The following is a 144,179-nucleotide window of genomic DNA, read 5'->3' as shown; positions in this document are numbered from 1 at the left end:
TAGTGGGTCTTATACAACAAACTACCCAAAACCACACTACCTGGTACACAGAGCCGCACAATACAGGAGGCACAAGGGTTCTTGTATAAAAGTAGGAAACACACTAAAGAGATGCCCAGACACACTAAAAAGTAGTCCCTGGAGAAGATCTTACAGAAGGACGTACTCATAATTGCCACTATTAACAGATTGTAGCCAACTTTAATTGGAGTGATGTGTGCCAAATTTAGGAGAAGGTGCAGTCTTCTAAATAATTGTACACACAATTGGAAAAGTCCACTAGTCTGCATTTCCCGAGCACCTTTCTTGGTTCTTGTGACTAGAGATGAGCAGACCCATTGAAATTTGGTTTGGCGGGTTTAGCCAGACTGTAAATAAAGTTCCACTCTTTACCCAAACTTAACCTGAACTTAATATGAAGTCACTGATTGACAGTTTGGCTTTCCCACATGCAGCCAGCCAAAAAACAGATCACTTCTAGGGAAGGGTGGGATTTTTTTCCATTTTTTCTTTTGGTGCACACTACATCTGATCATGCTGTTGTTACAAAAACCGTTCAAACACTGCGAGCGGCTCACACAGGGCCGAGCACCAAGCGTGCCCGAGCACCAAACGTACCCGAGCACCAAACGTACCCGAGCACCAAGCGTACCCGAGCACAGTGTTGCACTAGAGCAGGGGTCTCAAATGAAATGTCATCAAAGCGGAAGTATGTGAAAAAAAAAAAAGAATAAAGCCATTAGAGAGAGCAGAGAGGAAACGACAGGGACTTTTTCATTACCGTATATTAGAAAAGCTATTAGATTGTTACAATAAATAAATATACATTTAGTATGAAGAGCAATGTTAGTTTTGGACCACCATTTTAAACACAATTGTGTTATAGCAAAGTTTGAAATTAATTATAGTTCTTCATCAGGCGGGGCTGAGTATAATGTGACGTGGGTCGGTGTGTTTTAGCATATAGCCCTATCTGACCTGAAGAATGTTAGATTTTAGTTTTATTCCATTATGTTTTTGTTTTGTTTTTTTTTGTTTTTTTTAAGAATAACATTTTTATTAAGTTTTTTTACACAATACAAAATAAACCATAAATCATTTCTTACACAACAAACAAGACAAAATACAAACACCAAAATAGGAGAGAGTGAAAAGGAAAAAGGGAAGGGGAAAACGGGAGGAGGGTAATGCCACATATGGCTAGTCCTAGGTTTCATAATAGATTACATGGAAATCATGGTCAAAAGTAATAGAAATAATGGACAGGAGGGATTTTCAAAAACATAAGGGGCAAAGAGAAGTCTTCCTAATCCAGAGGGGAGGGTCACATAGTATAGTGGACAACTCCTTAGCGTAAAGTGGTAGCGGTAGCAAAAGGAGACGACGACCAAAGAGACCATTGGGCCTCCAAGGCAATGTGACGTTGAAGGTCCTGGGAGAGTGTGAGTTCATATAGCCTACAGGTATTGACTCTAGTAATCACTTTCTGGAGAGACGGAATCGCCGCTTGGTTCCCAAATCCGTAATACTTTGTCTAGCAGCAGTAAGAATAAATGAGCACATCCATTTGATCTCTCTTGGGATATCTGAAATTCCAATATTAAGGAGAGCCATAGCCGGGTCAGGAGAAAATTGAACATGAGTACATTTGGCCATTAGAGAGAAAACCTGATTCCTCAAAGAGACAACTTTTGGACAAGACCACCACATGTGGAGGAGCGTTCCAATATCCCCACATTTTTTCCAACAGAGAGGGGAATACGAAGGGTAGATATGAGATAGTCTCTTAGGAGACTGAAACCACCTCAGATGTATTTTTTTTAATAAGTTCTAAGTGGTTTACACATGAGGAGCATCCTGAAGACCAAGCCAGGGCTTTCATCCACCGCTATACCGAAAAAGTCACTCCTAAATTAAAAATGACATTTTAATTCCATTATTGACCAGTAAAATAAGTCAGACTTTTTCCAGGGCACCAATGTATAACACAGAACTGTGTACCCTTGGTTTGGACTATGTAGAGGTGACAAACACATCTCAGAGGCTCTCAACCACAACCGGTTTTGTTCCCAGGGAAACTGTCATCATGAGTTATTGCATGCGTATGCCTTATGTGACCCGTGTGATAGCACTTTTCTTTTCTAACGAGACTTTGCTATTGTGAAAGAGGGAAGATTCAGCATCTATAACATTGCTCTGTTTGCTCCTTTACACCTTTAACCTCATTATTGTCCATGTGAATAGGAAAAGAACATCTTAACAGATTTTGTAGACCGTTACACATGGTCATAGCACCTATACCACTATTGACTAACAAGTTCTATGTGGCTCTTCTCCACCCTGCCAAGATTAACCCATCACATTCTCTATATTATATGATAGTATAGTTACACACAGTGACGTAACTAGAGTTTGATGGGCCCTGGTGCAAAATTTGGACCGCCCCCCCCCTCCACATACACCGACACTTAGGGTACGGGATAATGACACTGACACTCGGGGTACAGAATAATGATGCTAACACTTGGCTCTTACGCTCAGCACCCAGGTTTCCCATGATCTGAAATCCCTCTATCAGAACACAGTTTTCCCAGCTTTCCCATGTTCTGATATCCATCTTGTCCTTGGCACCCAGCTTTCCCATGCTCTGTTATACATCTTTCCCTCAGCACCCAGCTTTCCCATATCAGAGCATGGGAAAGCTGGGTGCTGAGAGATGTACAGCAGAGCATGGGAAAGCTGGGTGCTGAGGGAAAGAGCCTTTTTCCCTCAGCACAAAACATTCCCATCCCATGCTTGTATCTTTGTCCCCCCTCGTATATAGTTCTCCAAATACTATAATGGCCCCCACATAGCCTTCCATATAGTATAAAGGGTCCCACATAACCCTTCATATATTAGAATGCACCTCCATAGCCCTCCATGTATTATAATGCATTTCCCATAGTCCTCCATGTATTATAATTCACCCCATAGTTCTCCATATATTATACTGCACCATAGTCCTCCATGTTTTATAACGCACCCCCATAGTCCTCCATATATAGTCCTCCATATATTATAATGTAACCCCCATAGTCCTATATGTATTACAATGCAGCCCCATAAACTTTCATATTGCATTATGCAGCCCCATACTCCTCCATGTATAATGCACCCATATAGTCCATGTATAAGGTGTCCTTCATGTTTATTATGTGTACCGCTCCGCGCTTGGCCGCAGCCGAGCCGCTCGGATCCCGGCTCGTTTGGTGGGTGGCTCGAGCGCCTCCGGACCCGGGGGTCACGTCGTTCTGAATGTAGGCTGACGCTACATGAGGGGGTTTCGGTGGGGGAGGTTCACGGCCGAGGCCGTGGTGTTTAGGGATGTAAGTTCGTGACGCCACCCACAGGTTGTGGTGAGTGTGGACACCACCGCTGCCGTTAACTAGGCTCCCGGGGACGGTGTTGTGCAGCCTGGTGTTGACCCCTCCGTGGGCAGGGGGTGTAGTCCCAGGGCCTGGTGGTTGCGAGGTACGGGCGTGTTAGTGCGGTGCGGTGCGCAGCCCGAGGGCACTGTTGTACTCACTATGACAGATACACCGGAGTCTCTGGTAAACCAAAAGGATGGTGGTCGGTGCCAGCAGCCGGCTGCATCTGGTCCCCCACCCGGTTCGGTAGTTCCCGCCTTTCTCCTGCACCTCGTTTTGTAGAATTTTGACTGCCTACGACTCAGCGACGGTAGTCCGCTCCCCGGCTTTATGTGTGTCGGGGAACCCGTTTGCCCACAGGCGCTGGCCCATGGGATCTCTCTGCCTGTGCGGTGGCTTTCTATCCCCCTCGGTGCGCTGTTGCCATCTTTTGGGTCTTGGGACGGGAAAGGACCTAAGATCCAGACCTCAATCAGTAAATTTGGCGAGGTCCAGTGGCTTCTGGACCTCATTCTGGGTCTGAGTACCCCTCCTGGTGCTCCGGTTTCCAGTTGGTTCCCCGGTTCGGTACCGGCGGGCCACTACCCTGTCCCGTCCCTTACGGTTCCACCAGCCGTCTTCCCGGCTCCTGCAGGCGGCAACCACCGTCTGCCTCCTGGCCACAGGGTATCCGGGCTACGACCCAGATCCCTGACAGACGTTGACACTTTGCTACTGCTCTCCTTCACCTCTACAACTGATCTCTCCTACTCCCTAACTTCATCTGCTTGTGTTTTCCTGCCTCAGGCTATCTGAACTCCTCAGTGGGCGTGGCCAACCGCCTGGCTCTGCCCCTTGGTGTGAACATCAAGACCTGAGAGGGGTGACTCAGGGTTTTTAGGTTGGCTGCTGTTACCTTCTTAGGGGACGGGTGTTTGTGCAAGGGCCTACCTGTGACTACCTGGCTAGTCCAGGGCGTCACATATGTAGCCCCATAGACCTCCATGTATAATGCATCCCCATAGACCTCCATGTATCATGCAGCCCCATAGACCTCCATGTATCATGCAGCTAGCCCCCCCAGGGTCTCCATGTGTCATGCAGCAAGCCCCCCCAGGGCCTCCATGTGTCATGCAGCCAGCCCCTCAGGGCCTCCATGTGTCATGCAGCCAGCCCGCCAGGGCCTCCATGTGTCATGCAGTCAGCCCCTTCAGGCCTCCATGTGTCCTGCAGCCAGCCCCTCCAGGCCTCCATGTGTCATGCAGACAGCCTCCCCCAAGTACTCCATGTGTCCTGCAGCCAGGCCCCCCCAAGGACTCCATGTGTCCTGCAGCCAGGCCCCCCCAAGGACTCCATGTGTCCTCCAGCCAGGGCCCCCCAAGGACTCCATGTGTCCTGCAGCCAGCCTCCTCGTGTACTCACTGATTTATAAAAAAAAAAAATAAAAAACAAGTACTCACCTCTCTTCTCCTTCCACCGCAGCTCTGTCCTCACCTCTACTTGTTTCACCACTGCTCGTCCTTGCTTCTGTCCTCGTTCCCCCATGGCTCCTGTCGGCGTCCTCCTGTGCTCTGTGCTCTCAGCACACACAGCAGTCGCACAGGAGTGACGTCACTGCGCAAGCATGGGGGAAGACTGATGATGCATAGAGCGGCACTGGCCGCTCTATGCAATATCAAAGCAGTGTGCGGTGACGGGAGCGCGGTGACGCCACCTCTGACACTAGGCAGGGGGGCCCGGTGTCGGTGTCGGCGACCGGGTCATATAGCGGTCGCTGCGCCGCGTGGTCTGCAACAGAACAGCGCAGATTTTCTCACAGAAAGGAGCTGGCTGCTGATCTGCCAGGCGGCCGCGGGCCCCTAACCTCTCGGGCCCGGTCGCAATCGCAACCGCTGCGATCGCGGTAGTTACGCCCTTGCCTTTAATACTCTTCAACAACTCCTTTGAACACATAGAGTACCAAATATTTATATCACCATTTCATAAATTTAGAAATGTGTAGAAAGTGTAAATAATTTCACTGCAACATTTCTAATATATACACACATTTGTATCTATATGCATACCTCTTTCCCTTGGAGCTGAAAGGTGGCAGTGGGATTCTTTTACACAGTGCACATATTTACATTTATGAGTATGGGGGGTTATAAAAGTATGTATATATATATATTTCACCAGCTGTATGTTTACATTAATATCAGTATTGAACACGTCACCAAATTTCTAAGTGAACATATTTCTAAAGGTGATATTGACATGAAATTCCCACTAGATGTCAGTAACAACTCATCCAATCCACGCAGGCAAATAAAAAAAATCAAACCTTAGATGTACATTAAAGGAAATCTGTCACCAGGTTTTTTCTCCCCCATCTGAGAGCAGCATAATGTAGAGACAGAGACCCTGATTCCAGTGATGTGTCACTTACTGACCTATTTGCTGTCATTTTGATAAAATCAATATTATCTCTGCTGCAGATCTATCAGTTATACAGAGCTCATGAATATGCTGGACTACTTGCTGCAGGCCAAGTAGTCCTCTAATGATAATCTACTGCTGATTAAACAGTGATTTTATCAAACTACACTAAGCAGCCCAGTCAGTGGCATATCACTGGAATCAGGATCTCTGCCCCTACATTATGCTGCTCTCAGATTAGGTAGCAAAAGTAGGTGATAGATTCCCTTTACGTTATGTGTAATAATGAGAAATGACAGGGAAAAACTATTGAACACTTGAAGAAAGGGATGCAATTAGCCATGGAAAGTCATGAAACTAGCTGAAATCTAAGCAATCCTGCCACTTCATGAAAAATAATATTAGTTGGTTCAACTGATGGCCTATAAGAAAAAAAATGTCTTATTCCAAATTTTCCACACAAGAAACATCTCATGATGGGTAAAACCAGTGAGGTGTTTCAAGACCTTCACAACTTTATTGTTGTAAAACATACTGATGGCATTGGTTCCAGAAGAATTTCTAAACTACTGAAGGTCTCAGTGAGCAGTGTTGGAGCGATAATCCGAAAATGTAAAGAATATAATTTCACAATACACCGTGCACAACCAGGTTTGAGACAGAGTAGTGAAAAGAATTATCAGAAGAGCTGTGGAGAGCTACAGAAAGACCTTTAATCAGCAGGTACAATTGTTTGCAACAAGTTTGCAAACAACTTTTGCTTTGGTTTGCAAACAAGTAATGCAACCACCATGGTGTTAGGGCCAGGTGGAAGGGCAGACCCAGGAGGTGGATCCACTGGGCCGAACTCCTTGATGATGGTAAGGGGTCCGGTAGCTGGAGCACTACAGGTAGCAGGGCAGTCCGTGCACAAGAGTATAATAGAGAAGTCCCTGGGACCACGGAGTCACTGATGGTAGTCCGGGTGACGGAGCTCAGGTTCGGAAGCCGAGATGATGTCAGGCGGAGTCCGGAACCGTTGGAGCGAGATGACGGGTCACCACAGGGGTCAGAGATGGTACGGACTGTCAGGATGGCAGATAGGCAGCGTTCGGGGTGCGGGATTCGGCAGGACCGGATGGCGAGGCAGGATCGGCTCTAGAAGAGAGATACGTAATTATGGCAAAGAGACACAAGGAGACCTGACTCCTAGCTTGGGAAACACGAAGATCAGGCCCCGCCCACTTGGACATTCAACCCCTTTATACCCTGAACCTGTGTGCTTCATTTCCTGTCAATGGACGCTGGCCCTTTAAGAAAGGGTCAATGACCGCGCGCGCCCTAATGCGCATGCGCGCGGCCCGGGTGCCAGAAGCCAGAGCAGGAAGCTGGGAGGAGGAAGCAGCAGAGCCGGGCTGGGGCTGAGACGCCGACAGGCGCCGGGAGCGGGGACCAGGACGCCTAGGAAGCGCCGGCAATGGATGCTGGAGAGTGGGGAGCGGCGGAGACCGGACTGAAGAACCGGGGAGCGAGCCAGGGGAGCCGGGGAGCGTGACAGGTGAGCCGGGGAGCAGCGCAGGGGACCCGGGGAGCGTGACAGTACCCCCCCCCACGCCCCCCTCCCCGCAACCAGGACAGGAAGGCACGGATCAGCGGAGTACCCACATTCTCCCGGGGCTCCCAGGACCTATCCTCAGGACCATACCCTGCCCAGTCCACCAGGAAGAACTGTCGACCCCGTACGGTCTTCATGGCCACGATATCCCTTACCGCATAGATGTCGTCATCGGCAATAGGAGGAGGAGCCGAACTGGCAGCAGCGGAGAAGGGACCAAGGACAACCGGCTTGAGCAGGGAGACGTGGAAGGAGTTGGGTATCCTCATCGTGGCCGGGAGCTGTAGCTTGTAGGAGACCTCATTGATCTTGCTGAGGACTTTAAACGGCCCGATGTAGCGAGGACCCAGCTTGTAGGATGGTATCTTCAATCGGACGTACTTGGAAGCAAGCCAGACTAGATCTCCAGGAGAGAAACACGGAGGGTCCAGACGTCTCTTGTCTGCATGTCTCTTCATCCGCAGGGAAGCACGCCCAAGGGACGCCTTGACAGAGTCCCAAATGGTTGCAAAGTCACGGGCTACAGCATCAGCAGCAGGGACATCCGAAGAAGGAGATACAGGCAATGGGAAGGAGGGCTGAAGTCCGTAAACGACATGAAAGGGAGAGCTGGAGGAGGACTCACTGACGTGGTGGTTATGGGAGAATTCAGCCCAAGGAAGAAGCGTGGACCAGTCGTCGTGATGGGCGTTGACGTAGTGTCGTAAGAAGGAGGTCAAGATTTGATTGACCCTCTCCACTTGGCCATTAGACTGAGGATGGTAGGCAGAAGAAAAGTCCAGAGTCACTCCCAGATGTTTGCAGAGAGCCCTCCAGAAGCGGGAGGTGAACTGAGTTCCTCTGTCGGACACGATGTGTGATGGAAAGCCATGCAAGCGGAAGATGTGATGTATATAGGCGTCCGCGAGTTCCTGAGCAGAGGGCAGTCCAGCCATAGGGACGAAATGAGCCATTTTAGAGAACCGGTCCACCACGACCCATATGACTGTGTGTCCGGAGGACAATGGCAAGTCCGTAATAAAGTCCATTGCAATGTGTTGCCACGGAACTGAGGGTATAGGCAGAGGCAGAAGACGACCATATGGCAGGTGTTTGGGCGTCTTGTTCCTGGCACAAGAGGAGCAGGCAGAGACAAAAGCAGCGACGTCCGTGCGAAGGGATGGCCACCAGTAATGACGTACAATCGCACTCCATGTTCTCTTTTGACCAGCATGACCGGCTGTTTTCGAGGCATGGCCCCAGTGTAACACTTTTTGCCTGTCAGTCTCAGAGACATAGGTTTTCCCGGGCAGTATCTGGGCCAGGGTGACAGGAGCCACTGGAATGATTTTACTAGGACAGATGATGGGCTGGGATGTCTCCTCCTCCTGCTCCATGGGCATGAAAGACCTGGACAAGGCATCAGCGCGTACATTCTTGTCCGCGGGTCGGAAATGGAGCTGGAAATCGAGCCTGGCAAAGAACAAGGACCACCTGGCTTGCCGTGGGTTCAGTCGCAGGTATTCCAGGTTCTTGTGGTCCGTGTAAATGATTACGGGGTACACTGCTCCTTCCAGAAGGTAGCGCCATTCCTCCAGAGCCAGTTTTACTGCCAATAGCTCTCAGTCACCGATGGTGTAGTTGCGTTCAGGCACTGAGAAGCTCTTGGAGAAGAAACCGCAAGTCACCATCTTCCCGGAGGAGGACTTCTGCATGAGCACTGCTCCGGCTCCCGAGGAGGAGGCATCCACCTCCAAGGTGAACTGGCGGTTTAACTCCGGACGGTGGAGCACAGGAGAGGAGGCAAATGCCCGCTTCAGGGAGCCAAACGCGGCGTCGGCCGCAGGTGACCAGTCCTTTGGATTAGCCTCCTTCTTGGTCAAGGCGGAGAGAGGAGCGGTCAGAGCAGAGAAGTGAGGAATGAACTGGCGGTAGTAGTTGGCGAATCCCAGAAAGCATTGGATTGCCTTCAGTCCAGAAGGAGGAGGCCAGTCGAGAATGGAGGAGACCTTCTTTGGATCCATCTGCAGTCCGGTATCGGAGATGATGTAACCCAGGAAGGGGAGAGAAGACTGCTCAAAGACACACTTCTCATACTTAGCGTACAGACGATTCTCTCTCAGTCTTTGTAGAACCAGCTGCACATTCTCTCTGTGGGTCTGGAGATCCGGAGAGAAGACAAGGATATCATCCAGATACACCACCACACAGACGTAAAGAAGGTCCCGGAAAACGTCGTTCACCAATTCTTGAAAGACTGCTGGTGCGTTACACAGGCCGAAGGGCATCACGCAGTATTCATAGTGCCCATCGCGAGTATTGAATGCGGTCTTCCATTCGTCCCCAGAGCGGATGCAGACCAGGTTGTAGGCACCTCGAAGGTCCAATTTGGTGAACACACGAGCTCCTCTAAGCCGGTCAAACAATTCGGGGATGAGCGGCAGAGGGTACTTGTTTTTTACGGTGATTTGGTTCAATCCCCGGTAGTCTATACATGGGCGTAGGTCGCCCTCTTTCTTCTTAACGAAGAAGAAGCCTGCTCCAGCAGGAGAGGAGGATCTCCGAATGAATCCCCTTGCCAGGCTCTCTGTGATGTAAGTAGACATGGCCCTTGTTTCGGCTGGAGACAATAGATATATCCGTCCTCGAGGTGGTGTTGTTCCCGGGAGCAGGTCGATGGCACAATCGCACGGACGATGTGGCGGAAGTACCTCAGATTCCTTTTTATCAAAGACGTCCGCGAAGGACCAATAGGCCGAGGGCAGTCCCGGTAGGTTCTCTGGAACCGGAGGTCGTCGGATGGGTTGTATGGTCTTCAGACAGTTCTCATGGCACGAAGAGCCCCATCGGGTGATTTCACCAGTGCCCCAGCTGACTGATGGCTCGTGTGTCCGTAACCAGGGAAGTACCAGCAGGATTTGATGGGACATGTGTGGGAGGACGTAGAGAGCGATGTTCTCGGTGTGCAGGGCACCGATACGCAGTTCGACCGGCCTGTTGATCCAGGAGATGGTGTCAGAGAGGGGTCTCCCATCCACAGAGGCAATCACGAGGGGTTTGTCGAGTGGAGTAACAGGCACCTGGTACTTGTCCACCGTGGCCTGCTGGATGAAATTGCCTGCTGCCCCAGAATCGAGGTACGCCTCGGCCGTGAACCGCGTCTCTCCCGTTGTCACTTGTACAGTCCACATAACCGGGTCTGAGAGAGTCCCAGCACCTAGGGAGGCCTCTCCTACCAACCCTAGGCTTTGGAGTATCCCGGCCTCTCTGGACAGGAGCGTAGCAGGTGTGTGCCCTCTCCGCAGTAGAAGCAGAGGCCCTTGGCGAGCCGCTCTGCTCGACGTTGTTAAGACTGCCGCACACAGTCGATCTGCATGGGCTCGTGGACGGAGACACCAGATGCCGTTGACTGTAGTACGGCGGGCTTCTGCGGAGGAGAGGAATGCCGTACCGGACGTCTCTCATGGGACACCTCTGTGGATCGCTCCTGAAAGCGGATGTCCACTCGAGTCGCTAGGGTAATCAGGGCATCCAGGGTGGATGGTACGTCACGACCAGCCAGCTCATCTTTAATTCGACCCGAGAGTCCTTCCCAGAAGGCGGCAGTTAGGGCCTCGTTGTTCCAGCCAAGTTCCGAAGCCAAGGTGCGAAAACGGATTGCGTATTGACCCACCGTCAGAGTCCCCTGACGTAACCGGAGAAGAGATGAAGCAGACGCGGAGGCGCGTCCGGGCTCGTCAAAGGTGCCACGGAATGCCTGCAGGAACTCCTGGATGTTCGTGGTCACAGGATCCTCCTTCTCCCACAAGGGGTTCATCCACGCCAGTGCCTCACCCTCTAGATGGGACATGATGAAGGCGACCTTGGCTTGGTCGGAGGCAAACAAATGCGGCAGCTGCGTGAAATGGAGGGAGCATTGGTTTATGAAACCCCTGCAGGTCTTGGGATCTCCGGCGTACCGGGGTGGTGAAGCCAAACGAAGTCTGGAAGCATCCGAAGAGGCTGCCACGGGGGCTGGAGCCGTGGATTGGCTAGTGGAAGCCCGAGATGCTGAAGATGTAATTGACGCTTGTAGCGTGTTCAGGCGGGCGTCCACCGAAGTCATGAAGTTCAGCATGCGGGTCTGGGTCTCACGCTGGCGTTGGAGTTCCTCCTGCAAGGCCGCTAGTGCTTCAGCGGGATCCATGGCCTGATCTTACTGTTAGGGCCAGGTGGAAGGGCAGACCCAGGAGGTGGATCCACTGGTCCGAACTCCTTGATGATGGTAAGGGGTCCGGTAGCTGGAGCACTACAGGTAGCAGGGCAGTCCGTGCACAAGAGTATAATAGAGAAGTCCCTGGGACCACGGAGTCACTGATGGTAGTCCGGGTGACGGAGCTCAGGTTCGGAAGCCGAGATGATGTCAGGCAGAGTCCGGAACCGTTGGAGCGAGATGATGGGTCACCACAGGGGTCAGAGATGGTACGGACTGTCAGGATGGCAGATAGGCAGCGTTCGGGGTGCGGGATTCGGCAGGACCGGATGGCGAGGCAGGATCGGCTCTAGAAGAGAGATACGTAAGTATGGCAAAGAGACACAAGGAGACCTGACTCCTAGCTTGGGAAACACGAAGATCAGGCCCCGCCCACTTGGACATTCAACCCCTTTATACCCTGAACCTGTGTGTTTCATTTCCTGTCAATGGACGCTGGCCCTTTAAGAAAGGGTCAATGACCGCGCGCGCGCCCTAATGCGCATGCGCGCGGCCCGGGTGCCAGAAGCCAGAGCGGGAAGCTGGGAGGAGGAAGCAGCAGAGCCGGGCTGGGGCTGAGACGCCGACGGGCGCCGGGAGCGGGGACCAGGACGCCTAGGAAGCGCCGGCAATGGATGCTGGAGAGTGGGGAGCGGCGGAGACCGGACTGAAGAACCGGGGAGCGAGCCAGGGGAGCCGGGGAGCGTGACAGGTGAGCTGGGGAGCAGCGCAGGGGACCCGGGGAGCGTGACACATGCATGTAAGCACACTCACCACGCAAAACTCCATTGCAGAACAAAAAGCATGTTCTAGCGTGTTTTAGGGCTCATGCGCACATTGCGAAATTGCATGCATTTATGCTGCGTATTGCACTGCAGTGTAAATGCATGCGTCCTGCATCCCCAGAACAATCAATGAAGATTGTGCATGAGACATGCGCACGTTGTTTTTATGAATGCAGCGATTTGGGTGCTAAAATTTTGACCCAAATCCGTGCGTTCATAAAATGAGCATGTCACTTATTCCGTGCGCTAAGGATGCAGCTCCCACTATGTCTATGGTGGGGGCAGCAGCCAGAGCGCATGAAATCGGCTTGTTACTACAAAAAAACTGCATCCATTATGCAGTGTTTCTGCAGCGATTTGAAGCGCACATGTGCTGTCAAATCGCTGCAGAATATTCAGCAGTTACGTGCACATGAGCCCTAAAGGTTTGCTCCGCCACATTTAGACAGGCCTGTGAAACACAGGGAGAATATGGTCTGGTCAGACGTTGAACTCAGTGGATGGCATAATACACACCATGTTTGGAGGCCAAAAGGCACTGCATATCCCCTCCAAAATAGCATACCAACAGAGAGGTTTGGAGGTGGGAACATGATGGTGTTCTGTTTTTCATCATATGGCACTGTCAAGCTTCTTGTCATTGAAGGAAGAAAGAATGCACAAATGTACCAAGATATGATGAAGATGAAACAAAGGTGGACATTTCAGCAAGAAAATGATCACAAACACACAGTAAAGTTCATTTGTGATATGCAAATTGCCCACTTGACTAATCGGTGGGGTGTTAATTCCCCAGACTAGTCAGCTCACCTAGCATGCCCCTGTAGGCATGATAACATGACTTACAAGAGACAGCGTCATTGCCACCACTATGCAAAACTCACTCGGCTGTTTCCTCCCACATTCAGCTTCTGACGCTGGGTGTACGCGTCCTGGCTTCAGAGAGGCGCACTGCCCATGACCGGAAGTGTTCGGAAGAGCTTTGTACGGCGCCAGTGATCATGTCGGGTCTTGTAAGTCAAAAGGTGTGTGATAACATGCTAGGTGGGCTGACTAGTCTGCAGAACTAACACCCCATTGGGTAGTCAAAGGGGTCATTTACTTATTTTAAATGGACTTTAGAAATACTTTTTTTTAAAGATCTGTTTATGTGTGCAATATAATAAAGGAATTGATAAGAAAGAATTTTAGACACAGTACACACAGCTGCTCATGTTCTAGGAGCACAATCGAGCATCAGGGTGCTTGGGTACGCTTGTTACATGATTGAATATCGTGGGTGCTCGATTGCTATGCTAGTATCCCTGCTACACATCTTTCATGGCAGTTGTTCAGCTACTTAATGTGGGGATTGCCTTCCAATCACTGTAATGCCGTAGCCATTTTGGCTACTGGCATTACTGTGTTTGGCAGACCTCAACATGCCATTGACTCTATGTGAAACACTCGGCTAACCCTGAGAAACACTGTAAGAATAGCTGCTGGAGGAGGGATAGGTTTGGATTAGAGGCATCTAGGCAGGTATTCTAGCCTTACAGACCTTGCTGTTGCACCCTAAAACCAAAAGTCCCTGTTCAAGGCAAAATCTATTCTATTCCCTATTAATACCACTGTTAGCTGCATTCACTGTAGGGATAGCTGTGGGAAGAGGGATAGGCTTGGATTAAAGACATCTAGGCAGGAATTATAGCCTTACAGTCCTTGCTGATATACCCCAAAAACTAAAAGTCCCTTGTCAGGGCTACATCTATTCTATTCCCTATTAATACCACTATTAGCTACATTCACTATAGGGAGAGCTGCTGGAGGAAGGATAGGCTTGTATTAGAGGCATTGAAGTAGGAATTATAGCCTCACTGACCTTGCTGCTGCACCCTAAAACCAAAATTCCCTTGTTGGGCCTACATCTATTTTATTCCCTATTAATACCGTTGTTAGCTGCATTCACTGTAGGGATAACTTCTGCAGGAGGGACCGGTTTGCAGTAGAGGCATTGAAACAGGAATTATAGGTTACAGCCTCTCTGTCCTTGCTGGTGCACCCTAAAACTAAAAGTTTTTTGTCAGGGCTAAATCTATTCTATTCCTATTAATACCACTGTTAGATGCATTCACTGTAGGGATAGCTGCTGGAGGAAGGATATATTTGGATTAGAGGCATATAGGCAGGGATTAGAGCCTAAAGGGAGCTTTACACGCTACGACATCGCTAATGCGCACTCGTTGGGGTCACGGAATTGGTGACGCACATCCGGCTGCATTAGCGATGCCGTTGCGTGTGACACCGATGAGCGATTTTGCATCGTTGCAAAAACGTGCAAAATCGCTCATCGGTGACATGGGGGTCCATTCTCAAAAATCGTTACTGCAGCAGTAACGAGGTTGTTCCTCGTTCCTGCGGCAGCACACATCGCTCCGTGTGACACCGCAGGAACGAGGAACCTCTCCTTACCTGCCTCCTGGCCGCTATGTGAAAGGAAGGAGGTGGGCGGGATGTTACGTCCCGCTCATCTCCGCCCCTCCGCTTCTATTGGGCGGCCGCTCAGTGACGTCGCTGTGACGCCGCACGGACCGCCCCCTTAGAAAGGAGGCGGTTTGCCGGTCACAGCGATGTCGCCGGGCAGGTAAGTATGTGTGATGGGTCTGGGCGATGTTGTGCGGCACGGCCAGCGATTTGCCCGTGTCGCACAACAGATGGGGGCGGGTACCCACACTAGCGATATCGGGACCGATATCGCAGTGTGTAAAGCGGCCTTTACAGTCTTTGCCACTGCAATATAAAGCCAAAAGTCCTTTGTCAGGGCTACATCTATTCTATTCCCTACTAATACCGCTATTAACATCATTCACTGTAGGAGGACCGATAGGTTTGGATTAGAGGCATCTAGGCAGGAATTATAGCCTTACAGTTCTTGCTGCTGTGTCAATAAAAAACAAAAATCCCTTGTCAGGGCTACATCTATTCTTCTATTAATACCGTTGTTAGCTGCATTCACTGTAGGGATAGTTGCTGGACGAGAGATAAGCTTGGATTAGAGACATCTAGGCAGGAATAATAATAGCGCTGTTACCTGCATTCAACATAGGGTTAGCTGCTGGAGGAGGGATAGGCTTTGATTATAGGTATCTAGATATACAAGTTTGCAGGCATATATCATCTGCCTAATTTAATATGCTCAAAGTGTGCGGTAAATGACAGGAAAGTGGACGTGCTGCTGATGGTGCACGCAGAGGCTGATGACGTGAGCCAAGTAAAACTGCGCCTTCTGCGGGAGCACAAGAAACACGCTCATCCATGGGACCTAGCTTCCTGTCCCACTTTCCAGGTGGGCACGGGACACCGCTCAGTGAAAACAGGTGGACGGTTGGATGGCAGATCTTGCTTAGAGTAATGTTTCCCAGCACAACCTTGTCTTTCAGATCGTCCAGTGTCACTAGCCAAGAGTCTAGACCACACAATCCTCACCCTGATCCTCTTTCCTCCCACCATGGCGAGTCCACATTCGGACACTCCGAGGAGCTCTTTACATTTCCATTTATTGATTTTGCTTCTTTCTCTGCAGGTTTCAAGAGGAACATGAAGAGATTGTGTGTATTGATGTCCAAATATTTGAGCAGCAATGGTCATATGAAGATGAAGGTGGGAAACAGCAATTAGTGTCTCAAAAGGTAGATAATGTTGAGCCACAGTTGCCAACAAGTAAAACTTATTGGTTAGAATATTCAGACTATTAAAAATCAACAAGGAGACAAGATCAGAATATCTCTGGAAGACCCAGGAACGGATCTTCCATAGGTTCTACTGGGGATACAGAGAAATCTTGAGCTAATTGGCCAATGTGTCAGCTAACTTTGCCAGTGGCCCACTTCCGCAGTCCGTTAGTGCCATTGTCCATCATCGAACAAATAGCTATGGACTTAGTGGGACCCCAAGTAAAGTCCACCAGGCTGTATAAATACATCCTGGTGGTCCTGGACTATGCTACACAGTACCCGGAGGCAGTATCACTAAGAAATGCACTGATAAGTGCATTGCTTGAGAACTGGTACATACAGTCTTTCAAAAAGGCCTGCAAAATGAGATTCTAGTGAATCATGGGAAAGCTTTCCTGTCAAAGGTCAGAGAGAGTTATGCAAATTACTACACTATAGGTTTCTCCCGTTTGATCTGCTGTATGTGGAATATACAACTGCACTCTAAGGCGCTAAAATATACAAACATTGAAAATTTAGTACATAAAAAAGGACTTTTTTTTGTGAGCCCAGCAGCCAGCGTCATGGTGTATCTCTTTAATAGCTACCTAAATGAAAATGCTAAAAAGCTTACAATTTTATGGGCAGGCATAAACCTGCTAATAGAAAATTGAAAATCGCCTTAAGGTGGTGGGAAGGAGCGCTTAGTCAGAAGGTGTGACCCATTACTCTAAAATGAGAAAACTGACAGCACTTCGTAACAGACAAATTTGAAAGTTGCACCTGTTCACTTCTGTATCTTAGAAAGTGCTGTCAGCTTTCTCAATTTGGAACTGCTATATGGTTGATACCCTTGTGGACTCCTGGATTTGGCAAAAGAGTCCTAGAAGCTTGTCCATGCCATACAGAAGCATGATAGAGCATTTGGCCCAGATGCAGGAGAGGATTGCCAACTTAATGACCATTGTAAAGGAGCACCTCCTAAAGACACAAGAGGCACATTCAAGGTTCTATAATCGATGATTGGCCAGAGTGAGACAGTCCAACCTGTGGGATCGAGTACTTGTGTTGGTGTCCATGGTGGATAGCAATTTCCTGACCAGGTGGCAAGGCCTCTATGAAGTGGTGGACAAAGTTGGTGAGGTCAACTAAAAAGTTCACCAGCCAAATTCGTGGGATCTCTCATCTGGAGGCCAAGTCTGAAGTCAACATAGAAGACGCCATGGTGGCAGAAATCTTGCCCTACTCAAAGAAGTAGCAGTGTTGAGAGTTGCATCAAAATAAAGACCTGTTCTCAGAATTACCAGGTCTCACTCAGGTCATAGAGGCAAGAGGTACTCACAGAACCTCATGTGTGAGTCAACTTAAAACCTTATCTGATCCCAGAAGCCCAGTTAGAAGTGATTTAAAAGGAGGTGCAATGGATCCAAGAGAGGCTGGTCCAGTCCAATAGTGTTGGTGCCAAAGTCAGATGGGAAGTGGTGGATCTGTTATGATTACAGAAAACTGAATGAAGTTTCAAAGTCTGATACCTACTTGATGTCCCGCATAGATGAGCTCATTGAAAGTTTAGGGCCGGCTTGGTACATCCCCACCCTGAATCTCACCAAAGATTACTGGCAGAATCCCCTGTCCAAGGAGGCCAAGGAAAAGATGGCCTTCTCAACATCGAATGGGTATATCAACTAGCATTTTGTACGAGTTGCATGAATGACCCAGTTTTCCATGGGGGTACTGTCAAGAGAAGGCATTTAGCGTGGTCGGTGGCCAAGTCCTCCACAATTTTGGAAAACCTTACATTTGTCAAATTCACAATGTGGAAATGAAAGGGTTTTGACAGGCATCCTGGACTGATCCATCTCTTCATGGGAGTGCGTTTTTTAACCCTTTCATTTCCACTTTGCAATATCCTTTTATCTGTACTGCAGTAGCCATTACCTACATGCTGTCAACACCCTTTCATTTCCACATTGTGATTTTGACAAATGTAAAGTTTTCCAAACTACTTGGCCACCAGTGGCGCTAAATGACTTCTCTTGACAGTACTCCCATGGAAAACTGGGCCATTCATACCATGTGTACAAAATACTAATTCAGATTTTTTTCCCCCACTAAAATAATAAAAAAAATATATAATTTTGGTAATGTCATAATCATACTGACCTGAAGAATTATGTTGGGTCATTTTTGCCATCCAATGAACTCTGTATAAACAAAACCTCAAAATCAATGTCCAAATAGCTGTTATTTCTCGATTTCCAGTACATTGTATAGTAAAATGAATGGTGCGTTTCAAAACCAAATCTCATCTAACAAAAAAAACCAAATCCTCTAACAAAAAAACAAATCTTCATGTTGATGGAAAATTTGAAAAGTTGAGACTCTTGGAAAAAGGGGAGGGAAAAGCAAAAGCCCAAATGTCAAAATTGGTTGCGGCAAGAAGGAATCAAACTGATAATCTGTCGGTATTTTTGAGATCAGTAGAAACAGACGTACACATTTGAAGTGTACATTAGATCAGTGCAAATAGAACCAAAGTGATAGCCAAAATTTTACATTAGGTTTTATTCACACGCTGCCTTTTTGCTTACAAAAAATGGAGCATTTTACAGTATTGGCAAAGTGAAATGGATTTCTAAAGTCTTAGGCGCAATCTGCTTATTTTTTCCTTGCAGATTTGAACCTTGAAAGTGTTTTTTTTTCCAATTTGCAGCATGTCAAGTCTTCCAGTGTTTTTGTAGTGTTTTTTACCCATTCAAATGAATGGAGAAAAATTCAAATAATTTGCTTAAAAATTGTGTATAAGAACAAGGCAGAAATGTGTGTACGTCATGCAGGGTTTTTCCTGCCTGCACTCTGGTTGTTAAAGCAAAAAATCTGCTGCAAATACTCAATGTCTGTACATACCCTGAGTGCATCATATCGTACCCATTGTTAGACAGGTTAGGCTCCAGCTTCACTTTTGATGAGACTGTTAATCCCTTACAAATTTAGGAAAACAGGTTTTGTGCATCAGTTATGACTGTGACCAATAATAGTGAGGGTCAATATGACCTATATACGACTACCTACTTATACATATTTCCTCTATCTACAGTTACAATCCCTGAATGACTTATGACATGCTATGCTCATCATAAGTCATCTCCCTTTCTTTGATATGGACTCACATGCCAAGTCTGCATTTTCCATGCAGATGAAGGCTGAATTATTCAGCCTTCATCTGCCTTTGACAGCGGCATTTAACGTGCACCGGCAGGAGGGCCGCCTCTTCTGACTCTTCATCGGCACACCCGTGACATGATCGCGGAACACCACAATGTTATCATAACAGCCAGAGGTCATCTGAAGACCCCTGTGTCTGTCATCACAGTGCTCCTGTGAAAACCACCCAGTGGCTGACATTCATAGGAAACTGTGATTTCTTCTATATACAGCAATGCTGTGGCAGATCAGACAATTGCAGGTTCAAGTCCCCTAAGAGGACTATTAAATGCAGTAATTGGTAAAAAATAAAGGTTTCAAAAAAATATGAAAGAAAAGTATCTCTCTCTCTCTATCTATCTATCTATCTATCTATCTATATATATATATACATACAGTATATACTGCTCAAAAAAATAAAGGGAACACCAAAATACAAAATCGTTGTTTAAGTGTTCCCGTTATGTTTTTGAGCAGTATATGCTTTATATATATATATATATATATATATATATATATATATATAGAGAGAGAGAGAGAGAGAGAGAGAGAGAGAGAGGGAGAGGGAGATCACCACTTTTCACCACAATAAAAAACTAAAAATGCACATATATGGAATCGCTGCCTTCATAAAAGTATGATTTATCAAGTAATAAAATAAATAAATCAGATTGGTAAAAAGCCTACTCAGAAAAAAATTAAAACGCCAGAATTGCAGGTTTTTTGCTGCCGCACCAGAAAAGATAAGTGTGACAACAGATGATAAAAACATTGTATATATCCCAAAATAATATCAATAAACAAATCAGCTCAAACTGCAAAAAATAAGCCCTCACACAGTTCCTAATCGGAAAAATTGAAAACGTTACAGCTCTCGGAAAGTCTCAACTTTTTTTTTTTTCAGAAATTTCAGATTTTTTTTTCACCATTTAAATAAAACAAAACCTATACATGTTTGGTATCTACGAAATCATACTGACCTGGGGAATCAAACTGTTAGGTCAGTTTTATGGTACAACGAAGGCAGTAAATAAAACAACAAAACAAAAAACAAATGCAGAATTTCACTTTTTTTTCTATTTTGCCACACTTGGAATTTTTTTCCCGCCTACCATTACATTATATAATAAAATGGATGGTGTCATTCAAAATTACATCTCATCCTGTCTGTATAACATTTATCATGCCAATGTTCCGGAAGAGAAAGGGTTAATGCCGCGCTGTCGTAAGGAATCCAGTTAGTTGATTTAAAATGAATTGTTTATTCAGTCAATGCGTTTCAGAGATCAGGTCTCCTTCATCAGGACAGAAAAATCAACATTTTGTCCTGATGAAGGAGACCTGATCTCTGAAACGTGTTGACTGAATAAACAATGCATTTTAAATCAGATAATTGGATTCCTTTTCGACAGCACGGCATTAGCGTCTTCTCTTCTGGAACATTGGCACGATCTCTCTGTCAGGCTGTGGCATCCGTTCTCTTCTGCAAGTGATACGGTGGTTGTGACTTTTCAGAACTCAATAAGGTGAGGCTTATTCTATTGTGGTCCCCCTGCATTTACCAGGTAAGACCCTATTGACCTTTCTCTTCTCCAGTCCTTGCTTAACATTTATTATGGAAAGGTTGAGCTCTCATGTGTTCTTCATCTGTAGATCAATTACTGGAAAAAGAAACATTCTTAGAAGAGTTTCCTTATTCCGCTTTTCACAGCCTTATTCCTCACGCTGTAAATCAGTGGGTTTAGTATGGGTGTTCCAAATGTGAAAACGACGACAAAAATTCTGTCTTTATCTATTGTGTAAGCCGATGTGGGGCGCAAATACAAAAAGCCGAGACAAGCATATTCGACAACCACAACATTCAGATGGGAAGAACAGTTGGTGAAGGCTTTCTGCTGCCCTTGCTTGGTGCCAATTTTCATTATGGCTCTGATGATAAATACATAGGAAGCAACAACAAATAGCAAGTTGAAAGCGAAGAAGAAAAGAACCATAAAAAAGGTCAAGAATTCCACATTTCGATGGATCTGCAATTTGGGACACGTTATCCACAACACTTGGCCAGCATCACAAAAAAAGTGATTTATTTTGTACATGCCACAAAACGGGACATGAAAGACAAAATATACCATAACGAAGGCCATCAATAAGGCTACTACCCAAGGAGTTATAGATAGCATCACACAAGTGTTTAGTGTCATGACGGACTTGTAACGCAGCGGGTTAGTTATGGCCACAAAACGATCGTATGCCATGTTTGTGATCAGCACTATCTGAGCTCCCCCAAAAACAATGATAAAAAACATTTGAGCAACACAACCAAGAAATGAAATACTGTGTCTGCTGCTCATTAGGTTGTACAGGGTCTGAGGGACCACAGTTGTGGTGTTACAGATGTCCATGCAGGACAAATTGAAAAGGAAAATATACATTGGTGTGTGGAGGCGCGAGTCTGTTTTTATGACCAGGATCAGAGTAAAGTTCCACAAGAGAATTATGAAGTACAAGAACAAGAATAATGTGAAGAGTAAGGTTGGAAACCTGCTAAAATTGGAAAATGCCTGGAAGATAAATTCTGTCGGTGGTGTATGGTTCAATTTGTCCATCTTAACCTGGAAAACAGTGCAAAACATATGACTCCATTTTACATTTATTTCCCTTTATACAGACCTTAATTATAGGAAAGCCATTGATGCCTCTTCTAAAATGTCAATCAGACATCAGCCTGGCTATAGAGCTTCAGCTGCAGCAGCACTTCATTCCCTTGTCGATACATCACAGCCGTTAAACTGAAAAGAATAAATCATGTAACAAAAAATGAAAAACAAACCCTAAAAACAATAACTTAACTGGTAATAAATTTATGGTAGTAATGGTAGTTTATGGTAGTAACCTCTGCGGACAGTCAGGGAGTCACGGTTGTCTCTCGTCTATGAGAAATTAGTGACAGGTTCTGGGTCTGAGTCTCACTTTACCTGGTAAGACTCTGCCATGTAAATGTGGTTTTCTTTCCTTTGGGAAAGAGAGGGTTAATGTCAGATTGCTTTCTAGCAGCCTCAGACTCTTGATCAGGTGTTTCAGGTTTGGGACCACTCTCAGTCCCTTTATATACTCTCTGCTACCAGCAGAGGGTGCCAGTTATTTTTGATTCATTTGGATGCTGGTCTTGGAGGAAGAAGGAGCTGCTGAAACCCTTTGCTGAGTTCCTCGTGTGGCTGCAGTCTTGGTGCTGACTGCAGCATTCTGTTGAGTGTTTTCCCCCTGTCTGTCTTCCTTTCCCGGTGTGTTTTTCCTGTGCAGCGATGGGGCTAGCATCCTTCACCTGGCCACTCTTTAGCTAGGTTTATTGTATTGTCATCTCAGGTCTTCAGGTTCCTGCTTGGTGACAGGTGAGAAGGGGGGAGTTGAGGTTGGGGGCATGAAAATTGCTGAGAGGGATTAAAATGGCCGAGGCTGGAATTACACCGTTCCACACCGCCATCGGTGGCCCGGTGACACGATCACAGAGCGCCAATGTGTTCCATGGTAGCTGATGACCCCTGACACTAGGATGACATATTTCCTGTGAGAGCCGAAAGAGCGCCGGCTCTCACAGGAACGCTGCATTTCTGCTGATTAGAGCGATGCTGCTCTGATCAGCAGAACTGCACAGGCGATCAGACTGTGCAGTGACTAGTAAAATAAAAAAAAAGTAAAAAAATTTTTAAATATGAAAAAATTAAAAAACCTAAACGTTCAAATCACCCCCTATTCGCCCCATTGAAGATTAAACAATAAAAAATAAAAAATATACACATATTTGGCATCTCTGCATTCATAAATACCCTATCAAAATATAAAATCAATTACTCTGATCGGTACACGGCGTGATGAGATAAAATTTCCAAGCGCCAAAATTTTGTTTTTTTTTGTTGCCACAACATTGCATTAAAATGCAATAATAGGCGATCAAAAAGTAGCATCTACGCAAAAATAATATAATTAAAAATGTCAGCTCACAACACAAAAAATAAGCCATTACTGAGCCCCAGATCCTGAAAAATGAGAATGTTACGGGTCTCAGCAAAATGGTGACAAAAGCGCAATTTTTTTGGACAAGCTTTAGAATGTTTTTTAACGTCGTAGATAAAATTAAAATGTATAAAAGAAAATGTGTAAAATATGTTTGATATCAATGAACTTGTACTGACCTGAGGCATCATACTGACATGTTAGTTTTACTATATAGTGAACAGGGTGAATAAAAGACCTCCAAAACAATCATGCAATTGCACTTTTTTGCAATTTCACCATACTTGTGTTTTTTTTCCGTTTTTTCCAGTACAATATATGGTAAAACTAATGGTTTCATTCAAAAGTAAAACTCGTCCCGCAAAAAAACAAGCCCTCATAAGCCAAAATTGACAGAAAAATAAAAAAAAGTTATGGCTCTTGGAAGAAGGGGAGGAAACAAACATGAAAAGAAAAATGAAAGGGTTCATTAGAAATGGGTGAATTGATTCCAAAATAAATTTGTTGCCTATAAATTTCGAAAGATTCTGATAGCAGCCAAACGTCCCTTTCTTTGGGATATTTAGTAGAGGAGACATTTTTCGACAATATATGTTATAGTTAATCAGTTGAGATATATACTGACATTTTCCTAATTCACAATCTGACACTTAAGGTCTTTCTTTCTACAAAATTATTTACTTTAAGAAAAAGACACATGATATACAGTTAGGTCCAGAAATATTTGGACAGTGACACAATTTTCGCGAGTTGGGCTCTGCATGCCACCACATTGGATTTGAAATGAAACCTCTACAACAGAATTCAAGTGCAGATTGTAACGTTTAATTTGAAGGTTTGAACAAAAATATCTGATAGAAATTGTAGGAATTGTACACATTTCTTTACAAACACTCCACATTTTAGGAGGTCAAAAGTAATTGGACAAATAAACCAAACCCAAACAAAATATTTTTATTTTCAATATTTTGTTGCGAATCCTTTGGAGGCAATCACTGCCTTAAATCTGGAACCCATGGACATCACCAAACGCTGGGTTTCCTCCTTCTTAATGCTTTGCCAGGCCTTTACAGCCGCAGCCTTCAGGTCTTGCTTGTTTGTGGGTCTTTCCGTCTTAAGTCTGGATTTGAGCAAGTGAAATGCATGCTCAATTGGGTTAAGATCTGGTGATTGACTTGGCCATTGCAGAATGTTCCACTTTTTTGCACTCATGAACTCCTGGGTAGCTTTGGCTGTATGCTTGGGGTCATTGTCCATCTGTACTATGAAGCGCCGTCCGATCAACTTTGCGGCATTTGGCTGAATCTGGGCTAAAAGTATATCCCGGTACACTTCAGAATTCATCCGGCTACTCTTGTCTGCTGTTATGTCATCAATAAACACAAGTGACCCAGTGCCATTGAAAGCCATGCATGCCCATGCCATCACGTTGCCTCCACCATGTTTTACAGAGGATGTGGTGTGCCTTGGATCATGTGCCGTTCCCTTTCTTCTCCAAACTTTTTTCTTCCCATCATTCTGGTACAGGTTGATCTTTTTCTCATCTGTCCATAGAATACTTTTCCAGAACTGAGCTGGCTTCATGAGGTGTTTTTCAGCAAATTTAACTCTGGCCTGTCTATTTTTGGAATTGATGAATGGTTTGCATCTAGATGTGAACCCTTTGTATTTACTTTCATGGAGTCTTCTCTTTACTGTTGACTTATAGACAGATACACCTACTTCACTGAGAGTGTTCTAGACTTCAGTTGATGTTGTGAACGGGTTCTTCTGCACCAAAGAAAGTATGCGGCGATCAACCAACACTGTTGTCATCCGTGGACGCCCAGGCCTTTTTGAGTTCCCAAGCTCACCAGTCAATTCCTTTTTTCTCAGAATGTACCCGACTGTTGATTTTGCTACTCCAAGCATGTCTGCTATCTCTCTGATGGATTTTTTCTTTTTTTTCAGCCTCAGGATGTTCTGCTTCACCTCAATTGAGAGTTCCTTAGACCGTATGTTGTCTGGTCACAGCAACAGCTTCCAAATGCAAAACCACACACCTGTAATCAACCCCAGACCTTTTAACTACTTCATTGATTACAGGTTAACGAGCGAGACGCCTTCAGAGTTAATTGTAGCCCTTAGAGTCCCTTTTCCAATTACTTTTGGTCCCTTGAAAAAGAGGAGGTTATGCATTACAGAGCTATGATTCCTAAACCCTTTCTCCGATTTGGATGTGAAAACTCTCATATTGCAGCTGGGAGTGTGCACTTTCAGCCCATATTATATATTTAACTAGAAGGTGGCCCGATTCTACGCATCGGGTATTCTAGAATTTACGTATTGTGTAGTTCATGTATGATTTTTGTTATATATATATATAGATGTTGTTGTGTGTAGTTACCAAGTGTTTGTGTAGGGGCTGTACATGTTCTGGGTGTTGTCTGGGTGTGACGGGGGGTGAGAGCGGTGTTGTATGTGTGTTGCGTGTGTTGCGTTGTTTGTGGAGCGCTGTGTGTCTGTAGCGTTGTGTGTGTGTTGCGCGGTTTGTGTGTGTGTGGTGTGTTTTGGGGGGAGGTATGTTTTGTGCAATGTGTGTGTTGTGCGGTATGTGCGTATATTTGTGTGTGCCGCGGTGTTTGTGTGTTGGGTGTTGTGTGTGTGCAGCGTTGTCTGTGTGTGTGGGTGTCTGTGTAGGGCAGTTGTTTGTGGTTCCCAGTGTGTGTGTGTGTGGTGTGTTGTGCAGTGCGCGCGTGTGTGTGTGTGTTGGGGGGAGGTGCGCACTCCCAAACGTGCTCCATCCCCCATGCAGCGCACTCCCCATCGTGCTCCATCCCCCATGCAGCGCACTCCCCATCGTGCTCCATCCCCTATGCTGCGCACCCCCCATCGTGCTCCATCTCCCATGCTGCGCACTCCCAAACGTGCTCCATCCGCCATGCTGCGCACTCCCAAACGTGCTCCATCCGCCATACTCCGCACTCCCCATCGTGCTCCATCCTTGATGCTGCGCACCCCCCCATCATGCTCCATCCCCGATGCTGCGCACCCCCCCATCGTGCTCCATCCCCCATGCTGCACCAGCATCAGCCTCTCTGCCCCCAGCATCAGCTTCTCTGCCCCCAGCATCAGCCTCTCTCCTCCCAGCATCAGCCTCTCTCCTCCCAGCATCAGCCTCTCTCATCCTAGCATCAGCCTCTCTCCTCCCAGCATCAGCCTCTCCTCTCTGTCCCCAGCATCAGCCTCTCTCCTCCCAGCCTTCCCCAGCATCAGCCTCTCTCCTCCCAGCCTCCCTCCTCCCACCCTCCCCCAGCATCAGCCTCCCTCTCCCAGCCTCCCCCAGCATCAGCCTCCCCCAGCATCAGCCTCTCTTCTCTCAGCCTACCTCTCCCAGCCTCCCTCCTCCCAGCCTCCCTCAGCATCAGCCTCCCTCTCCCAGCCTCCCCAAGCATCAGCCTCCACCAGCATCAGCCTCTCTCCTTCCAGCCTCCCCCAGCATCAGCCTCCGCCAGCATCAGCCTCTCTCCTTCCAGCCTCCTCCAGCATCAGCCTCACTCTCCCAGCCTTCCCCAGGATCAGCCTCTCTCCTCCCAGCCTCCGTCCTCCCAGCCTTCCCCAGCATCAGCTTTCCCCTCCCAGCCTCCCTCAGCATCAGCCTTCCCCAGCATCAGCCTCTCTCCTCCCAGCCTCAGCCTCTCTCCTTCCAGCCTCCCCCAGCATCAGCCTCTCTCCTTCCAGCCTCCCTCAGCATCAGCCTCCCCTTCCCAGCCTTCCCCAGGATCAGCCTCTCTCCTCCCAGCCTCCCCCTCCCAGCCTCCCTCAGCATCAGCCTTCCGCTCCCAGTCTCCCCCAGCATCAGCCTCCCCAAGCATCAGCCTCCACCAGCATCAGCCTCTCTCCTTCCAGCCTCCCCCAGCATCAGCCTCTCTCCTTCCAGCCTCCCTCAGCATCAGCCTCCCGTTCCCAGCCTTCCCCAGGATCAGCCTCTCTCCTCCCAGCCTCCTTCCTCCCAGCCTCCCCCTCCCAGCCTCCCTCAGCATCAGCCTTCCCCTCCCAGTTTCCCCCAGCATCAGCCTCCCCAAGCATCAGCCTCCACCAGCATCAGCCTCTCTCCTTCCAGCCTCCCCCAGCATCAGCCTCCCCAAGCATCAGCCTCCCTCGTCCCAGCCTCCCCCAGCATCAGCCTCCCCCAGCATCAGCCTCTCTCCTCCCAGCATCAGCCTCTCTCATCCCAGCATCAGCCTCTCTCCTCCCAGCATCAGCCTCTCCTCTCTGTCCCCAGCATCAGCCTCTCTCCTCCCAGCCTTCCCCAGCATCAGCCTCTCTCCTCCCAGCCTCCCCCAGCATCAGCCTTCCCCAGCATCAGCCTCTCTTCTTCCAGCCTCCCCCAGCATCAGCCTCTCTCCTTCCAGCCTCCCCCAGCATCAGCCTCCCTCTCCCAGCCTTCCCCAGGATCAGCCTCTATCCTCCCAGCCTCCGTCCTCCCAGCCTTCCCCAGCATCAGCTTTCCCCTCCCAGCCTCCCTCAGCATCAGCCTTCCCCAGCATCAGCCTCTCTCCTCCCAGCCTCAGCCTCTCTCCTTTCAGCCTCCCCCAGCATCAGCCTCTCTCCTTCCAGCCTCCCTCAGCATCAGCCTCCCCTTCCCAGCCTTCCCCAGGATCAGCCTCTCTCCTCCCAGCCTCCTTCCTCCCAGCCTCCCCCTCCCAGCCTCCTTCAGCATCAGCCTTCCCCTCCCAGTCTCCCCCAGCATCAGCCTCCCCCTCCCAGCCTTCCCCATGATCAGCCTCTCTGCTCCCAGCCTCCTCCAGCACGCCGTGCTCCTCTGCCGACACTCACACACCCGATCGCATCCACTCACACACACCCGATCGCATCCACTCACACACACCCGATCGCATCCACTCACACACACCCGATCGCATCCACTCACACACACAGACACTGACGATATCGCACATACGCGCTCATACTCACAACATCCGGAGATACCACATGCCTCTGGCCATGTGATCCTCCGTCAGGTCCTGGAAGGTCACAACAGCACAGTATCGAGGCCGAGAAGCAAGCGATATCGCCGGATGCTGTGAGTGTGTGGATGCGATGTGAGGTGTGTGTGAGGTGTGTGTGAGAGTGAGTGTGAGAGTGAGTGTGATCTGATGTGTGTGTATGTTTGTGTGTGTGCTGTTATGTGTGTGCGTGTGGATCTTCCGCCGCAGCAGGACCTTGATGCGCTTGTAACCAACGTATCCACACCACTCCCGTGCGAGCGGGGGCTGGGGGGGGGGGGTGTGGTGTTGGGGGCTGAGTACAGTACTCACCTCCGTGACAGCCGTGTCAGTTCGGGGAATGCGCGGGGGGGGGAGTACAGTACTCACCTCCGTGACAGCCGTGTCAGTTCGGGGAATGCGCGGGGGGAGGGAGGGGGCGGGGCCAGAGCTAGCGTGCATTGCGTGAGGGGGGCGGGGCGTGGCGTGGCCGAATTGCCAATGCCTGCAGGGTGCCGGGGCGAGAGGCCAATCTGTGGGGGGGCGGAGCCTGGGCGAGCGGCTGGCCAATCCGTGTGGGGGCGCAGCCTGGGTGAACGGCCAATCCATGTGGGGGGGCGGGGCCATGGCGAGCCCAGCGGCCAATCAGCTTTGTGTCACCGTAAGGACACAATTTTGGAGCATGACAGACAGACAGATAGACAGACAGACAGACAGACAGACAGAATAAGGCAATTATATATATAGATTGTATTTCTGAACATGTTTTTGTAAACAGCTAAAATAACAAAACTTGTGTCACTGTCCAAATATTTCTGGACCTAACTGTACCGTTATCTACAGCGATTATTCTGTATATGAATGTGATGAAGCAAGACTGGCCCTATAACTAATCTGTCCGGTACGCCTAACTAGTAGGCCGCGGTGCTATTTACTCGCACTATAGACTACAACCACAACCTCCAATAAAAAAATGAGCTCAGGGCGGCCTGACACAAAGGACAAACATGAACATATCTATATATATAATTGCCTTATTCTGTCTGTCTGTCTGTCTTGCTCCAAAATTGTGTCCTTACAGTGACAATCGTCGGATTGGCCGCTGGACTCGGCATGGCCCCGCCCCTCCACACGGATTGGCCGCTCAGCTCGGCCCCGCCCCCCGCATGGATTAACCGTTTGGCCAGGCCCGCCCCCCGCACGCGATGCCCACTAGGCCACGCCCCCCGCATGCGATGCCTGCTGGTCACGCCCCCCGCATGGATTAACCGTTTGGCCAGGACCGCCCCCCGCACGCGATGCCAGCTAGGCCACGCTCCCCGCACGCGATGCCCGCTGGCCCCGCTCCCCGCATGGATTAACCGTTTGGCCAGGCCCGCCCCCGCACGTGATGCCCGCTAGGCCACGCCCCCTGCACGCGATGCCCGCTAGGCCACGCCCCCCGCACGCGATGCCCACTAGGCCACGCCCCCCGCTCGCGATGCCCGCTAGGCCACGCACCCGCACGCGATGCCCGCTAGGCCACGCCCCCGCACACGTTGGGCACCTGTACACCACCCCCCAGGACTACTCCTCCCATTATACTCCTCCTATTATACTCCTCATATTATACTCCTCTCTGAGGGGTTCGCAGAATGGGGGATGTAGCACGATGGGGAGTGCAGTATGGGGGATGGAGCATGATGGGGGGTGCAGCATAGGGGGTGGACCACGATGGGGGGTGCCCAGAATGGGGGGATGAAACACGATGGGGGGTGCAAACACCACACACACACTGGGAACCACAAACACCGCCCTACACAGACACCCACACACACAGACAACGCCGCACACACACAACACCCAACACACAAACACCGCGGCACACACAAATATACGCACATACCGCACAACACACACACACTGCATGAAACATATCTCCCCCCAAAACACACACTCCACACCCACACAAACCGCGCAACACACACACAACGCTACAGACACACAGCGCTCCACAAACAATGCAACACACACAACGCAACACACAAACAACACCGCTCTCACCCCCCGCCACACCCACACAACACCCAGAACATGTACAGCGCCCTACACAAACACTTGGCAACTACACACAACAACATCTATATATATAACAAAAATCATACATGTACTACACAATACGTAAATTCTAGAATACCCGATGCGTAGAATCGGGCCACCTTCTAGTCTTTACATATTAATATAAAGAAAATAGACAACAGACAAAGACATCACCAGAAGGAAACAGTATTGTAATATACAGTATATATAAAGGTGTGATAGTATCATCTAAACACAGTGGATTACAAGGGTATCAGGGTTTACTAAATAATGTGCCAAAAGCAACAAAATGTCTAAAATATCAAGTGCAAGAAACACATTAGTGGCCAATATAAAGGGGTAAATGTGCGCACCTCACTGAGAAATGTGCTGAGTATCAGGAACTGTCACTAGAGGGCAGTGCAGGAGAGATCATTAAAGTGACCCTGTCAGGTGCAATATGCACCCAGATCCACGAGCAGTTCTGGGTGCATATTGCTAATCCCTGCCTAACCGTCCCTGTATCTAGTAACATAGATAGGGATCTTTAGAATACGGACGGTTCCACTTGCGTTTTGCACGGATGAGTGCAATCCAATAAAACATTGGATTGTTCTCACTCTATTGCAAATCTATGGGGCAGTGTCCATCTGCAATTGATTTCTCATGCCATAGCGGCATGAATTACAGCATGCTGCGTTTGGCAGCGATTCTCGGCGCACAAACCCTCATACAAGTCTATGGGAGTGTGTGAAATATCGTACTGCACTCGCATGTAATCCGAGTGCAGTGCGATATACGAAGAGACAGGTAAATCAGGAGATGGGGAGAAAGTGTTCCCACCCTGTTCTCTGCAGCTGTGATATGATCGTAAGATGGCATCACATTCGTATGACCTTCGGCTGACACTGGAACAGAGGGTCATTAGCTTATCACTTCCAATGTTCTTGCATCAGAAGTTATGCGCAAGTGGAACCAAACCCTTGGAAAAAGTATTTCTAAAGATTCTTTTATCACATTCTAATGAGGCCAGGAACTAGTCTCAAGGGCGTTAGTTCCCTTGGCTAGTCGGCCCCCTTAGTAGGTAAGTACGCCCCTGTGGGCATGCTACCTTTCTAGTGAATGTACAGTGTCAGAAACATGGTTGATCTCACCGCTCTCTGCTGCCATCATGCCAGACGCTGGATTTCGACTTAGTGCGCATGATACAGTCATGCGTACTATGAAGTCGGGTGTATGCATCCCAGCTTAAAACTGGTGTAGTGGCATGACCGTAAGTCAGGAGACGTTCTGATGCTGCACACTGAGCCGAAAACCAGCAGTGGCAGTAGAGATGAAACCGACCATGCCTCTGATGATGCACATTCATTAGCATGTTAGCATGCCCCTATGGTTGTGCTAACATGCTAAGGGGGCCAACCAGCCAAGGGGACTAATGCCTTTGCGACTAGTCCCTGGCCTCATTAGCATATGATAAAAGATCTTTAGAAATACTTTTTCTAAGGGGTACTTCTCACATAGCGAGATCGCTGCTGAGTCACAGGTTTTGTGACGTACCAGTGACCTCAGCAGCGATCTCGCTGTGTGTGACACTAAGCAGAGACCTGGCCCCTGCGGTGAAATCGCTGATCGTTACACACTGTTCTGGTTACTTTTTTGCTCGTTGGTCTCCTGCTGTGCAGCACACATTGGCGTGTTTGACGGCGGGAGACCAACGAGCACCGATTCTGTGTAAGCAGCCTACGCTGGTAACCACGGTAAATATCGGGTAACCAAGGAAAGCGCTTTGCTTGGTTACCCGATATTTACCCTGGTTACCAGCTTACACCGCTTAGCGTTGGCTCCCTGTATACGTAACCAGGTAAATATCGGGTAACTAAGCAAAGCGCTTTGCTTAGTAACCCGATGTGTACCCTGGCTACGTGTGCAGGGAGCCAACGCTAAGCGGTGTATACTGGTAACCAGGGTAAATATCGGGTAACTAAGCAAAGTGCTTTGCTTAGTTACCCGATATTTACCCTGGTTACCAAGCGCAGAATCGCTGGTGGCTGGTCGCTGTTGAGATCTGCCTGATTGACAGCTCACCAGCGACCATGTAGCGACGCACCAGCGATCCTGACCAGTTCGCATCGTGGTCGGAATCGCTGGTACGTCGTTTAGTGAGATGGTACCCTAAAGATCCCTTTATCTATGCTACTAGATACACGGATAGATAGGCAGGGATTAGCAATATGCACCCAGAACTGCTTGTAGTTCTGGGTGCATAGGGGACCTAATAGCTTCACTTTTATCCCTTCCATAGTAAACCACATTGGATGACAATGTTTGTAGCCACATAAACCGCACATACTGTAAAGGAAGTAGCTTCAAGATCAAACAGATGTAAAATACACAGAGTAAAAAATGAGATTAGCCTTTGTCTGCAATGGTTCCAAACCCTATTTTGATAAAATCCACTGCAGTTTTCTATTTTTTGATTAATGATTTCTATACTGACTAGTAATTGTTGGAAAAGGGAAAAGAAAGGGATAGATTTGTGGGTTAAAATATACCTTTTATTAATTTTTAGTTAAAACAAATACATTTTTATTTTTAATAAAATTCTTAAAATTGTCCTGATATGGATCCTGATAGAATGGAGTGGACTTATACCCCATTACAGACCTGATGGTAAATTATGTATTATGCAGTGACAATTCAGCTCAGCAGCAATGTGTCTAACCTAACACATAATTACTTATAATTGCATCATAACTAGTGCTAACATTTTTATTCTTTAGTGATTTTTATTGAAAGGGAATGTGCCATAAAAAAAATCAATAATTGAGAAAATGTTTAGTATTAGTAGTAGTTTTGTTTAAATATTATTATTTGTCTTTAATTGAGCAAAATATAAAAAAAATTAAAAAACTTCAATATTTTCCACTCTTAAACACCAGGGGGAGCAGCTGCTGAAATCCTAGTGTATAAGAGCCACAACACACATCCGTTTTTTTTGTACGTGTGCGGTACTTGTACGTACCGGAGACACGGAGACCCATTTTATTCAATGGTAGATGGCACACACACGTAAAATCACACGGAACGTGTGTCCGTGTGGTAAGTACGTGTGTGCGCTTTTCTACACGGACAACATGTCCGTTTTTGGCCGGCAGCACGCAGGCACGGACCCGCTTTAGTCTATGGGTCCGTGCCTGCACGGACCGCACACGGAGTATGTCCGTGTTCAGCACATATCGTCCGTGTCCGTTTTTAATCACAAAATCTGAAACACTTGTTACCAATCTATCAGGTCAATTGATGGCAAACAAAAACACCAGGATCTCATGATGAATCATTAACAACGTTAATTGGGTAAGAATGCGGGCCTTTATAAACGGACAGCACACGTACGTATTTAATGTCAATACGGACATTCCACACGCACACACGGCTCGCATACGCCATCACACGGATACCATACGTACCGGAGAAACTCCCCTAAAAAACGGAACACGGACCCGAAAAACGGACCGTAAGACACGTACGTTTTTTTTGCGGAAGTGTGTTTTAGGCCTAAGGCTGCTTTCACACATCCGGTAGGTGCAGAGCCGGCCAGTCCAGCTCTAAAACCTATGCAACAGATGCGGCGAAAAAGCCGCATCCTTTGCATAAGTTTTTTAAATGCGGCCCGTCCGGTTTTTGCCGCTTGCGGCATGCTACTGAGCATGCGCAGTGGCTAAAACCGCATGCGGCGGCCGGATGCGGTTTTTACCGCATCGCGCCGCATCCGGCATCCATAGGCATGAATTGAAAAATGCGCTGCATCGGCCGGATGCGGCGCGATGCGGGGTTTTTTGCCGCCCAAAAAAAGTGCCAGGCAACGTTCCATCCTAAATCTGCCGCATGCGGCAAAAAACGGACGGAACGCAAGCCTATGCGGCACTAATCAAAGTCTATGCAGGAAAAACTCAACCGGCAGCAAAAAAAAAAACCGGTTGCGTTTTTCCTGCAAAGTGCCGGATTGTGCCGCACAGGAAAAACCGGAGGTGTGAAAGCAGCCTAACTAGCTCTGTTTGAGTAAAAATATTATTAAATAAAAATGAAATAAACAATTAATTTAGTTTTGTATTAAAAATAATTGATTCCATAATCAGTAATTATTAAAACAAAATTACAATCGCAGCACCTTCCGTTTTAGTTGAACAAGCGGTAAAATCAATTGTGTACCGCTATTGACTCAATGCCAATAGGAGTTATAGAGGCACTTGTCAAAATAGATTATCGAGTGGCAGTGTGCAGTGCTGAGCTTGTAAGTGCGCCGTAAGTCTGCAAGTCCCTTTCTTTTCTCTCTGTCTATGTCTCTCTGTCTCTGTCTCGCCCTCTATCAGTCTCTCCACCGAAGTTATATTACCTCACACATAAGCTTCTTATACTAAGGATGGCTTTGTTGCCTATAGCAACCAATCACAGCTCCTATTAATGACCTGTAGCTCCCAGCTCCATTGACTTTAATGTAAGCAGTTTTTTTTGGCGAATAATTGTAAAGTGCGGGGTTAAATTTTCACCTCAATACATTGTGTATGACATTCCCTGAGTCAAATGAGTCGTCTGTGCAAAATTTCGTGATTGTAAATGCGACTGTGCAGATTCTTTTAGTGGACATACACACACACACACACACATACATATATACACACACACACACACACACACACACACACACACACATAAACACACACATACATAAACACACACACACACACACACACACACACATGCACTCAGCTTTATATATTAGATTTTTGGTGTACTATTTATTTGCTCCCCTATCACTTTGTGTAATTTTAATGTGTTTGTATTAACATCTGTGTTTTCATTTGTGTATTCATAAATAAATGTATTGATTTTTTATCTTGTGCATGTTATATATTTGTATGTGGATTTAAAAATTATTCAGTATTTACAGTGTTGTCTCTAATTTATCACAACTTCCACGATTTATCCTGGATGTTGTATATCAGACTCTGGGCAAAATCAAGACTGATGACAACCCATGTTGTCTAATCAGTGTTTGCAGTTTTTAAAAGTGTCTGTGTTTTTATTTGTCCATTGGCTTTTTGTGGATTAACCACAGGTTCTTAATGGGATTCAGCCACTTAATTATCATTTTTGCCTTGTGACATGGTCTCCATTATGCCTATAAGAGTATTGTTCATCACCAAAATGCTACTGGATGGTTGGAGAAGTTGCTCTTGGAGAATGTGTAGACACCATTCATTCATGGCAGAGATCTTAAGGCCCTATCTAACGATATGTCGGCGCGGTCATGGAGTTTGTGACGCACATCCGGCATCGTTAGAGATGTCGTAGCATGTGACAGCTACGAACGACTGTTAACAAGCAAAAATACTCACCTTATCGTTGCTCGTTGACACGTCGTTCATTTTCATAATGTCGTTCCTCCTTCTGTGCGCCGGTTGTTCATCGTTCCCGAGGCAGCACACATCGCTATGTGTGACACCCCGCTAACCTGCGTGCCGCCGGCAATGCGGAAGGAAGGAGGTGGGCCGGATGGTAAGTCCCGCTCATCTCCGCCCCTCCGCTTCTGTTGGGCGACCGCTGTGTGATGTCGCTGTGACGCTGAACGTCCCTCCCCCTTCAGGAAGAGGATGTTTGCCACCCACAGCAACGTCGTTAGGGAGGTAAGTACATGTGACGGGGATTAATGACATTGTGTGCCACGGGTAACGAATTGCCCGTGATGCACAAATGACGGGGGCGCGTGCGATCGCACGTTATATCGTACCGTGTGACGCCACCTTAAGTCAAAATTGTGATTGAACCCACTTCCGTGCATGAAAAGTAACCCCAAACATGAAAAGTCTCCAGATGCTTTACTTTTGGCATCATTTATTCCCTAAATATTCCTTCTTGCAGATGACAGAGGACTGAGGTACAGATATTTTCTCTGATGAAGCCCCCCCAGATTGTTTGGGACATCTACAAGAAGGATTAGTCAGAGAAGAAAATGTGAGCGCTACCAAGAGTTGTATGTCATACCAACAGCAAAGCATCCTGAGACCATTCATGTGTGGGGACTTTTTATCCAAGGGAGTCACTCACTTACTATTTTGCTTCAGATCACTGTCATGAATAAAAAATAGGCTCTAAACATCCTTCAAGAACAACTTCTTCCAATGATTTTAGAATTATTTGGTGATAAACAATGCTTTTTCCAGTATGATATAGCCCACACAAGGCAAAAGTGATAATCAAGTAGCTCTGTGAACAAAGCATTAACACTTTTGGTCCATGGACAGGAAACTTGCAAGATCTCAATCCAAATGAGAACCTGTCTTGAAAAATTAGGGTGAACACTGTATTGAGTCTTTGTAGAAACCTGGTGTATTTGTCAATAAAAATTTACAAACTTATGAAATACTTATAATTGGGCTTCAGTAACCGCAGAAACATCTGACTAAAATATCTGAAAACACTGAAGCAGCAAACTATGTGAAAACCAACATTTTATGTCAGTCTCAAAACTTTTGGCCATGACTGTACAGTTTCTAATCAACCCCTAGTACCAAGCAGAAAGTCCATCAAAGTTACAATACTGTGCAAATGTTTTAGGCAGGTATGGAAAAAATGCTGTACATTAAGAATGTTTTAAAAAATAAAAGTGTTAATAGTTTAAATGCTCAATTAGCAAAATACAAAGTGAATGAACAAAACTGTATAAAAATATTTCATCTGACTGCCCCTTGTCTTGAAAACAGCATGAAAGCATCTATTCATCTAGGTTGTTCCAAACATCCTGGAGAACTAACCACAGATCTTTGGGTAATGTTGTTTTGTACATATCCTTCTATCTTTTCGTTTAAGATAAAATAAGATAAATAAGATTAAATGATGTTGAAGTCGGGGCTCTGTTGGGGCCATATCACCACTTCCAGGACTCCTTATCCTTATATAGCTGCTAATGACATTGGCTGTATGTTTGAGGTTGTTGTCCTGCTGTAGAATAAGTTTGGTGCCAATTACAAATCTACATGATGGTATTGTATGATGGATAAGTATCTGTCTCTATTTCTCAGATTTGAGGACCCTATTAATTTTGACCAAACTTGCAATTTCATTGTTTAAAATGCAACCCTCAAACTTGCAAAGAATCTCCTCCATACTGTTGTGTACTCATCATTGCACCGCTCTTCAGCACTCTATCGAATAAACTACCTTCTGTTACACCCAGATTTTCCCCATTGTGACTCGCCAGTTCAGAACACATGCTATTGTGTCGCCCGGGGACCAGGGGGTACTCAGATCCGGGCCACGGGGTCACTTCTGTGGGTATCACGGTGGCGTGACCCAGTCTGTGATCCCAGGCTCCACAGAGAAAGGGGATTTGGTAAGGGAGATTTATTGTTTATTGTCCGTGATGCCACCCACGGTTGTGGTGAGGTTGTGACACCACCGCTGCTCTGGACGGGGATCCCGGGAGCGATGGTATGGAGCAGCTAGATGTTATTTCTCCCCTCCGTGGGTAGGGGGTTGGCTGTCCCGGGGCCCGGTGATGGGGTAAGCAGGGAGCAGGGCGCAGTGCTGCGGTGCGGTGCCCAAGGGCACGGGCGTACTCACAAGTAATTCACACGGAGTCACTGGTAAACTAGGAATTGCCGGTGTCCGCAGCCTTCGGTACGGGGGTGTTAGTGTCCCACACACGGTGCAGCAGCTTCTGTTCTTTCCCTGCAGCCAGGTGCCTCTCTCTCCACTCTCTTCCTCTTTCTCCTCAGCCGGGAACGGGGAATCCACTCCCCTGCAGTGATCCGGGTCACCCTAGGTACCGTCGGGCCACTACCCTGCTCCGGCTACCTCTGGCCCCTATGTCACTACGGCCTGTCCTGGCCCTCACGGAGCACGCTTCACTTTCAGCCTGGGAGCTACAACTCCAGGCTTCTCTTCTCTCTGTCTCTCCAAACACTCTGCTCCAACCCCTCCCCTCTGCTCTGCTTTTCTCTTACACTGGGGGCTGTGGTTTGTCATGCTGCACCGGTGTGAGATCAGATTACCAAGGAGGATTAACTCTTTCTGTGACAACCTGGCTTTGCCAGGGCGTCACACTATCATTTCTGTGAATTTCACTTCCTATGTTTTGTGCATAGTTGAGTCACTAGGCCTTGTACCCATGTTGAAGGTAAGGTTTTTGGCAGCAATTCTTCCATGAGACCACTTCTTGGCAGACTTGTCTGAACAGTAAATTTGAGTAACTGGGTCCCACTGTCTGCTGCCACTTCTGAGCTGATGGCACTGCTGGACATCTTCTCGTTTTAAAGAGAAGTTTACATATGTTTCATTTGCTACACTAGGTTTCCGTGGCTGACCACTGCATCTACTGGCCTCAGTGCTGAGAAATAAAGGAAGATACATATTCATCATGCAATAACATTATTGAGGCATCTGAATCGCTCCAAGTTTAGGATGACAAATATACAGCCAATGACATTAAGAACTATCTTCAGCATAAAAAAGAACTAGGACTCCTTGAAGTAATGATATGGCCTCCATAGAGCCCTGTACTCACCATCATCCGGTCTGTCTGGGATTACATGAAGAGACAGAAGGATTTCCATAACATTACTTCTACAGTAGATCTGTGGTTAATTCTCTGTGATATTTGGAACAACCTCCCTGCCGAGGTCCTTGAAACATTGTATGCAAGTGTAGCTAGAAAAATGGAAGCTTTATTGCTGTTTTGAAGGCAAAGGTTGGTCACACCGATATTGATTTGGTTTAGATTCCTCTTTTATTCATTCAGCTAGGTTTTTGTTTTTATCAATTAACAAAATACAATCAACATTTCTATTTTTTTAAAATCATTCTTACTTTGGAACATTTTTCATACACCTGCCAAGAACTTTTGCACAGTAATATTCATTTGCATCTTCTTTGTTATTCTAATCATTATGATGTGAATAACCATTATGGTTTCTTTGTTGGTTTGTGCCAAGTTTGGAACTTATGCACTATCCATAGGATAGGGGATAACTTCTTGTTCGCTGCGGATTCTATAAAGCCTGAATGGAGCAGAGGTGCTCATGCTTGACCTCATCTCCATGCAGGGGCTCCTGGAATCAGTGGGGGTCGCAGCAGTTAAACCCCAGCATTCTAGAAGTTAACTCCTATTGTATGGATAGGGATGATTTTTAAACTTGGCACAAACCATTATGTTGTGTTATATTTTATTATCAGGAGTGAGCTGCTTCTCTGCTCCATGGCTTCCTACTTGCCAGGGGGCGATTTACTCCTGATTATTGACAGTTAGGTCCAGCATCATTGTTGAATCACTGGCTCAAACTCCCATGCTGCAAGAAGAGGCAGCTGTGCTTCTACAGCATCAGACGAGCACAGGGGCACTGCAGCAAATGAGCATAGCATCGCAAGAGAACAGGGGCACTGGAGTATAGGGGCACAGCATCGGAGAACAGGGGCAATGGAGCACAGGGGCACAGCATTGGAGAAGAACAGGGGCACAGGAGCACAGCATCGGAGGGGCACAGGAGCACAGCATCGGAGGGGCACAGGGGGACTTCAGCACAGCATTGGAGGAGCACAGGGGCACAGAATCGGAGGAGCAACAGGCACTGGAGCTGCACAACAGCACTTGCAGACTGTAAAGCAAAAATCTTGTAAGTGCTGCTCTCCTTGCCAGGAAAAACAGCCATCTCTCATAGACTGAAGGCCCAGGCACACACAACGACTTACCAGCGATCCCGAAAATGATGCAACCTGATAGGGATCGCAGGTAAGTCGCTGGGAGGTCGCTGGTGAGATGTCACACAGTCAGACCTTACCAGCGATGCAGGAACGATACAGGTCGCAGTAGTGACCTGTATAACGATCTCAGCAGTCACTGTGACCCTGTCACACAGTGTCAAACACAGCGATGTGTCCTGCCCAGCAGGACATGGCCTTTGAAGAATATGGCCTGCACCATTCTGCAACGACTAGCGACCTCACAGCCGGGGCCTGATCGCTGGTAGATGTCACACATAAGATTGCTAACAGGATCGCTACTGCGTCACAGAAACCGTGACTCAGCTGCGATCTCGCTAGCGATCTCGTTATGTGTGACGGTACCTTAAGTTGCTAATTAATTAGTAGTAAGTAATATGCTAATTAGGCAGTTCATAGGTTTATCAGCATTGGTCTATCTAGGTGTTTTGTTATATATTTATTTTATATGGTTGGTATTTCATTTTATAGTTCCACTTGCTTGTGTGTTCCTCTAGGGTTTCTGTCTATATTGGCCATTGCTTCAGTATTTGTTCTTCTAATATCTGGTCAGTTTAAAGGGGATGTCTGTGACTTTTATATAGATGGCATATGCTTAGGTTAGGTATTTAATATATGATTGGTGAGGGTGCGACATTGATTCGAATAGGGGGTGGATGTGCAGTAATTGGCCATGGCTACTATTCTGTTGACGGAGCTATGCTGTAAAGCCCCCAACTCTGGCCGCCACCGACACTGGGAATATCTGATCGGCTGGGGTGCTGGGTGTCGCACTTCCACTGATCAGATTTTGAAGACCTTTTCTAAGGATAGGACATCAATATAAAAGTCCTGGACAACCTCTTTTAACTTTTGGGATGAAAGCTTCTATTGGAGATTATGTAAAGTAATTATTATATCCAGATTAATAAACAGGCTGGATGTAATAGTGCAAAAAAAAAAGAAGAAATACATTATTTATTTACATGGACGTACTAAGATGTTTAATATAAAAAATGCAAAAAAATTGAATTGCAAAGGTGAGGGATCTTATAGTCAGCTTTCAGAGTAACCACCTCATGGACTTACTGAGCTGGAACCATGACTCACATACACGGATCTTCTGTCCCTCAGTAACAGCCTCCTGATCACTTGTATTTCTAAACGATGGACTATATTGTGTCGCCAGGGGTTAAGGGGATACCCAGAACCGGGCCAAGGGGTTGCTTCTGGAAAGGGGATCACGGTGTCGTGGCCCGGTCCGTGCTCCCTGGTTCCACAATAAAAAGGGGGGTTATGTTCGTGACGCCACCCGTGGAATGTGATCAGAGATGACCACCGCTGCTGCAGAACCTCCGGGGGTGATGGAAAGCAGCTTGAGATGGGACGGCTCCCCACGGGTAGAGCCTTTTCCCCGGGGCAGTGTGTTAGTCTATGGGGGGAGTGCAGGACACGAGCACAATAAACAGGCAGACTCACGGTTTTGCAGTTTCTTTGTCTTTTACTGATGATGTTATTCAGCAGAGTACTGTCCACGGAGTCTGTGAGGGGTTCAGGGCTTCTCCCACCCAGCCGGGCCGTTTTGGCTTCCTTGCCTGCACTGTGTGTCTGTGGCCCTGCTGCTGCGTGAACTATGCAGCCGGCTCTGCTTCTGCTCTGCTCCTAGGTACCGACCTGACAGGCAACTCGAATCCTTACTAGTATGTTCCTGAACTCTGCGCTTGTTGCTTGTGTCTGTGGTACAGGTGAAAGATCTGGAATCTTCACTTCTCTGGTGGTAACTGTGCAGTATGTAACCTGCAGTCTCGGATCCAGCATCCGTTCTGTGTGCTCCACTGGGGATGAGCTCTGCAATGCTCTGCCTCCCAGGAATGTTCCTCTGTGTACGCTTTCTCCTTTCCTCAGACCCTCAGCTGGGCCTGGAATTGGTCAGTGGATCCTGAGGTGAGCTAAAGCCAGCTTCCAACCTGCAGAGATCTTGTCTCCTCAGTGCTCTGCACTGAACTTCCAAACTGAAACCACTTCTGACCATTTCCTCCCCCCCCACCAGAATATACAGGGAAGCAGCTTGGTCTCCCCCTTCTGGCCAGGAGGTCTTGGTGTTGTGTGTGGGGAGTTAACCCTTTGTGTTGTTACTGTGGCAACCCTGGGGTGCCACATTCCCCCTTAGTGAAGAACAGTACTCCGGGACTGTGAAACAAACAAACAAGTTATCACAACAATTATATATATATACAGAGTCTCAAAAGGAAAAAAAATACAAAAACCTTAAAGCTCAAAAAGAGTCCAAAATGTTCAAAAATATATAAGTGTTCATACAGTATAGTCTCTGTAGGTACTGGGCTTTTGGTCTTAACGTTGCAATTAAATAAACATTTCAATCAACAAACACTTCTTAAAGGTGTCTCTACTCTGGTCATAAGTGCAGTAGGCCTCACGGCCCTCGGGCCACCAACATGTGATCAAGTTGTAACTCTCCGTGCTGCCACCTTACACCACTCTTCTCTCACCTTTTCTGTACACTAAACTGTTACGGTTTTTCATATAAACATTATAACATATGCACATTTTATATGCAATTCCACATTAGTCTTTATATCTTGCTGGTATCTGACCCTGAGTACTACGCTGTGATCTGCGTACTGTTGCTGTACTGGGTGTACTTAGCATAATGGTGTGGGTGGAAGTGTACCTATTTGGTGTTTCTGGTACTTGTGAGGATGGTGGACTGACTGTAGGACTGGCAAGCTCACTGGGACCAGGAATCTGTTCTTCCTCTACGGTTTCAACTTCCAGTTCTTCATGTCTTGGGACTTCTTGTGGTATGGATTCTGATTGTGGTTCCACCACTTGAGGGAAGGCGATCATTGGGACTACTACTGCTCCATAGTAATTTGGCCATGTTTTTGGGAAATCTCCTAAGACTGTATGGAATACATCTTCTTCCTTCTTGACAGGTTGTACCTGTACGGGTAAGGTGACTTCTGGTGTCTTCAGGGTTTCAGGACACGGTTTGAGTTGATCTCTTGACACGACAGCTGATGTCCTTCCTTCATCCTTACTGATTAGACACACTTTGGGATTATCCATACTGGATGGTAAGACTGTATATGGGGTGGTTTCCCACTGATTATCCAATTTGTTTGTGCGGCGTTTCCTCTTGAGAACTTGGTCACCAGGTTGCAATGGGGTTGCTAGAGCATGCTGGTTGAAGTTTCTCTCTTGTCTTCCCCTAGCTTGTTGGAGACTTTTCTCTACGCACTCTTGTACTTGGCGATACTGCTGCTGACGTAGGGTATCCCAATTGGATTCTTGAACTTCCGCATCTGGCTTCAGAATTCCCATATCTAAATCAATTGGCAGTTTACCGGGCCTTGCACGCATGAGGTAAGCGGGGGTGCAGTTTGTAGAACTCACCGGGACATGATTGTACAAGTCCACTAGGTCGGGCAACTTCTCTGGCCATTGATTTCTTTCTGACTCTGGTAAGGTCTTCAACAGGTCAATCACAATATGGTTCATCTTCTCACATAAGCCATTTGTTTGGGGATGGTATGCTGTTGTGCGGATCTTTTTACAGCCATACATGTTGCAGAATTCTTGGAAGATCTGTGATTCGAAAGCTGGACCTTGATCTGCAAGGACTTGTTCTGGGTAACCATGGGGTCTGCAAAAGTACGTCTGGAATGCTTTAGCTGCTGTTCTAGCTGTAAGGTCTTTCACGGGTACCACCACTAAGAAGCGTGAGTAATGGTCCACGATGGTTAAGGCATAGACATAGCCGGACCGGCTTGGTGACAACTTGACGTGGTCTAATGCGACTAGCTCGAGTGGTTGCTTGGTTACTATGGACTGGAGTGGAGCTCTCTGGTTCTGTTGATCCTTTCTTCTGAGGTTGCATGGTCCGCATTTTCTACACCAATCTTCAATTGATTTTCTCATGCCAACCCAGTAGAATCTTTCTCTTAAGAGCACTTCCAACTTTTTCCAACCAAAATGACCAGCACCGTTGTGGTAAGCTTCCAGAACCATCTTGACGTCTCTCTTGGGCACAATGATCTGCCAGACCAACTCATGTGTTTTTGGATTGGTGTGCCTTCTACAGAGCTTCCCTTGGTACAGGAACAATTTACCTCTCTCCTTCCAGAGATGTTGCGTCTCAGCTGGGGCATTCTGATTAGGGTAAGCACCTTGTTGTGTAAGCAGTTCTTTCACTAGCTTCACAGCTGGATCGCTGTCTTGTGTGTCAGCCCATCCGTGGTGTGCTAATGGGTTGAGAGTTGCCTGCTGTTGTTTTTGGTAGACACTCGGTTGATACTGTCCCATCTTAGGACGGTGAAAGGCTGGCAGCTCAATTTCTTCCAGTCCCTCCGGTTCCTCTTCCACGTCCCCCGAGTGTGGCATCCGGGATAAGGCATCTGCATTCCCATTCTTGTGGCCTGCCCTGTACTTGATGACAAAGTTGTAGTTTGACAGTCGGGCTATCCATCGCTGTTCCAGCGCACCTAGTTTTGCAGAGTCCAGGTGGGTCAACGGATTGTTGTCAGTAAAGATGGTAAATTCTGCAGCTGCCAGGTAGTGTTTGAAACGCTCTGTTACAGCCCAAACTACTGCCAGTAGTTCTAACTTGAAGGAGCTGTAATTCTCAGGGTTTCTTTCTGTAGGCCGGAGCTTCCTGCTTGCAAAGGCAATAACTTTCTCCTTGCCTTCCTGCTTTTGAGACAATACTGCTCCTAGTCCTACGTTACTGGCATCCGTGTACAAAATGAAGGGTTGATGGTAATCTGGATATGCCAGGATCTCTTCTCCTGTCAGTGCCCACTTCAACTTCTTAAAGGACTCTTCTCTCTCATCACTCCACTGGAAAGGAGGATTTCTGGCTGCAGACTTCTTTGACTGTCCTACCAGGATGTCTTGTAGGGGTGCTGCTAGCTTCGTGAACCCTTTTATAAATCTTCTATAGTAGCCCACCAGTCCCAGGAATTGCCTCACCTCTTTCACGCTGGTGGGTCTTGACCAATCTCTTATCACAGTAACTTTTTCAGGATCTGGTGCTACCCCTTCTGAGCTCACGACATGTCCCAGGTACTGTACCCTTGGCTTTAGAAGGTGACACTTGGATGGCTTGATTTTCATGCCGTATCCGGATAAGGCTTCAAACACTTCTGCCAGGTCTTGTAGATGCTGTTCATAGGTCTTGGAGTAGACTATGATGTCATCCAGGTACAGGAGGACAGTTTCAAAGTTCTTATGTCCTAGACAGCACTCCATCAGTCGCTGGAAGGTACCAGGCGCGTTGCAGAGTCCAAACGGCATACAATTGAACTCACAGAGGCCCATCGGCGTGGTGAATGCTGTCTTCTCCTTATCAGCCTCTGCCACAGGAACTTGCCAATACCCACTAGTCAGATCTAGGGTGGAAAAGTAAGTAGCGGATTTTAATGCAGCCAATGACTCTTCTATCCTAGGTAATGGGTATGCATCCTTGTGTGTAATGCGGTTGATCCGTCTGTAGTCTACGCACATCCTCATGGTCCCATCTTTTTTCTTAACTAGCACTAGTGGGGCTGCCCAGGGGCTACAACTGTCTCTTATTACCCCTGCTTCTTTCATTTCTTTGAGCATGTCTTTGGCGCATTGGTAGTGAGCCGGTGGTACTGGTCTATACCTCTCCTTTATGGGTGGATGGTGACCTGTGGGTATAGCGTGCTCTACCCCTTTGATCTGCCCAAAGTCTAATGGGTGTTTGCTGAATATTTGTTCATATTCTTTCACTACCCTGTATACTCCATGCTTTTGATGGGAGGGTGTAGAATCGGTGCCTACATGTAGCTTTTGGCACCAATCCTCCAGCTTTCCCTCTGAGCCATTGTCCTCCGCCTGATTTGACGGCTTCAAGGGCTCAACGGTGGTGATGGCGTTGTTATCAACCGTATATAGCTTAGCCATGGTAGCATACTTTGGTAGGGTGACCTCATCTTCCCCACAATTTAGAAGGCGTATTGGCACTCTTCCCCGATGTACCTCAACTATTCCTCTGGCCGTCAATACAGTGGGCCTACTGTCTGAGTACACAGGTTCTACCAGGGCCTGATAGTCTCGCCCTCTGATGCCTATTGCAGCTCTACACCAGACCAGCATTTCTGTTTTGGGAGGAATTACAATAGGTATTGGGTCACTTACCCTTGCACTGCCAATTTCACCTCCTGACATTTCTACCTGCTGCTTCAGCATCAAGGCTTTAATTTCCTTCTGCAGGAGTCTCTGTTGCCCAGGTTTGGCAGTCTCGACGATCTGCTGCAAGACAGTAATTACCTCTGCAAAACAATTTTCAATTACATTCATTCCTAGCAGCATAGTTGGTTCACGTTCTCGTCGGTCAACATCAACAATGATAATACCCTGATTCTGCAATTCTACTCTCCCAATCTTAATGGTCATTTCTCTGAAACCAACCTGTGGTACTAATTCACCATTGCTAGCCCATATATTCAATGCAACATTAGATGGACCACTGCTAACGTCTGAATCAGCCCAGTACCTCTTATAAAGGACATGCGGAATTGATGATATTTGGGAACCAGTGTCCAGCAAGGCGTTGAGCGGAATGCCATCCAGCACGATGGGGATGACTGGACGTCCCCCCACATACTTGTCGTGCCAGGGTGAAGGACCTTGAGAGTTCATTCCTGAGGAGCGGCCCGCCTCCCCAGGGGATCCCCATTTAAAGCACATTCACGGGCAAAGTGACCTGGCTCCTTGCAACGGCGGCAAATGGGCTGTCCATCCGGCTGGTAGCGGTCGCTGGGTCGTCCTCTCGTCGCTTGGTATCTCCTAGGCCTCATCCACGGGACATCCTCCTTGCTGGTCGCCAGCTCAATCTTGGGTGCAGACTTGGATCCACGCAGCTCCTGGACGATTCTAGCCATGGAAGCAACAGTGTCTGTAAGGGCTTCAAGCTTTTGATGTAGAGCCTCATTAGTGATCGGCTCCAGGTGGTTAGCAGCAGCCGCCGACATGGCCGATGTCACCGGCACTACTGGCTGCTGGGGTGCCACTGTAAGGTGTTGAACAGAGTCTATATCCTGCGGCTCCTCCACCTGCTGGAGGCGGATGGCTCTATCCTTTAGCTGGGCAAATGTTAGTCCTGGATCCTGGATCACCATCATGCTCAGTTGTCCCCGGTGGGAAGGGGATGAGAGTCCATCCAGGAATTGGTCTATCAGCAGCTTATCTGCTCCAGGAGCTAAGGCAGGTTCTGCTAATTTAAGTGCTCTGAGCGCCTCCTGTAAGTTTAAGGCAAAGTCTCTTGCGCTCTCTCTAGGTTTTTGCTTGCATCCAAAGAACCTCATTTTAGCCCGGCTGCCAGCAGTGGATTCAAAAGCTGCTTTTAGTCCAGCTATTATATGCTCTACAGTGTCCTTTGCATCGTCCGGCCAGGATGTAGCCTCCCGCTGGGCATTGCCAGTTAACTGTCCCATAAGCATACCAACACGCTGAGCTTCTGTCAGGGGGTACATGCTGTAGTAGATTTTTAGCTTTCCGATAAAGTCATTAAGTGTGTTGGGCTCACCTGAGTACTGCGGCAGCCACACTGCACCCGGGGTGTACGGCATCACGAACGGCATGATAGGTGCCGCTGCACCGCCGGGTACAACAGCGTCTCCCTGCTGCGACATCTTTGCGCCCCCTTAGTTAATTTCACCAGTCTTCTTGACAGCAAGCCTGGGACACTTTTCTGCGTTTTCGTTCGGGTCGCAGCACCGAGCGCACCTCCTCTGCAAGCGGTGGGCGGAGTCTTAGTTTAGGCGCGATGTTTTCCCGCGCGTAGCAGGTAATGGCGTGATTAAAGATGGCGCCTGGAAAATGTTACCAATGATGTTTTTGGATTTTTCCAGGTATCTTTGCAAACTTTAAAGTACGTTCTTTGTTGCAACAATTCACAGTGCAAGTCTTTTATGCGATGCAATAAGTCTTTACAGGCACACGTCACCCGGGTTGCAGCCGGGTCCAGTCCGCATCCTGTTCGTGACGCCAAAGTTGTGTCGCCAGGGGTTAAGGGGATACCCAGAACCGGGCCAAGGGGTTGCTTCTGGAAAGGGGATCACGGTGTCGTGGCCCGGTCCGTGCTCCCTGGTTCCACAATAAAAAGGGGGGTTATGTTCGTGACGCCACCCGTGGAATGTGATCAGAGATGACCACCGCTGCTGCAGAACCTCCGGGGGTGATGGAAAGCAGCTTGAGATGGGACGGCTCCCCACGGGTAGAGCCTTTTCCCCGGGGCAGTGTGTTAGTCTATGGGGGGAGTGCAGGACACGAGCACAATAAACAGGCAGACTCACGGTTTTGCAGTTTCTTTGTCTTTTACTGATGATGTTATTCAGCAGAGTACTGTCCACGGAGTCTGTGAGGGGTTCAGGGCTTCTCCCACCCAGCCGGGCCGTTTTGGCTTCCTTGCCTGCACTGTGTGTCTGTGGCCCTGCTGCTGCGTGAACTATGCAGCCGGCTCTGCTTCTGCTCTGCTCCTAGGTACCGACCTGACAGGCAACTCGAGTCCTTACTAGTATGTTCCTGAACTCTGCGCTTGTTGCTTGTGTCTGTGGTACAGGTGAAAGATCTGGAATCTTCACTTCTCTGGTGGTAACTGTGCAGTATGTAACCTGCAGTCTCGGATCCAGCATCCGTTCTGTGTGCTCCACTGGGGATGAGCTCTGCAATGCTCTGCCTCCCAGGAATGTTCCTCTGTGTACGCTTTCTCCTTTCCTCAGACCCTCAGCTGGGCCTGGAATTGGTCAGTGGATCCTGAGGTGAGCTAAAGCCAGCTTCCAACCTGCAGAGATCCTGTCTCCTCAGTGCTCTGCACTGAACTTCCAAACTGAAACCACTTCTGACCATTTCCTCCCCCCCCACCAGAATATACAGGGAAGCAGCTTGGTCTCCCCCTTCTGGCCAGGAGGTCTTGGTGTTGTGTGTGGGGAGTTAACCCTTTGTGTTGTTACTGTGGCAACCCTGGGGTGCCACAATATTAATATTGGATTCTCTGCAGGATTAGTCCCCAAGGATTGTGCTGCAAATGTTTCTCAAGCATAAATAAATCGGTGAATTCCATGAGGAATTATGCTTTATTGATTTAACTCATCACTGATAATTTTTCACCTCATAGTGACGGAGCAAATTTTAACCTTAATGCCCAAGACAAATTTTGGAAATCTGACCAGTGTCACTTTATGTGGTAATAACCCTGGAATGCTTGAATGGATCCCAGGGATTCTGAGATTGTTTTTTGTGACATATTGTGATAATATTCTTTGCGTTTCTTTATGAAAAAAATTGGAAATATGACAAAAATGTCACAATTCTCAAATTTGAATTTTTATGCCCTTAAACGATAGAAAATACCTAAAAGTGACACCATTCTAAAACCCTCAAAGTAGTTTTCACAATTTTCAACGTTTTATTTTTATGCCCTTAAACCAGAGGGTTATTTCTAGAGATGAGCGAACTGGTCCCGGTTCGGCTCGAGGCGGTTCGCCGAACGGGGGTCCCGTTCGAGTTCGGCTCGTCGAACGTTCGACGAACCGAACTCGAACGTATAGGCTATAATGGGAGGCAATCACAAGCACATAAAAATGCATTATAAATGTACACAAACAGTTAATAAACATTGCCATAACACTTACCGGTCCTCGCGATCCCTTCTGCACTCTGTCTCCTGCCGCTATTCCATCCGATGATCGCTGAATCCTCCCGGTGACCTGCACTGCCAGCAGAGATGCAGGACCTATCGTGACGTCAAAATAGCCATGTGACCAGTCACGTGGCTATTATCTCATTGGCTACAGACTGGTCACATGACTATGACACGTCATGTAGGACCTGCGAGTGCATCTCTCCGGTACACGTTGCACATATGTGTATCGCCGTGTACCGGCGACATGCTCTAGCACACGGTCGACTCCCCGTTCCGTTAAGGACCGGCTGACACAGCCGGTCATTAACGGAGATCACCGTTGCCATAGCAACGCAGTTAGCGGTGACGCCACCGCTAACCGCGGCTCCGGGAGCACCGTTGCTATGGTAACGCGTCTGTCAGCGTTACCGCTGTTACCGCTGACAGCCAGCAGTGATCACTCACGGAGTGAAGGCTGCACGCTGCTTCCCGATTGTAGTGAGCATTGTAGTGAGGATGGAGGTTCCCCAGCCCCAAGTGATGAGCTGGTGAACCTCATCCTCACTACAATCGTCACTACTACTACACTAGAAAGAAAGAAGACAGAAGAGCAGGATCGTGGAGGGCTGACAGGGGTAATAAAGATGGAGTCTCTAATGTGTCTGTGTATTTATTTCTATTAAAGTATTTTTTCTCTGTGTGGTGTCTTTTTTTTAACCCGTTATTGGAGATTCTTAATGGCCGGGTCAAACGTGCCTGACATTAAGAATCTCTGGCTTAATACTGGCTGGTAAAACAAAGCCAGTATTAACTCATGATTACCCAACAAGCCACCCGGCTCCAGGGCTGTTGGAAGAGTTGGATACAGCGCCAGATGATGGCGCTTCTATGAGAGCGCCATTTTCTGGGACGGCTGCGGACTGAAATCCGCAGCAGAGGCGCCCACAAACCACGGGCTAACCTGTGCTGCGGATTCCAATCCCCAGCTGCCTAGTTGTACCCGGCTGGACACAAAAATAGGGCGAAGCCCACGTCATTTGTTTTTTAATTATTTCATGAAATAAGTGAAATAATTAAAAAAAACGGGCTTCCCTATATTTTTGGTTCCCAGCCGGGTACAAATAGGCAACTGGGGGTTGGAGGCAGCCCGTGGCTGCCAGCTGTACCTGGCTAGCATACAAAAATATGGCGAAGCCCACGTCATTTTTTTGGTGGGCAAAAAACTTCTGCATACAGTCCTGGATGGAGTATGCTGAGCCTTGTAGTTCTGCAGCTGCTGTCTGCTCTTCTCCATACAGACAGACAGCAGCTGCAGAACTACAAGGCTCAGCATACTCCATCCAGGACTGTATGCAGAAGTTTTTTGCCCCCTGAAAAAATTATGTGGGCTTCGCCATATTTTTGTATGCTAGCCAGGTACAGCAGGCAGGTACGGCTGCCCCCAACCCCCAGTTGCCTATTTGTACCCGGCTGGGAACCAAAAATAAAGGGAAGCCCTTTTTTTATTATTTCATGAATTTCATGAACTAATTAGAAAACAAATGACGTAGGCTTTGCCCCATTTTTGTGTCCAGCCAGGTACAACTAGGCAGCTGGGGATTGGAATCCGCACCACCGGTTGGCCTGAGCTTTCTGGGCCCCACTGCTGCGAATTGCAGTCTGCAGCCACCTCAGAAAATGGCATTTTCATAGAAGCGCCATCTTCTGGCGCTGTATCCAACTCTTCCAGCACCTGCCTGCTATACCTGGCTAGCATACAAAAATATGGCGAAGCTCACGTCCTTTTTTTGTAGTTTTTTGGCAAAAAAAATAAAAAATGCTTCCCTGGATTTTCCATTGCCAGTGAAGGTAACACCAAGCAGTGGGGGTTAGCAGCCAGTAGCTGCTTGGATTACCCTTAGCTAGCAATACAAAAAATGCAGCGGGAGCCCATATATATTTTTTTTAATTATTTATTTAAATAACTAAAAATAAAATGGGCTTCCCTGTATTTTGATTGCTGGACATCACACTGCTGTTAAAATAAATCTTTAAAAAAATGACGTAGCGCTCCGCGGTATTTTTGATTCTCAGCGCAGATAAAGCAGACAGCTATGGGTTGCCACCCCCATCTGCCTGCCGTTACCTTGGTTGGCAATCAAAATACAGGGAAGCCCATTAATTTTTTCTATTTAAAAAATAGTTAAAAAAAAAAAATTACGTTGGGTCCCCCCATTTTTGATAGCCAGCTAGGGTAAAGCAGACGGCTGTAGCCTGAAAACCACAGCTGGCAGCTTTACCGTGGTTGGGGATCCAATGTGGAGGTCCCCTCAGGCTCTTTTTTATAATTATTTTATAAATAATAATTACACAATAAAAGTAGGGTCCCCCCCAAATTGGATCACCAGCCAAGGTAAAGCGGACAGCTGTGGTCTGGTATTCTCAGGGTGGGAAGGTCCATAGTTATTGGGCCTTCACAGCCTAAAAATAGCAGGCCGCAGGCACCCCAGACGTGGCGCATCCACTAGATGCGCCAATCCTGGCGCTTCACCCCAGCTCATCCCGTGCCCTGGTGCAGTGGCAAACGGGGTAATAAATCGGGTTGATATTAGCTGTAAAGTCACCTGAGATCAAGCCCAGCAGTTTGTGATGTCATGGCGTCTATTAGATACCCAACATCATAAACTGTCAGTACTAACAAAAAAAAAAATCGACAAAAGAAATTTATTTGAAAAAACAGTCCCCAAAACATTTCCTCTTTCACCAATTTATTGTAAGAAAAAAAATAAAGGGGTCCCACGACGACTCTGGACCGTCTAGAATATGGGGGGGAGACACTCAGGAAACGTATCCACCATTTTCTAGGAGTGCGGACCCTTCATGTGAGGAGTGTGGGTGCAATGAATCTGCACTCACTCTCCCCGGGTCCACAGCAGCAGAGTCCATGTCGTAATGGTTGCTACCAAAGCTGCAATGCCCTGCTCATGAGGTAAGGGCATGCCTAATCAGGAGAACTACTGTAGAGGAAACTCTGCTCACTGGTATATAGGTGCTCAGAGGTAATAATAGATAAAATTAGTGAGTAACCTCGGCACTCTAAATCTCCCAGACTAAGTCAGTAAGTCACAACGGATAGTAATGCAAAATCACTCTTTATTGGTCCGTATTAAGAAAAATTTTTTTTTCATAAGCATATATGTTTTTGTCCAAAACAAGTTACAAATGGCGTTTCGGCCTGAGCCTTCGTCAGATTGGACTTATCTGCATGTAATCATGAAAAATGACAATAATCAGTATCACATAAGAGTGAGAGAACAATAACATAAACTAGAACAATGTAGAGGTACAATTGGGATGCAGCAAAAAAATTGCAACACAGCAAAAAATGAAACACATGATACAAATGTCATAATACAGTACAAGGACAATATAGTAATGACAAATATGGGGTCAGAGTAGGCTTAGACAGCTCTGGTACGAAAGAGATGTCAATCATAAAGTAACATGTGCAGTAGGTGTAGAGCTACAGTATGCATGGCAGAGCTAATGGGTAGACCGACCATAGAAAAAGAACGGAGAAAAAGTGGAGAAAAAGTGGAGCATAAGAGGAGAAAAAGTGGAGAAAAAGTGGAGAAAAAGTGGAGAAAAAGTGGAGAAAAAAGTGGAGAAAAAGTGGAGAAAAAGTGGAGAAAAAGTGGAGCATAAGAGGAGAAAAAGTGGAGAAAAAGTGGAGAAAAAGTGAAGCATAAGAGGAGAAAAAGTGGAGAAAAAGTGGAGAAAAAGTGGAGAAAAAGTGGAGATTAAGAGGAGAAAAAGTGGAGAAAAAGTGGAGCATAAGAGGAGAAAAAGTGGAGAAAAAAGTGGAGAAAAAGTGGAGAAAAAGTGGAGCATAAGAGGAGAAAAAGTGGAGAAAAAAGTGGAGAAAAAGTGGAGAAAAAGTGGAGCATAAGAGGAGAAAAAGTGGAGAAAAAAGTGGAGAAAAAGTGGAGCATAAGAGGAGAAAAAGTGGAGAGAAAGTGGAGAAAAAGTGGAGCATAAGAGGAGAAAAAGTGGAGCATAAGAGGAGAAAAAGTGGAGCATAAGAGGAGAAAAAGTGGAGAAAAAGTGGAGAAAAAGTGGAGATTAAGAGGAGAAAAAGTGGAGAAAAAGTGGAGCATAAGAGGAGAAAAAGTGGAGAAAAAGTGGAGAAAAAGTGGAGCATAAGAGGAGAAAAAGTGGAGAAAAAAGTGGAGAAAAAGTGGAGCATAAGAGGAGAAAAAGTGGAGAAAAAAGTGGAGAAAAAGTGGAGAAAAAGTGGAGCATAAGAGGAGAAAAAGTGGAGAGAAAGTGGAGAAAAAGTGGAGCATAAGAGGAGAAAAAGTGGAGAAAAAGTGGCGCATAAGAGGAGAAAAAGTGGAGAAAAAGTGGAGAAAAAGTGGAGCATAAGAGGAGAAAAAGTGGAGAAAAAGTGGAGAAAAAGTGGAGCATAAGAGGAGAAAAAGTGGAGAGAAAGTGGAGAAAAAGTGGCGCATAAGAGGAGAAAAAGTGGAGAAAAAGTGGAGAAAAAGTGGAGAAAAAGTGGAGAAAAAGTGGAGCATAAGAGGAGAAAAAGTGGAGAAAAAGTGGAGAAAAAGTGGAGAAAAAATGGAGAAAAAGTGGAGCATAAGAGGAGAAAAAGTGGAGAAAAAAGTGGAGAAAAAGTGGAGCATAAGAGGAGAAAAAGTGGAGAAAAAGTGGAGAAAAAGTGGAGAAAAAGTGGAGCATAAGAGGAGAAAAAGTGGAGCATAAGAGGAGAAAAAGTGGAGAAAAAAGTGGAGAAAAAGTGGAGAAAAAGTGGAGCATAAGAGGAGAAAAAGTGGAGAAAAAGTGGAGAAAAAGTGGAGCATAAGAGGAGAAAAAGTGGAGAAAAAGTGGAGATTAAGAGGAGAAAAAGTGGAGAAAAAGTGGAGCATAAGAGGAGAAAAAGTGGAGAAAAAAGTGGAGAAAAAGTGGAGCATAAGAGGAGAAAAAGTGGAGAAAAAAGTGGAGAAAAAGTGGAGAAAAAGTGGAGCATAAGAGGAGAAAAAGTGGAGAAAAAAGTGGAGAAAAAGTGGAGAAAAAGTGGAGCATAAGAGGAGAAAAAGTGGAGAGAAAGTGGAGAAAAAGTGGAGCATAAGAGGAGAAAAAGTGGAGAAAAAGTGGAGCATAAGAGGAGAAAAAGTGGAGAAAAAGTGGAGCATAAGAGGAGAAAAAGTGGAGAAAAAAGTGGAGAAAAAGTGGAGAAAAAGTGGAGCATAAGAGGAGAAAAAGTGGAGAAAAAAGTGGAGAAAAAGTGGAGAAAAAGTGGAGCATAAGAGGAGAAAAAGTGGAGAAAAAAGTGGAGAAAAAGTGGAGCATAAGAGGAGAAAAAGTGGAGAGAAAGTGGAGAAAAAGTGGAGCATAAGAGGAGAAAAAGTGGAGAAAAAGTGGAGCATAAGAGGAGAAAAAGTGGAGAAAAAGTGGAGCATAAGAGGAGAAAAAGTGGAGAAAAAGTGGAGAAAAAGTGGAGAAAAAGTGGAGAAAAAGTGGAGAAAAAATGGAGAAAAAGTGGAGCATAAGAGGAGAAAAAGTGAAGAAAAAAGTGGAGAAAAAGTGGAGCATAAGAGGAGAAAAAGTGGAGCATAAGAGGAGAAAAAGTGGAGAAAAAGTGGAGAAAAAGTGGAGAAAAAGTGGAGCATAAGAGGAGAAAAAGTGGAGAAAAAAGTGGAGAAAAAGTGGAGAAAAAGTGGAGCATAAGAGGAGAAAAAGTGGAGAAAAAGTGGAGCATAAGAGGAGAAAAAGTGGAGAAAAAGTGGAGAAAAAGTGGAGATTAAGAGGAGAAAAAGTGGAGAAAAAGTGGAGCATAAGAGGAGGAAAAGTGGAGAAAAAAGTGGAGAAAAAGTGGAGAAAAAGTGGAGAAAAAGTGGAGCATAAGAGGAGAAAAAGTGGAGAAAAAAGTGGAGAAAAAGTGGAGCATAAGAGGAGAAAAAGTGGAGAAAAAGTGGAGCATAAGAGGAGAAAAAGTGGAGAAAAAAGTGGAGAAAAAGTGGAGAAAAAGTGGAGCATAAGAGGAGAAAAAGTGGAGAAAAAAGTGGAGAAAAAGTGGAGAAAAAGTGGAGCATAAGAGGAGAAAAAGTGGAGAAAAAAGTGGAGAAAAAGTGGAGCATAAGAGGAGAAAAAGTGGAGAAAAAGTGGAGCATAAGAGGAGAAAAAGTGGAGAAAAAAGTGGAGATTAAGAGGAGAAAAAGTGGAGAAAAAGTGGAGAAAAAGTGGAGAAAAAGTGGAGATTAAGAGGAGAAAAAGTGGAGAAAAAGTGGAGCATAAGAGGAGAAAAAGTGGAGAAAAAGTGGAGAAAAAAATGGAGAAAAAGTGGAGAAAAAGTGGAGAAAAAGTGGAGAAAAAGTGGAGAAAAAGTGGAGAAAAAGTGGAGAAAAAAAGTGGAGAAAAAGTGGAGAAAAAGTGGAGAAAAAGTGGAGAATAAGAGGAGAATAAGAGGAGAAAAAGTGGAGAAAAAGTGGAGAATAAGTGGAGAATAAGTGGAGAAAAAAAGTGGAGAAAAAGTGGAGAAAAAGTGGAGAAAAAGTGGAGAATAAGAGGAGAATAAGAGGAGAAAAAGTGGAGAAAAAGTGGAGAAAAAGTGGAGAAAAAGTGGAGCATAAGAGGAGAAAAAGTGGAGAAAAAGTGGAGCATAAGAGGAGAAAAAGTGGAGAAAAAGTGGAGAAAAAGTGGAGAAAAAAAATGGAGAAAAAGTGGGGAAAAAATGGAGAAAAAGTGGAGCACCCTTTGGTACCTTTCATGTGGCACTAAGGGGTGCTTAGCTTTGTATTTAGCCAAAAAAATGGAAAAAAAATGACGTAGGGTTCCCCCTAGTTTTGTAGCCAGCTAGGGTAAAGCAGACGGCTGCAGCCTGCAGACCACAGCTGGCAACCTCACCTTGGCTGGTAATCCAAAACTGAGGGCACCCCACGCTGTTATTTTAAATTAAATAAATAATTAAAAAAAAAACACGTCGGGGTCCCCCAAAATTGGATCACCAGCCAAGGTAAAGCAGACAGCTGGGGCCTGATATTCTCAGACTAGGGAGGTCCATGGTTATTGGAATCTCCCCAGCCTAAAAATAGCAGGCCGCAGCCGCCCCAGAAGTGGCGCATCCATTAGATGCGCCAATCCTGGTGCTTCGCCCCAGCTCATCCCGCGCCCTGGTGCGGTGGCAAACGGGGTAATATATGGGGTTAATACCAGATGTGTAATGTCACCTGGCATCAAGCCCTGGGGTTGGTGAGGTCAGGCGTCTATCAGATACCCGACATCACCAACCCAGTCAGTAATAAAAAAAATAGACGACAAACACATTTTTATTTGAAAAAACACTCCCCAAAACATTCCCTCTTTAACCAATTTATTAGAATGAAAAACAAATCCAGGTCTGGTGTAATCCAAGGGGTTGCCATGACGATCCACACTGTCCCAGTCAATGAAGAGCAGGATGTTCCCCATTGGCTGGGAGAGCAATGCAGTGACCTGAGCTAACATCAATGGGTCAGCCCAGGTCACTGCAGGGGATGACAAGTGCTGCTGTCAGCGAGGTACATTACCTGCGCTGATCTCCAGCACACTGACAGCCCCTGTCACTGAGGTCAATGACCGGCGCCTTCCCCTCAAGTATCGCGAGAGGTCCGTGACGTCACCGCTAGTCAGTCTCGGGTTGGAAGCGAGAGGTGATGTGACAAGCGGCGGCCATGGAGGACAGTGACAGCGCTGAGGTCGGGATGGCGGGACTTCATCACCGCAGGTAAGCCGAGCGGGACCGTGTGTGTGTGTGTGTGTGTGTGTGTGTGTGTGTGTGTGTGTATGTATGTATGTATGTATGTATGTGTACATGCCGCGGGCAGGAGGGGGCGGAGTGAGCCGAGCGGGAAGTGTGGGCTTCCTGCACGTAACTAGGATAAACATCGGGTTACTAACCAAAGCGCTTTGCTTGGATACCCGATGTTTATCTTGGTTACCAGCTTGTGGCAGGCTGCCAGCGATGGCTCCTGCACACTGTAGCTGTAAAAAGCCCTGCTTTTTGCTGCTAGAACCGTTCTCGAACGTATCTAGAACTATCGAGCTTTTTGCAAAAAGCTCGAGTTCTAGTTCGATCTCGAACAGCCCCAAAATCACTCGAGCCTAGAACTGGAGAACCACGAACCACGAACCGCGCTCAACTCTAGTTATTTCACACAAAATAGTTAATAAATTACATTTCCTATATGTCTACTTTACTTCAGCGCAATTTTTGAAACAACATTTTTTGGGGTTAGGAAGTTAGAAGGGTTCAAAGTTCATCAGCAATTTCCCATTTTTTCAACAAAATTTACAAAATTTTTTTAGGGACCACGTCACATTTGAAGTGACTCTGAGAGGCCGAGGTGACAGAAAATACCTATAAATGACACCATTCTAAAACCTGCACCCCTGAACCTGCTCAAAACCACATCCAGGAAGTTTATTAACCCTTCAAGTGATTCACAAGAATTAATTGAAAGTGGAAGGAAAAAAAATAAATTTACATTTTTACCTATAAATGTTGCTCTAGCCCCAATTCATTTACTGTTAAAAGAAATAACACAATGGACTTCAAAATGTTTTACATAATTTCTTCTGAGCGCGTTGATACCCCACATGAGGTCATCATAAACCTCTGCTTGGACAAACGGAAGGGAAGGAGCAATATTTGAATTTCTGAACACAAATTTGGCTGAAATAAATTGCGAGCACCATGTCTAATTTGCAGGGCTCCTAAGGTATTTAAACAGAAGAAACCTCCTGCAAGTGACCCCATTTTGGAAACTAGGCCCCGCAAGGATTTTATGCAGGGGTATAGTGAGCATTTTTAACCCACAGGTACTTCATAGAATTTGATAACATTAGGTTGTCATTATGAGAATTTTATTTATTTTTTTTCATAAAAATGTTGCTTTAGCCTCAAATTTCTCACTTTTGCAAGAGGTAACACCAAAAAGTGGACCTCAGTATTTGTTACCCACTTTATTTTAAAGTGGCGATACCCCACATGTAGTAAAAAAGTTGTGTTTGGATAAACAGTAAGGGCTTGGAAAAGATGGAGTGATATTTCAATTTTGGATCAAAAATTTGGCTGAAACAGGTTGCAGGTACCATGTCAAATTTGCAGGGCCCCTAAGGTACCTAAATAGCAGAAAGCTCCCACAAATTACCCCATTTTGGAAAGTAGACCCATCAAGGATTTTATCCAGGGGTGTAGTGAACATTTTGATCGCATAGATTCTTCACAAAATTTGATAACATTATATCGTCATATTGAGAATTTTCACAAAAATGTTGCGTTAGCCCCAAATTTCATAAGTTTGCAAGTGGTACCACAAAACGTGGACCGAAAGGTGTGTTAACCACTTTCTTGTCAGCTCGGCGATACCCCACATGTAGTCAAAACATGATGCATCAACTGTGGCAGCAGCGACAAGCAGTATGCCATGAGGTATACACTGGGCCAACATGATGTGGTGGTGAGGCAAATCGTGGTTGCAGAGTGGGCACAGATGAAGGAACTCTGCACCTTTTGCAGAGTTTCGAAATGGTTACTAAGATGGTTAGCGATGACGATTCCATCATCAGCATCACTATTCCGATCATCTATAGTTAAAACCAGAAGTTTCCATCCACTCTCGAAAAAGACACATCTGCATGTTATTCTCACTATCTGACAGGAAATCAGAATAAACCTTTACCATTTCAGGTGAATTAGGAACCAAAATGATTTATATTTGCCAAATGGCAGAATAATGAGAGAGAATGTTTTAAGGCATTTTTATTACTTTCTGCCAAGTCAAAAGTTTACATACATTTCATTAGCATTTGGTACCATTGCCCTAACCCCTTCAGACCCAGGGCACTTTCCGTTTTTTTTTTGCTCCCCTTCTTCCGAGAGCCGTAACTTTTTTATTTTTCCATCAATCTTGCCATATGAGGGCTTGTTTTTTGCGGGATAAGTTGTACTTTTAAATGAAACCATAAGTTTTACCATATACTGTACTGGAAAACAGCAAAAAAATTCCAAGTGTGGAAAAACTGCAAAAAAAGTGTGATCGCACAATAGTTTTTGGGATATTTTATTCACCATGTTTACTATATGGTAAAATTCATGTGTTGTTGTGATGCCTGGGGTTGGTGCGAGTTTGTAGACACCAAACATGTATAGGTTTACTTGTATCTAAGGGGTTAAAAAAATTCACAAGCTTGTCTAGTAAAAGTGGCGTTTTTTTTTGCGCCATTTTCCAAAACCCGTAGAGTTCTCATTTTTTGGGATCTTTTTCTCAGTGATGGCTTATTTTTTGCATCTTGAGCTGACATTTTTAATGGTACAATTTTTGCGCAGATGCTATGTTTTGATCGCCTAGTATTGCATTTTGCGTAAAACTTGCGGCGACCAAAAAAGGTAATTTTGCATTTGGAATTTTTTTTGCTGCTACGCCATTTACCAATCAGATTAATTGATTTTATATTTTGATAGATCGGGCATTTCTGAACACGGCGATACCAAATATGTGTATATTTTTTATTTTTTTAACCCTTTAATTTTCAATGGGGTGAAAGGGGGGTAATTTGAACTTTTAGATTTTGTTTTTTTTTATTTTTGAAAACTTTTTTTTTTACTTTTTTTTTAATTTTACTAGTCCCCCTAGGGGGCTATATGGATCAACAATGTGATAGCTCTGCCCTATCTGCTGATCACAGCTGCACAGCTATAAACAGCAGATATGCTCACTTTCTGCTTCACTCGGCTCCGGGCCGAGTGAAACCGAAAGTGACTCATGTTACTTACAGGCGTCATCACATGACCCTGTGCTACCATGGCAACCACCGAAAGTCACGTGATCACACAAGTGACTTCCTGTGGGGCGGCGGTAAGTGAAAGTATAGGCTGCGCGCATATACATCTCGCTGCCAGAATTTGGCAGCGATATGTAAGGGGTTAAAAGTTGCAGGTGGAAGCGATTCCACTTGTAACTTGCAGGCGCACATGTCAGCTGTTAAAAAAGTGCGTGGATCGCCGTGTCCTGCCCACGGCAGGGGACGGGGATTAAATTAACCTCACACGATCCATGACGGATAGATCCGTCATGGGTCATGAAGGAGTTAAACTGTATAACTTGGATGAAACGTTTTGGATATCTTTCCACAAGCTTCTCACAATAGTTGGTAGGAATTTGGGCCCATTCCTCCTGACAGAACTGATGTAACTGAGCCATGTTCGTAGGTCGCCTTGCTCGCATCTGCCTTTTCAGCTTTGCCCATAAATTTTCAATAGGATTGAGATCAGGGTTTTATAATGGCCACTCCAAAACATTGACTTTCTTAACCTTAAGCAACTTTGTAACCAGTTTGCCAGTATGCTTCAGGGCATTGTCTATTTCGAAGACTCATTTCCACCCAAGCTTTAAGTTCCTGGTTGATGTCTGTTGCTACATAATCTTCTTTCCTCATGATGCCATCTATTTTGGGAAGTGCACAAGTCCCTCCTGCAGCAAAACAACCCCACAACATGATGCTGCCACCCTTTTGTTTCACAGCTGGGATGGTATTCATAGGCTTCAAAGCTTCTCCCTTTTTCCTCCAAATGCTATGATGGTCATTATGGCCAAACACTTCAATTTTAGTTTCATCAGACCACAGGATGTCTCCAAAAATTAAGGTCTTTTGTTCCAGTGTGCATTTACAATCCTTAATCTGGCTTTTTTAGAGTAATGGCTTCTTCTTGGTAGAGTGGCCTTTCAGCCCATGTTGATATAGTACTCGGTTCACTGTGGATAATGACACAATCTTACCAGCTTCCACCAGCATCTTCACAAGGTCTTTTGCTTTTGTTCTGGGGTTGATATGAACAAAAGCACATTCATTTGTAGTAAACAGAACCCATCTCCTTCCTGAGCGGTATTTTGGCTGGACATTTCCATCTTGTTTGTACTTACATAAACATTACAGTTCAAAAGTTCAAGGTCACTTAGATATTTCCTTATTTTTGAAAGGAAAGCACATTTTTTTCAATGAAGCTAACATTAAATTAAACAGAAATACACTCCATACATTGTTAATGTGGTAAATGACTATTCTAGCTGCAAACGTCTGGTTTTTAATACAATATCTACATAGGTGTATAGAGGCCCATTTCTAACAACAACTACTCCAGTGTTCTAAAGGTACATTGTGTTTGCCAACTGTGTTAAAAGGCTAATGGATGTTTATAAATCCCTTGAAAACCCTTTTGCAAGAATCTTAGAACAGCTGAAAACAGTTTTGCTGATAAGAGAAGCTATAAAACTGATCTTCCTTTGAGCTAGTTGAGAATCTGGAGCATTACATTTGTTGGTTCCATTAAACTCTCAAAATGGCCAGAAAAGAGAACTTTCATGTGAAACTCAACAGTCTATTCTTGTCCTTAGAAATGAAGGCTATTCCATGTGAGAAATTGACAAGAAACTGAAGATTTCCTACAACGGTGTGTACTACTCCCTTCAGAGGAGAGCACAAACAGGCTCTAACCAGATGAGAAAACTATACCTCATGACCATCATTTATCATAATATAAGGCACGGATGCCCACAATGGGGCAGAACACGTGCCTAGCACATACTCCTATGCAATATCAAAAAACAAAGAGGACCGGAGTAATAAATGGTGCAAAACAATGACAAATTTTATTAAATATGTGAGATAAACAAGACACAAAAAAGAAAAAATGGCCATATAAAACACCATAAAATACACAGGATGGGGGGATAAGAGTGAACAATAACCCCAGGGGAAAAGGCATCAGCATATGCAGAGACAATCAGGGTTGGTATAGGAACTAACAAAAGAGGTTTCACTATACAGTACTTTAGATAGAATGTCAGTACATTATCCTGACTAGCAGCTGTTACAGACAAAATTTTTAACATAGCAGCATGTAATAAATGAATAATCATAAAGTGCTGAGTGCATAAGTGGATACAGTGCAAATATAGCAGCATACAGTAATTATAAAGTGCCAAGTGCAAACAAGAAATAAATTATGAAGCTGCTATAAGCACAATATGTATGTGGAATCCACTCTGTCACATGCCATAGACACAATACAATACATAGCAATGTACAGAAAGCTGCTTGCAAAAGTGCTGAGTGCGAGGAAAAGCCAGAATCCCAAGTTAAGGGACCCCCCCATAGGAAAAAGCCCCCTAAAACCTCCAACGTACGTTTCCCAGAGTCAAATACTGCCCCTGTGGACATTGCTTCATCAGGGAGGGAAGTATGAAGCGGTGAAGCGGTGTCCACAGGGGCAGTATTTGACTCTGCGAAACGTACGTTGGAGGTTTTAGGGGGCTTTTTCCTATGGGGGGTCCCCTTAACTGGGGATTCTGGCTTTTCCTCGCACTCAGAACTTTTGCAAGCAGCTTTCTGTACATTGCTATGTATTGTATTGTGTCTATGGCATGTGACAGAGTGGATTCCACATACATATTGTGCTTATAGCAGCTTCATAATTTATTTCTTGTTTGCACTTGGCACTTTATAATTACTGTATGCTGCTATATTTGCACTGTATCCACTTATGCACTCAGCACTTTATGATTATTCATTTATTACATGCTGCTATGTTAAAAATTTTGTCTGTCACAGCTGCTAGTCAGGATAATGTACTGACATTCTATCTAAAGTACTGAATAGTGAAACCTCTTTTGTTAGTTCCTATACCAACCCTGATTGTCTCTGCATATGCTGCTGCCTTTTCCCCTGGGGTTATTGTTCACTCTTATCCCCCCATCCTGTGTATTTTATGGTGTTTTATATGGCCATTTTTTCTTTTTTGTGTCATGTTTATCTCACATATTTAATAAAATTTGACATTGTTTTGCACCATTTATTACTCTGGTCCTCTTTGTTTTTTGATAGGCTCTAACCAGAGTAGAAAGAGACGTGCGAGTCCCCGCTGCACAACTGAGCAACAAGACAAGTACATTAGAGTTCTAGTTTGAGAATTCGATGACTCACAGGTCCTCAATGGAAGCTTCATTAAATAGTACCCGCAAAATGCCAGTGGCATTGTCTACAGTGAAGAGGTTACTCCGAGATGCTGGCCTTCAGGGCAGAGTGGCAAAGAAAAAGCCATATCTGAGACTGGCTAATAAAAGGAAAAGATTAATATGGGCAAAAGAACTCAGACATTGGACAGAGGAAGATTGGAAAAAAGTGTTATGGATAGACGAATCGAAGTTTGAGGTGTTTGGATCACACAGAAGAATATTTGTGATACGCAGAACTGAAAAGATGCTGGAAGAATGCCTGACGCCATCTGTCAAGCATGGTGGAGGTATTGTGATGGTCTGGGGTTGCTCTGGTGCTGGTAAAGTTGGAGATTTGTAGAAGGTAAAAGGGATTTTGAATAAGGAAGGCTATCGCTCCATTTTGCAACGCCATGCCATACCCTGTGGACAGCGCTTAATTGGAGCCAATTTTATTCTACAACAGGACAATGACCCAAAGCACACCTCCAAATTATGCATGAACTATTTAGGGAAGAAGCAGACAGCTGGTATTCTATCTGTAATGGAGTGGCCAGCCCAGTCACCAGATCTCAACCCTATTGAGGTGTTGTGGGAGCAGCTTGATCGTATGGTACGCAAAAAGTGCCCATCAAGCCAATCCAACTTGTGGGAGGGGGGAAGCATGGGGTGAAATATCTCCAGTTTACCTCCGCAAATTAACAGCTAGAATGCCAAAGGTCTGCAAAGCTGGAATTGCTGCAAAGGAGCATTCTGTGATGAAAGCAAAGTTTGAAGGAGAAAATTATTATTTCAAGTAAATATCATTATTTCTAACCAAGTCAATATCTGGACGATATTTTCTATTCATTATGCAACTCATTTGATAAATAAAAGTATGATTTTTTTATGGAAAAGACAAAATTATCTGGGTGACCCCAAACTTTTGAACTGTAGTGTAAATGTTTGTACAGATAAATTAGGCACCTTCAAGTATCTGGAAATTTCACCCATGGGTGAACCAGACTTGTGTAAGTCCACAATTCTCTTCCTGAGATCTTGGCTGATTTCTTTTGACTTTTCCATGATGCTACACAAAGAAGCAGTGTGTTCAGGTGTGCATTAAAATACATCCACAGGTGTGTCTCTAATTAACTCAGATGCTGCCAATAAACCAGATCAGAAGCTTCCAAAGAAGCATATGGGCTGTCATATATTGTTTAAAGGCATTATACTCTTAGTGAATGTAATATTTTGACTTTGCAGAAAGTATTAAAAATGCCTTAAAACATTCTCTCTCTCTCTCTCTCTCATTATTCTGTCATGTGGCAGATATAAATAATTGTAGTAATGATAATTGACCTAAAATGGGAAAGGTTTATTCTAATTTCATGTCAGATAGTGAGAAAAACATGCAGATGTGTCTTTTTAACTAGTGTATATAAACGTAAAACTTAAACATTGATTAAATTAATTTATTTAATTTACTTTGTAGCCTTTTGCTGCAATTACTGCTGCAAGTGTTTTGGGCTATGTCTCTACCAGCTTTACATTTCTAGAGGCTGACATTTTTGCCCATTCTTCTTTGAAATTAGCTTTAGCTCAGTGAGATTGGATGGAGGCGTCTGTGAACAGCAGTTTAAAAGTCTTGTCACAGACTCTCAATGAGATTTATGTCTGGACTGGGACTAGGTCATTCATATACATGAATCTGCTTTGATCTAAATCCTAAAGGAATTTCACTGTATAACAATACTATGTATATTTTGGAAATCTATTCAATTCGCCGAAAATATATATCTTAAAATATACTTTTTAATTATTTCCTTTAAAACGACTATACCAGTCACAACAATTTAAACAAACAGTACACAAGTTATCATTATGTACTGTTTGTTTAAATTGTTGTGTCAGGTATATTAGTTTGATCTAAATCTTCCATTGTAATTCTGGCAGTATATTTAGGGTTGTTGTCCTGTTGGAAAGTGAATCTGCACCCCAATTTCAAACCTTCTGCAGCCTCTAACAGGTTTTCTGCTAGGATTGCCCTGTATTCAGCTACATCCATCTTCCAATCAACTCTGACCAGTATTCCCTGCCCCTGCTGAAGAAAATCCTCCCCACAGCATGCTGCTGCTACCACCAGGTTTGACAGTGGGGATGGTGTTATCAGGGGGATGTGTAGAATTAATTTTGTCACATCTAGCATTTTGCATTTATCACAAAAAGTTCCACTTTGGTCCCATCTGACCTCATTCGACCTGTCAGAACATATTCTGCAGTAAACATGACTATTGACCATAGATAAAAATCAGTAAGTTCTCATTTGAAATTCCCTATACAACTATTAATATACATTTTTTTATATATAATTGATCTGTTAGCCGGCCTCAAGCACAGCTCAGCTTCTCTGGACTCTGCTGCTGTGCCTCCACAATTGTTATTTTAAGCTCCTTTATGGCACAATAAAGCAGAGTAAAGCACAGCTGAGCTACGCTTGATCTCTACTAACGTTTCAGTGCTGTAAAACCACAAATACTGCTCTATAGATGCCATACATAAGATGGAAAGGGTGATTTTTTTTTTCTTCTAATCACATCTATGGATCAACATTTCCATTTTCATAATATTGATCAATTAATTACCGTAGCATCAGGCAAAGCTCAGTGGTGCTGCACATGACTCTGCTATGGCTCCACAACTAAGCTGGAAATAACCATTGTGGAAGCACAGCAGGGCTGAGTGCAGCAGAGCTGAGCTGTGCTTAATTCCTGCTAATATATCAGTGCCGTATAACCATACATGTAATATTTTGCATAACATAAAATGGTATTGACAGTAGTGTATAGTGGCATACAGGGAACAGATTTCCTTAAGGATACGGCAAATATCAGTGGTGGTGGGACAGCGGAGCTGAGTTTAGAGGAACTATCTGACAGGTGAAAGAGCATGTGCAGCAGAAAGACATGTTAAAAAGTAATGGCTGCCTGGGAAAATTATTTTTAGCAGAGAAATGGAGACCAACAATTGAGATTTCTGAATCTGGATGCACAGAGGGGCGGAAGGAGATGACAAAGGTGCATGAAGGAACCTTTCAAATGGGTTCTGTATATTAATGATAGTTAGGCAGATACTGTGATTTCTAAAAATAAAAACCCTTTATAACAACTTCTTGGAAATTAATTTCTTAAATCCATCCAGTATTGCTTTATTCCTAACCGTGTAGACAACAGGATTCAATATAGGTGTAAGATATGTGAAGGTCATCACAAATACCTTGTCCTTATCCAAATAATAAGCCTCAGCTGGCCGAAAATACATAAACCCAAGGCAGCCATATTCAACTATGACAAGAGTGAGGTGGGATGAACAGGTAGAAAAGGCCTTCTTTCTACCCTCTGTGGTACGGATTTTCAGTACGGCATTAATAATATAGATATAGTTTGTAACTAGAATAATAAGTGGAATAGTGAAAATGCCAATTCCAAGGAGGAAGACGGTGGCTTCCGAAATCTTATAAAATCTGTGACCGTGACACGTCAAAAGTAATACCTGTCCCATATCACAAAAGAAATGTTCGATCTGAGGAGTCTGACAAATGGGGAGTCTGAAGATGAAATAAACTATTATAAATGATATTAAGGAGCAAAGGAACAAAGCTAAAGCTAGAAACTTTAAGCAAGTCTCCAGACCCATTATAGTTGTGTAATGCAAAGGATGACCTATGGCAACATAGCGGTCATATGCCATTATTGTCATAATTGTTATTTGGACTTCTCCTAACATAGAAAAAAAGAACATTTGAGTGACACAGTTACGAAATAATATACTGGGAGTCGTAGCTAACAGATTGTACAGAATCTGTGGGACTATGGAGGTAAGATAACATACGTCCAGGCAGGACAAGAAAAAAACAAAAAAATACATGGGCGTATGAAGCCGAGAGTCATATTTTATGGCCAGCAACATAAATATATTCCCACAGATTATAACTAAGTAGAGGAAAAGGAAAATAATAGCGAGGAGGACGGAATATCTGGAGGATTTTGTGAACACCAGAAAGATGAACTCTGTCACTATCACTTCTGTCTCATTAAGGATTTCCATATGCTTCAACAGAATTAAATATAAAGAAGGTTTAATGCCTGAAAAACAGGAGAATATGTTTTAGTATTTGAATTCTTCTGTATTACAAAGCTAAAGCATCATGATTAATGGTCGGTGTCACGGCATATAGGAAGCTTAACAGACAGCAAAGCATAGTGTGAGGGCTGCAATATTAATACAAGTGGATAATTGTATACCGGAGAATATTATACAAACACTTATTAAACCCTGTAATCTATAAGTTGATGCATATAAATAATTACCTGTACAGAAAAAGGTGTTTAAATACATATCTGTATCCATATACTGTATATATACAGTGCAGACCAAACGTTTGGACACACCTTCTCATTCAAAGAGTTTTCTTTATTTTCAGGACTCTGAACATTGTAGATTCACATTAAAGGCATCAAAACTATGAATTAAAACATGTGGAATGAAATACTTAAAAAAGTGTGCAACAACTGAAAATATGTCTTATATTCTAGGTTCTTCAAAGTAGCCACCTTTTGCTTTCATTACTACTTTGCACACTCTTGGCATTCTCTTGATGAGCTTCAAGAGGTAGTCACCGAAAATGGTTTTCCAACAGTCTTGAAGGAGTTCCCAGAGATGCTTAACACTTGTTGGCCCTTTTGCCTTCACTCTGCGGTCCAGCTCATCCCAAACCATCTCGATTGGGTTCAGGTCTGCTGACTGTGGAGGCCAGGTCATCTGGCGTAGCACCCTATCCCTCTCCTTCTTAGTCAAATAGCCCTTACACAGCCTGGAGGTGTGTTTCGGGTCATTGTCCTGTTGAAAAATAAATGATGGTCCAACTAAACGCAAACCGGATGGAATAGCATGCCGCTGTAAGATGCTGTGGTAGGCATGCTGATTCTGTATGCCTTCAATTTTGAATAAATCCTCAACAGTGTCACCAGCAAAAACAACCACACCATCACACCTCCTCCTCCATGCTTCACGGTGGGAACCAGCCATGTAGAGTCCATCCGTTCACCTTTCTACAAAGTCACGGTGGTTGGATCCAAAGCTCTCAAATTTGGACTCATCAGACCAAAGCACAGATTTCCACTGATCTAATGTCCATTCCTTGTGCTCTCTTCTGCTTGTTGCCTGTCCTTACCAGTGGTTTCCTAGCAGCTATTTTACCATGAAGGCCTGCTGCACAAAGTCTCCTCTTATCCTCTTAACAGTTGTTCTAGAGATGAGAAGGTGTGTCCAAACTTTTGGTCTGTACTATATATACAGTCTGGGCCAGAAATATTTGGACAGTGACACAAGTTTTGTTATTTTAGCTGTTTACAAAAACATGTTCAGAAATACAATTATATATATAATATGGGCTGAAAGTGCACACTCCCAGCTGCAATATGAGAGTTTTCACATCCAAATCGGAGAAAGAGTTTAGGAATCATAGCTCTGTAATGCATAGCCTCCTCTTTTTCAAGGGACCAAACGTAATTGGACAAGGGACTCTAAGGGCTGCAATTAACTCTGAAGGTGTTTCCCTCGTTAACCTGTAATCAATGAAGTAGTTAAAAGGTCTGGGGTTGATTACAGTGTGTGGTTTTGCATTTGGAAGCTGTTGCTGTGACCAGACAACATGCGGTCTAAGGAACTCTCAATTGAGGTGAAGCAGAACATCCTGAGGCTGAAAAAAAAGAAAAAATCCATCAGAGAGATAGCAGACATGCTTGGAGTAGCAAAATCAACAGTCGGGTACATTCTGAGAAAAAAGGAATTGACTGGTGAGCTTGGGAACTCAAAAAGGCCTGGGCGTCCACGGATGACAACAGTGGTGGATGATCTCCGCATACTTTCTTTGGTGAAGAAGAACCCGTTCACAACATCAACTGAAGTCCAGAACACTCTCAGTGAAGTAGGTGTATCTGTCTCTAAGTCAACAGTAAAGAGAGGACTCCATGAAAGTAAATACAAAGGGTTCACATCTAGATGCAAACCATTCATCAATTCCAAAAATAGACAGGCCAGAGTTAAATTTGCTGAAAAACACCTCATGAAGCCAACTCAGTTCTGGAAAAGTATTCTATGGACAGATGAGACAAAGATCAACCTGTACCAGAATGATGGGAAGAAAAAAGTTTGGAGAAAAAAGGGAACGGCACATGATCCAAGGCACACCACATCCTCTGTAAAACATGGTGGAGGCAACGTGATGGCATGGGCATGCATGGCTTTCAATGGCACTGGGTCACTTGTGTTTATTGAGGACATAACAGCAGACAAGAGTAGCCGGATGAATTCTGAAGTGTACTGGGATATACTTTCAGCCCAGATTCAGCCAAATGCCGCAAAGTTGATCGGACGGCGCTTCATAGTACAGATGGACAATGATCCCAAGCATACAGCCAAAGCTACCCAGGAGTTCATGAGTGCAAAAAAGTGGAACATTCTGCAATGGCCAAGTCAATCACCAGATCTTAACCCAATTGAGCATGCATTTCACTTGCTCAAATCCAGACTTAAGACGGAAAGACCCACAAACAAGCAAGACCTGAAGGCTGCGGCTGTAAAGGCCTGGCAAAGCATTAAGAAGGAGGAAACCCAGCGTTTGGTGATGTCCATGGGTTCCAGACTTAAGGCAGTGATTGCCTCCAAAGGATTCGCAACAAAATATTGAAAATAAAAATATTTTGTTTGGGTTTGGTTTATTTGTCCAATTACTTTTGACCTCCTAAAATGTGAAGTGTTTGTAAAGAAATGTGTACAATTCCTACAATTTCTATCAGATATTTTTGTTCAAACCTTCAAATTAAACGTTACAATCTGCACTTGAATTCTGTTGTAGAGGTTTCATTTCAAATCCAATGTGGTGGCATGCAGAGCCCAACTCGCGAAAATTGTGTCACTGTCCAAATATTTCTGGACCTAACTGTATATATATATATATATATATATATATATAATATATATATATATACATATATATATATATATATATATATATATATATATATATATATGAATGATATAATAAAAGGCTGAGAGCACTCCCAATAGTGTGAATAGGTAATGTATCTGATCATGATATGTTGACAGAAAAGAAAGGAACAGCTGTATATCTATTATCTATCTATCTATTTATCTAGGAACAGCTGCACACTGAAATACCAAGATTTTAAACTGCTGAAAAGATCTAAAATGTACTTAATTTTTTAAAATCTTTTTGTGGTGTTTCGCATATAAAAATGGCCATTTCCGTACCTGCCCAGTAGCCATAGATATACAGTATAACACAAAAGTGAGTACACTCCTCACATTTTTGTAAATATTTTATTATATCTTTACATGGAACAACATTGATGATATGACACTTTGATACAATGAAAAAAAGGAGCCAGCACGATCTGAAATTGGCATGCATCATATAAAAAGTGAAAATTCACAGATTTATTCCAACTGTACTATAATAAAAAAATGAGATTTTTAGCAAATAATTGATCAATTTTTTGAGCCACCCCTGCCAACGTCACGGCAAATCTCAATAGGGGGTTCCTACTCTACATTCTGTATTTCATGTGCCATGCGGCCTCCTAGATAAAGTTAAAAGCAGAACCATAATGGAGCACACATACCTGTAACCTGTATATAGCCGCTTCTATGTTGCAAAAAAGGCACTTGTGGATAGAGACCAGCCCAGGTCCCAGCATGTGGAGCAAGCTCTACACATACCAGGACTATATCAGAACTGATCCTCCCAGTGCCAAACAGCAACCATTGATAAAGGCGGACCAGATCCAAGATGGTGCCTAATTAGCAATGCCTGTGGAAAGGGGTGAGGTAACTGAATCTGAACAGCTACCAACAGGAGGAATACATTGCAAACCAAAATCAGGCGTGCATGGTATGGTGTTGGTCAGTCACCAGAATTGTAGCATAACTACGGTCAAAACAAAGACAAAAAGGAGCCAGCACGATCTGAAATTGGCATGCATCATATAAAAAGTGAAAATTCACAGATTTATTCCAACTGTACTGTAATATAAATGAGATTTTTAGCAAATAATTGATCAATTCTTTGAGCCACCCCTGCCAACGTCACGGCAAATCTCAATAGGGGGGTCCGCCTTTATCAATGGTTGCTCTCTGGCACTGGGAGGGTCAGTTCTGATATAGTCCTGGTATGTGTAGAGCTTGCTCCACATGCTGGGACCGGGGCTGGCCTCTATCCACAATTGCCTCTTTTGCAACATAGAAGCAGTTATATATACAGGTTACAGGTATGTGTGCTCCATTATGGTTCTGCTTTTAACTTTATCTAGGAGGCCGCATGGCACATGAAATACAGAATATAGAGTAGGACCCCCCTATTGAGATTTGCCGTGACGTTGGCAGGGGTGGCTCAAAGAATTGATCAATTATTTGCTAAAAATCTCATTTATATTACAGTACAGTTGGAATAAATCTGTGAATTTGCACTTTTTATATGATGCATGCCATTTTCAGATCGTGCTGGCTCCCTTCTCTCTCTGTTTGGTTGTAGTTATGCTACAAATGTCTGGTGGCTGGTCACCACCATGCTATGCACGCCTGATCTTGGTTTGCAATATATTCCTCCTGTTGGTAGCTGTACACATTCAGTTGCCTCACCCTTTCCACAGGCATTGGTAATTAAGCACCATACTTGGATCTGGTCCGCCTTTATCAATGGTTGCTCTCTGGCACTGGGAGGGTCAGTTCTGATATAGTCCTGGTATGTGTAGAGCTTGCTCCACATGCTGGGACCGGGGCTGGCCTCTATCCACAATTGCCTCTTTTGCAACATAGAAGCAGTTATATATACAGGTTACAGGTATGTGTGCTCCATTATGGTTCTGCTTTTAACTTTATCTAGGAGGCCGCATGGCACATGAAATACAGAATATAGAGTAGGACCCCCCTATTGAGATTTGCCGTGACGTTGGCAGGGGTGGCTCAAAGAATTGATCAATTATTTGCTAAAAATCTCATTTATATTACAGTACAGTTGGAATAAATCTGTGAATTTGCACTTTTTATATGATGCATGCCATTTTCAGATCGTGCTGGCTCCCTTCTCTCTCTGTTTGGTTGTAGTTATGCTACAAATGTCTGGTGGCTGGTCACCACCATGCTATGCACGCCTGATCTTGGTTTGCAATATATTCCTCCTGTTGGTAGCTGTACACATTCAGTTGCCTCACCCTTTCCACAGGCATTGGTAATTAAGCACCATACTTGGATCTGGTCCGCCTTTATCAATGGTTGCTCTCTGGCACTGGGAGGGTCAGTTCTGATATAGTCCTGGTATGTGTAGAGCTTGCTCCACATGCTGGGACCTGGGCTGGCCTCCATCCACAATTGCCTCTTTTGCAACATAGAAGCGGTTATATATACAGGTTACAGGTATGTGTGCTCCATTATGGTTCTGCTTTTAACTTTATCTAGGAGGCCGCATGGCACATGAAAAACAGAATATAGAGTAGGACCCCCCTATTGAGATTTGCCGTGACGTTGGCAGGGGTGGCTCAAAAAATTGATCAATTATTTGCTAAAAATCTCATTTATATTACAGTACAGTTGGAATAAATCTGTGAATTTGCACTTTTTATATGATGCATGCCATTTTCAGATCGTGCTGGCTCCCTTCTCTCACTTTGATACAATGTACAGTAGTCAGTGTGCGCCTTGTATAACAGTGTAAATTTGGTGCCCTCTAAATAACTCAACACACAGCCATTAAAGTCTAAACCGTTGGCAACAAAAGTGAGTACACCCCTAAGCGGCACCAATTTTCTAATTGAATATATTTCTTAAGATGCTATTGGCATACATCTCTCATCAGATGTCACTAATAACCCATCAAATCCACAAGGCAATGAAATCAAACCATAGATGTGCAGAATTTAGGCTATGTGTAGTAAGAAATGACACTGGGAAAAAGTATTGAATACATGAAGAATGAGAGATGCAAAAAGCCATCGAAAATTATAACACCAGCCGAAATCCATCAGTAATTAGAAAGAAATGTGGCCACTTAATGAAAAATATCAGCTGGTTCAACCTATAAAAAAAGGTAGAGACCAAGACTAAAAAGATAACGGTAGCAATACTAGTGCAAAAACATTGTTTAATATTTACTTTCAGATGATATATCTCCACAGAATTATTTTTCCAAAATGTTTTTTTTCAGATCAGGAAAAAATACTTCAAATCAGACACTTACTATTATAGTATGATTTTTCTGTTCACAATGTGCAGGTTAGGTTACAGAGTATCATCAACCTTGAGATAAGATGATCAGTAAAACTCTGTAGAACACCTGGGACTTTGAATTTAGATGGACGTGATAAGAGTCAAAGGTACAGGGCAGTGAGCGCAGGAAAGTGCTGACCCACCCTCCCCTGCTGCCCCTGTAACCAGATACAGTAGATTAAATAAACTGTGTGTTCCCGGGTGGCCAGCTCCCTTTGCTAACCACTGTCCCTACACTAGAAAACACAATTACTTTTAATAAATCTCTAGTGTTTATTTACTAAAAACTGAGGGCACTTGGCTTTTAACATATTGTGGTCAATTTTTGGTATATAGTGAAATAGTCAGTGATGAGAGGGAAATTTAATTATTTTGACATTCCATCAATTTTAAAAGGTTTATTCCTAGGTTATGCCAGAACACATAGAAAATGCAATATGAGAGATGGTCAATTGTGTGTGTCGGGAGGAGGGTTTACAGTAAAGGGGCGATACACGGTAGCGATAACGGTACAGATATCGCTAGCGTGCGTACCCGCCCCCAATGTTTGTGCGACACGGGCATATCGCTGCCCGTCGCGCAGAAAATCGCGCTTCCCCGTCACACGGCTTACCTGCCTTGTGACGTCGCTCTGGCCGGCGATCGCCTTCTTTCTAAGGGGGCGGGTCGTGCGGCGTCACAGCGACGTCACACGGCAGGCGGCCAATAGAAGCATAGGGGCGGAGATGAGCGGGACGTAAACATCCCGCCCATCTCCTCCTTCCGCATTGCCGATGGAGGCAGGTAAGGAGATGTTCCTCGCTCCTGCAGTGTCACACACAGCGATGTGTGCTGCCGAAGAAACAAGGAACAACATCGCTAATGAGAAGTAAACGATTTTTTGTTTTAGGACGACCTCTCCGCGGCAATCAATTTTGGCCGCTTTTGCGATCTTTTTAGGTCGCACATAAGTGTCAAACGCTGCAATATCGTTAATGACGCCGGATGTGTGTCACTAACAATGTGACCCCGACGATAAAACATTAACGATATCGTAGCGTGTAAAGCCCCCTTAAGTCTCAGTTTAGCTCTTCTTAACCAGACCATTGGAAAACCAATCCATGACACTTTGCTGAAATTTTTTAGGGCATCTATGATGATCTGGCTACAAAACAGAGCCACCAGCTCCTCTGTAAGGCCTGTTTCACACGTCAGTGAAAGACACAGACGTTTTTCACTGACGTGTTAAAAATGCATATGTCCCTCCGTGTGCCGTGATTCATGGCACACTTGGGTTATCCATATGCTATCCGTGATCTGTCATCCATGATAGCACATGGAGATAAACTCACTTGTTTCCGCTCCTGCTGTCTGTTTTGCTGAATTTTTCTACGCTGCAGTGTTTCTGGCCGCCGCTGACCCCCGCTGCATCTACTTCTGGGTCGCGGTGCCGTGTATAAATGCATATGTGACGCCCTGGCAAAACCAGGTAGTCACAGTTAGGCCCCCGCATAACACCGCTCCCTCACTAGGAAACTCAAATCCAACCAGAAAACACTAGTCACCCCCCCTTAGGGAAAGACAGACTCACCAGTGGGCGTGGCCAGGCGGTTGGGACATGCCCACCCAGGGGTCCAGACAGCCAGGGGCGGGAAAACAGTCAGTTTTAGTCTGAGTTCCGTTTGGAGAGGAGTGTGAGCTGGAGCTAAGGGTAGCTCCAGCAAGGAAAGTTCAAGTGGAGCAGCACCCGGGTAGGAGCCCTGGTGCCACTGGCTAGGAGGCAGACGGTGGTCTCTGTCAGCAAGAGACGGGAAGACGGCTCGGCAGAACCGAGGTGGACCGGGACAGGGTTGTAGCCCGCCGTTACCGACACAGGAAACCGACCCGGAAACCGGAGCACAAAGGGGGGTACTCGGACACTGAAACCAGGACCAGAACCAAGCGGAACTGGTTAATTAACCGATTGAGGCCAGAACTAGAGGTCCTGTCCCACCCAAAGTCCCTCATAGAAGACAACAGCCCACCGATTAGGAATAAGAGGTCACCGCCAGGGCCCATAGATCCCACGGGCCAGCGTCTGCGGGCACGGCTCCTTAGGCCGCATCCAGCCGGGAGCGGACTCCTGAGTTTCACACTAGGAAAGTCCATCTTACATAAAGCAGTGCAGGAAAAGGATAGAGACCACCAGCCGGGTGGGGGACCAGAATGCAACTGGCCGCGGCACCGGCCACCACCACCTTGGTTTACCAGAGACTTGTGTGTTTTACTAACAGTGAGTACACCAGCACCCCCTGTGGTCGCCATCCTCTGCACACCCTAACCGGGTCCCGGGGCCACCATCCCTGCCCACGGAGGGGTTAACAACTTACTGCACAACATCTTCCCCGGGTGTCCCATAACAGCAGCGGTGGTGTCCCACTTCACCACACACCGTGGGTGGCATCAAAAACTTACTACGGCCTAGCCCGTACATCTATGTCCTTCCTCCATTTATTCGGCGTGTCTGCGAGACCCTCGAGCCACCCCCTTAGAAGGTTCGGATCTGAGCAGCGGCAGCTGCTGGCACGAGGGCGGCACACATATGCATGAGAATAATTAGCCGGCTTGGAAGCAGCAGAGAGCAGTGGCTGAACACAGCGTCGCTGGAGAAGGTGAGCATAAAAAGCTTTTTATTTTCATGGTACGTGTTTTTCTGGTACGTGTTTCATGGATCACACCATAGTGTGGTCTATGGGACATCAGTTGTGGTGCCCTGGACTAGCCAGGTCATCACAGGTACTACAACACAACACCCCCACCCTGAGATAGGCACATCAGCCAGACACAAAATCCTTGTTGCCTCCCTCCAGGGGCTGATGTCCACACCAGGAGGGGTGGAGCCAGGTGGTTGGCCCCACCCACTGAGGAGTTCACAGTCCTGGAGGCGGAAAAGGAAGTTAGTGCAGTGAGGGAAGTGGAAGAGTGAGGAGTAAAGTGGTAGTAGAGGAGCAAACTGACTGTGTCCGGGTACGTGGCCCGGGCACCAAAAGCAAGGTTGGCTGACGGTAGTGGCCGTCTGCAGGAGAGGCAGATCAACGTGGAACCGTAGGACCGGGGACGGGCGGTGGCCCGCCGGTACCGAACCGGGGAGCGAAGTGAAGCCAGCACAAACCGGCAGGGCCTGCCGACCCTGACCAGGCTTGGAGTCACTGTTAAATAGGTCAAATCCGTCAGTGACCGGAACGCCAGGGGTTTCCTAACAGCCAAGACCCGATTGAAGGCAACCGTCCAACCAGCAAAAGGAAATACAGCTACTGCCACAGCTAGAGTTCCAAGGGCCAGAGCCTGCGGGCAAAAGGGCTCCTCCGGCACATTTACACGCTGGAGAGCGGGTTACCGGTGGGAAGCCATCGGGACCGAACATACACAAAGGTGCAGGGAAAGGCAGCCACCACCAACCGTCCGAGAGAAAGCACAGCAGCCGGCTGCGGGACCCGTCCATCCAGCCGTTTGGTTTACCAGAGACTTTGCGTACATTTGTGGCTGAGTGAGTACAACCGTGCCATCCGGTCCCATGCTGCGCAGTCCAAGCGACCCTGAACCTTGCCAACCCTGCCTCCCCGTCACCTCACCGGGCCCCGGAACCACCAACCCCCTACCCACGAGGGGAGAGAACAACATCCCAGCTGCTCCCTGCCATCGCTTCCGGGATCCCCGTCACCAGCAGCGGTGGTGCCCAACCTCACCACAACTCGTGGGTGGCGTCACGGACCAAATCCCCAAACCGAACTACCCCCTTTTCACTCACGGGCGAGGAGCGCCGCTCTAGTCCCCGGATCCGGCCCACCGCTCGAGCCACCGAGCAGCCGTCGCAGCAGCGCCGGACCCGAGCGTTAGCGAGCGCAGCGCAGCGGCGTCCTCCCCACCCGCGACACACACACATGTACTTATCACATGTTCCGTGTGATCTTACGCGTGTGTGCCATCACCCATAGAATAACATGGGTCTCCATGTCTCCGGTATGTGCAAAAACGTACCAAACACGTACCGGAGGCACGGATGTGTGTTACAGGCCTCAGTGTTGACTATTTGATCTACAATAATGCACAGACATGTGATCAGCCCCACAGCCTATAATGTGCACGATTTTATACATAAAATACACAGCTAGAGCTCCTCCATGACTGACTGAGCCTTGACCTTTGATTAGTCTTACAGCAGACCATTTGTGGCTTGGTATGACAAAGGCACATAGATATATAGAACTACAAACAACTTCAACCTCATCTACAGCATCTAATGGCATTATTGCAGCGCATTGCCAATTTTTGACTGGCAGCTGCTCTTCCTGCAGCATCACATTCAAGCACACCAAACCTGGTGGCTTCCACTATCATCTAAAACAGGTAATAGTAAAACCATCAAGGCAACACTTTGGCAGCTCCTGCGGTGGATTCTAGGAAATGTCTGAACTATAAAGCGTACATAATATGAAATAGTGCAATAACATGACAATGGGTATTATTAATATCAAATAGCAAATACCCAAGCACTCAAAGGAAGGGAGGAGAAATTGTTTTTCATGCAAGTGTTTATTTGATAAACTGCAAAAATGTGAAAACCCAACAGTAGCGACACCAACGTTTCAGTTATGACACCTTTATCAAGGTTGTTGCTTAATGTAGGGAAGTTAAGAAAGCCACGGACCCCCCCTCGGGGGGAGGGGCAACATGACCAAGGGGGAGGTAGGGAGTGATGGGGTTAATAGGGACAGTTGTAGGCATGCCTAATATGGCATTAGGGGATGGTCTTAGCCTGGGAGGAAGAGGAGGAGTAGGGAAAGGGTTAGTCTGGGAGAGTGAAGAGTTAAGGCTGCTTTACACCAGACAATCTATCGTGCGATAGATCGTCGGGGTCACGGTTTTTGTGACTCACATCCGGCATCGCTGGCGATGCCGGCCTGTGTGACACCTCCTAGCGACGCAGTATCGCTCACAAATCGTGAGTCGGGTACTGCTCGCTAGGTTCCATAATATCGTTTAATTCACTTGACTATCGTTTCCGTGGTAGCACACGCCGCTCCGTGTGACACCACGGGAACGATGAGCAGCTCACCTGCCTCCCGCGGCCGCCGCCGGCTCTATGTGGAAGGAAGGAGGTGGGCGGTATGTTTACGTCCCGCTCATCTCCGCCCCTCTGCTTCTATTGGCCGGCGGCCGTGTGACGTCGCTGTGACGCCGAATGTCCCTCCCACTCCAGGAAGTGGACGTTCGCCGCCCACAGCGAGGTCGCACGAGAGGTAAGTATGTGTGACGGGGGTTACTAACTTTGTGCGACACGGGCAGCGATTTGCACGTGACGCAAAAAGGACGGGGGCGGGTACAATCGATTGTGAAATCGCACAATCGGTCGTACCGTGTAAAGCAGCCTTTACCTCCTCTTCTACTTCCGGACGCTGATCGATCTGCACGTGTACCTCCATGGCGGACCTCCAGGAACTCCAGCGTCTGATCCAGGTGGCAGTAGCAGCGCCCGGGCCCCTGGCAGTGCAGACCCACATCAGGGCTGCCGGGGTTAACCCGTCAGTGCTTGTCCCTCGTCCCCTCAGCAGCGGTGGGCGCCAGTCGCGGCCCCCCCACAGGTATTCCCCGAGTGCGGGGGGGGGGGCGAGGAGGAGATGAAAGAGCCCCTCATGGGACCCTCCGCAGAGTGCAGCGCAGCAGCGGCGTCTGGCTGCTGTGGAAGCCGGCGGGAGGAATCTTCGTTCCAGCCGCGGTGGTCGGGAGGTGGGAGTGGCCAGCACGGGGCCTACTTCCGGTCCCGGCCTCCGGTCTGGATTTACTGAGAACGCAGCGCCTCCAGGTCGGGAGCGCGCTCGGCGCGGAAGGGAGGCCAGCAGATTCCCCTGCAGTCGGCGGGGGGTCCGCAGGGCTGCAGGTGGCGGTAGGTCCAGCACCAGGGGGAGGTCTGCGGTGCCTGACCCTGGTGCGGCAGAGGGAAGGAGTGATGGCGTTAGCCCTGCGGGGACCGCCAGGTCACTCAGGACCGCTGTGCAGCCCCTGGATGTGGCGGTCTCCTGTGGGAGCGGGAGGACCTAGCGGCAGGAGACCTGCAGTGGTCCAGGAGGGCCAGAGGCGGCGACGGCTGGGATCTAGAGCCGGACATCTGTCCGTCCGCGTCCAGAGGCCCCTTGCAGTCGGCGAGGGGGCGTGCGCGGGTGCAAGATATTGAGGCCCGAGGTGCCGGTGCGGGGGACAGGACGGTCTCCTGGGTTGTCGCCCTGGGGCAAAAGATGGAGCGGGGATGACTCTGCCCACACGGCGGCCCGGTCTGGCGGCCGTGGTGGGGGGGTGCTGCGGCAGCGCCCCCCGGATGTCGGATGGAAGATGAGGCCAGCGGCGAGGAGGAGGAAGAGGATTTCGTTTCAGAGGAGTCGGATGGACGACAGACGGAGGACAGCGATGCGGCGGTCTCGGGGGACACCGAGCTGCGGTCGGGTGAGGGGCTGCGCTGGAGGGGTGTTTCGGGGGAGGGGGGCAGCTGCGGCAGCGCCCGGTGGATTAGCAGTATGGAGCCAATTGTTGGGGCTGTTGCAGGGGCTGGCGGCGGCTTCAGGGGCAGCGGGGGAGGGGGCGCAGGCGCCGGCGGGGTGGGTGCGATCGCACGGTCGGGGGCCGCGTCGGTTGAGGAGGGAGACGGAGCGGGCGTGGCGAAGGGGGGGGCGAAGGGGGGAGTGAGGCGGGGGGGACAAAGGAGAAAGAAAAGGAGAAGGAGGACGAAGTGGTGCGCTTGGATGATAGGGCTAGAAGTGAGGTTTATGTTTGTTTTGAGGGCCCGCTGGAGGCCCATTTAAAGAAGGAGGTGCGTGAAAAAATTTGGAAAGGGGAATATGTAGAGATATTTTCTCTGCTCCCCCTGGAGAAATTTAATCTGGATAGGGTTAAGCCGAGCGACTCCAAAAAGGAGAAGGATGAGGAGGAAAAGCGCCGTTATAGGCTTATTCCTCGGACTTTTGCAAACTGGTTACAGGCGTTTGCGATTTTGGCGAGTGTGGTCGGGGAGAAGGAGACGGCGCATTGTTCGGCTCTGTTCAGTTACATGGATGCGATAGGGGAGGCTTATTGGGTTTACGGCGGGCTGGCGTGGCTGCGTTACGACGAGCAATTCAGGTGTAATAACCTGCAGGTAACGGGATACGCAAGGACTGCACGGAACCACGGGGGTTAATCAATGCAAATTTAATAATGTATTGCACAACACAGGTGGAGGAAAAGTGAGGGAAGGGAGCACAGCAGTAGAGATAATGCAATATACATACAACTACTTTGAATAGCTTGTCAAAGGTGGGAAGCCTCAGATTGTACTCCCAAAAGCAAAACACAGAAATCCTTATTAAACAAAAAAAACGCAGAGTCCTTGTTATCTTACTCGTATAACACTGTGCAGAGTCTTTTCCTATCTGTCCCTAACTAAAAGTAGTGTGCACACTTAACTGCAGGTTTCAGCGTGGGGTACCTCGTCACCGTTGGGGCCCGTATTCTGCCGGCAGACACCTCTAAAGTTCAGTCTTTGTCCCGGATCTGTAATTTGCCCGTGCTGTCTGGCTCCTCGCTCCACATCCAGCCTCTTTGGATCTGTGTCTTGGGGAGATGTCACGCAACACTCAGGTACTTGGACCTTGTTCAGCAGGGCAGAATGCAGCCTTGCCTTCTTCCGCACGTCCGGACACACACTTCTCTGCATAAAAACAGCTACCAAACAAAACTAGCTCCTCTGCACATCCTGTTCAGGACTGTACCAAGTAAATCAAGTAGCAGGGGTTTATGCCCGCTGTTCTTTGTTTTGACAGTAGGTGGCAGCATAACAAGGAAAAGTCCACAGTCTTCTAACCTATATATGTAAATGTTAACAGATCTTAAATTTCCCCCCCTCTTTAACCTCGGCCGTCCCGACCGATACTCTCCTGAGGCGCTCTGCACAGGGGCACACGGTGGCAACTCCTGCCCTGCTTCACAACCTGGTGCTTGGGAGCCAATGTCTTAAAACAGGATCCAGTGACAGAACACACAAATTCATCTGCCAAGTACCGATCAGGGGGAATACCAGCGTTAGCCCGTTCAGTCCGGCGTGGTACTACGGCTAAGTCACCAGACGTCGGCGCCGTATCAGGGAGTACAGTATTCTCGTCCCCATCGCTGGCGATTGGTGACTCCTGCTCTGCAGGGGTGGCACCTGTGTCTTGGATGGATGGGGGTGTGGATCTTTCCCAGTCTGCTGGGTTGGTCGGGGCCCGCCACCATTCTTCATCGTCAGAGCCCTCTTCGACGGTAACAGGAACGGGCACGGGCACCGTCTCCGAGGTACTTTGTCTGGTCCTGTCTTCTGAATAGCAGGGCCTCAGCATATTACGATGCAGGATGAGGGTGTCGCCTCTTCGCTCGCCTCTCACTTCGTATAGTGATCCGTGGGGAGAGATTCTTCTGATCACAATGTACGGCTCCGTTTTCCAGCGCTCACTCAACTTGTGTTTTGGGTGTTTCTCTGCAACTAGTACTCGGTCTCCTGGCACGAACGGGGCTTCACACACAGGTTTCCGCTGCGGGTGTGTCTTTTCTTGCAGCCGCTTGGTGACAATTTGATGGATAGTCTCCAGCCGTCGACGGTGACAGTCAACCCAGGAACCTACGCTCTGACCTTCGCTGATCTCGGGGGGAGCCAGGTTGAGCTCTTCAATGCCTCTTCCGGCTCTTCCAAACAGTAGTACGTATGGGGTGTACCCAGTGGTGGAGTGGACACGATTATTGTACGCCCACACGAGTTCTGCGAGATAGCCGGGCCAGTGATTCTTACGATCATCCTCCAACGTGCGTAGCATTTGTAGGAGGGTCCGGTTAAATCTCTCGCAGGCTCCGTTGCCCTGCGGATGATAAGGCGTAGTCCTTGACTTCTGCATTCCGTAAATCCTTTGCAGCTCTCTCATGACACTGCCCTGAAAGCAAGCCCCTTGGTCGGAATGTATTCTTTTGGGGCAGCCGTACACCCGGATAAAGTCATCACTGATGGCTCGAGCAGCTGATTCAGCTGTCTGATCTCTGGTGGGCGTCACCACCGCAAATTTGGAGAAGTGATCTGTCATCACAAGGCAGAACTGATAGCCCCGGTGGGAGTGGCCAATCTTCAGATAATCGATCATGAGTACTTCCAACGGCTCTTTGGTTACAATAGTCTGTACTGGTGCTTGCTGTGGGGGAGCCTTACTTAACTCGCAGGAACGGCACAGTTTACAGTCCTTCTCTACTGCCCGAAGCATCTGAGGACAGTATACTATTCTTTGCAACCACTGGTAAGTCTTGTCCGGTCCGAAATGGGCTCCCTTCTCATGCGCCTCTCGGGCCAGTGGTACTGCCATCTTCTGGGGTATCACTACTTGCCACCGTACTTCCAACTCTGTAGCTAGGTGCACCTTCCGATACAGCATCCCTTCTTGCACCGACAGCTTATCCCACTGGCTGAGAATCTGGAGGGCCACGTGCGACAGCGTGGCCCGTATTTCCTTTCTAGGCTTGCTCTGCTGGATCACCCACTCTTTCACTTGGAGCAGTTCTGGGTCAGATGACTGGATTTTCACCCATTCCTCTCTGGTTTGGCCAAGCAGGCGTGATGTCGTGCCCGATGTAATTTCCAGCATATGAGCCTCTACCACTTGAGCGGTGAATTTACTGAAGTCCGGAATTTCGTCTTCCTCCAACTGTTCATCTCTCTCCCCCACTGGGGCTTCGGTGGTAACACGAGAAAGGGCATCCGCATTCTGATTTTCATGCTTAGAGCGGTACTGCACATGATAATTGTATCTGGAGAGTCGTGCCAGCCACCTCTGTTCCATTGCTCCCAGTTTGGCGGTGGAGATGTGAGCCAGGGGATTGTTATCCGTATAGACTTCAATTTGGGCTCCCGTGAGATATTCCGAGAACCTTTCGGTTATTGCCCATACTAGTGCCAGTAACTCCAGCCGAAAGGAACTGTAATTCTCGGGATTGCGCTCGGCTTCTCGCAACGTCCGACTTCCATATGCAATCACCCGTTCAGTACCATTCTGTACCTGGGCCAGTACTGCACCCAGGCCGTAGAGGCTCGCGTCTGTATACAACCGAAAAGGGAGGTTATAGTCTGCATAGGTAAGCACAGGGGCGCTAACCAAGGCCTCTTTCAATCGGTGTAAGGCTTCTGCTTGTCTTGGTCCCCAGCAAATTTTCTGTGCTTTTGGTCCTTTCGCAGTCCCTCGGAGCAATTCGTGCAAAGGTTCTGCCTCCTTCGCGAAATCTTTGATAAAGCGACGGTAATATCCGGCTAGCCCCAGGAAAGCTCGAACCTCTCGCACTGTGCTGGGTGTGGGCCATTGTAGCACTGCTCTCACTTTCCCATCGGAGGGCTGTACGCCGGCTTCTGACACCTTGTGTCCGAGATATTCAATCTCTTCCTGAAAGATCCGGCATTTTTTTGGTTTTAGTTTAAGCCCATGGGCCCGTAACCGCTGAAACACTTGGCCCAGGTTTTCTAGATGTTTCTCAAAGGTTGCAGAATACACTACTATGTCGTCCAGGTAAATCAATGTGGCCTCGAAGTTCATGTCTCCAAGGCAACTTTCCATGAGGCGCTGAAAAGTTCCTGGGGCATTATTTAGTCCAAACGGCATGCGATTGAACTCGAAGAGTCCCATGGGTACAATAAATACGGTCTTGGCCTTGTCTTTCTCTGCCACAGGGACCTGCCAATATCCGCTGGCCAGATCGAGGGAGGAGAAGTAACGTGCCTTTCCCAACGCCGACAGGGACTCCTCTATCCGGGGCAGAGGGTAGGAATCACGAACCGTGCATCCATTAAGCTTGCGGTAGTCAACACAGAAGCGGGTAGACCCATCCTTTTTCTTGACCAGCACGATTGGGGCAGCCCATGGACTCTGACTTTCTCTTACCACCCCGCTCTTCAGCATCTGCGCCAAAAGCTCTTTTACCTCTTGGTAGTACTTTGGGGGTATTTGTCTGTATCTTTCCCTGATCGGTGGGGCATCTCCTGTGGGTATTTCGTGCTGAATCTTGTCAGTACAGCCAAAATCTTCTGCGTGACGGGAGAACGTGGCTTGATTCTCCCAAATAAAGTCCTCTATGGCTTGGGCTTGCTCCGAAGCGAAGGGGCTCAGGTCCACTCCCATCTGCCCTAAGATGACGCAACTGTTCCATTGATCAGTGGGTTTCTCTTTTCTTTCCATAGAAACAGCCCAAGTCCAGGCTTCCCCTGCCATGGGCTGCAATTCAATCGATTCTGCGGCCGCCACCTCTTCAGGCGCCAGGTAGACATGGGCCAGAACAACTCCCGAGGTCAAGGTGTAGGCCTGTTCACCGGTGTTCACGCAACGGAAAGGGACCCTTCCATTTCTTACTGTTGCTAAAGTGCGAGCCACCAACGGTTCGTCTCCGTTCTCTTCACCACGGTAAGGCTCCACCAACACCTCCATCCCCTCGAGTGTACGGTGGGCCCCGACTGGCAAGGTGAGGACTGTCTCACGATTTGGAGGTAGAGTAATTGTTGTCTGTCTTGGGACTCGAACCCTCCCCACCGGGTAGCGGCTCCCACCATTCTTCCACAGTCCTCGGGCACGGATAAGGTGTTGGAAGACCTTTTGGGCGGGCCTGTTAGCAACTGTTGTCTTCCAGTAATCACAGCCCCCCTTGTTGAAGAGCAACTGGTCTAATTCTTTCAGGACGTTCATGCCCACGATAGCTGGCACCTCTCTGTCGTACCGGCCCTTCGTTAACACAATCCCTTTTTTGCCTAAGTTCTGCCCACAGGCACGTATGTCCATCCACACGACCCCTACAACCGGAATGGGAAGATTGTTTGCAGCCCTCAGTTTGATATGTGCCCCTTTGTCAATGGATACAGTTTGTCCAAAATGTTGGTAGAAGAACTGTTCTGGCATGGTGGTCACTTGGGACCCAGTATCCATCAGGCATCTTACTTCTTTCCCTTCAAATTCGGCCATGATCGTCGGCGTGCAGGCTGCTATATCTTCAGGGCGTTGGTTTTCTCTAAGCTCAGTTGGTCTCCCCGCCATGTGCCCATCCATGGAGGGAGGCACTAGTTTAACGGCGGTCTTTCTTGAGACGTCTTCCTCTCCGGACAGTGTCGGAATAAATGGTTCCGATTTCCACAGTTCCAACACTGGTAGTCTCCAGCGGGTCTTGATCGTCTCTGCTCGATCTGTCCCCTCTCTTCTTGATAGGTATGCGTGCGGGTATTTGGCTGCGGTGCTGTAGTTCCTACTTCTGACGCCGGGGCTTGCATATTCTTCAGCAACTCCTGTAGAGCAGTAACAGTCTCTTGTAACTGATCCACTTTAGCCTCAAGCTGGCTCGGTTCTCGGTTTTTCTCACCCGGGACTACCTTATGCATACAAACTTCACCCCAGGCGTTCTGTGGGTCGCAATTTTCAGTTTGTGTGCGGGAGACTGCTTCTTCCAATATCTGCTGGAAAGTTAGTTTTTTTTTCTACCCTGAGCCGTTCACGGAGGGCACCTTTGATCTTGGGGTTATGTAACCCACGGAGGAATTGATCTCGTAGGGTACGGTCAGCATAACCTGGGGTTTGTGCTAGCTCTGGCTCTGCTGTAAGCATTTGTCTCATTATTCTCTGGAGTGCATTTGCATACTGTGGCAGACCTTCTTCTTCACCCTGCAGCCTGTAGAACAGTTGCGCCTGTAAATCTCCTGCTTCTGGTTTCCCGCCATACACTCTCTCAAGAATCTTCACCACCTGCTCTAACGTCTTTCGTTCACTCTCAGGGCGCAATAAAATGGTCTCTTGAGCATGGCCTTCAAGGGCAATCAGCAATATCTCCCCTTGATTTTCTGCAGTCACTCCTGCTACTCTCAACATGCCCCTCACTCTCTGCGTCCAGTCATGGAGAGGTACATTGCTGCCAGTAAATTTTGGTATATGGGTCAGCATAGCCCCCAGGGACAGTTGCCTTGCTGGTATTCCCCCATCAGGTTGTATTAGAACACCTCCATCAGCGACACCCCCCTGTCCGTCCATTGTTCCGTACCAGCCTGCGTATCCTGCCGACTACGCCAAATGTAATAACCTGCAGGTAACGGGATACGCAAGGACTGCACGGAACCACGGGGGTTAATCAATGCAAATTTAATAATGTATTGCACAACACAGGTGGAGGAAAAGTGAGGGAAGGGAGCACAGCAGTAGAGATAATGCAATATACATACAACTACTTTGAATAGCTTGTCAAAGGTGGGAAGCCTCAGATTGTACTCCCAAAAGCAAAACACAGAAATCCTTATTAAACAAAAAAAACGCAGAGTCCTTGTTATCTTACTCGTATAACACTGTGCAGAGTCTTTTCCTATCTATCCCTAACTAAAAGTAGTGTGCACACTTAACTGCAGGTTTCAGCGTGGGGTACCTCGTCACCATTGGGGCCCGTATTCTGCCGGCATACACCTCTAAAGTTCAGTCTTTGTCCCGGATCTGTAATTTGCCCGTGCTGTCTGGCTCCTCGCTCCACATCCAGCCTCTTTGGATCTGTATCTTGGGGAGATGTCACGCAACACTCAGGTACTTGGACCTTGTTCAGCAGGGCAGAATGCAGCCTTGCCTTCTTCCGCACGTCCGGACACACACTTCTCTGCATAAAAACAGCTACCAAACAAAACTAGCTCCTTTGCACATCCTGTTCAGGACTGTACCAAGTAAATCAAGTAGCAGGGGTTTGTGCACGCTGTTCTTTGTTTTGACAGTAGGTGGCAGCATAACAAGGAAAAGTCCACAGTCTTCTAACCTATATATTATAAACAAAGAGAAAAGAAGAGAAATGGCACAAGAACGTAATGCAAAAAGTATTAAATTTTATTCACACCAGTATATAAAGATATAAGATATCAGCTTATCATAAAAATTGGTTGTACAGTGTCAAATAAGACAAAAAATTGAGAAAAAGGAGATGGAGTCACCTAGGGATAATGGATGCAAGTATATGTAGAACACAAAAAGCATAAAATTGTATAGTCCTACCCGCCGCTGTAAAAGAACCCTAGAGGGGGAGGGCCCAAGGAGGATGTTGAGAATGGTGTTTAAGAATGGTGTATCACCAAAATATGTAGGTCCAAGAAAGGGCCCCTAAACCCCAAGATGGTAAATAATCAGGGTTTCCCTCCACAACTAAATGTAGTCAGGAATTGGTAACAAAAAACAGGTAGACAGTAGTCATTAAAAGAAGTGCAAGAAAATAGTATAGAACGGAGTAGTCGTAGGGCAAAGAGAGGAGGCTAAGATGGTAAATATAATAAGCAAATATAGTCGTGGAGCCGAGAGGTGCCAGTTAGCACAATAGCGGCTAGTAAAAGAAATCAGGTCCCTATGCCCAGACTAGTCGTGGAGCCAAAGAGAGGTGGAGAAAAAGGCAGGGATGCCGGAGTGTAATCCCAGAACAGAGGATAACAATATAGAGAGGACAAGTGTGAGCAGTTAATTAAAAGCAAAATGCAGCCCGACCCCTGTACGGGGAGGTATAAACGGGCAGAAGAGAAAAAGTACCCGAGGTAGTCCCTAATATAGAGAAGACTAGTCGTGGGGCAAAGAGAGGAGACTGGAATGGTAAGTATAATGAACAATTTCTTCTTCATCTTCCTCCTATTGGTGGACAACTTGGATAGTGCAGAATGCCTGGATCGAAATATATTGGAAACTTGTATTCATTATTTTGCACATTTGTCTGTGTCTCATGTCTCAATGTATCTGTGCTATCCAGTTGTTATAAAACTCACCCCCCAATGTGCCTTATTGACTTATGTATTCTATGTGCCATCACAATTGTTCTATATTCTCCTCACTGTCTCATTTACATCCGGTGTCCTCGCGCATCTGCCGGTTTGCCGACTGCTGGCGTGGCGTTGCTTGGCCGTGTCCGCCTTGTGCGCATGCGCGGGAGTCATGGAGACGTCCGTTCTCCCGCGCATGCGCACTACCCCCGGCGGACTCGGCCCGCTCCGCCCGCTGGCCTCGACTTCCGGCGCATGCGCATTCTTGGACACCGTCCCCATCTGATTGAAAACATATGTGCTGTCCCTTTATATAGCGGTCAGCCTCACTTCACTTCTCACTTCCCTCGTAAAAGCGTTCAGGCGAAACAGCTGTTGGGATCGTCCTCCTGCCGCCACCTTCCTCCACTCCTCCAGGTAGTAACTGGTTTTTCATTTCTATTACCTCTTAACCCCTCTTCGGCTCCACGACTAGTCTGGGCATAGGGACTTGACTCCCTTTTTTGGCCGCTATTGTGCTAATTGGCACCTCTCGGCTTTACGACTACATTGTTCATTATACTTACCATTCCAGTCTCCTCTCTTTGCCCCACGACTAGTCTTCTCTATATTAGGGACTACCTCGGGTACTTTTTCTCTTCTGCCCGTTTATACCTCCCCGTACAGGGGTCGGGCTGCATTTTGCTTTTAATTAACTGCTCACACTTGTCCTCTCTATATTGTTATCCTCTGTTCTGGGATTACATTTCGGCATCCCTGCCTTTCTCTCCACCTCTCTTTGGCTCCACGACTAGTCTGGGCATAGGGACCTGATTTCTTTTACTAGCCGCTATTGTGCTAACTGGCACCTCTCGGCTCCACGACTATATTTGCTTATTATATTTACCATCTTAGCCTCCTCTCTTTGCCCTACGACTACTCCGTTCTATACTATTTTCTTGCACTTCTTTTAATGACTACTGTCTACCTGTTTTTTGTTACCAATTCCTGACTACATTTAGTTGTGGAAGGAAACCCTGATTATTTACCATCTTGGGGTTTAGGGGCCCTTTCTTGGACCTACATATTTTGGTGATACACCATTCTTAAACACCATTCTCAACATCCTCCTTGGGCCCTCCCCCTCTAGGGTTCTTTTACAGCGGCGGGTAGGACTATACAATTTTATGCTTTTTGTGTTCTACATATACTTGCATCCATTATCCCTAGGTGACTCCATCTCCTTTTTCTCAATTTTTTGTCTTATTTGACACTGTACAACCAATTTTTATGATAAGCTGATATCTTATATCTTTGTATACTGGTGTGAATAAAATTTAATACTTTTTGCATTACGTTCTTGTGCCATTTCTCTTCTTTTCTCTTTGTTTATAATGTTTATTGAAGTAGGCACCCCCCCTGTGGGAACCTCGGTCCTGTTTCCCACAGTGATTATTTAATTTAGCCATGCATTTGTTGTTCATAATTTGCTTCTTTTCTGTGTTTTTCACAGTTTTCTTTACGGCTAGTATGAATTTTCGGGCACGCGACCAGGCGTGGCTCACCCATTTGAATGAGGTCACAAAAGGATGTGGTAGTATAGCCCCCAATTCCAATACTACTGATGGGGGACCTCCTGAGGACCAGTCCTTGCGGGCCCTGATGCACAAATATAAGGATCTCTACAAAAAAAGAACACGTATATGGTGGAACCGGGCCTTCTTAACAAAATATTTGGAGAGCGGTTGGATACCTCGCGGCTTGCGAGTTCAGGTTTTTCCTTCCTTCCCTGCACCGGAGGGTGATTTTAAGACCACTTGGGAGGGTCATTTACATAGATGCTCCGTGAATCTCTTGGAACTTCTGTCTAAACAGAATACATCCACGCTTGACCACATGGAGAGTGAGCTTGAGACACTGGAGGCCTCTATCCAGAATCTATGTACTCCTGAGGCTCTAGCCAAATTTTATGATGAGGTGGGCCTTGATGCCCAGAAATGGGAGAAGGAGGTTTGCGATTTTAAATCAAAAAAATTCCAGCGTGACGCTAATGACTACCATTCAAACAATGTATATAAGTGGAGCCATCGCTTTTCAAGAGGCAGGAGTTTATCCAGGCAGAGTCGTCCCTCTAGGTCTCGATCCACCTCGCTTTTTTCAAGTTCCTCAGCTGATGAAATACCTCCGGCTCCATCTGACAAGACACATCACTTGCCATATAATGGCGGCGTAACGACCCGTAGTCGAGTAAGGGAGCCACGAGTACCACAGAAATCGGTGACCGAGGCTAACACTTCCAAACATAAATTGCAAGTAATTAATTTATCTACACGTGTCTTCTCAGATGTTGAGCTCGAGGTATTATCTATGGGTCTTAACTTCTGCCCTACGAATTCTTTTAATTTATTTTCAGCCTTGAAGGATACTAATTTGTTTGCCAGGAAAATCCTTTTTAAAAGGTTGTAATCCCGGAAACAATCACCCAGTGAGTTGGATCCGACCGAGAGGAATGCCCTACAGGATCTTCAAGACCTCTTGGATGAGCAGAATCCTAATACTGGTAGGTCTCCTGATTTTCTCAAACCCAGGTCTGTGAGGTTCCCCCCCTTGTCCCTCTGCCCGGCAATTGACATCTTCACTAGGCTTGTAACCGAAGATTTTAAACAACTTTCTACTGTACGCCGTTATGATAATCTTACTCACCATCAAAGATTGGCTATTAAACGGTTGCAGCTGTGTGATGATGTCGTTGTCAAGGCGGCGGACAAGGGGGGCAACATCGTAATCTGGCCTGTTGACAAATATGAGAAGGAGGCCCATCGACAACTCCGTGATAAGTCCACTTATGTACGTCTTTCATGTAGTCCAATGACTTCCTTCTCCCTGCAGCTTAGGAAAATACTTTCTAAGGCCCATGATCGGGGAACTATTGACGAGAAGATGTTTGAGGGCCTGCTCACTGGCTGTCCTCGCGTCCCCACTTTTTACCTTTTACCCAAAATCCACAAAGATGCCCTTAATCCCCCGGGACGCCCTATAGTGTCAGGCATAGGAGGGGTTTGTGAACCCATTTGTAAGTTTATTGATTTTTATTTAAAACCTTTGGTAGAGTGTCTCCCCTCCTATGTCAAAGACACTACGGACGTCCTGCGGCACCTTGATGGCATCTTTGTGGATGATAACATGTTCCTGGTCAGTGCCGACGTGGAGTCTCTCTACACCTGCATCGGACATAAGGACGGTCTGGAGGCTGCCCGCTTCTACCTCACAACCTCCGGTCTTGATGGCACCCTGGTGGATCTTTTACTCGAGTTGCTTGACTTTGCCCTGACCCACAATTTTTTTGTATTCAAGGATGTATTTTACCTGCAGCAGTGCGGCACTGCGATGGGTGCGGCCTGCGCGCCGGCCTACGCCAACCTCTTCCTGGGTTACTGGGAGAGGTTGGTGTTTGGCGACGGTTCTCCGCAGGCTAGCGCCCATGCGCAGTGCTGGCTGCGTTATATTGATGATGTCTTTATTTTGTGGCAGGGCACCGTCGAGCAACTCGAGTCATTTATGTGTGGCCTCAATAGGAATTCCCTTAACATCAAATTAACCTATAGATATAGCCGGACAAACTTGGATTTTTTAGACATTGGAATTTCGGTGGATCCCCGGGGGGGCATTCAGACGGACGTTTTCCGTAAGGACACGTCCGCAAATGCCCTCCTATTGGCATCCTCAGGCCACACTCCTTCCACCATACGTGCCATCCCGACCGGACAGTTTCTGAGGGTGAAGCGGGTTTGCTCCACAACTTCCAACTTTGAATCCCAGTCGTCCGATCTCCGATGCAGGTTTAGGGAGCGGGGGTACAGCAACAGATGTATAAAAAGAGGTTATCTTCGTGCCAAAAACACCCCGAGGGACCAGTTGCTTTGTTACCGACCACGTCGGCCGACCATGGACACCCATATCAGGTTCATTGGTACTTTTAACCATCAGTGGGACGCAATGAGGGGGATCCTCGACAGGCATTGGCCGGTCCTTCTTACGGACCCAATTTTGGCTGATGTCTTGCCGGCGAGACCCCTCATGACGGCCAGGAGGGCGAGGAACCTTGGAGATCTTCTCGTTAATAGTCACTACATCCCCCCCCGCCTCAACCCATTTGGCTCCGGTGGCCCGATCCGTGGTTGCTATCCATGTGGCCATTGCGTGGCATGCCCTAATATCTTACGGACCTCCTCCTTTGTTTGTTCCAAGGGGAAGAGGACCTTCTCCATTGACCAACGTATCACGTGTGCGTCTACGCACGTGGTATATTATGCGACCTGTCCGTGCTCCCTGATTTACATCGGTCTCACTTCACGCGAGTTGCGCGTACGAGTCAGGGAGCACGTCAGGGACATAACTGCCGCTGCGTCCGTGGAGGATGTTTCTCTTCTTAAAACCCTTCCCCGTCATTTCCGTAAATTTCACGGCTGTGATGCGAGGTCCTTAAGTGTACGTGGCATAGATATAATTCACGCGGGTGTCCGGGGAGGCAATCTGCGCAAGACTCTCGCGCAGCGGGAGTCCAGGTGGATTGTCTCCCTCGACACTTTGGTCCCCTACGGTCTCAACGAGACAGTCAGCTACTCCCCATTTTTGTAGAGATCACGCTATTTTCACCTCCACACTTCTGTGTGGTGCATTTGGACCTCCTCTTGACGGTCCCCTTCGTCCCTTTACTGGTACATGTTGTGACATGGACCGCTTTTTTGTGCATCGGTCCACGCCGCTGGACTTCTAGGGGGCATAATTCCATATGAACACAATTTGTTTTTATATTGTTTTTAATCTCTATTTGGTTTGTGTTTTTATTCATTTTTTCTTTCTTTCTATTATTTTTGTGTTTGGTTTTTTTTTTTCATATAGGTTTTAGGTCGCTGTGGATTCGTATCCTCCTTATTTCTTCTTCATCTTCCTCCTATTGGTGGACAACTTGGATAGTGCAGAATGCCTGGATCGAAATATATTGGAAACTTGTATTCATTATTTTGCACATTTGTCTGTGTCTCATGTCTCAATGTATCTGTGCTATCCAGTTGTTATAAAACTCACCCCCCAATGTGCCTTATTGACTTATGTATTCTATGTGCCATCACAATTGTTCTATATTCTCCTCACTGTCTCATTTACATCCGGTGTCCTCGCGCATCTGCCGGTTTGCCGACTGCTGGCGTGGCGTTGCTTGGCCGTGTCCGCCTTGTGCGCATGCGCGGGAGTCATGGAGACGTCCGTTCTCCCGCGCATGCGCACTACCCCCGGCGGTCTCGGCCCGCTCCGCCCGCTGGCCTCGACTTCCGGCGCATGCGCATTCTTGGACACCGTCCCCATCTGATTGAAAACATATGTGCTGTCCCTTTATATAGTGGTCAGCCTCACTTCACTTCTCACTTCCCTCGTAAAAGCGTTCAGGCGAAACAGCTGTTGGGATCGTCCTCCTGCCGCCACCTTCCTCCACTCCTCCAGGTAGTAACTGGTTTTTCATTTCTATTACCTCTTAACCCCTCTTCGGCTCCACGACTAGTCTGGGCATAGGGACTTGACTCCCTTTTTTGGCCGCTATTGTGCTAATTGGCACCTCTCGGCTTTACGACTACATTGTTCATTATACTTACCATTCCAGTCTCCTCTCTTTGCCCCACGACTAGTCTTCTCTATATTAGGGACTACCTCGGGTACTTTTTCTCTTCTGCCCGTTTATACCTCCCCGTACAGGGGTCGGGCTGCATTTTGCTTTTAATTAACTGCTCACACTTGTCCTCTCTATATTGTTATCCTCTGTTCTGGGATTACATTTCGGCATCCCTGCCTTTCTCTCCACCTCTCTTTGGCTCCACGACTAGTCTGGGCATAGGGACCTGATTTCTTTTACTAGCCGCTATTGTGCTAACTGGCACCTCTCGGCTCCACGACTATATTTGCTTATTATATTTACCATCTTAGCCTCCTCTCTTTGCCCAACGACTACTCCGTTCTATACTATTTTCTTGCACTTCTTTTAATGACTACTGTCTACCTGTTTTTTGTTACCAATTCCTGACTACATTTAGTTGTGGAGGGAAACCCTGATTATTTACCATCTTGGGGTTTAGGGGCCCTTTCTTGGACCTACATATTTTGGTGATACACCATTCTTAAACACCATTCTCAACATCCTCCTTGGGCCCTCCCCCTCTAGGGTTCTTTTACAGCGGCGGGTAGGACTATACAATTTTATGCTTTTTGTGTTCTACATATACTTGCATCCATTATCCCTAGGTGACTCCATCTCCTTTTTCTCAATTTTTTGTCTTATTTGACACTGTACAACCAATTTTTATGATAAGCTGATATCTTATATCTTTGTATACTGGTGTGAATAAAATTTAATACTTTTTGCATTACGTTCTTGTGCCATTTCTCTTCTTTTCTCTTTGTTTATAATGTTTATTGAAGTAGGCACCCCCCCTGTGGGAACCTCGGTCCTGTTTCCCTCAGTGATTATTTAATTTAGCCATGCATTTGTTGTTCCTATATATGTAAATGTTAACAGATCTTACACAGGCAGCGGAAGGCGCTGCGGCCGGGTATGCGATGGGACCATAAGGATATTTCCTTATGGATGCGACTGCTTGCGGCACCGAATCAGCCCTTTCGGGGGGGTGCCGAGGGTCTGGGGGCCGGGTCCCCGGCAAGTCACAAAAAAGGTTTCTGTTGGTAATACAATGAAGGGCAGTGCAAGTTTGGAGAGGCGTGCCATTTTAATCATGAATGCTCCGGATGTGGGGGAGGACATAGCCTGTCCAAGTGTTTTAAAAAGGGGAAAGGAAAGGCTGGTGACGGGGATGGTAAGAGGGACGACGCCGGTGAAGGTAGAAGTGATGGTTCCGTTTTTAAATTGGTATCCGGATGGTGAGGCTGACGGTTTTCGTATCCCACCAGTTGTTAGTGCATCGGTTCCGCCGTATCGTAATTTGCGTTCCGCTAGGGATCATCCGGAAGTGGTGGATGAGAAGCTGAAAAAGGAGGTGGCTTTGGGCAGGATGCGCCGTCCTTATGTCGCCCCGCCGTGTTTGAATTTGGTGGTTTCGCCGCTGGGGGTGGTACCGAAGAGAGAGCGGAACAAATTTCGGCTTATTCATCATTTGTCTTACCCGGAAGGGTTATCGGTGAATGATGGCATTGCACCAGAGTTGTCGACGGTGTATTATGTGTCGTTCGATAAGGCGTTGGACCTGGTCAGGGCGGCGGGTCGGGGTGCATTGATGGCGAAGGCGGATGCAGAAGCGGCGTTTCGGTTGTTACCGGTTCATACAGATAGTCAGCATTTGTTGGGTTGCTGGTGGGATGGCAGTTATTATGTTGATCATTGTTTGCCAATGGGCTGTTCCATTTCGTGTTCGTACTTCGAGGCGTTTAGTTCGTTTGTTGGGATGTGTCCGGGCTTACGTCCATTATTCATTACTTGGACAATTTCCTTTGTGTCGGGCCGATGGGTTCGATGGTTTGTGCAAGTTTGCTATTTGCGTTGCAAAAAGTTGCGAGCAGCGTCGAAATTCCTTTGGCACTGGACAAGACAGAAGGCCCGGCGCCGGTGATGTGTTTTTTGGGTATTGAGATTGATTCCATTGCTATGGAATGCAGGTTGCCGGAGGAGAAGGTTCGTGATTTGAGGGCCGCAGTGGCGGGGGTGAAAGCAGCGAAGAAGGTGTGGCTTAAGGCGGTGCAGTCGTTGCTTGAGAAATTGAATTTTGCTTGCAGGATCGTGCCGATGGGGAGAGTATTTGCGAGGCGCTTGGCGACGGCGACAGCCGGTGTAAGGTCGCCGGCGCATTTTGTGCGAATCACGAAGGCGATCAAGGACGATCTGGGAGTATGGGATCAATTTTTACAGCATTTCAATGGCCGGGTGCTGGTGATGGAAAAGGTGGAGTCTAATGGAGCGTTGCAGCTGTTCACGGATGCGGCCGGGTCGGCCGAGTTTGGGGCTGTATTTCGAGGTCATTGGTGCGTAGGACAGTGGCCACAGGCGTGGCGGGAGAGCGGATTGGTTAGGAATTTGGCTCTGTTGGAGCTATTCCCCATTGTAGTGGTAGTGGAACTATGGGGGTCGCATTTTGCCAGGAGGAAGGTGTGTTTTCATTGCGATAGCCAGGCGGTGGTGCACGCGATCAACAACTTGTCTGCTAAGTCGGAGCCGGTGGTGGTGTATTTGCGGCATTTAGTGTTGAGATGTCTGCAGTTGAATGTGCAGGTAGTGGCAAAGCACGTTCCGGGAGTTGACAACGAGGTGGCTGACGCTTTGTCTCGTTCTCAGTTCGGCAGGTTTCGGGCGCTGCTGCCGTGGGCGGACGAAGTCGGAGTGGAGTGTCCCGAAGATATGTGGAATCTGGTGAGGCGGTGATCTCAGACTTGATTCGGAACTCGGTGACCGAGGTGACTTGATGCCGGTATGCTAAGGTGTGGGCTGAATGGGAGGAGTTGTGTTGCGTCTGATGTTTGGTGGGGTGAGCGTGGATTACTTGGTGGCTTTGCTGTCGTTGGTGAGTACGGATTTCTCGACCGGGCGATCGGCATCGGCTGTGGCACACCGGGTGTCGGCGGTGGCGTTTTGGTTGAAAATGAGAGGGGAGTGCGATGTTTCGCAGGATTTTCAGGTTCGTCAGGCTTTGCGGGGTTTTCGCCGTGGCGTACGGGTGAGGGACAAGAAGCGTCCTGTATTGTTCGGTTTGTTGAGACGGATGGTGGGTGGCCTGAGTGGCATTTGTGAGTCGGCATACGAGATGGTTTTGTTTACAACAGCGTTCAGTCTTGCTTTTTATGGGGCTTTTTGGATCGGTGAGCTGGTAAGCCTGTCCAGGGTGACGGGTGGCGGTTTGATGCTTGAGGATGTGCGAGTGAGCGGTAGTCAGGTGGAGTGCAGAATTCGTTGGTCAAAGATGGATCAGCTGGGCCGTGGTAGGTTGGTGGTGTTATATGCGGTTCCAGCAGAGGAATTGTGCCCTGTGCGTTTAGTCGAGAGATTTGTGACCTTGAGGGGGGGCTTACCTGGCCCATTGTTGCGGCATTTGAATGGGTCTTTCTTATCAAGGTTTCAGTTCGTGGCGGTTCTGCGGCGAAGTTTACGTAACGCGGGGGGCGCCCGGAGGAATTCGGGTCGCATTCGTTCCGGAGTGGTGCAGCTACAGAGGCAGCTCGTTGGGGGCTTGGAGATGAGGTGGTAAAGCGTATTGGTAGATGGGAATCTTCTTGTTTTCAGCGGTATGTGAGACTGCAGTTGTTGTAGCATCATGGTAATTTGGTTACGTGCGGGGGTTTATGAAGGGGGTGTTTTCTAGCTGTGTTGATGGTTGTGATGTTATTGGTTTTGATTTTTTCGTTCTGTTTTATCTTGTTGTAGGGAAGTGCCTGATCTGGATCTTGGGGCATTCCTTCGTATTTTGGGGTGCCCGTCGGGCTGAGGTTCGCCCGAATGGTCGGCAGCTGGGTTTGGATCGTGCGCAGGCGACTGTTCGGTGGATCGGTGTTCGGGGCATGGAGTGGTGCAGGGTGGTCCCGGAATTTCGTTTCCATTGTAAAGTTGGGCAGCCCCCGGATGTGCTGGTATTACATGTGGGGGTAATGATCTTGGTGCCCGGGCGTCGCGGGATCTGATCCGTGATATAAAGATTGATTTACTGCAGTTGTGGAAGCAGTACCCTAGTTTGATGGTTGTATGGTCCGACATAGTGACCAGGTTGGCATGGAGGGGGGCTCGGTTGGTGGAGAAGGTCAACAAGGCCAGGGCCCAGGTGAATCGGGTGGTTGCTCGGTTTGTGACCAGGAACGGAGGGATTGTGGTAAGGCACAGGGATTTGGAGCCGGCAGATTGGCGATTTCGGAGGGCTGATGGTGTGCACCTCAATGACATCGGTGCGGATTTATGGGCGTTGAGCCTGCAGGATGGTGTGGAGCGTGCTTTCGGTGTGTGGCGGGTCCAGGCCACGTAAGGTGTCACGTGGTCTGTCCTGTGGCGGGGGGTAGGTCTGGTCCAGAGGTTTGGAAGTGATTGGTGGCTGGACCGGGAGTCATTGTCTTGATATGGTGGCTCTCGGTTCCGGGATGTGGCAGGCACGGGGTTCTGCCAAAGTGTGGGGTGTCAATCCGTGGGTAATTGGCACCTCGTCTCTGGGTCGGTGTGTTGCGGCCAGGGACAGGGGGAGTAGTAGTTATTGGACTGGGCCTGCCCCAGAGGGTCTTGTAAATGTTATTGTCTATTGTTACCTTTATGTTATGTTTGGGTCGCCCGTTGGACGGCGTCCTTAAGGTGTTAGTTTGTAAACAATAGGCAATAAAAGACTGCTGTGGCCAGTTTGAACCAAGTCGCATGCAGTCCGTGTGTTTATTCTTAGAGGATAAGGGGTTTGGTAACACAGACATCACGACCGGAGAATCCTCCCTCAGCTGGTCAAGAAAGCCACGGACCCCCCCTCGGGGGAAGGGGTGACATGACCAAGGGGGAGGTAGGGAGTGATGGGGTTAATAAGGAAAGTTGTAGGTATGCCTAATATGGCATTAGGGGATGGTCTTAGCCTGGGGGGAAGAGGATTAGTAGGGAAAGGGTTAGACTGGGAGAGTGAAGAGTTACCTCCTCTTCTGCTTCCGGACGCTGATTGATCCCCGTCCACCCTCCCTTTGTGTTGTTATCTGGGGGATGTGGTTTGGGTAGTTGGGATGCTATTTGTCACAGCAGCGGGGGGTGTAGGTCTGGTCCAGAGATTTGGAAGTGATTGGTGGCTGGACCGGGAGTCATTGTCTTGGTATGGTGGCTCTCGGTTCCGGGATGTGGCAGGCACGGGGTTCTACCAAAGTGTGGGGTGTCAATCCGTGGGTGATTGGCACCTCGTCTCTGGGTCGGTGTGTTGCGGCCAGGGACAGGGGGAGTAGTAGTTATTGGACTGGGCCTGCCCCGGGGGGTCTTGTAAATGTTATTGTCTATTGTTACCTTTATGTTGTGTTTGGGTCGCCCATTGGATGGCGTCCTTAAGGCGTTAGTTTTTAAACAACAGGCAATAAAAGGCTGCTGTGGCCATTTTGAACCAAGTCGCATGCAGTCCGTGTGTTTATTCTTAGAGGATAAGGGGTTTGGTAACACAGACATCATTACCGGAGAATCCTCCCTCAGCTGGTCATGATACACGGGTCTCCATGGACAACCGTTAGTGAGATCAAGTATGGAGCATCACATTTTGCAGAATCACCCGTCAGAGTGATGTGGGTAAGCAGGGTGAGAGCAGGAGTATGAGGAAAAGGACGCCTGTTGAGGAATGACCAGGATGAGCTGTAATAGTGGTGGTATGTGCAGCGGCGCCGCGTGTATCATAACTTCCCTACAAAAAAATCTGCTTGAGAGGTCCAGAACCTTGTGGGTCCCCCCCCCCCACCGATTTGTCATTAGTCACAAAAATTACCAACTTTAAGGACTCTCCTTCCCCCACTGCTATGACAAAAGAAGACAACAGCACCAACTTCTTAACATCCCCTTTTTTTAAAAATATAAATTATAGCAAATTCCTAAGAGCCCAGAAAAACTAGGGAGGGTGGGTAGGAGATTATTCCCTGGTTGTGCCTAAAATGGCTGCCTTCCCTAACGGACCTTGCCTTATAAACCCCCCATTAACTCCACCCCTCCTCCAAACTACACCCCAAATGCCTATTCAAACCCATAAATCAACTCCCTATGATTTTAACCCCTTCCTAACCACAAACGCCTCATTTTTTAAGAATTCCCGACTTACCCTGTCATGTCGGCCTCCCTTTAATGGCGTGGGCCCAGTAAGGCCTCACTTTACATAGAATCAAAGAATAGTAGAGTTCGAAGGGACCTCCTGGATCATCTGGTCCAATTCCCTCCTCAAAGCAGTATTCACTAAATCATCCCATGCAAATACTGTATCTGCCACATACAATACTATCAAAACAATGCTTTTCCTTGCAAAATAAAATAGTGCAAAAAAATGTCAGATACAGGTCACCCCAATAAATGTACCTCTAAAGTGGGTGATGTCTTAATTTTATAGTCATAAGGTTGATAGAAGACACAAGGCCATCGAATTCAACCTATAACCTATCATTGCTGTTGTTCCAGAGGAAGCAAAAAAGCCAGAGACAATAAATAATTACCCTATATTAAGGGAGAAACTACTTCCCAACTCCACATCCAGGCCCTCCTTGTACTTTTGTAGAGAATACTGATGGGCAAAATACTAAAATATTCGCGTTCGGATTATTCATCTTGAATACTTCGTAATATTTTTACATTCGTCATGAATAACAAATCTAATGCAAGTCAATGGGAAACTCAAATAATTTTCTGGCAGACTGTGACGCCCTGGACCCCCAGGGGTCACAGTACACTAACACCACACACACACCCCCTTCCCCTGGGTAGGTGACACCAGTCAATCAAACCCTTGTTGCCACCCTCCAGGCTTGATGTCCACACCAGGTGGGGCGGAGCCAGGCGGTTGACCCCACCCACCGAGGAGTTCACAGGCCTGGAGGCGGGAAAAGATAGGAGTTGGTGGTAGACAGTGAAAGTGAGAGGAGTGAAAACTGTTGGTGTCTGGGTTGGAGCCCAGGCACGTTCAGCAAGGTCGGCAGATGGTGTTGGCCGTCTGCAGGAGTTGGTGTAGATCAGTGGAACCGTAGGACCGGGGTTGGGCGGTGGCCCGCCGGTACCGAACCAGGGAGCAGATTGAAGCCAAGCACCAAGGCAGGGTACTCAGACCCCGACTAGGCTAGGAGCCGCCGAAAAAGTCAAATTACCTGATTTTGGTCTGGACCTCAGGGGTTCATTCCCACCCAAGTCCCGTCAGAAGGCAACAGTCCAACCTGTCCGGATAAGTGCCACCGCCAAGAGCCAGAGATCCAAGGGCCTGCGCCAGCGGGCAAACGGGCTCTCCCAACACATACACACCGGGGAGCGGACTACCCGTGGGAAGCCATAGGAGGCAAATACACTTACACAGGTGCAGGAAAACGACAGCCACCATCAACCCGTCCAGGGAGAGTGAGAACACAGCACCCGGCTGTGGGCCCCGTCCATCCAGCTGTTTGGTTTACCAGACACTCTCTCCTTCTGTGTCTGAGTGAGTACAACAGTGCCATCCGGCACCACACCGCACTGCAACGTTGCACCCGCACCCACGCTGCCTCCCCGCAACCGACACATGCCCCTATACCTCCTTCCCACTCCCCAACCGGGGCCCCGGGGACCAACAGCCCCTACCCACGGAGTGGTCAACACCTTAGCTGCTCTCCGCCATCGCTTCCAGGATCCCCCGTCACCAGCAGCTGTGGTGCCCACCATCACCACAACCCGTGGGTGGCGTCACGACCGACATCCCAAATACCCACCAAAAACCTCCCCCTTTATCTCGTGGGCGAGGAGGCGCTGCTCGAGCCCCGGGTCCGGCCCCGTGCTCGAGCCACCGAGGAGCAGAAGCACCAGACCCAAGTGCCAGCGATCCCAAACGAGCGGCCTGCCCACCCCTCCGCCCGCGACAAGACCCTCCCAGAATGTCTGGCAGGGCTGTAAAAATGCTGAAATGGATGGAAAAGTGCTGAAACTAAATGGGAACAGCACGAAGAAGATGCTTGGATGCATCACTGAAACAGGTTGCTTCTGGGAACAATGTTGTAAGAGTAATATGCCACTTTGACGTGCTGTTCCCCGATTATTTGTGATAACTAGCTCAGGTAAAGATGACAGCTGTAGGCTGCAGCCCCCAGCTGTGTGCTTTCTCTTGGCTGGTTATCAAAAAAGAGATGATACCATTCCAAAAAACTATGTGGCATCCTGCCCATTTTTGATAACCAATGCAGACAAAGCAGACAGATGGGGACTAGAATTCTTAGGCTAGGAAGGTCGCTGGTTACTGGGCCTTCTCCTGCCTAAAAATAACAGCCCACAGCCGCTCCACAATTGGCACATATCCATCAGATGCGCCAATTGTTGGGCTTCACCCAGCTCATCTCGATTGTGCTGGTGCAGTGGCAATTGGGGCGATATATAAGGTTGATGAAAGCTGTGATTTGTCAAAAAATCACAGCTGCCATCAAGTCCTGGGTTGGTAATGGAGAGGTGTCTATGAGACCCCACCTTTACCAACCCTATAAGTAAATAATAAAAAAAAACACAAACACACAAAAATCCTTTATTTTAAATAATGAAAAATGCACCCTCTCTCACCAATTTATTAATCCCAAAACCAACCCCACAGGTTCGACATTATACACATCCAACGTGGATGGTGAGTGGAAGATTTTAATGTTGCGCAAAATCTGTACAAATTCATTATGAAACAAATTGAAATAATTTTGAGGAGGAACATAAAAATAACAAAACTACAGTAATGTGGTTGCATAAGTGTGAACACCCTCTTATAATTCGGGATCAAGTAGGATTTTCAAGACATTTTCTTAGTTGCATTTTATAGAAAAAAAGCCATGGTCAGTTATCTGTCGGATGAAGGGTACAACATTTTTTTCGCAGCTTTAGACAAACCATGGAACAATGTGAAGATTGTAAGCAAGAAGTAGGTTAAAGAGAATCTGTCATGTAAGATAATGCTATTAAACTTCAGATAGTTATGAACATAAATACACACACACACACACACACACACACACACACGTACGATGTTGTTCCTCGTTCCTGCGGTGTCACACATAGCAATGTGTGCTGCCGCAGGAATGACGTACAACATCGTACCTGCAGCAGCAATGATATTTGAGATTAGAACGACGTGTCAACGATCAACGATATGGTGCGTATTTTTGATCGCTAACGGTCGTTCCTGCGTTTCAGACGCAACGACGTTGCTAACGAAGCCAGATGTGCGTCACGAATTCCGTGACCCCCAACGACATCTCGTTAGCAATGTCGTTGCGTGTAAAGTGGCTTTTAGGTTATAGGAATATGTGCTGGGAAAGAAAATAAACCGATGCATAGAAGGGACTCAAGTGGTGTTTACGAAAAAATAAACTCCTAAGCTGAAGGGCTGAAACTCCTTGAAAGAACTCCACCTAGAGATATAGCCAGCAAGAAATTGCAGTGAACATATTTAACCCAACCCAGACTGTGATGGGGAAAACCACAACAGGGAAATAAGAAACACCTTGAGAGGAGCAAACTAAGAAGAGAGGGCAAAGACAATAAGAACCATCAGAATTTATTTGTGAAAAATCGTAAATTTGGCAAAATATTTGAAACTGTTTCTATTTTCAAACTTTAAAATTTTAGGCCCTTAAACCAGCGAGTTTTGTCACACAAAATAGTTAATGAATTACATTTCCCACATGTCTACTTTACATTATCCCCATTTTTGAAGCATAATTTATTTTATGTTAGGAAATTAGAAGGGTTAAAATTTCATCAGCAATTTCTAATTTTTCCAACAATGTTTACAAAACCATTTTTTTAGGGACCAAATGACAGTTGAAGTGACTTTAAGAGGCCTAGGTGACAGAAAACACCCAAAAGTGGCACCATTCTATAAACTGCACCCCTCAATGTGCTGAAAAATATATTGAAGAAGTTTATTAACCCTTTAGGTGATTCAGAGGAACTAAAGGCATGTGGAATTAAAAATTACTACATTTATATTGTACCTAAAAATGTTGCTTTAGCCTCAATTTAATCACTTTTACAAGAAATAGCACAACAAAATGAACTCCAAAATTTGTTACCCAGTTTCATCTGAGTGCACTGATAACTCATATGTGGTATGAAACCTCTGTTTGGACAAATGGGAGGGGTTGGAAGGGAAGGAGCAATATTTGAATTTTGGAACACAAATTTGGCTGAAATAGATTGCGTGCACCATGGCACATTTGTCGGGCCGCTAAGGTATTTAATTTCTCAGTTTTACAAGAGGTACCACCAAAAATTGGATCTCAAGTTTGTTAATCGCTTTCTTATGAGCACAGGTATACCCCAAATGTAGCCAAAAAGTTCTGTTTGGACAAACGGGAGAGTTCGGAAAGAAAGGAGCAATATTTAAATTTTGGAAAGCAAATTTGGCTGATATAGATTGCATGCACAATGTCACATTTGCAAAGCCCCTAAGATACTAAAACATCAGAAACCCCCACAAGTGACCCTTACTTGGAAACTAGACCCCCCAAGGAATTTATTTAGGTGTGTGTTAAACATTTTTAACCTATAGGTGCTTTGCAGAATTTTTTTAAAATGTGGTTGTGAAAATGATAGATACGTTTATCTTTGCTATAATGTTATTTTAGCTCAAGATTTGTAATTTAGCAATGGATAATAGGAGAAAACGGACCCCATAATTTGTTATGTAAATTCTCCCAAACACAGTGATACCTTACACATGGTAAAAAACTAATGTTTGGGCACATTGCAGGGCTTGGAAAGTGAACAACACTATTTCATTTTTAGAAAGCAAATGTGGACGTGTTGCATTTCCAGAGCCCCTGAGGTGCCAAGAATATTGAAACATGCACATGTGACCCCAATTGGCAAACTAAATGCTATAATGAATTAATCTATTGGTGTGGTGAGTATTTTTAACCCACAAATTACTCTAAATTTTATTAGATTGGGCCGTGAAAACAAAAAAATGTAGGGTTTTTCCTCAAAATTTTAATTTACTCAAAGGGTCACAAGAGAAAATGAACAAGACAGCTTGATATGCAATTTTTCTGAACGTGGCAGTACCCCATATGTAACTGCGCACTACTACCGTATTTGAATACACGGTGGGTATTAGATGGGAAGGAGCTCGACTAGGTATTTAGAACGCAGATTCCATTTCAATAGATTGTGGTCTCCACTAACCAGGCCCCTAAGGTGCCAGATCAGCAGAAACAGTGACATCATATTGGGAACATCACTATATAATGAATTCATTTACGGGTGTAGTAAGTAGTTTTAACCCACAGGTATCTCACAGAATTTTAAAACATTCAACATGGACATATACTGTAACATTTTAGTGGTAAAATGTACATTTTTTATTATCTGCAAATTTGCCATTTACATAAGGGTTAAAAGATTAAAATGGACTTTACAAGTTATTGCACAATCCGAATGCGGTGATGTCCTATATGTCATCAGAAACTATTATTTAGCCACACGGCTGTGCTGAGCAGGAAGGAGTGCTACTTGGTGCTATCAAAGCACAGATTTTGCTAAAAAATAATATGCTATCAACATTTGCAAAGCCCCTAAGGTGCCAAAACAGCAGAAAAAAACAAAAGTGACCCCACTGTAGAAATTGCACCTCTCAAGTAATTTATCTATGGCAGTGCAGTGACTTTTTTGGAGCATCCACGCCACTGTGTTTTTCTGGAGAATAACAAATATGCCATTTTAGTGCCCATACATTGTGCCCCCATATTATGTAGCGCCCCCATACCTTGTGCCCCCATATATTGTAGCAACCCCATACATTGTGTCCAGCTTGTGCGTCTGGAGACATGCACCCCCGTAAATTATTAAGTGCGCTCTCCCCACTACAATAATGCCCCACATGTAGTTGCTTACTGATGTTTAGGCACAGGGTTGCTCAGTATTTAGATTTGGAAATACAGATTTTACTGTATTTTTTTGAGGGGTGTGAGCCATATAGTTTTTCCAGACTCATTGTTCTACCAGTAATGTGGGATCCCCCCCCTATATTTCCAGTGACAGATGACGTACCCGAGTGGGGGCTGGGGTTGTGTAGCATGTGTTAGGGGTTTTATTGGTAACATTTTGAGGTACAGAACATTTTTGGAGAACCCTATTCCCCGCATTGTCCTGATGCCTTCAATTTCTGAGCTCTTGGGGAAAGTTCATAAAGAGACTATCCTCAACAGGTGCATTATCAGGTTGCGTGAAGTTACTCCCTGATCTAGGGTCCTGTACCCCGCCGTGTTCAGTACCGGTCCGGTTACTGGACTTCTGGTGCCGATCGTTCTCCAAAACTAAGTCAGTTACACCTCTGCAATACCCTGCGACCGGGTTTCCGACTTCTGTGGTCCCGGACCACCGTCTGCGACCCAACCTGTCGCCTCCCTGGGAGCTCCAACTCCCCAGTTCCTCACTCTTTGAGGGCTAACTCTGAACTCTCTGTCTCCCCTCCCACCAGTCTGCCTGACCTCTAGATGGGTGGCCCTGCTCCAACCTGACCAACCCACTGGTGTGTCTGTACAGTTCTGGTGTGAGGTGTGGATGAGATTTGTAGTGCGGGTGTTAGTGACACTGTTGATGGCAACCTGGAACCGTTGGGGGTAGGCCCTGCACCCTGGGGGACAGGATGCAGCTCCCTGTAGCACCCTGATGTAGTCAGGGGCGCTACATTCTCCCTTGGTTAAACGTAGCTCGTCCCCGAGCTACCAGACACCTAGAGTTTCATTAAAACTGTAATTGGAAAAAGATAACAGATTAAATATTCTTCCCACACAGGGAAGGTAATGCACTTTACGTTACAAACTCTCAGAGTTTAACTTGAGAACAACTGGGAACGCTACTGCTTGTAGCGGTAGCTGGTAGCTGAGCCTACTTTGCTGCAGCTCCTTCCTGCGACAGTCCATTCCCATTGTCCCTTTCCCTTCAACCTGCCACCCAAAACACCTGAACCCTGGTGCCACCCCTAGCCATGGTGTTGCACCACCCCGAGTTCCTTGCTGTGTCCGTGGTGACGGGGACTGAACCCCGGTGGTTCAAGGGATGCCTCTGGTAGGCACACAAGGTGCAACTATATACAAAAAGCACAAGTTCATACTGGCTGTTGACAGTCCTGCAGCCATGGTCCATTGTTAACTTTTAATCAGCAGAAAATCAGGTGACTTTCCCGGTTAATTTATACTTTTCAACATTTTTGATTATGCAGATTTTTAAACATTACAACATCATAACAGATAACATTTTCAATGAGATAGCCGGGTTCCGCTACAAGTTGGGTGATCTCAAATTATCTGGGGCTGTGGCGGGGGCTGGCTTGATCTTTTCTCTTTCCATCACATACTTGTTCACTTCCAAGGCATACCAACCCCGCTCACCACAATACCGGCAGTAGGAAACCATGTCTGCCGGCTTCAGATTTCAATCAGGGTGCCCCTTTCGGAGCTGTTCTGCACTGCGACATCCCTCCTGGAGACAAAACCCCAGCAGCAAGGCCCAGCTCCGCTATGAACCCCCATCCTTTAACGGGGTTGAAACGCTTCACAAGACCCCAGTACCGCAACCCTCTGACCCGGAAGGTAGCCTTTCTCAAATGCTCCTTTTCTCTGTGCGTGCAGGCAGCAACCTCTACTTGGCGCCGCTCCCTAGTAGCCATTTCTGTGAGCAGCTGCTGGTGTTGCCTCTCCCAGTAGGGGGCACTAACCTCGGGTTCCGCCTCCAGGGGAACCAGGTGTAGATGGAGTCCCGCGGCTACAGCAGCTACCGGGAGGTCGCGCTGCAGTGGAACCGCCACGTCGGCGGGTTCCTGCTCTGCAGCTGCAACAAGATATGCCAGTGGTTTTGACGGCCGGGGGTGAGGCTGGAGGCATAGTGGCCTTGTCTGGTCTGACCGGTGGTGAGGTCGGGGGTGCTGCTGCCTGGTCTGGTCTGGCCGGTGGGGAGGCCGGAGGCGTGGTGGCCTACTCATCTTCCGCGGGGGCTAGAGGTTCTGCTGCCGATGTCAGGGTTAGCGGCTCGGCTGCAGCTGCAGCCGAGGGTGGAGGAGGTAGCATGGCTATTGCGGTGGTCGGGGGCAGACTGGATTCCGCGGCCCGGTAGGCCGGATCAACCGGAACTGGGTTACTGCTTACCCGCTCCACACACAGGGCATCCGCTTCACGGGCTCACACCGCCGCGGTCACGCTCCTCATCTCGACTCTCCAGTCGTCCAGCATGAACAGGAACTGCGTCCGCATTCTCCTGCAGAGTTACTCCGTCTCCTTCTCGATCCAGGCAGCCGTCCCAGGAACAGCACTCTCAGGTGACCAGTCTCATTGTTCCGACATCTTGCTACTTCTCCTTCCAGGAACTTTAATGCAGAGTCCTGGTGTCCCTGTGCCAATCTCCACCTTCACATCCTGTCTACTCCCCTTGGTTTTTCGTCACCAGGCTCTTCTGGGAAAGGGGCAGGGCTTCGGCTTTGCGCCCTTCTGTCTGGGATGACGGCGCAGTTGTTATTTTTGGCGCCAAAATGTGGCGGACAAGATGACAGCAAGGTAATTTTTACAGTCACTTTTTAGATTTGGACAGTTCTGTAAGGCGCATGTCACCTGGGTTAGTGGGCCCAGTTCGAATCCTGTTCATGATGCCAGGGAATTTGAGGTGTGCTGCCCCTGCAGCAGTTGAACTGCTCGTATCTGGGGTTGCTGTGGCTCGAGGGTCTCCGGACCTGGGGGCTTGCGGCCACTCGAATATAAAATGTTTTTTTTTATAGGGGATGAATGTTCGTGATGCCACCTGCGGGTTGCGGTAAAGGGGAGTACCGCCACTGCCGAATGGTGTGGGGGCAGCCAGGTGTCAGTCACTCCGCAATTAGGGAAAGCCCCGGACAGTGGGGATTTGATAAACGGGTGGCCTGGCCCTTTAAAGCAGGGTGCAGGGATCAGATTACTCACTGCGGTAGTTGTGGTGCTGGATTAGGTGGAATAAGCAGACACTCACACAGATGGTAAACCAAAGTCTATAGGCACCGCAGTCTCTATGGCGGGAGCCAGTTCACGTCCCGCTCCCACCAGTGTCACTTGGCAAGTTCGGAGCCCTGCCTCCGGGCATAAATAGATTGACCATTGTGGCCCTCAGCTTGAAGCTTTCGGGGCCCCGCTACCCGTGTGTATGGCAGCTGTGATCAACGCACTTTTGATCATGATTAAGAGTGTGTTGTCACTTGAAACGTGTCGCTGATGTCGGTCATGTTATTATGACTGCAATGTGCTGTATACCTGTGCCAAAAGGAAAAGAAAAGAAAAGAAAAATTGATATCCCTTTGTTGAAGCTGGACTTTTTTCTATTTGGATCTTGCTTGAGGCGTGGCAGCACCTTGTCTGGGCTCCAGAGGGTAGCTGAGATTGATTGACACGGTGAGCTGAACCTGTTTATTTACACCTCTCAAATACCCTGCGATCGGGTTTCCGGTTTCTGTGGTCCTGGATCACCATCTGCGACCCAACGGGTGGTGCTGAAAAGCAAAACCCTCCATCCGCCTTTGACTTTCTCTTTGCCTGTAGCCGACGGGGCCACGGAGCTGGGTCAGGTCATTCACAGCAACCCCACAAAACCACTGGCCTGGTGACGAGTTATCCCCTGCAGGTCCCGTGGGGTGCTACATTTACGTCAGGGTTTCCATGTAAATACCATTAAAAAGTGATTCAGATGAAACCACTTACTCTAGTGAGGCAGATGGAGACTCTCTGGATGCTGTTTGGTGTCTCTTTTGTTGGTGTCCATCTTTTTAGGCATGCACAGAGCTGTGGTTGTTCTTACTCTGATCCCAATCCTCCCCATCCCCTTCCTCAATGTCCTCTCCCCAGTGTATATATATATAAAAAAAAAAAATTTACACTCACCTCCCCGTACATTTCCCCCTAGCACCGCTTCCTTTTTTCTTGCCAGGAACTTTCTAAATAATACAGGAGCACATAGCGTGCTGTTGTGATCAAACTGCACTCGTCTGTGTCATAGAGAAAGTTCTGGACAAGTGCTCAGCTTACTGCGGCTCCACTGCCTGCACTGTGCAGCGGAACTGCGGGATCGCTCCTAGATTTCTGAATGCTTGTGACAACGGAAATTTGATCATGGGCCCCCCGGATCCTCAGGCTCCGAGCAACAGGGCTGATTATTAACAGCCCTGCAAGGGCCCCCCTCCACCTCTGGGCCTTGTGCAGCTGCCAGTATGTCCACCCCTCCTTCTGGGGATTTGTAGCAGACATGTATACTGTTTGAATTGATTGATATTATTAATATTCTCATATATTTCCCTATCAGTATTATAAATTATTTAGTGTATTTGTCTACTTTATATATCTTTTAAATATGGGGTCTCTTCCTCACTATGTTTCATTTTAAAGGCGTCAAAGAAATTGCTCTTAGTTCTCCTTCTACCTCTCTGACCACTCCTTTTCTTTATCTTTTGCTGGTTCATCTTCCCCTCGTCTTCTCCTTACTATCGGGGTTCCTCAAGGCTCAGTCCTAGGCCCCCTCCTCTTTTCCCTATATACTGCCCCTATTGTACAAACCATCAGGACCTTTGGTTTCCATTGACATCTATAAGCTATTGACACTCAATTTTACACATCTTCTCCTGATTTCACCCACACCGTATTACAATATATCACTGTTCGCTGTCTTGAACATCGAGCATCCCTCTATCTGAAACTGAATATTTCCAAATTTAAATGTCATACAGAATTTTGCTCAAAATTTGCAGTGTCATGGCAGCATCAGATAATGCTCTCACTACAGATTCTGACACTCTACACTATGGATTGTCTGCTGTTTCTGAATTAAACAGGCAGGCTAGGGCATCGATCAGCTGTGTGCTCATTAAGGGTCAGGCTAGCAAGAGTTAATCTTTGCTAGCCTACTGGTTACCTGTAGGATCACATGTTGTTGAAAACTTATCACATTTACTCACCGCCTTTCTAAGTTGGTGGAATCTGTCTTCCCAAGCCGACTATAGTCTATTGCTGTGTTGGTCTGTGTGCTGGTGTGTCGCAGTTCTGCTGGTGACTATATTGCTTTGTACTTATGATTGTTGTGGAATCCTCTCGCCATCTTATTTCTTCCTCCCTGCTCTTATTTTCCTCTTTACTTCTTATTGTCTTTTACATTTGTGTGAGTGTGCTGTGAGATACAGTTTTGGTTTCCCCTGTTTGTCTATCTCTGTTGTTGCTATCACACTCCTGTCTTGGCCCTTCCTTAGAGTAGGGAGAGAGGGGGTATAAGATCATGGCTGGTCAGCTGCAATGTCAGCTTGGTGGCTCAGACATCCTCACCTTCAGAGGTAACTCTGAGATAAGAGATAGCTAGGGCGCCCCTAGTCTGAGGGCCAGTCTAGAAGCCCCAGTCCCTGCTTCCCCCTGATCATAGTGACACTGAATTTCCCTATATCTAATCACATGCATCTAAAAAACTTTTCCAGAAACTGACCATATCCCACCTTTGAAACTATAAAAAACTTTTACTGTTGCTTGTATTCATTCTTGTCTGGACTACTTCAACTGTCTACTGATTGGTCTCCCTCTTACCAAACTCTCACCTCTCCAATCTTTCCTAAATGTGGCAGCGAAGATCATATTTTTTTCCCTGTCACTACACCGATGCCTCCAACTTGTGCCAGTCATTACATTTGTTACCCATCCACCACAAAATTTAATTTATTCTCATCTCTCTCACACCCACAAAGCTCTCCACAGTTCTTCACCACCTTACTTTTCTTCCCTCATCTCTCCATTCCGCAACTCATCAAGAGTAAAATCCTTCATAGGCCGAACCTCCCATTTCAGTCTCCAAGACTTTTCTTGTACTGTGCCAGGTTTCTGGAATGTAATACCCTGGACGATCCGATTAAGACCTAGCCCCCACATTTTTAAGTGGGCTTTAAAAACTCATCTCTTTAGACAGGCCTCCCCTCACTTCACTAATCTAGCTCTGCCCTGTTCCCCCTTTCTAATTTTTCCTCAGAATCTGGTCCCTCTTATTCATCTTTCTCCAGATCCTCTATGCACCTAATCGCATTTGCCAATTGTACTTAGACAGATACTAGTTGATGACCGGATCATGCAGCTTTAAATAACCCGTATTTAATACAATGATGGCTGGACCATACCTGACAAACGTGTTCTACCTATTGTGTCTATGTAGTGGCCCGGTCCAGATTGTGTCTGTTTTTTTTAAGTACATTCACTTATATGTAATACTAGCTGTAGTACCCGGACGTTGCCCGGGATAGTAAATATCTCTCTGTCTCTCTCCCAGTCTCTGTCTGTGTGTCGCTGTCTGTCTGTCTCTCTGTGTCTTTCTTTGTCTGTGTCTATGTCTCTGTCTGTCTATTTCTATCTCTGTCTGTATTTGTATCAGCCTATCTGTCTCCATCTCTGTCTGTCTGTCTCTCTCTATCTCTGTGTCTGTCTCTATGTGTGTGTCTGTCTGTCTCTTTCCCCGTCTGTCTCTTTCCAGGTCTGTCTCTTTCCCCATCTGTCTCTTTCCCCGTCTGTGTCTTTCCCCGTCTGTCTCTTTCCCCGTCTGTCTCTTTCCAGGGCTCTCTCTTTGCCCGTCTGTCTCTTTCCAGGGCTGTCTCTTTCCCCGTCTGTCTCTTTCCCCGTCTGTCTCTTTCCCCGTCTGTCTCTTTCCCCCTCTGTCTCTTTCCCCGTCTGTCTCTTTCCCCGTCTGTCTCTTTCCCCATCTGTCTCTTTCCCCATCTGTCTCTTTCCCCGGCTGTCTCTTTCCCCGGCTGTCTCTTTCCAGGGCTGTCTCTTTCCCCGTCTGTCTCTTTGCCTGTTTGTCTCTTTCCAGGTCTGTCTCTTTCCCCGTCTGTCTCTTTCCCCGTCTGTCTCTTTCCCCATCTGTCCCTTTCCCCGTCTGTCTCTTTCCCCGTCTGTCTCTTTCCCTGTCTGTCTCTTTCCAGGGCTGTTTCTTTCCCCGTCTGTCTCTTTCCCCGTCTGTCTCTTTCCCCTTCTGTCTCTTTCTAGGGCTGTTTCTTTCGCCGTCTGTCTCTTTCCAGGGCTGTCTCTTTCCCCATCTGTCTCTTTCCAAGTCAGTCTCTTTGCCGGTCTGTCTCTTTCCCCATCTGTCTCTTTCCCCATCTGTCTCTTTCCCCGGCTGTCTCTTTCCCCGGCTGTCTCTTTCCAGGGCTGTCTCTTTCCCCGTCTGTCTCTTTGCCTGTTTGTCTCTTTCCAGGTCTGTCTCTTTCCCCGTCTGTCTCTTTCCCCGTCTGTCTCTTTCCCCATCTGTCCCTTTCCCCGTCTGTCTCTTTCCCCGTCTGTCTCTTTCCCTGTCTGTCTCTTTCCAGGGCTGTTTCTTTCCCCGTCTGTCTCTTTCCCCGTCTGTCTCTTTCCCCTTCTGTCTCTTTCTAGGGCTGTTTCTTTCGCCGTCTGTCTCTTTCCAGGGCTGTCTCTTTCCCCATCTGTCTCTTTCCAAGTCAGTCTCTTTGCCGGTCTGTCTCTTTCCACGGCTGTCTCTTTCCAGGTCTGTCTCTTTCCAGGTCTGTTTCTTTGCCCATTTGTCTCTTTCCAGCGCTGTCTCTTTCCAGGGCTGTCTTTTTCCCCGTCTGTCTGTTTCTTTCCCCATCTGTCTCTGTCTGTCTCTGTCTGTCTGTCTTTTTCTGTCTCTCTATCCATCTTTCCACCGACATCATATAACTAGAGATGAGAGTGCCTCTAAAGGCTCGAGTTCGGTTCAGTTTGTCGAACGGAGGCCACGTTCGAGTTCGGCTCGATGAACCGTTCGACGATCCTCTCGAACCCCATTGAAAACAATGGGAGGCAAACACAAACACAAAAACACATTATAAATGTACACATACAGTTAATAAACATTGCCATAACACTTACATGTCCCCGCGATGCGTCCTGCACTCTGTCTCCCGCCGCTCTTCCTTCCATGCAGCGCTGTCTGATGTAGCAGAGCTGCATGGGTTGAAGGAGAAAGAAGACAGAAGACCATGGATTGTGGGGGGATGCGAGGGAGTAATGAACATGGAGTCTCTAATGTGTCTGTATTTATTTCTATTAAAGTATTTTTTCTCTGTGTGGTGTCTTTTTTTTTTAACCCTTTATTGGAGATTCTTAATGGCTGGGTCAAACTTGCCTGACATTAAGAATCTCTGACTTACTACTAGCTTTATTTTACTAGCTAGTATTAACTCATTATTACCCAGCAAAGCCACCCGTCACCAGGGCAGCTGGAAGAGTTGGATACAGCGCCAGATGATGGCGCTTCTATGAAAGCACCATTTTCTGGGGCGGCTGCGGACTGCAATTCGCAGCAGAGGGGCCCAGAAAGCTCGGGCTAACCTGTGCTGAGGATTCCAATCCCCAGCTGCCTAGTTGTACCTGGCTGGACATAAAAATGGAGCGAAGCTAATGTCGATTTTTTTTTTAATTATTTCATGAAATTCCTGAAATAATTAAAAAAAGGGCTTCCCTATTTTTTTTAGTTCCCAGCCGGGTACAAATAGGTAGTTGGGGGTTGGGGGCAGCCGTACCTGCCTGCTGTACCTGGCTAGCATACAAAAATATGGCGAAGCCCACGTCATTTTTTTGATGGGCAAAAAACTCCTGCATACAGTCCTGGATGGAGTATGCTGAGCCTTGTAGTTCTGCAGCTGCTGTCTGCTCTTCTGCATACACTAGTGAATGGAGCATGCTGAGCCTTGTCATTCTGAAGCTGCTGTCTGCTCTCCTCCATACAGACAGACAGCAGCTGCAGAACTACAAGGCTCTGCATACTCCATCCAGGACTGTATGCAGTAGTTTTTTGCCCCCCCAAAAAATTATGTGGACTTTCACCATGTTTTTGTATGCTAGCCAGGTACAGCAGGCAGCTACGGGCTGCCCCCAACCCCCAGCTGCCTATTTGTACCCGGCTGGGAACCAAAAATATAGGGAAGCCCTTTTTTTTTTAATTATTTCATGAATTTCATGAAATAATTTAAAAATTAAAAAAAAAAAATGACGTGGGCTTCACCCAATTTTTGTGTTCAGCCAGGTACAACTAAGCAGCTGGGGATTGGAATCCGCAGCTCAGGGTGCCCAAGCTTTCTGTGCACCCATGCTGCGAATTGCAGTCCGCAGCCGCCCCAGAAAATGGCGCTTTCATAGAAGCGCCATCTTCTGGCGCTGTATCCAACTCTTCCAGCTGCCCTGGTGACGGGTGGCTCACTGGGTAATAATGAGGTTAGGGCTAGCTGTATATTATTAACTGGCCATAAGCCCGAAATTCATGGTGTCATGCCAATATTAGACATGGCCACCATGAATTTATAGTACAGATAAAAAAAACACAACACACAGAAAAATATTTTTTATTAGAAATAAAACACAACACAATTAGTGAATCCATCTTTATTGAAATAAAGAACCCCCTCTGCAGTAATCCTGGGTCAAGGGTCCCATGCCGTCCAATCCGGATCCAATATCATCTGATCGGTTTGCTGGAAGACAAAGCGATCAGATGATGAGTAAGGTTCAAGGGCCTGAATCACATGACACAGCAGCTGATTGTATAAACGGCTTTTATACAATCAGCTGATGCATCAGTACAAAAAAAAAAAGCAAACTACACACTTCAGTGCAGACTCCTTCCGACAGCATCAGCTGATAGTTTAGCCGGCCGGGTGGTAAAAAGCCGGACACACCGCTCGACTTATAGTGTCAGCTCATTCCATCAGGTGACCGCATCAGCTGATCATTGCCAGGTCTGAGAAAGAGAGAGAGAGAAAAAAGAGAGAGAGAAGATAGAGAAAAGAGAAAGAAAAGAGAGAGAGGAGAGAGGAGAGAGAGAAGAGAGAGAGGAGAGAGAAGAGAGAGGGAGAGGGAGAGAGAGAGAGAGATAAGAGAGAGAGAGAGAAGAGGAGGAGAGATAAAGATTTTTTTTTTTATTATATATTTATTTATTTTACTGTGACTGGTTGCAGTGAGACAGCTGTCACTCATCGTGGGGGCGTGTCTGACTGCAACCAATCATGGGCGCCGGTGGGCGGGGAAAGCACGAAATACCTGATTGAATAATGAAGCGGCAGCCATTTTCTAAAGAGGAAAAGACGCCGCAGATTTCTGACAGCCGTGCAGCGAGACGCCCGTGATCGGTGAGTAGGAAAGAGAGGGGGATTGTGCTGGGGACGCAGGACGCATGCAGATAGCAACGTGTGCACATAGCCTTACTGTGAAAAGCCACGTTTTTGTTGATCAAACCGTTCTCGAACCTAACTCGAACTGTTGAGCTTTTAGCAAAAAGCTCGAGTTCAAGCTTGAGCTCGAACACCCCCCAAAATCACTCGAACATGAAATTGGCGAACCTCGAACATCGCTCATCTCTACATATAACCTCACGCATAAGCTTCAACTAACAGTTTATTTTGTTCCTATAGAAACCACTGACAGTTGCTATTAATAACCTATAGCTCCGACCTCCATTCAGTTTAATGGCGGCAGGATTTTAGAGACTAAGGGCCGCTTTACACGCTACGATATCGCTAGCAATTGCTAGCGATGTCGAGCGCGATAGCACCCGCCCCCGTCGTTGTAACGATATGTGGTGATCACATATCAGATATGTGGTGACACACACACACACACACACACACACACACAGCTTTATATATTAGATTATGTTAGATGTTATAAGTAAAGCATTTTTCATTGTTGTGTTCTAGCACCATCTACTGGTGAAAACTGTAAGAATCTGAAGTGTGCATTGGGTGTTATCCTATTGGCCAGTTCTTGGTCACATGGCTCAATAGGTGGAGCTATTCTCCAGCCTCTGTCTAGAAAGAACTGGAATGTTCTGGTTCTGGCTGAGTCTCCTCTGAGAGCAGACATTATGTGGAGTTTCTCTTCACCACAAGACTCCTACTAGGCCTGAGGCCTAGAATTTCATCATTTCCTGACTTTTAAAGCCAATATAGTGAAGGCTTCCTATCCTGAATCCTCACTGGCCAGATATACATTGTGCATCTCTTCAGACAGTAGGGCATACTGAGTATATACCAGACCCCACTGCATGCAGATTGGGGAAGTTTGAGGGTCTCCCGCCCCACTGCAATATTACTGGCTTTCATGCCATTGTCCAAACACCAACCACTGAAGGCTTCCTATCCTGAATCCTCACTGGCCAGATATACATTGTGCATCTCTTTAGACAGTAGGGCATACTGAGTTTATACCAGACCCCACTGCATGCAGATTGGGGAAGTTTGAGGGTCTCCCGCCCCACTGCAATATTACTGGCTTTCATGCAATTGTCCACACACCAGCCGTCCGATCCCCGTAACGCGCTGGGCAACTTTCTACATTTGCTTACAAGTACTGCACGTGTCTGAACTAGCGGTGAAATTAACCCCAGAATTCCAGGTCTGTACAAACTTATTATCATACTTTCCCTCTAAGCTCAAGAGACTCTGAACCTGCTTCTAAAAGCATACCAGAATTAAATCTGAAACAAATTGTGCTCTTAAAACTCCAGAACCCTAATTGCACTTCAACATTCATCTCCAAGCTGTATTTGCCGTGGCCTACCCACAAAAGACTGTGAAACATACAGTATATTCCGTGTTAATTTTCTTTGTTCCTGCTGTATTAAAGCAACTGTTACCCCCAAGACCGTGTCTGTGGACTGTCCATCAGCTGTGGATACTATGTGGGGGTGGATAGCAGGGAACATCAAGGCCTTGTAGACCACCCAGGGAACATGGCCCCTGCCCCCTCGTGCCAGAACAGCAACTGTGACATATAGAACATTTGAGGTCCTCTGTCCCTGGGCCCTTACATGTCCCCATCATTTCCTTATAGATTATAAGCTTGTGAGTAGGGTCCTCCTGTAACTGTTGAACTATGTGTTACTTTGTAATATTTTTTTTATTGTTTGTACATGTCGCCCTTAATTGTAAGGTGCTGTGAAATGTGTTGGCAATATAACAATAAAATTATTTATTATCATTTTTTATTATGAACAGTGGTTATTATGAACAGTGGTATATCGCCAATGGCAGGAGACCACGTGGCCGCTATGGTGCCCGTCAGTCAGGGGGGCCCGATGGCAGTGCCACACTGTGCACTTCCAACTGTCATCACACTTTCAATTACATCAGCAGCGCTCCACTTACTTCTCCATCATTGTCCCTTGGCTACTGAGTTCTGATGTCTCAGTGCAGCGGGTAGAATGAGCGAGGGTGGATGGTGCATTATTTGCCAATCAGGGTCCACTGTGCAGTGATGGTAAACTGCTGCTTGCAACCCAAATGTCAGGTGGATAATACAGAGCTAGGTGGCTCGGTAAAGAAATAAAGCCTGACCCGAGTTAAGAGTCACTCGGAACAGGATAACTGTGAACCCTGTTAACTTCACAGGGCCCACACACACTGAGACCAGGACTCCTCCTGTTAGCAGCCCAGAGAGTCCTGGTAATGACTGTCTGTGCATGTAGGGGGCACACCTGGACAGTCGGCGGAGTAGACGCAGCCCAGATAACACCACTGGGCTGCTATGGCAGAACTGGAATGGTAGGAGGGGAAGCAGGAAGACTGACCCTTACTGTGCTTTGCAGCAAATCTTGGCACGACGAGCACCAGACACCTAACCCTACCTACCACTTCCAGTATAGTGGATCTAGCCGCAAAGTGGCTCTTAACCTCTGCTGTGGCTACAGCGCTATGCATAAGTGTCCATGTGTGAAGACTGTGCACCGTGGTGCGCTCTCCAGGCCCTTTTAACAACTAGGGTCCGCCCCAAACTCAGTGCGAACCACAATGGCGCCTCCAGGGGCCAATAGCGGAGCGCCACATCATCAGTGACATCACCAGCGGCCTATCAGGAACTGCCATGGCACTGATGACACAAGCGCAGCACCGCCCCAAATACCCTACTAGTCATCTTCTGATGACCAATGATGGGGTGCCAGGTCATAGGGACGGGCCTCCGCGAGCCAGTCCTGAGTGGTCACATCATCAGGACACCTGCTGCTGACCGGCCTATCAGGTTCTGCCACTTCATGTACATGCCCAGTGAAGTCCTCACCGGACTTAATGTTATTTCGTAGGCTTAGTCTGTTGTTCAAGGCTACTGAGCATCCTCAGGCACTTAGTGCATCATCTGAGGCTATCAGGCTGAGCATGCTCAGTAAGCACAACACAGGACTTGGACACAGCACGAAGTCCAAGCACCTGGGCAAGGAGGCTTTTTGTACTGTGTGAGCATGCTCAGTAGCTGAGGACCTAAGGAATGGAATTAACAGGCTGAGCATGCTGACTAGGCGAAACACTGGACATAGGCTCTGGCTGCGGCAAATCGGAACGCGCGTGCGCCCTAGCCACTGTAGCAATATGTATATGTTGTATGTCCCCTAGGGGCCTCTAGGGGTCTCTCTTCTTGTATGTGTTCACAAGCAAGTGGGAACTCGCTGGTACGGCAGACAGAGTGCAGGCAGCAGAGAGAGAATGGAGAAGTTTCACCAGTACACCTATGGTCGATGAGTAACAGTGCAATCTGATCACAAGCCATTGAAGAGCATTACAAAGAAACCACTACTAAATGCCCCAAAGAGACTACAGCGCATGCAGTTACGGCTTCAGAAATACGATTTTGACATCTGTTACTGTCCAGGAAGAGACTTACTGATTGCAGATACTCTAAGCAGAGCATACCTACCTGTCACAAATGATGAGGAGAATTAAATTGAAACCATCAATATGTGTGACTATCTGGTGGTGTCAAAAGACAAGTTTAAGCAAATACAGACTTGTACAGAGAAGGATAAAATACTCCAGATCTTAAAGACTGTCATCTTGCAGGGCTGGCCAAAATACAAGCAGCATGCACCTAGGGAAGTTTCTCCATTCTTCCACATAAGAGATGAACTGTCAGTGCAGCCAGGAGTCATCTTTAAAGGAGACAGAGCTGTTATACCAGAAGCACTCAGGAGAGACATACTGGAAACACTGCACTCTTCACACTTAGGCAGGGAAGGATGTCTACGGCGAGCAAGAGAATCTATTTATTGGCCAGGAATGAATAACCACATTAAAAACTATATAGCACAATGTGAAATATATGCATCCTGCAGTGATAAGCAACAAAAGGAGACATTGCAACCTCATGAAATTCCACAGAGGCCTTGGTCAAAAATTGGAACAGATGTGTTCACATGGAATGACAAAGAATACCTGATTACAGTGGACTATTTATCTAACCTTTGGGAAATTGATTTGTTACAGGACACAAGGGCGAGAACAGTGATTAAAAAACTCAAGGCCCATTTTGCCAGGTATGGCATTCCAGATATCGTGTTCTCTGACAATGCTGCTCAGTTTACTTCAGAAGAGTTTAAAACTTTCAGCAAGAGATGGGAATTTGAACACCAGACGTCTTCTCCAAGATATCCACAGAGTAATGGCAAAGCAGAGTCCGCAGTAAAAACGGCCAAAAGACTCCTTAAAAAAGCAAAACAGGCAGTTACTGATGTATATCTGTCTATACTGGATCATAGAAACAAACCCACCCAAGGGATAGACAGCAGTCCGGCACAGAGGCTCATGAGTAGACGTACAAAGACACTCATACCAACTGCTAGTCATCTGTATCTGTTAAAGCCAAAGTTGGTGGGAAACATCAAAGCTCAACTAAAGAAAAATCAAGATAGGCAAGCTTTCTATTACAATAAATCTGCAAAGGATCTGCTAGATCTCCACAGGAATGACAACATACGGCTGTAGCCAAGCAGCAAATATGACAAACACTGGCAAAAGGCAAAGGTTGTCCAGAAACTAGGACCTCGGTCCTACGAAATTGTAACAGAAGACGGAAGAAGCCTAAGGAGAAATAGGTGATATTTGAGGAAAACACAAGAACAAGATGATTCTTGGCCTTTTGAACGATATCCTGATACCCAAGATAATGAGGCAGTAAGTCCAAGCCAAGTACCAACAGGGACTGCTGACCATCAGGGTGAGACTGTTAACCAGAGACAGGCAATATCAGAAGGCACATTACCAGAATCAGAACAACTACCAGAGGTGGACATTGACTCTTCTTATGTTACTAGGGCCGGCAGAATGATCAGAAAGCCTGCGCACCTCAAGGATTATATGTAACTGTATATATTGTAATCATCTTTTACTTGGTCAGATTAACTTGTGTTTATTAAGTTTGATTGTTATTCTTGTTTAAAGAGAAAGGATGTAGCAATATGTATATGCTGTATGGCCTCTAGGGGCCTCTAGGGGTCTCTCTTCTTGTATGTGTTCACAAGCAAGTGGGAACTCGCTGGTACTGCAGACAGAGTGCAGGCAGCAGGGAGAGATGCAATGGCTGACAATACCACCTAATAAAAGCCTGAAGATCTCCACTGAGTGTGATTACTGAGAGACACAGCAAACAGACCAACCACCACTCCAGACTTAAACATGGAGGACTAAGCAGATAGCTGGACGACCCGAGGCACGGACAATAACGGCGGACGGAACTCGAGCGTAGCAGGAACTGCAGCAGGCAGGTACACTGACGAGCAAAAGGGCAAGAATGTTTTGAATTTTTTAATTTTCAGCTTCATATCTCATCATCAACAACAGCTTTGAACATGAGAGTACCTTCATTTTATAGACAATTATCTTGGCTATTTCATACATAAATTTCACATGCAACTATTTTACATATGGTTAGTTATGCAGATTCTTGTCACGTCCCTGCATTGTTACTGTTTTGCTCCAGGTGTTTGAAGAATATTTTTCTTCTTGTATACTACAAATAACAACCTGTTCTCAGATTCCCTAATACCTCAGTGTGTTATTAGGTTGATTCCCAAGCAAAAAGGTCACTGGTTCAAATCGAGGAGCAGCCATGAAGAATTCCTAAGAAAAGCGCAACAGCATCATCCAGCTTATCGATGGCGGTCTATTGGCCAAGAAAATTGCCAAACTGAATCATGTGAGGCCATGACAGTTGGAAGAATACAAAAGGTTGAAAAATTCAAAGGGGCCGAATACATTCGCAAGGCACTGTAATTCAATAATAGAATCCCTTTCCTAATATACTTCAATTAAAAGTTACCTCTCTACTACTCGTATAACATCCTGCCTGCTTGTTTTTAATTTTTACCTCTAATGATATTTTGCTTGAGAATCCCAATGCAATGCTGGGATACTCACACAGGATGTCATGAGGGTGCAGACGCAGCAGTCTCTGTCACAGCTGCTTTGCTCACCTTGAAACAAAGCGTCATCAGTGAAATCTGTTTCAGCTGCTGGGCTAGTTCCTACTCTCCCTAACTGCTGCGTTGTCCTCTTACAAAGCACAATGAAAGTGCACTCTCTTGCTGGCTCATCGCGTTTCTTTGGAGCAGGCGAGGGTGCGCCCTGCCACTGTGCATTAAAAGTAATATAGCGCAGGGAGCTCAAACTGAACATATGTCAGAATTTACAGCCAGTACATGCTCAGTGGAGCAGAGATGAGCCCAGGCTCTGAAATGGACATTTCTGATGACGCTTTTGTTTCAGAGATGGTGCAGCACTCACTGGTGAATCTCAAACAAAATGTCTTTGAAATTTAAAAAAAAAAAAATGACAGATAGAACATCAGAATAAAGAGGGATTATTAGGGAATTCTTAACTGAAGTATATTAGGAAAGGAGAGTAGATTATTACATTAAATAGAGTTTCAGATGAAATTCACTTTTGGTTTCAGATCACCATTTTATGTAAAGCCGATTGGTTCAGCCCTCCACAGCAGTGCCAGATTCTCATGTGGCCCCTTGAGAACATGAATTGGCCACCCCTTGTCGTGTAGATGCTGTAAAGTCAGGTCTGCATTGGTTCTATCTGGGGCATGATGTAATTTATTGCAGAAATTTGTACATTCATGTAGATGGGATGAGCCTGGAGGCAATGACTTTACACTGACAGTGACCTATAAATTGCTGCAATTAATCTCCCTCATCCTCAACAGAGCAGCCATGGAATTCTGGATCCGGCCCTAGATGTGCATAGAGGTCAACATCATCCTGCCACCTCTGCACTGTACGAACAGCAAATCTCTTGACCCCATCACTATCTGGTGCACCTACTTGCAACAATCCAACTCTGTCTGGTCTTTTGTGGGCTGAAGTATGGTAGTGTGAGTACAATGTCTACTGTACTGTGATGCAGCCGGCCCAGGCAAGTATGTATACACATTTAAAGTTACAGTGCCGCCTGCAGCTTCTAAAGCAACAGACAGACAGGCAGCCCTAAACAGTTCCTGGAGAGTATATGCCACTTTGCCACCCAACCAACCACTGACATCTGAAAGATATGCCAAATTTACTTACTCCATCGGACCCTTCATCATAAAAAATGCTGCTCTTGATGAATTACGACCTATAAATATTGGATTGAAGGGGAGAAGTGTTCAAAGTGGTTCCTCTAATAAAGAAGGCAATCACAGGGGAAATTCAGCACTATAACTTTACTGAATACAACTATAAATACAATTTTGTTTACTGTCACTTTAATAGGCACAATAGGCATGATGGTTTGTTACGCCTGCTGGGAGAGCAGGGATATACTGGACCCACTGCGCCGCAACACACAGAAAACCCAGAGGTGCTTGACTATGGACCCGAACCTGGTTTTCACCAGAGCTCCTGATGGTGGAGGTGTTGCGCTGCAGGACTGGTCCAGGTGCCACTCGGTAAGACTGATGTTGCTTTGGCTGACTCCAGGGGTATGGGAACGACAGACTGTGGTACAGGGTTGCGGAAGAAGCTGGTAGAGAGGTTTTGTCCGGGATGGATGGATGGCAGCAGCTGGTGTAGTGATTCCATCCGGGATTGATGGATGGATGGACGGACAGATGACATCAGCAGATAGTGTGAACAGCAGCGTAACTCTGCAATACAGACAGGTATGAGCAATATGACAAGCAACAGAGAACAGTAGCACAAGCAGCAGCACAGTGCTATAGGACCTGACAACTAGCAATGACTAAACTCATTGCCCAGGCACCAAGCATAGGGCTAGGGAGCCTTAAATACCTACAACCTCCCAGCTGACCTGGGAAGCACTTTCCGGTAAAAGGGTACTGGCCCTTTCAGGAAAGGGGTGTGGCCGCAGGCGCGCCCTAAGGACAGAAGCTGGAGTTCTGCATGATGTACAGACGCTCCGGGAGGCCACATCATGAGATGGAACCCCTGCAACGGGACGCCCAGACAGGTGAGAACGCCGTTGTCCTCGCGGGGGGAGTGAAGCAGAAGCCTGCGATTATCCAGACCTGGACGTTACATGGTTTCAACACTCAATGAGGTATAATTCTTGAACATTGCAGAAAGAATTTAACCAGAATAATTTATGTAAATCTGACAATGGACCCTTCAATACTATGTTGACTCAAGCAGTCTACCATGCTCTTTATTATTTATCTCCGCCTTTACCAATAAAACCCACACAGACCACTTGCCTCACTACCGCCTACACAATAAGACCATTTACAATAAATAGCTATCTCACTGCTCAATGTGATTTTTGTGCTGAATGAGGATTATCTCTGAAACGCGTTGACAAATAAAAATCACAATCCTTTTTCAGCCTGAGTTTGAGATTTATTTCACAGCAGCATGGCTTTTAACCCTTTCATCCACCAACAATGATATATTCCACTTGGGTGCTGCGACAGCCATGTTACACGCTACTACAGTGGTTGTGACTTCTCACAACCACAAAAGGTTAGCTTTCTTACTCCAATTGGGTTTTTCTGATTATCCGGGATAAGACCCTACCTGCGCTTCTTTTGTCTTTCCAGTTATTATCTTACTGCCCAATCCAAGACATACTCAACAAACTGCACTCATCAAAGCAGCCATACTGCTTTGTTCTTTTAGATCTATTTATTCTCCAGAGCTCCTTAAAGGATTATCCAACAAGTCACCCAACTTGTGGTTCACAACATCCACAACATCAGATATTCCGTCTTTTTCCTTACTGGAAAATGACAAGTTTGCTCCTCCAAGTAGTATATCACTGCTTAGATCAATCATTCTCCAGTCTAATGCCAGCGTCACACGGTACGATATATCGGGCGATATGTCGTTGGGGTCACGTCATTAATGACGCACATCCGGCATCGTTTGACATATCTTACCGTGTGACACCTCGGAACGACTGTGAATGACCAAAAATACTCACCTTATCGTTGCTCATTGACACGTCGTTCATTTTCAAAATGTTGGTCCTCCTTCTGTGCTCTGGTTGTTCATCATTCCCGAAGCAGCACACATCGCCCCGTGTGACACCCCGGGAATGACGAACACAGCTTACCTGCGTCCCGCCGGCAATGTGGAAGGAAGAAGGTGGGTGGTATGTTACGTCCCGCTCATCTCCGCCCCCCGCTTCTATTGGGCGGCCGCTGTGTGACGTCGCTGTGACGCCGAATGTCCCTCCCCCTTCAGGAACAGGATGTTTGCCGCCCACAGCGAGGTCGTACGGAAGGTAAGTAACGTGGGGTTAACGACTTTGTGCGCCACGGGCAACTAATTGCCCATGACGCACAAACGACGGGGGCGGGTACGATCGCTCGTGCAATTGCACGATAGATCGTCCCGTGTGACGCCGGCATAACACCTCACATGGTAAACTACATATCCCCATATGGTGTCAAACCTCTGAGGGCATGGGCACTTAGGCTATCAGTATCACTGTGCTCCTTCCATTACTGCACTAGACCCCTCCTGAGGCTAGCCAGTCCTCCATATCTTCCGTCTGTTTTTCCCCAGTCTCTCATTCCATCATCCAGTCATAGGATCACACACAATACCGTGCTGTAGGACAATGCTACCGAAACTCCTGAAGATCACCAAAACAATACAGATATACAGAACAACAAATCACATGTACTTCATATAGTGAAAGTGGCCCATAGTAGTTAGCAATCAACTTTTAATAAACTTGGAAATCCCAGATTCCTGTGCTCAATACATCATACAATGTACAATAAAAGCTCAACAAAAACCTTTCTGCTTAATATTGATATGAGATATTTATATGAAAATACAGACATTCACTTCAATGCATTTTCACCCATGTGCAGGAGATTCAATCCAGGTGTAGCTCTTGTTATCCTGCTGTGTATGATAGAAGAGATGCTGTGGCGCTTGAAGTGCAACGTTTCAGGGAGGACCAGTCTTTTTCTTCAGGTAATGATTTGGTGTAAATAACATCCAAGCAGTATCTATTTAAATTAAAGTTGTTCAAGATAATCTGTCAGCGGAGTTTTGCTATGTAGTCTGCTAGAAGTATGCTCTAGGGACATGTTTCCCGCCATGTGTCACTTGCTAGGTTGTGTGTTGTTGTTTCAATAAAATCAGTGTTTTATTAGCAAGAGATTATCACTACAGGACTAGCTTTCTTGTGCTATATAGTCCTCCTGCTCTGTGTAACTCCACCCCCATCACTGGCAGCTTTCTGTTGATGTAGGGTACACAGAAACCTGGTAATCAGTGGTGTAGGTGGGGATATACAGAGCTCAGCATTCTGAGAGCTGGTAGATTGTCAGCAGAGAAAATAATGAGTTTATTAAAACTACAACAAACAGCCCAGTAAGTGACAGTTAGCTGGGATCAGGGTTTCTGTCGCTACAGAATGCCTCTCTAACATTATATAACAAAACTTAGTGACAGATTACCTGTTATTTACCTGCACAGATAGTGTTTATCTGCAGGGAAATAGTGTTCAAATCCTGTTTAGCCAGCTGTGCAGCAGCAGCTATCAGGAGAATATAAAGTGCTATTCTCCCTGCAGCTGCCTGCTTCCAGTGATTGGGGCAGTGCAGAGGGCTGTAACAGTCACGACTCACCATAGAATGAGGTCAATGTTACCACTCTTGGGCAGATTAATTAACTGCTTGCTCTGCACACACATGCTGAAATATTAGGTTGGTAATCAAAGTACAGGGGAGTAGGCAGTGTTAGTAAATGCTCCCTGCACCGCCCCAATGACTGAGAGCGAGTGACTGAAGGGAGAATAACTAGAGTTGAATGAGTACCTAACTATTTGTACTGGCTATACTCATAACGAGTACTGTCTAATACTCGCGTATTCGCTCTGAATAGTGTGTGTAATGCAAGTCAATGGGGAATACTTGCAATGTAACGAGTAACCCGAATGCTATACTATTCATACGAGTAGCAAATAGTGCGTAATTCGGGTTATTCGTTACTTTGCGAGTTTTCCCCATTGACTTGCATTGCACACGCTATTCGGAATAAATACGCGAGTATTAGACAGTACTCGTTATGAGTATAACAAGTACCAATAGTTAGGTACTCGCTCAAGTCTAAGGCTATGTTCACACACTGCGTTTTTTTCCCTGCGTTTTTGGGCCATTTTTGCTGCAGAAATTTCTTGAGAAATTCTTGTAACCTTTCTGCAGACATTCCCCAGCAAAACCTATGGCAAAAAAAATGAGCTGTGCGCACACTGCGTTTTTTTCTTAAGAAAATTCTTTCAGTAGATTTTCTTAAGAAAAAGAATAAGCATGTCACTTCTTTTCTGCAGCTAACTGCGTTATTTGCCATAGATAATTGGCACAATAACGCAGGGAGCAACCAGCGGTAAAAACGCACCAAAAACGCACCGAAAACGTACCAAAAACGCACCGAAAACGCGGCAAAAACGCAGATGCGTTTTTGGTGCGTTTTTTAACGCAGGTGCACTAATCCTTCACTCTTAAGAAATTTCTTAAGAAATTTCTTAAGAAAAATCATTTTTCTAGTGTGAACATAGCCTAGGAATAACACTTCATTTTCTCCCTGTACCTGCTGCTTCAGTTAACCAGCTATACAGAATTGAAATGTTATTCACCTACAGAATAATAATCATTTTTGCTTTATGTGAACTTACTAAAAAATGCCTTTAAAAAAACTTCTTGGAAATTACTTTCTTGATTCCATCCAAAACTACTTTATTCTTAATCGTGAAGATAACAGGATTCAACACACGTGCGACAAATGTGTAGGTGATTACAAACACCTTGTCCTTATCCAAGTAATAAGCATCACCACCCCCCCCAGATATACATAAAAGAAAGACAGCCATATTCAACTATAACTATAGCTATGTGGAATGAACAGGTAGAAAAGGCCTTCTTTCTACCCTCTGTGGTTCGGATTTTTAGTACTGCAACGATAATATAAATATAGTTTGAAAATAGAAAAATGAAATTAATTGCAAAAATGCCCAACCCAATAAAGTAGATGGTAATGACAGATATGTAATAAAATATGTGATTGTGACAAATCAAGATTATAACCTCTCCTAAATCACAAAAGAAATGTTCAATCTGAGGAGTCCTGCAAAAAGGGAGTCTGAATACGAAATAAACGATTATAAATGATAACAATGCGCTAATGAGAAATATGACGCCTACAATCTTCACGCACGTCTCCAGACTCAATATAGCTTTGTATCGCAAAGGAAAACCTATAGCAATATAGCGGTCATATGCAATCACTGTCACAATTGTTAGCTGGACTCCTCCGAACGTAGAGATGAAGAACATCTGAGTGGCACAGTTGTGATATAAAATGGTGGGCGTCTTGCTTAACAGATTGCACAGAGTCTGTGGGATAATGGAGGTAAGATAACATATATCCACACACGAGAATGCAAAAATAAAAAAGTACATGGGTGTATGAAGCCGAGAGTCATATCTTATAGCCAGCAACATAAATATATTCCCAAAGATTATAAGTAAGTAGAGGAAAAGGAAAATAATAGCGAGGAGGGCGGAATATCTGGAAGATTTTGTGAACACCAGAAAGATGAACTCTGTCACTATCACTTCTGTCTCATTAAAATTTTCCATATGCTTCAGCAGAATTAAATATCGTGAAGGTTTTATGCCTGTAAAAGAAGAGAATATGTTTATACTTGCATAGTTACTTATTACACAGTTATATCATTATGACTAAAGGGCATATGATATTGATGACTTACTGCATCATCAAAATTAGACTGGTGGGGTCTGACACTCAGAACCCCCATCAGGACCCCCATGTCACCGGTGAGTCACGTTTGACAGACAGTCAGGTGGCTTCTGGCCATAGAAGGTCGCAGCATCTAGCTGCACAGAATGCTCCCTAACTTTCATTGTTCCTGCTGTCAGTATTCATTGGTATAGGTAGCTTTCCTGCTGAATGAATCTCTCTCCCTTTTGGACCCAGGAGGAGCTCTACTTCCACTCAGCTGTTGATTATCAGTATTCTCTTGGTCTTTAAATACCCATTCCTTACTTTGGATTGTGCTGGTGATATTTTCAGTTCCTTCAAGCCAAGGTTGCAAGCAGGGGTTTGTACTCCTCTGTTGTATTGTTGCTGAAAACTCTGCTGAACTTCTACCTGAGTAACCCAATGATAAGTAGTTCATGTTTTTCCCCATGTGTGTCCCCCTTGTGTAGTTGTTTAGTGGGGTTGATGAAGAGCTCATCCCATCCATTCCCTATTTAGGGCCCAGCATTAGGGATATCTAGGGTCAGATATCTGACTCGGCGCATAGCTGCAGAACCTATCTAGGGTGGGGAGGGACCCCTGGGACCAGCAGTAGGTTCGGTCAGGGGTCACCATCTTCCATTTCCCTAGACACAGGGTTTCCCTTCCCTTCCCTTTCGCTGTGTGCTTGGTACTTCCCCGTACCTAGCGTGACACTAGGCACCTGGATATGCTTCAATAAGTAATAAGAACTACTTGGTGCATGGTTTCCATTATATAAAAAAAAAAAATCAGGCATTTTTCATCTATCTAGAACTGTTGATTTTTCATCTGCATTGTTATCCATATGTCCTTGTATTTCTACATGACATCCGTTTGGCATATATCAACAATTTAAAGAATAATAAAAGACCAAATACAGTTTGTGTGTGTTAATAATGTCAAAGAATAGTGTCAATATAGGAAAAAAAAACAAAAATTAAATAGAAAATATGGCCTGCACTCCTTTAGTAATCAACGTACAGGTGCACAATATGCTTTGAGGCCTATATATACACATGTGTACATGATGTGTCAGCACACTGCGAATTATGAATACAGCGGGTGAAATAAGTATTGAACATGTCACCAATTTTCTAAGTAAATATATTTATAAACGTGCTATTGACATCCAATCCACACAAGCAAGGAAATCAAACCATAGATGTCCAGAAATTAATTTGTAACAATGAGAAATGACACGGAAAAAAGTATTGGGTACCTGAAGAAGGAGATGTGCAAAAAGCCATGGAAAATCAGGACACCCGCTGAAATCTAGCAGAAATTAGAAAGCAATCCTGTCACTTAGTAAAAAATATCAGCTAGTTGAACTGTAAAAAGGTGTCTCATTACCGAGGTGCCAAACAACTAATATTTTATGATGGCTAAAACCAGTGAGCTGTTTCAAGACCTTCGCAATCTTATTGTTGCAAAACATACTCATGGCATTGGTTACAGAAATATTCCTAAACTACTGAAGGTTCCAGTGAGCACTGTTGGGGCTATAATCTGGAAGTAGAAAGATCAAAATTTCACTATAGGCCATGATCAGATCTGCCACGCAAGATTTTAGACAGAGGAGTGAAAAGAATTGTCAGAAGAGTTGTCCAAAAGCCAAGAACCACCAGTGGAGAGCTACAGAAAGACCTTGAATCAGCAGGTACATTTTTTTCAAAAGAAAACAATAAGTAATGCACTCAACCTCCATGTCCTGTATGGACATTCATTACGCATGACTATGTGGTGCCCTTGAGTGTCAGGTGCCACAGGGTATTACATCTAACCCCAGATTACCGGAATGGCCACCACCACAAAACACACACATCCACACATCCACATCCACGCCCTTTTCCCCAGACTGGGTAACAGGCTAGAGATGGAACTGATGGATAGCCACCTATTTTTTGGAACTCATCCAATCCACTAGTCAGAGACCTGGGAGGAGGGAGGGGCTAGTTAGTGGATTGGACAGACGACGGACATCATGTCAGAGAGAGATAGTGAAAAGACAGAAAGTCAGTCAGAAGTTAATGTGCTGACAGAAAGTGTAAAGTGACTTACTGAGTAAAAGGAGTACGGTTGCCATGGAGAGTACGGTGCAAGTACTCACTGGACCGAGCACTGACGGGGTACAGAGCCCTAGTTCAGGAAGATGCTTCAGGCTCACCTGATAATAATCTGCCCGGTGAGGGTACCATCAAGGACCTTACCGACATTAGTGTCCGGGGCACAGCAGCAGAGAGGGAACCTGGGAACGGGGACAGATGTCCGACCCAAGAGAGGTCCAAGCTGCCTGCCATACGGGCCAGGACGGAGACAAGAGGAGGGGACCCCAAAACGCTCCAGGCCACGGGGACCCACGAAATACAAACGGGTGCATGGAAGTAAAGCTCACCAGTTCACAACATCGGCACTGGCACAAAGGGAATACCCGATTGGTAAAGACCAGCACCAGCCGGGTTGCAGCAACTCCAAACCAGTGAGTAAAGAACAAGTTAAACCGCAGCCCCTGAGTTGTCTGAATTCTTCCTACACCTCTGCATCTATATATTACAACCACCATCATCCTCCCCTGGGGCCAAGTTCTACTTGCGGAGAGCCATCACATTTAAGCTGCTTAATACCAGCAGCACCAGCAGTGAGAGACTTTGCAGCGGTGGATTTCCCCATATAGCCGCATACCGCAAGTGTCGTCACAAAAAACACTTTATTTTTATTTGTCCCTTGTACAATACCCCCTTTTAAGCGACCCCCAGAGTCACAGAACCAGACAACGGCCACCCGGTGAAATATCCCAGTAATATACAGCCAGGAACTGAGTACCCCAAAGCCCTGGGATGCATCAACTCCATTGCTGAACAACATGTTCAAGTGCATATAAAAGTTTGCTCAACAACATTTAGACAAGCCTTTGAAAAATATAGTCTGGTCAAAATAGAACAAAATTGGTGTTTTGGATGCCAAAATACACACCATGTTTGAAGGCCAAAAAAAAACATACCAAGTGAAGTGTGGGCGTGGAACATCATGGTGTGGGGCAGTTTTTCAGTATATGGCACTTGTAAATACTTCAATACTTATTTCATCTGCTCTATATGAATTCTGCTATTGTTGTAATCATTGAAAGCATAAAGAACTTAGCATTTTTTGATCAAAAAAAGGAAAAGCCATTCAACCACACCAAGGTGTACCTAAATACTGTCTACACTGTGTGCAGACTTATTAGGCAAGTTGTATTTTAGCGGATTTTTTTTATTATTATTTATTTTTTTATTATTGATTGGAAGTTGGAGTGTTTCTTTTTGTTTTTTTGTTTTTTTTTAGATTTGGCTATCTTAGGAGGATATCTGTTTGTGCAGGTAACTATTACTGTGCAGACTTATTAGGCAACTTAATGAAAACCAAATATATTCCCATCTCACTTATTTATTTTCACCAGGTAAACCAATATAACTGCACAAAATTTAGAAATAAACATTTCTGACATGCAAAAACAAAACCCCAAAAAATTAGTGATCAATATAGCCACCTTTCTTTATGATGACACTCAACAGCCTACCATCCATAGATTTTGTCAGTTGCTTGATCTGTTTACGATCAACATTGCGTGCAGCAGCCACCACAGCCTCCAGACACTGTTCCGAGAGGTGTACTGTTTTCCCTCCCTGTAGATCTTACATTTTATGAGGGACCACGGCTTCTCTATGGGGTTCAGATTAGATGAACAAGGAGGCCATGTCATTATTTTTCATCTTTTAGACCTTTACTGGCCAGCCACGCTGTGGAGTAGTTGGATGCATGTAATGGAGCATTGTCCTGCATGAAAATCATGGGTTTTTTTAACGATACCGACTTCTTCCTGTACCACTGCTTGAAGAAGTTGTCTTCCAGAAACTGGCAGTAGGTCTGGGAGTTGAGCTTCACTCCACCCTCAACCCAAAAAGGTTCCACAAGTTCATCTTTGATGATACCAGCCCATACCAGTACCCCACCTCCACCTTGCTGGCGTCTGAGTCGGAGTGGAGCTCTCTGCCCTTTACTGATCAGTCTCTGGCCCATCCATCTGGCCCATCAAAAGTCACTCTCATTTCATCAGTCCATAAAACCTTTGAAAAATCATTCTTAAGATATTTCTTGGTCCATTCTTGACGTTTTATCTTAAGTTTCTTGTTCAAAGGTGGTCATTTTTGAGCCTTCCTTACCTTGGCCATGTCCCTGAGTATGGCACACCTTGTTATTTTTGATACTCCAGTAACGTTGCAGCTCTGAAATATGGCCAAACTGGGGACAAATGGCATCTTGGCAGCTTCACGCTTGATTTTCCTCAATTCATGGGCAGTTATTTTGCGCCTTTTTTGTCCAACACACTTCTTGCGACCCTGTTGGCTATTTGCCATGATACGCTTGATTGTTCAGTGATCACGCTTCAAATGTTTGGCAATTTCAAGACTGCTGCATCCCTCTGCAAGACATCTCATAATTTTGGACTTTTCAGAGCCCATCAAATCTCTCTTCTGACCCATTTTGCCAAAGGAAAGGAAGTTGCCTAATAAGTATGCACTCCTTATAAAGGGTGTTGATATTTTTACGCCACACCCCTCCTCATTACAGAGATGCACATCACCTTATTTACTAAATTGGTAGTTGGCTCTCAAGCCTATACAGCTTGGAGTAGGACAACATGTATAAAAATTATCATGTGATCAAAATACTCATTTGCCTAATAATTCTGCACGCAGTGTACAGTAAATGGTCCCTATCACCAATATTAAGGTAAAAGGATTTTGAGGGTATGTGTAAAGTAAAAGAAAAGTAAAGGAGACCATTGGAGTCCTGCAGAATGAAAAAGGTGAAACAGTCAACAAGGTGGAACAGCAGGTGAAGATACTAAGTTCGTATTTCATATCTGTCTTCTCCCAAAAACTAATGGAAGCATCAACAATAATCATGATAGAAGTGATGGTCAGGAGGAGTCCAAATTGATTAGAGGCAAAGGATGGATAGGAAAACACTTAGTCAAGTTAAAGGAAACCAAGTCCCCAGGTCCAATTTATTTACACCCTAGAATCCTTAAAGAGATAGTTGAGGAAATAATAGTACAGCTTGCCATAATCTTCAATAAGTCATGGGAAACTGGAGTGGTCTCTCTAGATTGGAAAAGGGCAAATGCGGTTCCTAACTACAAAAAGGGAAAAAAGGAGGATCCAGGGAATTACAGGCCAGCAAGCCTGATCTCTATTGCAGGAAAAATCTTCAAGTAAATTGTCAAGGAACATTTACTTAGGAAGGCATTAATCAACCAAAGCCAGCACGGCTTTATGACTAATAAATCTTGTCAGACCAACCTGATTTTCTTCTATAACAAATTCACTGAATGGTTGGACCAGGGGGATGCTGTGGATATAGTATACCTTGACTTCAGTAAGGCATTCGATAAAGTATCTCATAACATCCTCATTGAGAAGATCATCAATTATGGAATTGACAAAAAAATCAGTTAGATGGATTCACAGTTAGCCTAATGCTCGGGCACAACGAGTAACATTAAATGGCTGGACATCAAACTGGAATTAATATCTCTATAAATCATCTGGACAATGGAATTATTGGGGAACTCATAAAATTTGCAGATGATCCGAAGATAGTTGGACTACCCAACACTAGAGAGGAAAGAGAACGTATTCAAAAGGATTTAGACTCACTCGAACAATGGACTGTAGTGAACAAAATGGTGTTTAGCAGGGACAAATGCAAAGTCCTACATCTGGGTAAAAGAAATGTAAAAAGCATATATAGTATGGGAGGAATAGAATTAGGTGATACCACCAAGGAAAAGGACTTGGGCATAATAGTAGATCCCAGATTCAACATGAGCCAACAATGTGGAGCTGCAGCTAAAAAGGCCAACAAAATTCTGGGATGTATCAAGATAAGAATTGAATCTAGATCAAGAGAGGTCATTATTCCTCTATACTCTGCCCTGGTGAGAGCACACCTGGAATACTGTGTACAGTTCTGGGTGCCCCAATTCAAGAAAGACATTGATATATTGGAGCAAGTTCAGAGAAGAGCAACCAAGATGGTAGAAGGTTTGCAAACCATGTTATATGAAGACCGGCTAAAAGAACTAGGAATGTTTAGTTTACAAAAGAGGAAGCTAAGATGAGACTTAATAGCGGTCTACAAATATCTGAAAGGTAGTCACAGTGCAGAGGGAACCACCCTATTCTCATTAGTACAAGAAAGTGCAAGAAGCAATGGGATGAAACTTAAAGGAAGGAGATTCAGATTAGACATTAGGATAAACTTTTTGACAGTGAGGGCAGTCAGAGAGTGGAACAGGCGACCACGGGAGGTGGTGAACTCTCCATCAATGGAAATCAGAAGCTGGATAAATATATAGCTGGGATGATTTGGGAAAACCTGCACTCAAGGACTTGGACCTGATGGCACTTGAGGTCCCTTCCAACTCTAGAATCTATGATTCAATATCCTACCACTTTATCGCTCAAATCAGGCATCATCACACAATTTAAACCTGGTCAGGGAAAGATGTGTAGATAAAGGTGCTGAGCTCTGGAGAGGGCCAACCACCCTCCTCCAATTGTATACATTTACAGCCATAGTGGAGTTCATGTATTCATTAATCACAGTGGACTGATGGGTCATGTACTGTATATTCCAAAAGAGATCATGCTCTGATATGGGAAAGATGGGTGCTGAGGGAAATATGTATAGCAGAGTATGGGGAAGCTGGGTGCCGAGGACAAGATAGATATCAAAACATAGGAAAGCTGTGTGCTGATAGAAAGAAGGATTTCAGATAATGGGAAACCTGGGTGCTGAGGGACAGAGCCAAGTGTCAGAGTCATTATCCTGTACCCCGAGTGTCGGTGTACGTGGAGGGGGGCCCAGGTCCAAACTTTGCACCGGGGCACATCAAACTCAAGTTACGCCACTTGGTCCTGGAGTGGTATAGCCAGTTTCCAGACCTGAACCCAATAGGAAATCTTTGGAGGGCGCTGAAACTCAATGTTGTCCACTGACAGCCCCGAAACCCAAAAGATCTGGAGAAGATCTGATGGAGGAGTTGGCAAAAATCCCTGCTGCAGTGTGGGCAAACTGGGTCAAAAAATACAGGATAATAGCAGGGACTAAAACTTAACTTTTAATAATCCAGATAAAAATTGTCAATATTACAAAAGTGCAGTAAAATTGCCAAATGGCTATAAATTGAAGTGGTCTCACCCAGACGTTCTCCAGGGACAAAAGGACACACCGATCCAGGGTTGATCAGAAGCGGAAAAAACCAGGGTAAAGCATTGGGAGATGGTAAGATATAAACCCTGTCGTGCCCTGTGCCAATGCTTCCGCCCTGACAAGGGCAGCGCCCAAGTGAGCTGTCTGCCCCACAACCAAACAAAGAAGCGTTCTCCCAACGCGTTTCCCTCTAAGTGAGAAGAGTTCTTCAGGGGAGATTAAAGAACCAATTGAACAGCCTGCAGTGGCAGGCTTCAAGAAACTGATCAACCTGCAGTGGCAGGGATCAAAGATACAGGCTATGTGTCCAAGTATAAGGTGGTGCATGGACATTAATGCCTGAGATCGCTATATACCCATTTATTAATGATTATTACCTTCAGCTGTGCAGGGAAACCACCCTGCATAATACTCCGTTCGTGCTTACACTGCCGGCGTCTGAGATCACTTCCGGTCATGTGACCAGCAGACTCCTGCGCTCGAGTCTGGAACGCATGAGAAACCATTGGATGGGGGAAACATCAATCAATGAGGTCACATCCGGTTTAGCGATTACAATATTATAACCAACCAAAGCTTTCCCATCTCAACGCCCTGCACAGGGGGCATGTCGCCAACATACAGGGCAGACTCCCTGCATAATATTCAGTTCATGCTACAATTGCTGGCGTCGAACATCACATATAGTCATGTGACTAACAAACGTCCGCGCTCCAATGTGGAACGCATAGAAAATGATTGGATATGGGAGACGTCAATCAACAAGGTCATGTCCGGTTTGGCAGACCTCACTGTTATATATCACACAAGCTATCCCATCCAATCATCTTGCAATAGGGGTGTGTCGTCACAAATCATGTGACGTATGTTGTCCATATACAGTTAGTATCACCCTCAAATCGCAAATTAGTGCTAATAAGCAAAAACCTCTGATTTAATAAATGAATGATGACTCAAATATATACAGGGCACTGATGACCAGCAGATGGAGAACCTGAGGTTATTCATGAACTTACTGATTAATATAAAGATTTAGATCGTCAGCTCATCAGATCACAGACTAAAATATAGGATACTAGCAAGAACGACCAAAACTACGGTGACCAGAAGGTTAAATTAAAGGGTATCAACACATATGAATAGCGAAACTATGATCAGTGATCCACAACTCATACTGCAAAAAAGGGGGGGGGGGGGGAAAGGGGGAGAAAAACCAATGTCTTTCCCAAATCGGACCATCTTGAATCTAACTATTCTAAAGACACCAAGAGTCTGATAACATTCCCAACCTGGACCTCAATCAGACCTATAATAAAGTGGATGCCAAGTAGAGGGCTAAATATAGAGCTTGGTCAATGGCCTAAAACTACCCTTCGGAAAGGACAAGAACACAACAGTTGGCTACTATAGATACAGGGACTATATGAAGCACCCATAATTGATCTGATCATTAAGGCCATCCGGGTGGCAAGTCTTGAGGCGAAAAATCATCCTCGCCTCTTTTTGTAATAGGACACGATCGAGATTGCCACCTCTGGGGGATTGTTTCACTCTCAGAATGCCCATGAAAGAAATGGCCTCCTTATTCTGACTGTGGCGTACATTCATGTGCCGTGCAATGGGGGTATCGCGATCATTTCTAATGTCCCCCATATGCTCCCCTACCCGTCTCCGGAGCTCACGTGTCGTCTTACCGACATATTGTACACCGCAATGACAGGTAGCCAGATACACAACACCCTTTGTTTTACAATTCATGAATTCTCTAATGTCCAGAGATTCACCTGTGGATGTACTGGTGTACCTTTTGCCTGTTTGAATATTTTTACAGGCGACACAAGAGCCACATTTGAAGCAACCATGTGGTCTGTTAGGGATCCACGTGGTTCCCTCACTGGGCGGGACAAAATGGCTATGAGTCAGACGATCACCTAATGACCGATTTTTTCGAAAGGTGATACTCGGCTGTGGTTTGATGTAATCCGCAACATCCTTATCCATACCAAGGATCCCCCAATGTCGATCCAAGATCTGTCTAATAGTAGAGGCACCCTTGGTATAGGTCATAATAAGTCTGACGACACCCATTTCATCATCACACTTCCGCTTCGGAGTCAGTAACTTATTCCGGTCCTGGTTCAATGAGTATTTGAAGGCCTCTTTAAGGATGTGATCTGGATAACCCTTATTCAAAAAGCGAGACCTCAAATCAACAGCCCTCGCCACAAACTCGCTCTGGTCAGAACAATTTCTTCTCAAGCGGAGGTATTGTCCCTTAGGGATACCCCGCTTGAGAGAAGGAGGATGGTGACTCTCCCACCTGAGGAGCGAGTTCGTGGCAGTAGGCTTCCTGTAGATTGTTGTCCTTAGCCTACCTTCTGTACCAATCGTCACCATTAAATCCAGAAAAGGCAGGCTAATAGGATCGATGACATAGGTGAAAACCAATCCTAAGGGGTTCGAATTTAACCTCCCCACGAATTCAATGAACAATTCACGGGACCCCTTCCACAGAAGAAAAACATCGTCTATGAACCGGACCCAAAGGTCAATCATATCAGTGAAGGATGTCATAGACTCTTGAAAAACAGTGGTATCCTCCCACCAGCCCAGGAACAAGTTGGCGTAGCAGGGAGCACAAGGGCTCCCCATTGCCGTGCCCCTGAGCTGGTGGTAGGTGGAGCCATCAAACAGAAAGAAATTATTGTGCAAAACAAAGTCCAACAAGGATATAACCAGATTGTTATGAGCCTCAAAATGTTTCCCCCTGGTAGCAAGGAAGAATTTAACAGCCTTAAGTCCCCAATGATGTGGAATGGAAGAGTATAAAGTTTCCACGTCAATACTGGCAAGAAATGTATTGGGACCCACCACCACATCCTCAATTCTGCTGATGAAATCTAAACTGTCCCGTACATAAGAGGGTAGTGAGATAACGAATGGGTTAAGGATTTTATCTATGTAAATCCCAGCGTTCTGTGTGATGTTACCTACCCCAGAAACAATAGGTCTTCCCCTAAGGGGGTTTACCCCCTTATGTACTTTGGGAAGTATATAAAAAGTAGACATCAATGGAAATTCAGGTATCAAAAAGGCTAGTTCTTCCTTGCTTATCAGGCCATCAATTTCAGCATTATTAAGTATATCCTTCAATGTTTTTTTGGCAACAATAAGAGGATTGCCAGAGACCTTACAATAGGTGCTAGTATCTTGCAATATGTTTAAGCAGATGTCCCGATAATCATTTGTGTTCAACAAAACTGTATTCCCCCCTTTGTCTGAGGGTTTAACAGTAATAGTAGAGTCTTTCTCCAAATTACACAGTGCACGCATCTCAATTTTAGAAAGGTTGTTCTTCTGCTCAGTCCGATAGGGAGCCATACCTGTCCCATTCAGATCAATCTTACTTAGAGCAAGAACATCACTCGTCACTTGATTCAAAAAGATGTCAATAGCCGAGACGTCAGAAAAATTAGGTGGCATTCTTGTACTCGGATTCTTCAAAGTGGTAAATGGGCCTTTACCGGAGGTAGAGGGAACCGATTCATCCAACCCAGCCAACAGCCGGGTTGGTCGTTCTTGCTAGTATCCTATATTTTAGTCTGTGATCTGATGAGCTGACGATCTAAATCTTTATATTAATCAGTAAGTTCATGAATAACCTCAGGTTCTCCATCTGCTGGTCATCAGTGCCCTGTATATATTTGAGTCATCATCCATTTATTAAATCAGAGGTTTTTGCTTATTAGCACTAATTTGCGATTTGAGGGTGATACTAACTGTATATGGACAACATACGTCACATGATTTGTGACGACACACCCCTATTGCAAGATGATTGGATGGGATAGCTTGTGTGATATATTACAGTGAGGTCTGCCAAACCGGACATGACCTTGTTGATTGACGTCTCCCATATCCAATCATTTTCTATGCGTTCCACATTGGAGCGCGGAAGTTTGTTAGTCACATGACTATATGTGATGTTCGACGCCAGCAATTGTAGCATGAACTGAATATTATGCAGGGAGTCTGCCCTGTATGTTGGCGACATGCCCCCTGTGCAGGGCGTTGAGATGGGAAAGCTTTGGTTGGTTATAATATTGTAATCGCTAAACCGGATGTGACCTCATTGATTGATGTTTCCCCCATCCAATGGTTTCTCATGCGTTCCAGACTGGAGCGCAGGAGTCTGCTGGTCACATGACCGGAAGTGATCTCAGACGCCGGCAGTGTAAGCACGAACGGAGTATTATGCAGGGTGGTTTCCCTGCACAGCTGAAGGTAATAATCATTAATAAATGGGTATATAGCGATCTCAGGCATTAATGTCCATGCACCACCTTATACTTGGACACATAGCCTGTATCTTTGATCCCTGCCACTGCAGGTTGATCAGTTTCTTGAAGCCTGCCACTGCAGGCTGTTCAATTGGTTCTTTAATCTCCCCTGAAGAACTCTTCTCACTTAGAGGGAAACGCGTTGGGAGAACGCTTCTTTGTTTGGTTGTGGGGCAGACAGCTCACTTGGGCGCTGCCCTTGTCAGGGCGGAAGCATTGGCACAGGGCACGACAGGGTTTATATCTTACCATCTCCCAATGCTTTACCCTGGTTTTTTCCGCTTCTGATCAACCCTGGATCGGTGTGTCCTTTTGTCCCTGGAGAACGTCTGGGTGAGACCACTTCAATTTATAGCCATTTGGCAATTTTACTGCACTTTTGTAATATTGACAATTTTTATCTGGATTATTAAAAGTTAAGTTTTAGTCCCTGCTATTACCTTGTATATATTGGACTATTGGGCATTATCTACCTGGTTGCAGGTTACTGCTGTTATACTGTTTAATAGTGACTGGCATGGCTGGCTTCCTTTCTACAGGACCAGACACGGCTAGTTGGCTTACAGAGGCAAAAGATATATTCTCTGAAAAAGAATTTGTTCAAAAAAAGTATACTCCATCTTACACTGCTGCCTTTAAGGAGGTCACTAGGACCTATAAGGAACAGATTACTAGTTGGTGGGAGGTACAGAGCCTTGATAATTATATCAAAAGTAATATTGTTCCTAGGGGTTTACGCATCCCCCTCATACCTGCTGCTAGGTGTCGGACTCCTCAATTGATGACTGCCTGGGAGAAAGAGGCCACAGCTAGTTCTCTCAGGTTGATGAAAATCCTTCTTTTAGAAGAAAGGAATAACCTTGAGGCAATTAATAACAAACTCAAGGAACAGATTGAGGTCACGAAAACCTATCAAAACGAGAGTGATTTTTCGATTAAGGAGATTAGCTTGAAAAATTCTATCGAAAAATTTCAGTTTCATTTAAAAGAAAGGAAACATAAACAATTTAAACGTGACCTTCAAGATTTTAAAGATAATAAAGTATATCAATTTATTCCAACTGAGGGTCCGACATCTAGAGAGCGGGAGTCAGACCTATCCTCTACTGAGGCTGAACTCTCGGATACAGAGGGTAAGGGACTCCCCCCCTTTCGCTTGCAACAAAGGGCTAGACGTAACCGGAGAGGACCACAGAGAACTGATCACTCAGGTTATCCACCGATACAGGCCAATAATCCTCCTTTTTTAGACCGCAACTACTCCCTGAGGAGTCGCAGGGGGAAGGACTAGGTATTCAAGTTATCAATTTATCTGACAGAGTCCTTAATCAGACAGAGATGGCGGTCCTTAGCAAAGGACTATCCTTTGTTCCTTCTAATGACTTTTCAGTGTTTGATTTTATTAAAGACCTAAACCTTTTCGCCCGCAAATTGCGCTGGAAGAAATTCTTTAGATTAAAGGATAATAAAATCTGTGCGGATCTAGACATACCTTTCGATATGATTGATGATGTGAGGCTGTTGGCTGGGTTGGATGAATCGGTTCCCTCTACCTCCGGTAAAGGTCCATTTACCACTTTGAAGAATCCGAGTACAAGAATGCCACCTAATTTTTCTGACGTCTCGGCTATTGACATCTTTTTGAATCAAGTGACGAGTGATGTTCCTGCTCTAAGTAAGATTGATCTGAATGGGACGGGTATGGCTCCCTATCGGACTGAGCAGAAGAACAACCTTTCTAAAATTGAGATGCGTGCACTGTGTAATTTGGAGAAAGACTCTACTATTACTGTTAAACCCTCAGACAAAGGGGGGAATACAGTTTTGTTGAACACAAATGATTATCGGGACATCTGCTTAAACATATTGCAAGATACTAGCACCTATTGTAAGGTCTCTGGCAATCCTCTTATTGTTGCCAAAAAAACATTGAAGGATATACTTAATAATGCTGAAATTGATGGCCTGATAAGCAAGGAAGAACTAGCCTTTTTGATACCTGAATTTCCATTGAGGTCTACTTTTTATATACTTCCCAAAGTACATAAGGGGGTAAACCCCCTTAGGGGAAGACCTATTGTTTCTGGGGTAGGTAACATCACACAGAACGCTGGGATTTACATAGATAAAATCCTTAACCCATTCGTTATCTCACTACCCTCTTATGTACGGGACAGTTTAGATTTCATCAGCAGAATTGAGGATGTGGTGGTGGGTCCCAATACATTTCTTGCCAGTATTGACGTAGAAACTTTATACTCTTCCATTCCACATCATTGGGGACTTAAGGCTGTTAAATTCTTCCTTGCTACCAGGGGGAAACATTTTGAGGCTCATAACAATCTGGTTATATCCTTGTTGGACTTTGTTTTGCACAATAATTTCTTTCTGTTTGATGGCTCCACCTACCACCAGCTCAGGGGCACGGCAATGGGGAGCCCTTGTGCTCCCTGCTACGCCAACTTGTTCCTGGGCTGGTGGGAGGATACCACTGTTTTTCAAGAGTCTATGACATCCTTCACTGATATGATTGACCTTTGGGTCCGGTTCATAGACGATGTTTTTCTTCTGTGGAAGGGGTCCCGTGAATTGTTCATTGAATTCGTGGGGAGGTTAAATTCGAACCCCTTAGGATTGGTTTTCACCTATGTCATCGATCCTATTAGCCTGCCTTTTCTGGATTTAATGGTGACGATTGGTACAGAAGGTAGGCTAAGGACAACAATCTACAGGAAGCCTACTGCCACGAACTCGCTCCTCAGGTGGGAGAGTCACCATCCTCCTTCTCTCAAGGTCATAATAAAGTGGATGCCAAGTAGAGGGCTAAATATAGAGCTTGGTCAATGGCCTAAAACTACCCTTCGGAAAGGACAAGAACACAACAGTTGGCTACTATAGATACAGGGACTATATGAAGCACCCATAATTGATCTGATCATTAAGGCCATCCGGGTGGCAAGTCTTGAGGCGAAAAATCATCCTCGCCTCTTTTTGTAATAGGACACGATCGAGATT

This window comes from Anomaloglossus baeobatrachus, chromosome 3, assembly GCF_048569485.1.
Source record: "Anomaloglossus baeobatrachus isolate aAnoBae1 chromosome 3, aAnoBae1.hap1, whole genome shotgun sequence".
In the NCBI taxonomy this organism is placed as follows: domain Eukaryota; kingdom Metazoa; phylum Chordata; class Amphibia; order Anura; family Aromobatidae; genus Anomaloglossus; species Anomaloglossus baeobatrachus.
The sequence above is the reverse complement of the archived record's forward strand: the minus strand, read 5'-3'. Positions refer to the sequence as shown.